Source organism: Podarcis raffonei, chromosome 5 (assembly GCF_027172205.1).
Source record: "Podarcis raffonei isolate rPodRaf1 chromosome 5, rPodRaf1.pri, whole genome shotgun sequence".
In the NCBI taxonomy this organism is placed as follows: Eukaryota; Metazoa; Chordata; class Lepidosauria; order Squamata; family Lacertidae; genus Podarcis; species Podarcis raffonei.
This window is the reverse complement of record NC_070606.1, coordinates 75,929,792-76,073,970: the sequence shown is the minus strand read 5'-3', so window position 1 is coordinate 76,073,970 and position 144,179 is coordinate 75,929,792. Positions and strand designations below refer to the sequence as shown.

Sequence of the window (144,179 nt, the reverse complement as noted above, 5' to 3'; positions counted from 1 at the left end):
AAATGATTAGTTGCATGCAAGAGGAACGAGTGCATCTGATTGCAGAAGAGACCCACGCTTCTCCATCTCTCAGAAAAATAGACTGAAACCCATGTAAATGAGGCATGCAGTTTATAATGAATCAGCCTGAACATCATGATCTATCTGTTCATGAGCATTTCATTAACTTTATGTACTATACAATAGAGAATTGTACCATGTCTACAATTAAGCGTGATTTTTCAGATTTTTGGGGGGAAATACAGCAAAAACAAAAAACACCAATGTTGCCCTAGATGCTAAATAAATAAATAATAAATAAATAAATTGACAAAAGCCAGTCACCTAGTTCCTTGCAAAGGTTTACAAATTAATAGGACTCTTGATAAATTAATTTATTTTGATTAGATTCTGCCGTATATAAAACATACCAAAATGTTTTTTAAAATATCATTTGTTTCACTGAAGCACCAAACACACACACACGTCTCCGTAGCACAGATAGAACAGGGACTTTTATTTAAAGCTCCATAAATAATGAACAAATCTAGAGGAAAATGTAGATTTATTTATTTTTTAAACAAGAAAGAACACTCAATGTACTGACACCCAGCAACTTAAATGAGAGTGGATAGGACTTGAAACAATACTTGACCCTGTAGATGCTGCTACTACGACAGTAAAGGTTGAATGAGTGAGAGCAGCCCACAGAAGGCTCAGAATAATTCTAGGGTTAAGGCTTTGTTCTGCTTTGTGCTCAGTGCTTATTAACAAAGAAGTGGATGGAAATTGAAGAGATAAAGAGTATATATTGTGAGGCACCATGAGGCATTATATAGGAGATGTCATTTCTGAAGCTATAATCACTATTTGTTTGCCTACCCTGTGGTTCATTTTGTATACCCCTATGTATTAAGGAAGCAAAAGGAGACATTCTGACACATGCACTGGCGTACGAAGTTATATTTGTAGAAGAGTCTTAATTGAGAGAAGGGGGAAAATATATGTGAATTGGGGAGAAGAATTTATTTTAAAGTCAAACTACAAACAGGTGGTCTGTATACTCAAACAAGGTTGTTGTTTGAATTTTAAAAGGTCTGATGAATTAATTGCTCAGGGTGGCCCATTATTGTATTGATCATTGATTCAAAAATAAGGTTTTCCATTGGAATAGCTCTTTGTGAAAGCGTGTTCAGCAAATACGCTGTTTTAGACAGCTTTTGATCTGCACATAACCTCATTCCAGAACCATCTGTGAACAGAGCCTGGGGTGCGGGTGGGGGGAGAGAAAGAATATGACTGAAAGTGAGGATCATTTCCTTTACTGAAATGTGAATGGTACAGCCCTTTTAGATCTGGAAATGCCATGTGCATACCAGAGATTTCATACCTCTGAGAAATAACTGTATCAGGAGGATGGGCTGTAAGGAAGAATATGTGTGCATCATGTTCAGTGGGAATATGGCTATCCCAGCCCCCTCAGGAGTAGTCAAAAACATAATATTCCAGTTCAAGTTACTTTTGAAGTCAGTGGAGTTCCCAAAGCACTTCGGATGCGACTTGACAGTGACTGGGAATTGCATTCTATGTAATTTTTTCTGCATGTATCTAAAGGGTGTTGCTAGCTTGAGATACTACTTAAAGACCAACGAATAATGCTGCTAGATCAGACATCATCATCCTTATCAACAACATCATCATATATTGCTTATTCCTCCCCCCCCCCATCTGAATGGGTTGACCCAGATGCTCTGGGCGTAATAAAAACACAGAAAAACATCAGACATTAAAAACTTCCCAATACAGGGCTGCCTTCAATCAAGTTCACCATTCAGTTATCATAGTGTCCAGCCAGATGCAGCTGGAAGCCACAAGCAGAACATAAGAACAAGAACCTTTGCCCTCTCAAGATACCCAACAACTGGTATTCCGAGGCATACTGCCTCTGAGCGCCAGTGTGGTGTAGCGGTTAAGAGTGGTAGACTCGTAATCTGGGGAACTGGGCTCGCGTCTCCGCTCCTCCACATGCAGCTTCTGGATGACCTTGGGCTAGTCACACTTCTCTGGAGTCTCTCAGCCCCACTCACCTCACAGAGTGTTTGTTGTGGGGGAGGAAGGGAAAGGAGAGTGTTAGCCGCTTTGAGACTTCTTCGGGTAGTGATAAAGCGGGATATCAAATCCAAACTCTTCTTCTTCTTCTGATATCAAAGGAACAATATAACCATTGTGACTAGTAGCCAGATTTCCTTATTGTCTTATCCCCCTGTAAAGCCATCTAGTGTTCATGGTTTATACCTGATGTACCTTCAGCAGCTGCTTGAAACTTGGTTTCCTCTGCAATGGATCCATGTCTATAGAATTCCCTCTCTTAAGGACCCTGGCAAGTGCCTGCCCACCCTTCCCTAGGGATGGCAGGTTAAACAGTGCAATCCTACACATGTCTTCTCAAAAGTAAATTGCATTGAGTTCAGAGGGACTATAGGAGGGTCTAAGGCATTTTGTCTTCTCTAGTCATGGCCAAGGACAATGAGCACCATTAAAGTTGGAAGGCAATGCACAAATACGGTAGGCTTTGTTGTGGGGAGAAATATATGCAACTCCATAGGGGAGGAGTGGAATAAATGTGTTTTCAGTAGAACGCATGTGTTCATAAGTGTGCACACAAATACACACAGTGCTCAGGAAAGTTAAAATGTGATTGCAAATGCACCTTTTCCATCAACTGATTTAGAAAACAGAAAGTGCATTTAAAATTGCATTTATTTCTTTCACACATGCACACCAGCAGCAGGAAAGAGGCTCAAAAGTGTTTTAAGTGGCACGAGTGAAATCTGTCTAAAACAGGAGCATCTACAATAGTACTTTCTTAAAATGTCTGCCATTATATGGGATGCCAGGAGACCACCCCCTGCTGCTCCCTATACAAATGAATGGGAAACCCAAAGATAAATTACCACCCACAGCGCATGATAGCGGACATTGTAAGCAGCTGTCAGGGCAACTCTATAATTATGCATGTATTCTTCCAATATTATACAATTAGATGGCCCCATCTCTCTTTCTTCCAGTTGATAATGTTTTCGTAGGTGTCAAGAGCACTGAACTATCTACTTGTGCACTCACTTATGGATTAGTGGAATACACCCAGTGTCTTGCTGGATCCCACCACTGCTGACAAAAAGGCTATTTGATGAGGGGAGGGGAGGGTGTTCACTCTCCCTTTACCAATGTCAAACAACAATTTAGAGAATGGCATTCCCTTACTAATTCATCTCTTTGAACATGTTTTGTGTTCATTCTAGGGTGCAAATAATAGAGTCCAACAAAGACAGCCCCTTACTTTTTGTCCCCTCCCCACAAGCTGCTTGTTTATAATATAATATAATATAATATAATATAATATAATAATAATAATATAATATAATATAATATAATATAATATAATATAATATAATATAATATAATATAATATAATATCATGTTTTGCATTGAAAGCTAGGCAACAAACTGACTGTTCCATGGTTAGTCTTTGAGTCTGGTATAGTCAAGATTCGAGAAATGGAATTATCATAAACTGCATTTTAGACAGCCAAATTTCAACGTTATCACAGAGGGGGCAGGCACAAGTATGAATAACCACAGAAGAATAGCAGTGAACTATCATCTTGTGCTGGCATTTTCTTGCCAAAATGAGTCATGCAAACTCAGCCAAGCTCTGTTGGTGGGACTAAATAGGCTCAAAAGATATATAAGGCTCCTGAGCAGTAGAAAGGTAGCTCCTTGATGAATGTGAATTGAAGCTAACATGTTCGTACAGAGATCATCTGGGAGAAGACCAAGAGCTTGTCCATACCAAAGATTACTGCTGATTTAAAATAGCATGGGGTGTAGATTCAAGATGATCTATGAGCAGATACGTTCTTTAGCACTAATCTGAAGGAGGAAATTTCTTTACAATTCAAGCACACAGAGAAAAATAGCAACTTGTGCATGCTCAAAGGGGATTAATAAAATGGAAGTCTGGTATTGGGCAGAAACATTAAAAAAGATGTGTGTGAGCAGGTAAGCAAAAACCTACATGCACTCCCATTTTGTGCTGCAACAGAAGGAGTGGAATTAACTAATGAGAAGGTGTGGCCAAACACGCAAAGGGCAGACAGACAAGGAAACATTCATAGAGATGGGCAACAGTGGATTGGGTCACATTCAGATGTGCACGTATGGGAACTACTGTGGCCAAATATGAACCACAAAACTGGATTCTCAGAGAGCATACAGAAAGGATGAGCTCTATGGACCAGAAAATCAAATCTAAATATAATCAATGGTGCTTTTTGTGAGCATGCTCTGAACGTTTTCCTTGGCCATGTTGGACTTTGGAAGCCTTGAAAATAAGATTCAGTCACTACAATGGGTGTGTGAGAGAGAAATGGATTATTAAAAAACCCCACAATGGCCTCTTAATGCCCCATATGGTTTAAGATGGCATATATACAATTAGATCTGGCAACCACAGTATACTTTTTATATGTGTTGTGCTTTGACTCTTTTAAGTCAATCAAATTTATATGTTCTGCAAATCTATATGTCCTAGCATCCTGTCTACCTTAGCATTGTTAAATGCTCCATTGTTCCAGTTGATCTCTGACGATATGATTTCTGGGCTTTAACCAAAGGATTAGCATAGTCTACTCAACATGGTTATGTCAAAAAATGCAGGCCCTTACAGGTCCTTCCACCCTGTTAATTCTCCTAAAACACAGCAGACATGATATCTTAAAGGAACCACTTGGTGGCATCATTTTGCTTAGGGAATGGAAACACAGCTGTATTTGACTGTAGAAATTCTAAAATTTCAAGACAAAAGATAAGCTTAGACATATTTGTATCTCAGGGCATTCCAGAACAGGATACTATTTTGTGCCTTACTCACGTTTAGGTTTCCACTCTTCCCCTCGTTTTTCTCCCATGTGCTCTGCCAATAAACATTCTTGCCTTTCTTTAAAACTAATATATATATATATTGCAATATTTTGTATTCCTATATTGTCTGAGAAAGCAGGGCAGCGGGTTGACTGGACATAAAAGTGGGCAGGGCTTCTGTACCTTTAAAAAGTCAATAGACAAGGGAAGGATGAGATGGGGGCCACACAGTTGCACTGGTTGGACCTCTGCCGCCAACCTGGTACTCCAGCCAATACTCCCTGCTCCACTCCAAAACCATCCAGGTAAGATGCCAAGAGGGCAGCCCTGCTCTGTCACATGCAACACTACAGTGCAGCCTAGAGCATTAAAACTGAGAATTCTGATGCAGCACTTTTAAGTACTGCACCAATAGGATGTCTCTGTTTTCATCGGAGAAATGTTGGAGGGTATGCGAATGCAAAGTGTTATAGCTTGGGACCAGTTCACTGAAGGTATTGCCTTACGTTACATGGGTGCATCCGATGGTTTCAGACTGTGGAACTGGCACATTTACAATGTTCGTTCTGCACTTGCAAGTAATCGATCCTTGCGTGTGGCAGCACCTGCTGTCTGAGATGCCCTGCCCATTCATATTAGACAGGTGCCAGCAATTCATTGTTTTTGGTAACTATGAAAAACTTATTTGTGTAGAAAAGGCCTTCCCAGACATATAATTTATTAATCTAGCTATTACTGTATTTTTTCGTGTATACGACGATACTTTTTGCTAACAAAAATAGGCAAAAATTGGCATTCACAGATAGTGAATGCAGAGGAGGGACATGTGATTAATGGCAGCAGCAAGCAGGAGATTGGCAGCCGGTGCTTGGTGGCTGCGGCAAGGCCTGCTGGCGATTGGCTGTGGCAGTTCGGAAGGCAATTGGCGGCTATGGCGAGGTGGGCAGGCAATTGGCGGCTGCAGCAAGTGGGCGGGTGGGCTGTTGGTGGAGGCGAGTGGGCAGACAATTGGCTATGGCAAGCAATCAGCAGTGGTGGGCAGGTGGGTGAGCGATTGGCAGAAGTGACCTCCCCCACCCCCAAAAAAAGCTAAACAACTTAATTTCTTAATTTGGCGTTAAAAAAATTAGGGGTTGTCTTATACATGGAGGCATCTTATACACGGAAAAATATGGTATGTTTGTTTTAAAATGGCTGTTTTTATCTGCATCTTGATCAATTTTATTTGTCAACTTGTTTTCACAGGTTAGCTATAAATATTATGTATTGTCGATATTTTTTCAGTTAGAAATATTACATATTGTTGATGCAAATTGCCTACAGGTTTTTAAGCACTATTTAAATTTTGTTAAATAAAAGTAAATAAATATTACTGCAGTGTTTTGCAAGCCCTCAGCTTAATTAACAGTTTCTTGCCTCAAGGAGATGCTCTCTGCCAACAATGCCTTTCCCATCCATGTCAGTGCAATGAGAAGCTTAAAAGGAAGATGATGTGCAGAATCAGGGTTTTTTTCCCCATCTGGAACTCACAGAAACTCAGTTCCAGCATCTCTCAGGCGGGTGCCATTGCCATTCTAAGAGAACGAGGGCAGTGTTCATAGTGAGTTCCAGTCCCTCTTTTTCTAGAAAACAGCACTGTGCAGAATTATTCTCTTCCTCTCACAAAATATCACAATATTTTAAGTGGTTGCTGCAGTGATTGTAAACTGCCTTTATACCTTGTTTGATATCAGTGACGTATAAGATTGGGGGAGAAATGTGAAGCCAGATTTATCAAATTTGCACTTTCCAGAACAATATGCCAAAACACAACCATCCTTCAAAATAACACAACAATGCATACTGTTGGGGGAAATTACATGCAAAAATGTGTACATTAGTCAACAGTGCATATAGAAATGTGTTAATTTGGAGAATTCTTTTCTTAAAAATAAAGAAATAATTACTGCAAAATATGGAGAACTGAATTTAAGAATGGAAAAATGAGAAACTGAGGGAACCAAAACTAGCTGACATGTAAGTGTATGAACTAAATTAAATCAAATAAGAAGAGTTTGGATTTGATATCCCGCTTTATCACTACCCGAAGGAGTCTCAAAGCGGCTAACATTCTCCTTTCCCTTCCTCCCCCACAACAAACACTCTGTGAGGTGAGTGGGGCTGAGAGACTTCAAAGAAGTGCGACTAGCCCAAGGTCACCCAGCAGCTGCATGTGGAGGAGCGGAGACTTGAACCTGGTTCACCAGATTACGAGTCTACCGCTCTTAACCACTACACCACACTGGCTCTCAAATAAGTCATCACATCCTTGTATATAGGTGCAGGAGCCTCAAAATACAAACACAAAACTGTGCTGCCTTTCATTCTCCTTTTACATCAATGGAGGGAGCAATACCATCCTATTGGTCTGCCATAGACCCCCTCAGAGTGCCTACGGAGCTCCAGATCTGAGGAGGAGGAAAATGTCATATTAATATATTTGCATACCACCTAGGATTTCAAAGTTGCAAAAAAGCAGTTTCCATAGCTATAATGCCAGAGATCTGAGATGAGTTGCGTGGTCAATGGGAGCCCTGAAGCTTATTTACTTTTCCATAATCTAGGAAGCTTCTTCAAAATCAGGCCATTAGCTTTCTGAGGGTATTGCACAGCAGAACTAATAATGTAAAAAAAAAAGTTCATGTAGTTAAACATGCTATTGATATTTTTGTTTCCCAGGAGGCCTCCTTGTCTAGTAGCCATAATCACCTTCATTGTAAAACTGTATGGATTCGGCATTTCACTTAGAAGGAAATAAAATGGCACATAAATACCAAGGATGTTTCCCTAATGCTTTTGTAAATGCCTAGATTTAATAACCATTTACCAAATGCTAGAGCCTATACAATCTATTGTTCTTTGGAATATATATTTATGTCTGAATTATCCAAGTAAATCCAAACGTTATGACTGCTTTTGAATTGGATTGACGGGTGGTAGAATTTGGGCCATTCTTTGGTAAAAATGGGAGCTGCTCTGTTTTCTGACCATCACCTCTAAAAGTTAGCAGTCCTCTGCCAACTGCTTTGGATACAAAATGAGCTCATTGAGAAGCAAGAAAGAGATTTCTGCATATCCAAGGGAACCCTAAGGTATGCAGAGGTGTATTTCTTTCTTTTAATAATAATAATAATAAGCACACATGGAATTCTTTTTTCTTTTTTTCCTTTTTTCTTTTTGGAGTTTTATTTATTTATTAACGTTCTTATGTTACATCGGTAAATATTATCATATTACATCACAAGGCTTATAATAATATAATTTTCAGCATGTATACAAAGTTTATATACCTAAAGAAAAGGACAAAAACTATTCCAAAATCATATTGTACCAACACTTTGGACTTCCTGCCTATCACATTGTATATTCCTTTTTTACAAATGAATGTACTCTTATTATTGTATATTTCTTTACATTTTATCTAATACATTCCTATATCTTATTTCTCAACTCAGTCTCTCTCCAACGTCACACGAGCACACATGGAATTCAATTTTTCACAAAAAGGAAGGTGTTAGAGAGGACTTTGACGGCTGCACTCAACCACCTGATCTTTTTTGCATTGCTTAAGATACTATTAAAGATGTCATCAATTTCACACCATGTTTTCCCTGCGGGGGTGTGTGTGTGTGTGTCCTGAGGATGAGGCAGAAAGGAAACTGATCATGACTGGCTATTAAGGGAGGATGCAGTGAGAAGGACACCTGTGTGATTGGAATCTGGCTGCCAGTGAGTGAGATTCTCCCACTCTCCCCCCTGGCTTGGAAGCCAGTGGAGAAATCTCACTCACTGGACACTCCCAGGCAACTTGTTTATTGAGCATGCATCAGTGGAGGCTGGTTCATACAACCTTTGTCGTCCTCAGCCAGCCCCCGTCTGCCTGCCTTCTTAAAAAGGTAAAGGTAAAGGACCCCTGGCAGTTAAGTCCAGTCGCAGAAGACTCTGGGATTGTGGCACTCATCTTGCTTTACAGGCTGACGGAGCTGGGGTTAGTCCACAGACAGTTTTTCCAGGTCATGTGGCCAGCATGACTAAGCCGCTTCTTGCGCAGTGGAACACTGAAACCAGAGCAGCGCACGGAAAAACCGTTTACTTTCCCGCCGGAGCGGTATCTATTTATCTACTTGCACTTTTGGCGTGCTTTCAAACTGCTAGGTTGGCAGGAGCTGGGACCGAGCAATGAAAGCTCACCCCGTTCCATTGTGGGGAATCGAACTGCCGACCTTCTGATCAGCAAGCCCAAGAGGCTCAGTGGTTTAGACCACAGCACCACCCGCATCCCTTACTTACAAGCAAGTCCAGGAGGTGGCCCTGGCTGTGAGTCTCTGTGTTGCAACTTGTAGAATTCAGAAGGGAGGAGGAAGATGGGGACAAAACAAGAATTTGTTGGCTTTGCCTGTCATTGGCTCTGGCGCCACCTACTGCTGCTCTGCCTGCCTTCCAATAGGCACAAGCCATCGCTGATGTTCATCCTGAACTCTGGAAATGGCATCAACTATTTAATGAACAATAATATTTGTTTGCGGGGACGTTAGTGCTACTCCATGCTTTCCAGTGCATGTCCCCATCACTTTCCTTATTGCAAATAGCCCGATCTTTGGGGAGAACTGAGTTTGTTGCACAGGAGATCCAAATCAACAACAGTTGAATTACCCACATTTGCAGGTATGTGATTGAATCCCACCCAAAATAGCAAAAGTCTAGAAGCACCCACTGGCAGCACTCCTTTCCCATATTATTTGTGAATGGATTTATTCTGGAAGCAAGGAGCATGGAAATGAACCCTAAATTTGTAATATATGTCCATTTGCATTTCTTAGTACAGAAAGTATTGATCTGATGTGTAGAGATATTTCCTATTCTAATTAATTCAATAGGGTTCTGGAAGCTTCTCTGTGTGAAAGAAACAAGCAAAAGGTTCGTGATATTTGGGTTATTCCTTCAGAGAAGTTGAGTACAGCTGGCTTAAGCTTCTCTTTCTGTCAAGGTCATGCTGACTATAAAAGTAAGGCCAGAAGGAGCCTGGGTTTCACTTTATCTTTCTATTTCTTTTCATTCTGGTGTGGTGTTCTGTACATAATGTGCTTAGTGTTAAGGTTTAGAATTATTATAAGTTATTGTAAGTTTAAGTTAAGTCTGCTGCAACTGGATTACTTATGGACAGTGCCAATCCTGAATGTACAGTGGCTAAGTACTTAATTCGTTCCGGAGGTCCGTTCTTAACCTGAAACTGTTCTTAACCTAAAGCACCACTTTAGCTAATGGGGCCTCCCACTGCGAGGCCGGAGCATGATTTCTGTTCTCATCCTGAAGCAAAGTTCTTAACCCAGAGTACTATTTCTGGGTTAGTGGAGTCTGTAACCTGAAGCGTATGTAACCCAAGGTACCACTGTATTAGATTTGTGACCATTATGCTCATTTGCCTTCAGCAGCAGTAAAGCTATGCTGGATGAAATACAATTGCCTCTGGGAATCCTGCAACATGTTTCAGTTTTTATTCTGCTAACTATACATTGGAATCTGCTCTGGATCAATACTGAGTAGAATTCTACGACAATATATTCCATTATAGTTCCAGAAAAGGCTTTTACACCAGCTGAGTTATTATGTTAACAGTTAGGGGGAAAGTCATGGCAATGGAATAAACTGCCATGCGAATGCAGCCTTGTGTTGCTAGTGTGACATGGCAGCATGTGAAGGTTTTCTCTCTCGATGATGAATATAAAATTTGATCACGATTAAATGTGGAGGATGGAAACGGGGCACAGAGGCCGGGTGAGGCCAGCCTTGGATGGTGCTTTTGGCTCACTTATAATTGATGGCATTGTTAGCAGATGGGCAGTGTAGAATTCCACTGAGTGCTGCTGTGAGAAATACAACACGCCAGATGAAGGCGAGGGAGAAAGTATTCTGCAGGTGCCGTGGTGCACAAAGGCAATTCTTTTCCTCAGGGTTTGCTTTCCAGCCTCGGCAACTTAATACACAGCACAGGTGCTGCAGCTACATATACCAGCACAGCAGGTATATAGGAACATAGGAAGCTGCCTTAAACTGAGTCAGGCCTTGGTCTGTCCAGCTCAGTAGTTCTATGAGGTTTCAGGCAGGACTCCCAGCTCAGCCCTCACTGGAGATGACAGGGCTTGCAGCTGGATTGAGGGACTAGATTGGGTTTTCTAAACTCTGGCTCTCCGGATTGACTCCAGCTCACATCATCTCTGATCATTGGTCATGGTTTCGGAGGTAGATGGGAGTTGGAATCTAACAACATTGCAGGGTCACAGATTAGCCGCTCCTGGAATAGATACAGGTTTTGACCTATCTAGACTTCTCTTAATGAGAGCTTCTCCTAAACCAGTGGTTCTCAGCCTTGGGTCCCCAGATGTTTTTGGCCTACAACTCCCATGATCCCTAGCTCACAGGACCAGTGGTCAGGGATGATGGGAGTTGTAGGCCCAAAACATTTGGGGACCCAAGGTTGAGAAAGGCTGCCCTAAACAGAGTTCTGCTTTCATGAGAGAATGGCATGAGAGAGAGTAGAGGTGCCTGCAGGGAGAAAGAATAATCAGCAATAAATTGCCTTTCCCACTTCCGCTGGAAGGATCCTCTTCTGTACCTCAGTCCATGCATGGAAGAACCCTTGTTTGCAGATGCCGAGTTAGGATCCAAGCTTTACAAATCAGGTTGATGGCAGAAGAACTTAGGAGAACGACATTTCCCATAGTCTCCTGCACTTCATTACTCTCTGAGGAAGTCAGACAGGGCAATAGAGACTGGAGTGGAGGGATCTTCCAAGCTTCTTTCTTCCGGTGGGTAGCAGGAACAGTTCTCGTGGGTGGGAGGGGGGAAAGATGCCAAAGGCAAGACGCATGGTCTAAAATGAGAAGCATGTCACATTCCAGAGACAGCAAGCAGAGGTTTGAAGAACCAGAGGCAGATCACACTATCAGCGGCTGGATCTAGACACATCAAAGAAGTGATTCAATTAAACACGTTGTAAACTTCATACAGGGAAGCTACAATTCCCAGCATGTTTCACAAACTACAGTTCCCAGGATCCTTTGGGGGAAGCCATGTGTTTTAAATTACATACCCATGTTAGAGCATCAGACTAACAGCATAGTTGTCAATGTTTTCCTTTTTTTAAGGGAAATTTCCTTATGCCAAATAGGATTCCTTGCAAGAAAAGGGAAAAGTTGAAAGCTATGACTAACAGGCAATTTGGGGGGGGGGGGACAAGTACAGCTACTTGCATCAGTGGATCAATGACATGGAAGAAAGAAGATGGTGGAAATGAATAGCCAACTAACACTACAATTTAAAATGGGGTGAAGAAGCTTTGACCCTCCAGATGTCACTGAACTACAACTCCCATCAGCCTCAGCAAATGTGATTATGGGTGCTGATTTTAAACAATATCTGGAGGGTTAAAGCTTTCCCACATCTATTTAAATACATCCCCCCAAATGGGATTCCCTTTCAACCCGTACCTAACACACAGACACAGACTCAAATTCAGAGAATTATTCAGAACAGTCTTCAGCACCACACTAATTTAAATGCCCCCTCCCAGAGATGCAACTTTTTCCCCATTTGGCAACTTAACCAATTTTTCTCTTTCCAGTGGAGATTTCTTTCTGTGGAGATTATGCTCTTGGCCTGCCTATCAATGGCACTTGGATGAATTTTGTGCTGAAAACATCTCCGGCCTTCGGCAGCCCCATTGACGGCCCACCAAACTGGGGAGGTGTTTTTGTTGCACTCTGCGGAGACTTTGTTGGTAAAGCCTGATAAATAATCAGGGGCAGAATCATAGGAGAAGCTGCTGTGTTTCAGCTTGGATGTTTGAAAATTACCGATCGCATTTGAAAATATCGCTGAGTACAGCAAGTATTCCCTGTGGGTTACACATGGGGAAAAGAAAAACTGGATGCATTCAAAGATAAATTAAGGAGATAGGCTTGCCTCTTGTGCATTGCACAGTATTTAATGGGCAAGCCTGCTCTGTGCATTTTTTTAAAAAAAAAATGTTCTGGGATTTGTCCGGTAATTTATCAATTGCTTACTGACCACTGAATTTACCAGGTATCATCAGACGTAGAGAACATGCTGTGCAGGGAATGCAACTGCTTCATCCAAACCTGCTATTCATTCTAATGGAATGTTAATGGGAAACAGCCACTTGAGTTGATCAGTGCAAAAGGTTTTTTTAACAACCTTCTTTTTGGTTATCTATGTTAATAGCAAGGAAAACAATATGAAGAATGAACTGATTTGATGTCTAGCAGAAATAACGACTTCTGGGGGGGACAGAATAATGTCTGCATCCATGAGCAAGATATTCAAAAGGAATTAAGTACACACAAAAAACTTACATGAATTTTAAAAAAGATTACTCGGCAGCTATACTGAATAGTGTCTCTAAACATTGCTATTAAATGTAGAAAATAAATTGGATTGAGACCCTTACTTCCTTTTATTATTATTTTTTTAGGAGATGAAATGCTTTATTACAATTAAACTCATCTGAAACTTATTATTCTTTCAGTATGCTAATTAATAGAGTAAAAGCATGGATTTCTTAATTAAAATACGATACCTCAGGGAAACTGAAATTAATTTTGATGTCCTAATAGAGCTACCATTATGTGATTAAATCTTCCCCAATACTTTATGTTTGTGGGTTGTTGTTTCTTTCTTTTTCTTTCTTTTTAAAAGAGAGAGTAAATGTTTTTATTTAGTTTGCATATGTAATAGATTTGTGGAATGACACCACTGCAATCTGTGCAAATGTGATGAGTCAGGAGAATTGCAAGAAAGGAAATCTGGATAATTCAGGGACCATAATCCACTCTTGCCAGATTCTTGTCCCGTTGTTGCTTCATCTCCATGCTCCATATAGTGCCAATGTTTTAAGGAGCTTTCCCACTCAAGGATACTGGTTGGATAGATATAATCAATGCTATTTTTCTAGAAAAAGGGGTGCCAGAACTCACCATGAATGGCTCACTTGTTCTCTAAGAATGGCAATGGTGCCCACCTGAGAGGAGCTGGAAATGAAGAAGAAGAAGAGTTTGGATTTGATATCCTGCTTTATCGCTACCCTAAGGAGTCTCAAAGTGGCTAACATTCTCCTTTCCCTTCCTCCCCCACAACAAACACTCTGTGAGGTGAGTGGGGCTGAGAGACTTCAGAAAAGCGTGACTGGCCCAAGGTCACCCAGCAGCTGCATGTGGAGGAACGGAGACGCGAACCCGGTTCCCCAGATTACGAATCTACCGCTCTTAACCACTACACCATGAGTTACGGAGAGTTCCATCTTAAAAAAACAACACCCTGGGTATAACAGTTCTGACAGGTCTTGAGGTGGAAACAGCTCATGGAAAGCTGTCAGGCTCTTTGCCCACCATTTGCCAGACTGTTTCCCCACTAGCCCAGTAAACTCTACTTTGACTAGCAGCAGCTCTCCAGAATCTGTCAGGTGGTGCCACAATATTAAAAACTGCTTAAAAACCACAAAAAAGCAAGGTGGTTCCTAATAACGTACACTCCAGGTATTCACAGCAAAGAGGTGCATCTTCAGCGTTCACCAGAAGCTGTGGAGAGGGATTTCCACAGTGTAGGGGCTGCCACAGAGAATGCCCTCTCCTGGGCCACCAACCCCAAGGCTTTGAGGGCGGAGGAACTATCAAGGGGAGGCCTCTCTGCCCATCTGAGCACCCAAGAGGGTCTGCAGAAAAGGAAACAGTATTTCAGATATTTAGGGCCTGGATTGTTTAAGGCTCTCATGTGAGCGCCTTGAATTGGGCCTGGAAATGAACTGGCAACCAGTGCAGTTTTTTTTTAAAAAAAATAAAATAGTGGTTATATGAGAATATGAGGACTAGTCGCCGGAAACCACAAGAGGAGAGAGTGCAGTTGTGCTTAGGTCTTGCCTGTGGGCTTCCCAAAGTGTAATGGCTTGGCTCTCCCACAGAAGCGAGACACCGGCAGTAATTATCTCAGGTTTATTGCTCAAACACATAAATTACTCCGGAGCTCCTTCACTCCATGTCTGACTCCAAGTTAGCAGTTGCCGAGTCTAAACTCCACCCCTTCCTCTTCTTTCAGCAGAGGAAAAAACCCTTTCGCTTCTGCTCTTTTCCCCTCCTCTCACTGACCTTTTCGCGCCTTCGAGTTTTTGGGCTGGCTCTTCCCGGCCTCTCCCCTTCTATCTCTGAGCTATCTTCTGCTTGCTCTCTGAATTTTTCTGAAGCTATGCCACTCGGCTTTACCTCCTCCCTCTCACATTCCAGTTCACATTCCAGTGTCCTTATCTCCCTTGGCTTGCTTAGATTCCCAGCCTCTGTCAGCTCCGGAACGAAGCTGACACAAAGGTATTTGGGTGGCCAGTGTGAGTAAAGGATGCTGGACTAGATGGACCCTGGTTCTGACCCAACAGGTTTTTCTTATGTTCTTATGATAACTAGGTTTCTTAGGCTCCTGGAATGTCCTCATCCACCAAGGCTGGTCATGGGCTCCCCCTAGACAGCACAGAAAGCAAGTGGGTGTCCTCTTCCAACTAAAACTTGCTTGAGGCAATAAGGCCTTCCTGAGATCTAGCAGGCACCTGCATCCTTTGGTTCTGGCTGCCATCTTGCTCCTTAATTCTGCTTCCTGGTTTGTCATCTGGTCCTGACTCTTGCTCATCATCCCTGACTTGTGGCTTACTTCCTCCTCCTAGTTTCTCCTCAGTTGGCAACTTAGTGGATTCTGAATATAAAGGAGAAGTTGCTACAACACAACAGAGGGCTTTCTTGTGGTCAGTGCTAATCTGCTGTGCTGGTAGAATAGTGCTGGTATTTAACTGGATGAAGGGGGAAAGTGAGGAGATTTCACCCCTCCCATTCCAAGAATCTGCTGATGTTCTCTGCTGATTTTCCAGAGAGGAGGGGGCGGTTTCTGCTCTCTACTTATTCCGCTCCAGCCTCACATCAAAGAGAGAGACAGAGACTAAGTGTTAGAGAGAGACTATGTGTGATCTCTGTAGATAAGGTTGCTGCTAAGAGCAGCTGCAGACACTCAGTGCAGTTCAGCATTTTCGTTTAGACCTCATTTAGCTCTGTATATAGTTTGTATTATAGTTGTAGATAGAATAAAGAAGATATTCTACAGAGCTGCTCTCCGAGTCGTTTATGCTCTGCTATACTCTGCTGTGCGATGACTGTCTTCTTGTGGAAGTGAATCCGGTGCTCACAACTCTAAGCTGTGAGTCCACAGCACTTTGACCTGTTCCTGTGCAGAAGGTGGTCTCTGGAAGTGCTACCCAGCTCGCCTAGCCCAGTCGGGGCTGAAGTGGATGAGTCCAGTTGGTGGCACTGGCTCAGGGGTGATGCTGACAGAAAGGCCCTTTTCACTTCTGCAAGAATTGGACGCAAGGTGGGCACCTGGTTTGGCAGGGACCCCATCAGAGTGCCCCCCTTCTTCCCCCTACCTTGCTATCCTCAGGCATGCACAGCAGCAGCAAAAAAGACTCGTCTAGACAACCAGTGCTACCCGTGTCACCCACCATTTTAATACTCCCACAATGCCTATGGAGTCGCTCCGGAGTGACACTAGTTTAGGGCCGCAAAGGAAAGTAAAAGAGTGTGTATCAACCACACGACCACATGGAGGAAAAGTCTATCAATGGTTACTAGCCACGATGACTATGTCCTTCCTTCAGCATCAGAGGTGGCATCCCTCTGAATACAAGTTGCTGAGAATAACAAGTGAGGAGATTGTTGTTGCACTCAGATCCTGTTTGCAGGCATCCCATAGGCATCTGGTTTGCCACTGTAAGAACAGGATTCTGGAGAAAATGGGTCTTTGGCCTTCTTATGTTCACAGCTGCCCAGTCTCCAGGGAAAGTATTGCTGACAAGCTCAGGTGACCTAGGTTTGTGACCTCACTCAGGGCTTGAGTCATTGACCATTCCATTCCTGATCATTCCAACCCCTGGCGCCAGGTCTGATTTGCTGGGTATTCTGTGTGGAATAAAAGTAAATGGACAATTGATAAATTGCCCTGGAAACTCTAGAAGCTCTGACAAAGCCATTTTCAGTTTGCAACCCTCCCAGGCCATTACAGAAGATGGAAAACAAAGCTTGCAAAAAGTTTCCCTTATCTAAAACTCATTACTATAGGATATAGGATTTAAACATTTGCTCTTGCTCTCTCTTTTTCCTGCCTTGCCATTTGAAATCTATGGTTAAATTATCGTCATGACCTAGTTCTTCATTTCAGTTAATTGCTAACATAAATAGTGAATTAGCTACTGAGAAAATTTGCAATAAACTGTTAATTGTTATTTTAAAGATTTTCTGCTCTATGTTTTGCAAAAACTCCTGATTTCAGTGCTGAAGAAGAGCAAGGCAGACTTTTTCTCCCCGTGATGAACTACCCAGGACTTGCTGCACAAGCAGTGTGTGTGACTTGTGTAGTTGAAATGCAGCTGAAGGAGAGTCAGCATAGCGGTGCCGCATCTTTAGCTATTACTGGGCTAACTGCAGTATCTCTGCAAACAGGCTCACATCAGTGGAGTTACTGTGTGGGTACCAGCTGTAGCAAGACACATCAGACAAACCAAAATTCAAGGTGAGTCACAAAAGCAAATGTCACGTTTTTGGTACATTGATGTTTTTGACAGAAAGATGAGGATTAGATGCAGAGGGAGGGGAGGTTGTTTAAGATCTCTAGGAATAAAAGAAAGAAGCTTCCAGCTTGCATGTTGATTCTTAGGTTCAGTTCGTACTCTGCATTTTCAGCAGCAGAGAAGCCTTTAAAATGAGATGACTATAATGTGGCATACGGGTAGGTGATGCCTCTTGAGCTGATCTTAGATCTTTATTTGCTTGACTCAAATATTAGTGGATGCATTCCTTCTTCCCCGTGTCCTGGAAAGCCAAAGAGTTGTGTTTCCAGATAGTGGTTGGTCTCACTGATGTTCACGTCTGCATGCCCAAAACATTCATGATCAGGCCTTGGGAAGCAGGGTAAGTAGGGTGTTGGTTGCTAGGCCTGCAGATCGATATGAATGGAAGCTGGGGATTGGAGCATTTCTTGCTGATATGACTTAGGAATTGATGGCACTCTAAAGCAGAGTTGTTAGGGGGAAGGAAGAACTGGGGAGGTCCTCTCCCAAGCATAAGACTATCCATTTTCTAAACAGATACTCCTCTCAGTTTTCAGTTTTTCCTTTGGCATTGGCAAGGCAAATTGTGAACTGACAGCAAAGCTTTGTTAACTGCTCTGAACAAACCCCAGTTTGCCAAATTTGGACATGACAGCAAACTATGGGTGGAATGAAATGTCAGACTAATACAGTTGTCCCACCAATACAAGTGTTTCTGCTTGCCAGATGGAACAACCTCCCTTCTCCTCCCTATGCATGCCATTCTGGAGTTCTCCCAGCCCTCCAGAGCAGAACTGTGGAGATGCAGGGGGCACATGAGGAGACAAAGCACCACAGCACTAGCAAGAATCCTTGCACTAACCCCAAGTGTTAGCTGAATCTGGCCCTATGATTCTTACAAAACAGAAATGGTGAGCTAAAAAAAAACTTCCATTAGGAGGATGGGTGGTGTGGCTTCCCCAAAATGGCCTCATGGGCCAAATTGGGAGGCCTAGCAGGCCAAGTTTAGCCTGTGGGCCAGAGGTTCCCCCATCCATGGTCCAGGCCAACAGCATTTCCTCTTGCCAACATTCATGCCTGTGGCAGAGAGGTTCATCCAGAAGCCCTGCATCCCAGGCACCAAGGAGCAAACTCCTCCCATCAGTTCACTAAGATCTGAGGCATTGTTCCCATCTGTGAAGTTTGTGTCATTTTTGACCTGCCCTCTCTCTAGAGGTAGCTGTTGCCCTTGAAAGCTGCATCATTATTGTCATCACACAGAGCTTCTTGGATTGTTTTTGCCCTAGGTATTTCCCCCAGCATATCATCTTCATGATTTACAAAATAACTAAGTGCACGGTTCTGTTATATTCCACAGATTTCAGAGGGACACTGTTATTTGAATGGTCCAGACCATTTAAATTAATCAAATAACAAAATAACTGATCCGTCTGTAATCAGTTTCATGAACAATGGCAAGTCATTGGCCACTAGTTCTAGCTTATGATAATATTTGGCATGACTATAAAAGTAAATTCTGGGGAAACTGACATTATTGTCAATAAAAATAATTATCTTCCACAAAAGAAAATTCAAGTAGGTTTTGAGGGGGGCTTTTTAAATAGAAGAAATATTGTAATTTTATACCAAGTCATATTTTCTTGCAGAATATTATGATTTAAAGTATTTTCCCCTGTTTATTATTGTTAATAATTATCAAAGGATATAATAATAATAATAATAATAATAATAATAATAATAATAATAATCCAACACACACACACCAGCAATGTTTGGCTTGTCATTCATCAAAATCAATGCAATTAACAAAGTGTATAGAAATTAGTTATATTATTTTGTGTGTGCAAGTACAAATTGACCAAGCTGCCCTTACTGTAAGAACAGAATTTGCTTTAGCAGATAAACATCCTGTGCACATTGTTCCAGTATGGAGGACTATGTGCTATGTATTAATCTCATGCTGTTTCTACTGTTTATAAGGAGCATGGGGGAAAACCAGCAGGAGATAAAAAGAGATGTGGCATTCTTTGATGACCATGAGAAAGACCTGAGGAAAAGGAAAAGGTTCTTACACAGGGCAGCCAAGGATTTCCAGTCTGGTCAATCCAAAGGCCTATCTGATTCACCAAAGTCCTATTTAGCCAAATATTTTGTCTCCAATGCTACCAACCCTGATTGCTCTGGAAAGTCCACAAGCAAGGCATGATGGCAATAGCCTTTTCTTGTTCCAAACATGTCTTTCTTTGAACACAGCCATTCCATTTAACTACCATGCCAGATAGCCCTTGTCTGCTCTGTCCTCTGTGATGCTGGCTACTTTTGTGTTTAGAAAGGATATTAATCTCATAGCCATAATAACCTTTCTCCCCAAGTGAATTCCATAAATGAATTGTGTATCCTGTGCAGAACTATGTGGGAACATACCCAGAAAACTGCCTTGTAGCTAGTCAGATAATTTGTGGACCCAGGCCTTGTCTAACTGACAGCAGCTCTCTGGGACTTCAGTCAGAGATCTTTCCCATCACCTGCTACCTGAATCACAGAATCATAGAAGTGTAGAGTTGGAAGGGACAACAAGGATCATCTAGTCCAACCTCCTGCAATGCAGGAATCTTTTGCCCAATGTGGGTCTTAAACCCACAAAGCTGAACCTACAATCTCTGGCTCTACCTGAAGATGCCAGGGGTTAAATATGGGACCTTCTGCATGCTCGCCAACTGAGCAATGGTCACTTCATTCATTCATTCATTTTATTTGTACAGTGGTACCTCGGGTTAAGAACTTAATTCATTCTGGAGGTCTGTTCTTAACCTGAAACTGTTCTTAACCTGAAGCACCACTTTAGCTAATGGGGCCTCCTGCTGCTGCCGCGCTGCCGGCGCACGATTTCTGTTCTCATCCTGAAGCAAAGTTCTTAACCTGAGGTAATATTTCTGGGTTAGTGCAGTCCGTAACCTGAAGCGTATGTAACCTGAGGTACCACTGTATGTCACTTTCCCACCAAAAAGAAGAAAAAGAAACATTTGCAAAGTCGGCTTATAACAAGGAAACACAGATGCATTTCAAACAAACATTATACAATTTCATAATAACAGCAATACCAAAATATAATAGCATAAAGCTCACATTTCAATACTGTAAGTATAACATGCACCATCCAATGACAAAAATTACAAGGGAGCGTCACAGTTTCACCTTAATCCTAGAAACACCCCTCCAACAATGTTGCTCACAGTCTCTCGCCCTCAGTAGCTTCTTATAAGGCTTCCAAGGACAAAGAGTGGTGTAATGGTTATATGGGGTTGCTCGTGCATAAGTTGCCGCCACTCCTGGCTAGGTAGCCTGGTTAAACCTTTCCTGGCTGGACAGCCCTTCACTTCGTGGCTGTTCAGTCGCTAGCAGAATCCGTCAGTGGGCGTTTCTTGAACTTCTTCCAGCAAAGAAGTTCTTTGACGCCAAGTCTACGCCTACTTTCCCTGCGCGGAAGTCTTCCGCGCAGGGTGGGTGTGGGTAGCGGAGGACCTGTGCTCTCCCCGCTGGTCTCCAGCGAAGAGTCCTGGAGCCCTCTCTCCGATTCCCCCCTCCGCCCCCCTTTATCCCTGGTGTTACGCTGATTTCCTTCCCCAGCTGATGAGTCCCCTCTCTCCCTGCTTGGCCCTTCTCCGGCATCGCTTGGGAGACCTGCCTCCACTTCTGGCTCTGATGTCAGTTCCCTGACAGGTGGGGTAGCTAAAACATCCTTCCCATGATGTTGCAGCTACATGCAAAGCAAATGTTCTTACCATTGTACTTCCTGTGTTCTTGCTCACATGAAAAACAGCATGCTTTATCATTAACAGAGTCCCATTATGGGACCTGGAATCCTTTCCTATTAATACAACCATGAGCACAAAGGTAGAACCTAGTGATCAGTCACAGATGCATAGAAATCTGCCACTTGGATATTGCTTGGCTTCCACATCCTCTGCTGCTTTTTCAGGATCAAGCCTAAAGATAAAGGGATCCCTAACCGTTAGGTCCAGTCGCGGACAACTCTGGGGTTGCGGCGCTCATCTTGCTTTATTGGCCGAGGGAGCCGGCGTACAGCTTCTGGGTCATGTGGCCAGCATGACTAAACTGCTTCTGGTGAACCAGAATAGTGCATGGAAACGCCGCTTACCTTCCCGCTGGAGCGGTGCCTATTTATCTACTTGCACTTTGACATTCTTTCAAACTGCTAGGTTGGCAGGAGCAGGAACCTAGCAACGGGAGCTCACCCTGTCACAGGGATTTGAACTGCCGACCTTCTGATCGGCAAGCTCTAGGCTTGGTGGTTTAACCCACAACGCCACCCCTGTCCCTTTTAGGATCAATCCTAGTATTTTCTTAAGGAAGAAAATAAGCACATTTTGTAGGAAAGAAAGAGCATCCGGTGCTTCAAATTTTGCTTACTAAAATAATGCAAAAATATGCAAAAGCTAAATTCTTATTACTCATTTCCATGCTGGCTTTCATTTTTACATTATTATTTTTTGCTGGAAAAAAAGAAACCAAGTTTCCAAACAATCAAATGAACATTAGCCACGAATGATAACAAATCATATTGACACTTCAAGAGCAAATCACTCCATTAGTAAAACATGTTTGAACTGCAAATTTTGTAGATATAAGTATTCTGTGTCAGTGCTGAATGGTTTGATAGCTGAAAGGCCTTAGCAACAAAGCTTACCAAACTTACTGATGTTCCTTGAATTATAATAATGAAACTAAGGTCGGATTTTGAACTGGGTGTTTTTGTTAAGCCTATACAAGTTCATATACAACTTCTTGTTTGATGAAGCCACTTTATCAAAGTCACCGTGAGTGTATTCCATGGATGGCATTGCCTTGTGCAGGAAGTGAAGTTCTGGGGCATTTTCCTCATTTGAGAATTTTCTTCATAAAGAACTTCCATTTTAAAAAAATAACTCTTGCTTTATACAACTTCCTTAACTCAGCTGCATAACTACAATGACACTATCTGAGATATGCTGATATCCTTCCTAATCTGCAGTATACATTCTAGCTCTCTTACTCCAATAAATCATAGAATTGTAGAGTTGAAAGGGACCCCAAGGGTAATCTAGTCCAGCCCCTTGCAATGTAGGAATCACAACTAAATAATCACTAACAGATGGCCATCTGATAAAAGCCTCAAATGAAAGAGAGTTCACCACTTACCAAGGGAGTCTGCTCCATGGTTGAACAGCTCTGTCTCAGCCAATGGTCAAGGGTGATGGAGGTTGCAATCCAACAGCATCTGAAAGGCTGTTTCTAGCTAATCTTCTGTTACTAAGACTTCAATTAAATGATATTGAAACATCTTGGAATGGCTTGACGTGGGTTAGCAACAGAGTCGTCGAATCCCCACAATGGGGTGAGTTCCAGTTGCTCTGCCCCAGCTCCTGCCAACCTAGCAGTTCAAAAGCACAGCAGCAGAAGTAGATAAATAGGTACTGCTGTGGTGGGAAGGTAAACAGCGTTTCCATGGGCTCTGGTTTCTGTCACGGTGTTCCGTAGTGCCAGAAGCAGTTTAATTATGCTGGCCACGTGATCCAGAAAGCTGTGTGTGGACAAACGCTGGCTCCCTTGGCCTGAAAGTGAGATGAGCACTGCAACCCCATAGTTGCCTTTGACAGGTCTTAACCATCCAGGGGACCTTTACCTCCCCGCCTCTGCCCATACCACCCCACCAGCTGCTACTGTCTGGAGGGCAGCTGCAGGTTGGTCTACACATCATTTTTATCACATGGAGGCCATTCAGAAATGCTGAATATTTTGGGAAGCTTCTGTTTGCTGTGCAAACCTCTAAAGATATCGTAACCATATTTTGCACAGTACCGCCTGAGATCAAGGAGCAAGTTTTAATCTATCTTGGGACACAACTAGGTGCCATTTTGAATCACGATGGTAACATGAACATTTCAAAACTGCACTGATTTTATTTGTTTGTTTCTTAGAATGGTGAATAATAATAAAAAAAGGAATGTGCCACCCTGTTATCCTAAGCTAGCGGGCATCTTGTGCCAATGAGTTCAGTAGGTTAAATAAATTACGCACTGGACTGGGAAAAAGATGAATTCCATACTATTTTATGAATAAACAGGAAGAGGGGAGAGCAATATGTGCTTGCCATATCATCTGCAATGGGACTTCAGTTTAGATATAATGACCTTGGGAGGGAGCTAAAGGTACAAAGAGATATGAGGATAGATAACTATGAATGATAATTACTGTGGCTTTCAGTCTGCCAGGTATTACATGACAGCCTTTTCCTGCGTTGCCCTTTTTGTGGTCACTTAACAGTTGTGAATCATGCCTGTGTGATTCACACACAGATACGATACAATCTCCATGGCAACTTGGTCACTTGAGTTAGAAATACAAGCTGGCACAACTCAAGGTTACTCTCTCCCAATGCTTTTAGAGCTACCATTAGCTTTTTGATTTGGTCTCTATTGTGAAGCCAGATCTCCATACTTAAATGCCATTTCCATAGCAGTTTCTTGAATTCCAGTGTGCAGGGCATTTTACCTTGGAAAACAATTTCATTCCGTAAAGGATGACAGGAGGATGAAACCTCCCATCTTGCACATATGTGCCACATGCTTCTGTACTATTGAAAACATTGTGTTTAGCTTTGGGTAGACATCAAGTCACCAACCATGCTTCTTTTGCTGATGCTCCTTCTGGAGCTAGACTACTGAGAGCTAAAAACAAACAACACACGGAATCAAAAGGTTGGTTTGAATTCCAGGCAAATAAAAGCACAGAATCGGCCAATTTAATTTCTTTATGTGCTCTGTTTATTTTTCTTGCTCCTGTGTGTGTGTGTTTGTGTGTGTGTATCTTGATTGCAAGCATCGTCTCCCCCTGTTGTCCATACCCATAAAATGCAGTGATCAGAAATACGAGAAAGGCAATGTGTTTCTTTGCCGTTCTTTTGTAACCTGACATGAAGTAGACAGACACCTTCTGAAGTTTGTGCATGCTGTGCTTTCCCCCCTCCCTTGCTGCAACAAGAAAAGCCTTTTCTTTTAACCTGGCTTCCTTTGAAGAAGTGAATCAGGCAGCTTCATGGCCTCTCAAGGTAAGTGATTATATATAACCCATAAAGGGATGTTTACTAAAAAGGGGGGGGATAAAAAAGAAACCCCCCCTAATGGTATATAGCAATCAGCCATCTGATTAAATGGGAAAGTGACAACTCCAAGGAGTGGTAATTTCTGCTCTGACTATGCTGCAACTGAGGCGGAATAAAATCGAATGTCAGCTATAATATATAAACTTCAGCTTGCATTTCTTCACAGATGTGCGATGTTAGTTGTATCCTTACACCGGCACCTGTCTGCTTTTGCATACATGCTATTTATTAAACAATAGGAAACATAGAAAGGTCATGCTTCCATTCAAAGTTTCACATCCTTCAAGCACACTTCACCAGAGAATTATTGCGTCAGCAAGTACTGATCATTTGGAACATGGTTGACAAAATCCCCACTAACAAGCGTCTGAAGGACAATTGAGTGCAATCAGACTGAAGGGGCTAGTTCGTGCCATGTCTTCCCTTTAGTTTGAGACAGCTAACTCCTCATTAAAGGTGAAAATTGCCAGCAACTGGAAATCCTTTCAAACTGTTTCCCTTTAAAAAGAATAAAAATGAAATGTTATACTTAAAAATGAAGTCAAATTCTTCTCTCACATCTACCAGCCCGTCTCTTCAAATAGCACAGGTGTTAAAAAATTTGGCAAGAGGGTTCTCTGGAAGTACTAACAAGATCACATGCCAAAAATTATACATGAAATGCTATTTTAATATGGATAGTTTTAATTTCTGGGTAATTTTTATGGCACTTCTTGCCATATGCAATTAAGTAGGTTGTAATCTTGGGGTGTGTGAATGTAGGTACTTTCTGGTGCAGTAGAAAAAGTCAGTTGTCCCATCTGTAAAATGGGAGGGGGGAATGCATTGTTATTGTGAAGACAACAGGAAAACACTGTGCAAAATGTAATGTTCTGTTTAAATGCTAAGGAGTAGAATGGTGTTTAATGGAGTTAGCAAAATCATTTGGAGCAAAGTATCCCAAAAGAAAAGGAACATAAAGCATAAATCTACATCTAATCAGCAGCCAGTGGTTTAAAATATTGCAATTTATATGCTTTATCTACAGCATAGATAAGTGTGTGGAAAACTACTGGAATAGGGATCCCTTCATGTACCACCTTTGCAGATGCACAAAATAATGTATACCACTCCTCAAATTGCCTTAGATTTCCATGAATATTTAGTGCACCTGCTGCTTGATTTTCTCTAGCTTAAGTCTGAGTGACAGGGCAGACTTCACTTTCCCCCACCAGCCCCTTCTTTAAAAATGACACCTGTACTTGGCCAATAAAACTTCACGGCATTTCAGGAAACACAAGTTTGGCCAACGACAGGATTCTGTGAGGTAAAATGATGCAGGAGAGCATATGAAATATTTATGCCCCGGTTATGCATTTTTCAAAAGCCAGATAGAAATTCAAAGGGATTCCTCCTTCTTCCTGGGGTCTTGAGCTTTTGAAGGAAAGCTGTGGCTGCAATGATAAATTAAGATCAAAATACAATTACACGATGAAACAGGCATGCTCACAATGGAAAATAACGCAAAGGGGCCTTTTCTAAACCCACAACAGCCGAAAACTGTAACTTGGTGGTTTATGTCCAAATTGTAAAAGACACATCATTGTCACACAAGGTTTCTTCAGATGGGCTACCTTCCGTCTATAAAAAGCGAGCTGAGCATGATCAGAGAAGGCAGAGATGAAGCTTCCTCTGACATGAAAGGAGATAGAAGAGAGTTGGTCAAGCCGTGAAAATAGAATGAAGCAGGACTGGCAAAGATAAAGATCCTTTACAGGGTATGCAGGTTGTATTCAGCACCATCTGCACTATACAATTAAAACAGTATCATACCACTTTGATGACTCCCACCAAAGAATTCTGGGAACTGTAGCACTTTTCCCAGAGTTGTTAAAGGTAAAGGTACCCCTGCCCGTATGGGCCAGTCGTGTCCGACTCTGAGGTTGCGTGCTCATCTCGCTCTAGAGGCCGTGAGCCGGCGCCGTCCGAAGACACTTCCGGGTCACGTGGCCAGCGTGACGAAGCTGCAGCCGGCGAGCCAGCACCAGCGCAGCACACGGAAATGCCGTTTACCTTCCCGCTATAAAGCGGTCCCTATTTATCTACTTGCACTTAAGAGTGCTTTTGAACTGCTAGGTGGGCAGGAGCTGGGACCGAACAACGGGAGCTCACCCCGCCGCGGGGATTCGAACCGCCGACCATACGATCGGCAAGTCCTAGGCACTGAGGTTTTACCCACAGCGCCACCCGTGTCCCTCCAGGGTTGTTAGGAAACCCCTATTTCCCTCCACGAGCTACAATCCTCATAGTGGTTTAACAGTAAACGCCAAACCCACCCAGTGTCCCTATTTTCCATGGGCAATCCCAGACTCAGAGAAGCTGTCCTGGTTTTTGATTTGACCCTTGAATGTCCTGCTTTTCCTCAGGACATCCCTATTTTCATGGGAGAAATGTTAGAAGGTATGGAGTTATCCAACCCTCGAGCCAAAGGCAGTGGCGTAGCTAGCTGCTTGGGTGTCCAGGGCAGCACATGTGCCCTGAAGCCGGGGGCGGAACAAGCCGCCCATGGGGGCAGGGCAAGCCAAGGCAGGGCATGCTGCATGGAGCCTCTACACAGCCTCCCCCTCAGCTGTAGGGCAGCTAAGGAGGTGGCAGATGCAAGTCCCCCGCTGCTTGAAAAAGCAGTGCAGAACTTGCAGGCGGTCCGCCCGCCGCCTCCCCCTCGGGAGAGACGTGTGGCTCAGGCACGCTGCAAGCCCCGCGGTGTGGCACCCAGTGCCCCCCGCCTCACCTAGCTACACCTCTGGATTAGGCAGATTCATGGAGGAGAGGGCTGTCGAAGGCTACTAGCCTTAAAGGCTGTGCTCTGCCTGAAAAGTTGGAGGCAGCAATGCTCCTGGTTTCTGGAAATCACTCAAGAGGAGAGTGCTTCCACAGTGGCATAGGAAAGGGAGTGTGGTGGGGGCAGGAGTTATTTTTTCAAAAACACATATTTTTGGCATTTTGTCACCCCCCTCAGTGATTACACCTGGGTCAGCCTGCACTCACCGCACCCCCCCTTCCCACGCCACTGGTTGAAGGCAGCCCTGTATAGGGAATTTTAAAAACGTTTAATGCTTTGTTATGTTTTTTATATATGTTGGAAGCTGCCCAGAGTGGGTGGGGAAACCCAGTCAGATGGGTGGAGTATAAATATGATGATGATGATGATGATGATGATGATGATGATGATGATGGAATAGGACATCCCTATTTTCATTGGAGAAATGTTGGATGGTATGCAATGCCTTTTCCCAGGGAACAATGGGATTCCCAGGATTCTTTGCCTGCCTTTGACTAGTAGGGCAGAAGGCAGAGAGGCCAAAAGCAGATGGAGCAAGAGCCAATGACAAGGCAGAGTCAAATAATTTTTGGTTTTGTCCCCATCCTCTTGCTTGCTAAGTTCAACGAGGGCAACAGTGAGACTAAGGAGAAGGAAGTTGGCTGCTGGTAGTACTGTACATCCTGGAGTGGATGTAAGTAAGAAGGCAGGCAGTTGGGGGTTGGCTGAGGTTTGCAGAGCTCTGCCCCTTTCGCCCTAATGGACCAGTCTGCATGACTGACCATGCTCCCTGCTTCAGACTTTTCAGCAACAAAGCTACAATGTGGCGTGAGGTGAACTGAACAGAAGGGCATTGGAGATGTCACAGAGGGTGTGTGACCAGTGGATGTGAGTCTCCCATGATGGAGGTGGAATGCCTCAATCAGGCTGTTGTTATTGACCAAACTAGGATCGATTTTCATTAAAAACTTTTATAATGTTTTCATGCAGCTATTTCAGGCCAAATTCAGAAACCAATGCAAGATCCTCTTCCCGGTTCTCCAGAGCCTCCAGCTCAAACAAAGACTTCAGAAACTACCGTTGTCTGGAAACAAGCCCAGCCTCCTGCCGGTTTGCCTCCTGGTCTGGAATACCTCAGCCAGGTCCTGTTCCACTTCCAACTACTGTAACTGTAAAATTATATATTAGATGTGTTTGAAGGGCCCCCTTTTAGATTTACTTCCACCTTTCCAAAATGATCTGTTGTGCCTTTATCTTTTTGTGCTTCCGTAAAATGCAGCAACAGATTATAATAATTTTCACTTTGGGATTCCCTGAGATGATCTGTCTTCCCTTGAATTTACTCCACATCTCACTCCAGATCTGCTCAAAACATTTTTTTCTCTCCTCAGAAGCATAGCAATTCCAGATGGTGCATTTCCCCCCCTTTGGGGTAGTTATGAATTACCTTTGCAAGTGCCTCAGGGATGCCACACATCAACACAGCATGAACACTGTGTTGGCCGGTGTTGCTTCCTCCACTGGGGATGGAGTGGTGTTTTTGCTATTGGACAATTCCATCCTCTGCTTGACCTTTCCTCTACAGTAGGTAACTAAACACTCGCTCTCATTTCTTGGTATGATGAAGTGTCGTAGGTAGGTTGCGCAGATGCATGCAAAATTTTTGTTTTATTTCTTTTCTGAAATACGACTTTTTCTAGAATTGCCAAACCAGGGACAGAGGAACTGTGGCTCTCCAGATTCCCATCTGCTGAAGCCAGCATAGCCAATGGTCAGGTATGATGGGAAATAAGAACTGATGGGAAATGTCCATCAATGTCTGGAGGGGCACAGATTCCCTATCCCTCTCCCTGCCTCACAAACACCCCAAGACCTGAATTGCTCTTGAAACTTCTGCAATCCACCTGCAGACTTTTGAGGTATAGATTGTGCCCTGCTTTTTCTCTCTTCCCAATTTTGCTGAACAGCTAGTCTGATGAAGAACTCTGAATAAATTGAAAGCTCTTGGTTGATCTAATAAAGATATTACTATCCTGTAGATTTTGGGTTTCGCCCCTTCCCTAATGAACCAAGACTACTACCTCCATTTGTGTCTTTTTGCTTGATGTTTTGAGTTGAGCAAACGTTTAGGGAACCATCTTTCTTAGGTATTTTGCTGTTGTCTAGCTAGTCTTGCAAAGGACCCACTTATTCCATCTGATATTCTGCTGCAGGCTCAGATTTGTAGAATGAAAGAAGTCAGCTTTGAGGTTTTCTGAAAAGCAAAACTTTTGATTTCTAGCTGGACCCTAACTCTGGTGAAATCAAATCTAAATTACGGAGCCTTAGAACTCCTGTCACACCATCACTGTACTTAGATCTGAGGCTTCTTGCCTGGAAATATCATATGTGATCAAACACTTCCAAATACTCCATGAAAATTGTTAATAGAAAGCCTGTCCGACAACAAGGGCAAGAGCTGCTTCAGAGAGCAAATTTTTAGAATTGCAATTGGAGGTTGCCCCAATTTTTCTCCTGCCTTTTCTGTATCATGAAACAGGGGGTGAACCTAGAGACAACAAAAGGCACAAACTTGCATCTTGTCAAAAGTGCTTGTGCCAAGGGCATTACTGGAAAAGGAATTGCTATTCTTTGTAACCATGTGTTTGATTCTGATGTGGTTCTGATGTGGACATACAGTGGTACCTCGGGTTAAGAACTTAATTCGTTCCAGAGGTCCGTTCTCCCGCTGCTGCCGCATGATTTCTGTTCTCACCCTGAAGCAAAGTGCTTAACCCAAGGTACTATTTCTGGGTTAGCAGAGTCTGTAACCTGAAGCGACTGTAACCCGAAGCATATGTAACCCGAGGTACCACTGTACATCAAATTCCTTACTTTTGTGGTGTTGTTTTTTCAATGCTCATATGTCCCATATGTGGTTAGAATGGGATAGAATTGAGTTCCCTGCTTCTCAGACTGCACTGAGGAATAACTTCAGGTCTTAAGGCAGGAGTAGGGAACATGCTTCAGCCTGAAGACCACATTCCCTTCTGGGCAACATTACTGGAGTCAAGTGCCAATGGTGGGCGGGGTGAGAGGCAAAAGTATATTTTAATTAGACAAGGAATGTAAATTTTCAAAGCACTTTTTAAAGGAACAGCTTGCTGGATCATCCCAGTGGCTCATCTAATCCAACACCCTACTCTCGCAATGACCAGCCAGATTCCTGTGGAAAGCCCGCAAGCAGGACAAAAGCATACGTTTTAACTTTTTCCAATGTGAAACCAGGACTTGCGTCTTCTGGGATGTGTTCCGGGGCGAGTCATGTAGACATGCGCCTCGCTCCTGCCCCGAAAAACTGCTTTTGGGGGACAAGAACTTGGACAGCACCCACAAACGCCCATTTGTGTTTTGGGCACCGCACAAGATCGTGGTTCCAACAAAGCACTTTTAAAAGAGTGAGAGTGTCGCGCAAGAGAGCATGAGATCGTGGCACCCAAGACAGCCGCTGTTATGTACTGAAGTTCTCACCCTGGGCCAGCAGGGGGATACTGTAGATAGTTATGCAAATAAGGGATTGAAAGAGACGTTCAGTGATTGGATAGTTTTAGAAAATTGTTACAGTTACGTTGTACTGGAGCTCTATATAAGCATAGAATCATAGAATCATAGAGTTGGAAGAGACCACAAGGGCCATCGAGTCCAACCCCCTGTCAAGCAGGAAACACCATCAGAGCACTCCTGACATATGGTTGTCAAGCCTCTGCTTAAAGACCTCCAAAGAAGGAGACTCCACCACACTCCTTGGCAGCAAATTCCACTGTCAAACAGCTCTTACTGTCAGGAAGTTCTTCCTAATGTTTCGGTGGAATCTTCTTTCTTGTAGTTTGGATCCATTGCTCCGTGTCAGCTTCTCTGGAGCAGCAGAAAACATGTCCTCTATGTGACATCCTTTTATATATTTGAACATGGCTATCATATCACCCCTTAACCTCCTTTTCTCCAGGCTAAACATGCCCAGCTCCCTTAGCCGTTCCTCATAAGGCATCGTTTCCAGGCCTTTGACCATTTTGGTTGCCCTCCTCTGGACACGTTCCAGTTTGTCAGTGTCCTTCTTGAACTGTGGTGCCCAGAACTGGACACAGTACTCCAGGTGAGGTCTGACCAGAGCAGAATACAGTGGCACTATTACTTCTCTTGATGCCTTGATTCCCTTAAGCAGGCTGACCAAACCCTTCAGTTCAGTTCTGTCCTGGCCTGTGAATAAACAAGAGCTGTTTGAAGAATCGCTGTGTCGTCTGATATGTTCACCCACAACTTAACAGCTGCTAAGATCCTGGGATGTCTCATTTTTTCCTAGGGGACTTGGAAAATATGCATAAGTGGAAGAGCACTCTGCCCACCTGCTATTTCCAGAAGGTGGCATCCAGGGGTAAACTGCCTCTGGCAGAGGAGGCAGAACATAGGCATCATGGACAATAGCCTTGTCCTTCCTGAATTTGTATAATCCTTTTAAAAAAGCCATTCAAGATGGTGTCCATCACTGCCACTTTTGGGGAGCAAATTCCACAGCACATGAAGAAGTGTTTTGTTTTATCTGTCTGGAATCTTCCAACATTCAGCTTCATGGGATCCCCACAAGTTGTAGTGTTATGAGGGAAGGAGAAAAGCTCTACCCACTCTCTCCATGAGAGGCATAGGATGCCCTGCTTCCATGTGAACATGCCTGGACTTTAGGATTGGCCTCAGGGGTGCTGCTCCAGGTCAGTTCGCTCCAGTTGCAGCCTCTTTGTGCTCCATAGCTGTGGTGCATTCTCCATGCCGTGTATAATTTTATAAACTTCTATCATGTCCCCTCTTACTCTCCTTTCATCTAAACTAAGAATATCCCAATTGACTATCCTTAACTGGTAGGCGAGTTATTCCATTTCCTTGATCATTTTGGTATTTATTTATTTATTTTGTATATTTTATATTTATTTATTATTTTATATTTATTATTTTATATTTATTATTTATTTTGTATATTTATTTTGTATATTTTGTATATTTTATATTTATTTTGGTATTTATTTTTTTAAAAAAACTTTTATACAGTAGGCCAGTTTACACACACACACACACGCACGCACACACACACCTCTATTCTCCACCCCTGCTTGAGCAAACTGTAATACTACCCTACAAGCACTTTCAGCCCAAATTTAAAAGCAGAAACCCAACATGAGGGAGATTGAGTCAAGCAACACTGCTGCCATATGTAGATTTTATTATGGTTTTACACTGCTGATGTATGTACTGGTTATACTCATTTGCTTTTGTTGTGACTGTTTTAAGTTTTGCTTGTCTTTGAATTTTGTTGGGGTTTTTTAAATTAAATACATAAAGGTATTAACAGCCCAGAGGACATACTGTAGTTTAATTGGGTGCTGTATAAATGCCAGATACAAATAAATACTATACTGTACTGCATCTAGTATTTTATGCAGCGCACTATTATTTATTAGTGTTTGATGCTGTTGAGTATGAAAATCTCCAGATTTTCAATGTTCCACAATTCTCACGTTTTCTTATTTATTTTCATTTCTGAACAGTTGGACCAGATCATTATTCACCAGCAAGTGGAGCTTCTCCAAGGTACTGCACATTCCAGCTCAGCCATTGTTAGACATGCCAGATCCATTTACTTCTAACCCATATCACTTTTGCTTATGTTGACCCATCCACCTGGTCCCTCATTTTTGCACCAAGATGCAATGTCTATTTCTACCTCTATAAAAACCGCATGTAACAATATTTTTGAAGACATTCTCTCTCAAAACAACACACCTTATAAAACGTATTTTCTGTTGCTGTTGTTTTAAAAAAATAAAAATAAAAATCTAATCCGGAAGGAATTAGCCTTGGATCAAATTCAGATGTAACTCTGCTGAATCAAAACGGTCATCAAAAATATCTCTTTTTTAGGCTAAATGCATTTCTACCTGTTTGGCTTTATTTAGTTATACTTGGGACAGAGACCTGCAGCAAGTATGAGATTAAAAACCACCTGGGACAAAGAGTTTACTTTGCAGTGGAAGAAAATGGTTGCTTTGATCGTAACTTCTGCTCGCCGCTGAGGTCTTTTACCATAAGGATTACAGACAACACAGGTCAAGAGGTGATCACAGTGAACAGACCTTTAAGGTGTAATAGCTGTTGCTTTCCATGTTACCTGCAAAAGGTTAGTTAATCCTAGTAGCAACCCCTTTTATCAGTTTGCACGTTTCCTTTACATCTGTATGCGCATTCTGATGGCGACGGTTTAGAACTGCACCTGAGTGTGCATTCATCTGAAAGACAGAATGTGCTTCAGAATAAGCACCCCATTTATTCCCTTTGTATTGCATTTGCCCTTCTTTAAAGGAGTCCTGCAGAAGGGGGATCGTGCATAGGGAATGGGTGCATGAGATTGTGCTTTTACTGAGTGTGCTTTTTTCTTCCTCCATGGTCTTTCAGACTGAGAAGGGGCAGCCTCACTTGCAGTTTCCCGGTTCCTTTGGTGTTGGTGACAGGATTCATGTTCAAACTAGGCATAGCTTCAATTGCATAGCTAGGAAGCACACCAATATTTATTCCTTCCTTTAATTATGGGCATGGGGAGGGGTGATTTGCATTGGGACCAGAGCAGGGGGCTGGAAGAACTAACTCAGGGGTAGCCATCCCTGGGATAGCTAGATATTGCAGGACTAAGCTCCCACAATCCCTGAGTATTGGCCATGCTGGCAGAGGTTTATGGGAGTTGTAGTCCAACAACATCTATAGGGCACCATATTGGTTGCCCCTGCGCTAACCCATCAGTTGTTATTTTCTTAAAACCTTCAGCAATTATCTTCAAAAGCCACTGGTTAGATTAACTTTTTTATTTTCACTGTCCAATAGTTAGAAGTTCAGTCTCCTCCTGGGACTACAGTTGGCTACGTGGTGCAGAAATGGGACCCCCTCCTGCCCAAGTTCACTATCAGGAATGAAAGCAATGAAGATGTGTTGAAGATAATTGGCCCTTGTGCAACATGCGGTTGTTTTGGAGATGTTGACTTTGAGGTACTTTTGATAACATTGTGATTTTTGTGTGTTTTCAGTTTGCAAAGTACGGGGAGAGGTGGAATGAATTAAAATGACAGCTCTCACTAAACCAATTTATTCATCTTGTGTGCTGCATTTTCAGAGGGAGGGGGAAATTCCACGTCAAAATAATGTAATTTATTTATTTAATGGCTTTCTAGTCCACCTTTTAGGACTATAAAAGCAGTTCACAAAAGTCAGTAAGACTTCAGTCCTGTGCCCGGGAGGAAGCCCCACTGAACTCTGAACGTGCTGTAAGACCCATATTTCAAAAAAGCATTAAAAATAAGACCAATAAATTAAGAACTAAAGCAGCAGCAATTAAAATTATGAAAGCTATCAATCAAGTGCCAAGCAGAACAAAAACACGTTTAAAATCTGCTATAAAGCTATCTATGAGGTTTGCCTTTTTTAATGTTCACATTTTCAAAATATTTAAACTAAGCTGACTGCAGTTTGCAGCCTCTGAATGTCACTTAAATTATTGGCTTGTGCTTCACTCCCTTATATGCCTTGTTTTCTACTGCTTCCATAAGCAGCTCTTGCAGGAGGGGATGTATGGGGGGCGGGTAGTGGTGACAACTGCATAAGGGTTCCATGGTATTCACACCACAAATGCATTACATGATCAGTGCCATCAGCTCTGTCAATAAAAAAGAATTTTGTGCATTGATTTGAAGAAAGCAGATAGAAGGAAGTTTTTCTTCCTCTCTCTCTCACTAGAACTAGAATCAATGCATTTATTGTATTAAATGGCTTTGTCAGTTTCAGCCCAGATTAAAATGTGGTTTGTATTACTTGATAAGGTTTCATTGGAGATAAAATACCTATATTGAATTTAAGCCAGCTGGCGATTATACACTAGACATTTAACTGAACTCTCCTTTTCTGATGTTCAGTTATACGCAGCTTCTCATTTCTGAAATTCATTTGCTCTCTTAAATAGCTCCAATGTCATAGTTAACCACCACTTAATCCCACTCACCCACACTTCCAAATATTTGAGGAATGTTCTCCATGCATTCCTTTCAGTTCTCATGTGTTCTTTTCCTTTCCTACAGGTAAAATCTCTAAACGGAATGTCAACTATTGGCAAGATTTCCAAGTATTGGTCTGGATTTGTCAATAACATCTTTACCAATACAGCCAACTTTGGTATTCAGGTTCCTGTAGACCTTGATGTAAAAATCAAGGCTGTAATGATTGGTGCTTGTTTCCTCCTAGTAAGTATACCACAAGTCCTCTCTTTCCTCAGTCCAATCCTTGTTTCCTTAAATGCCTACATTTTAGAAGCAGTCCTGTGAGACTGGGCTGAACGGATACTTGAATCTGGGTTTCCTGCACCTAAACCCAACACACTATGCACCATGCCACATTTGTTTATGATTCATCATATTCTCTACCCACACAGGCAATTCTGTGTATGGCACACAACTGCATTTTAATCCTATAGCCCACCGCTCCTCCCAAAGGAGCCCAGAGCAGCAAAATGCAACACATTTATTTAGATACTAAACGCATTAAAAAATCTAAAACCAGTCAAATATCATTTCAAGGTTGCTGGGAACAGTATCTGTTAGATATCAAAGTCTGGTTGAACAGGAATGCTCTTAAATCCCCCCTGATGCTAGTAATGGAGACAGAAACACCTCACCAAGGAGGGCATTTCATAAATGGGGAGCCAACACCAAAAAGGCCTTGTCATGAGTCAATGCTCTCTGGGTAGTTCCCACAAGTGGCACCACCACACACCCGGAGCCTATTGAAAGCCTAAGGCGACACTCACCTGCTCTTAGTATGTCGTATAATTTGCCAAGAATTTTCATTATCTTAAATTCAGACCTTACCTCATTCTGGATAGTGTTGGGTAGTCTAAAGAATTGTATGAGGCAGAAGCAGCTTGCTAAGTTAGGCAGAGCATCATTTGCCCTGCACCAGCGCGGGTGGCGCTGTGGGTTAAACCACAGAGCCTAGGGCTTGCCGATCAGAAGATTGGCGGTTCGAATCCCCATGACGGGGTGAGCTCCCGTTGCTCGGTCCTTGCTCTTGCCAACCTAACAGTTCAAAAGCATGTCAAAGTGCAAGTAGATAAATAGGTACCGCTCCAGTGGGAAGGTAAACGGCATTTCTGTGCGCTGCTCACCAGAAGTGGCTTAGTCATGCTGGCCACATGACCCGGAAGCTGTACGCAGGCTCCCTCGGCCAGTAAAGCGAGATAAGCACCGCAACCCCAGAGTCGGCCACGACTGGACCTAACGGTCAGGGGTCCCTTTACCTTTAACCTCCCCATTGCCTTTGCTCTTCCTTCTGATAAGCAACCACAGCCCAGCTGCTTAGAAGCTAGCATAGTGGCTCCAGCCCATATATTAGGCCACTTCTGATGAGAACTTGCAGTCCATTGGAGATAGTTCTCACAAGCATGTTGTACAGGTTTGCCCTAAATGTGAACCCTTCATACATGAACTCACAAGTGCCCAATCAGTGCTTGAGCTGGCAGTGGGACCATGCTAGTTAGCCATGCCTCCATGTTCCACACCATGCTGCCCTGACTTCCATTTCCATGTATTGACACAGACATCTGCAAAGGGGAGTCTTCCTGTTTGTACAGGAAGGCTTCCCCTTTGTGGACATCCTGTGCTCCAATTTGGGAGGAAGGGTATAAACACATCCAATGATAAGCAAAAGCACCAGCAATATAAACCACGCATTAATCTCAAAACCAGCATAAAATGGATGTTGGATTCAACATAGGGATCAACAGATAGTTGCATCAGTGTGAAAATTCCCCCTTGCACAACAGAAACAATCTCCCCCTCTTCTCCCTCTGCACAGCCCTTAATTCTGTTTTGGGGTAATTCCCCCAACCCTCTAGAACAGATTTGGGGGAATGTGTGTGGGGAGGAGAGGGAAAATTCAACTGAAATGTAGTTGAGGTTCACCCAATTTATTTATTTGACAAAATTTATAGACTGCTTAATAAATAAATCTCTAAGCAAGTTACATAAGATGTAGATATAGGCCAGCTAACTACCCTCAGGTATACTCCATGAAACATTAAAAGCTTTAGATGAAAGACATGTTTTTAAAACGTTGCTTTAAAAAAAGGTAAAGGACCCCTGGACTTAACCGTCCAGGCAAAGGCAACTATGGGGTTGTGGTGCTCATCTCGCTTCTGGCTGAGGGAGCTGGCATTTCACCACAGACGGCTTTCTGGGTCATGTTGCTAGCATGACTAAATCGCTTCTGGTGCAAAACAACACCGCGACGGAAGCCAGAGTGCACGGAAATGCCATTTACCTTCCTGCCACAGCGGTACCTATTTATCTACTTGCACTGGCGTGCTTTTGAACTGCTAGGTTGGCAGGAACTGGGACAGAGCAACGAGAGCTCACCCAGTCACGGGGATTCAAACTGCCAACCTTCTGATCGGCAAGCACAAGAGGCTGAGTGGTTTGTCCAATTGCTTTCACTGACCACTCCTGAAACAAGCCCCCCTGAACTAGATCTTAAGGTACAGGGAGAACCATATGAGTGCAGATGGTACCAAGCCATTCAGTGCTTTAAAGGTAAAAGCTAACTAGCAGGTTATAAAAATTGTAAAGGTGCCTAATGATTCAGTTGTTAGCCTAACCCTTTAGTCCGACAAGGCAAGAAATAAAATTATCTCCATACTTTAAAGCCGTCTGATTTCTTCTGATGCAAAACTGCCTTTCCTCAGAAGAACTGCTTTAAAAAGGCTTTAATGAAACCCTACAAGTCAGCCTTTTGATATTAATTGTTGCCTTTTTGTATCTTCCTCATCATTCACAGTTTATTTATTTGTAGGACTTAATGTTCTTTGAGAACTCCTTGGATGGATTGTAACAAGGAAGATGATAGGAACAATAAAATATGCAAACTACAGTTCAGTAAGTAAGAACGAAACATAAATTGGTCGCCTTTGCTTTGAAGACTTATACATAAGACACTTTCTAATTCTTTTTCATTTTCTTCCAGCAGTCCCTTGAGCTCTGGATATTACTTTTGAACTGTACAATCCTATGTTTTGTTTGGGGGGATTTTTTGTAAGAAGAAAAAAAGCAGAGGAGGCAATGACCAATGTTTATTAAACTATAAGTTACGTAAATAATTATTTTCTCATTTTTATTGTGTAGATGATTGCTAAATATACTGTTTACAGAGAGAGAAAGAGGGCGCGCACACTCAACATTGCTTTGGAGTATTGCAGTTCTCTTTGGACTCGTTTGATGTCTTTGCGTCAGAAAGCATGAAAGATTAGAACTAAGACTTGCAGTGCCACTGATGAAAAGTCTTTACTTACAGAGCCCTTTGAAGTTTGGGAAACGCTGGCCCCAGCTATTAGCTGAAAAGGAAAAAGCAAAAGAACAAGGTTTATTATTATATCCCAAGAAGCTTTCAGATTTAGAGTTCAATTAACAGTAACTAACAGAGACATCATCCACTGGGAAAGCTAAAGAGAGATGTCTGAAGGGACGCTTGTGGGTGATGGTGTTAATTGTTCAGATTTAAGAGGTACTTAAACAACATAGTTAAAATTTATGGGCTCACTGATGGCAATTGTCTGTTTCCTGCAACAGGTGATGTATCAGAACATACCAAGCCAAATCCTTTGAAATGCATACGGCCGTGATTGATTTTAAAGCTGGGAGTCTGAAATAAGCTTCCACTTGCATTCATGGGCTACCTGCACGTGATATTTATGGCTGGATTAGGCCCTCTGAAGTTAGGGGGGCAGCTCTTCCCTCATTATGAAAGAGGTTAGCTATGGTTAATGGCTAGCTGGGCTTCACCTTACAGATTTTCTTCCAGTGACTATGGCAAAGGCATTAAAGTTTTGCTAAAGGAGAATAAGGAGATTGCAGAAAAGCTGAGTAATAATAATATAACAATAACAATCAGTGCTTTTTTTCTTTTTAAAAAATGTTTAGGGGTATTCTCATTAAACTGTCTCTTCCATCTGAGACTCAGGAAACACCGTCAGAAGAAATGAGGCCAAAATTGGGGGTAGCAACAGAACTGACGAGTCACTGTGCTAGAGAAGAATTTTTAATTTTTTTAGTTTCTTCTCTCATTAGATTCACAAAATGTTTAGGGGTGTGTGAACCCCTGTATCCCCCCCCTAAAAAAGCACTGATAATAATAATAATAATTTATTATTTATACCTCGCCCATCTGGCTGGGTAAATTCCTTCCATTGTGGAAGATGCAGGCTAGATCCCTGGGCCTGAAGCCCCTCAGAAAGAGAGTTGGAAGAACAGAGATATATAGTGATAACAAGTGACCAAATTCTGAACCGTATTATGTAGACACTGAACTGGTGTCAATAGACAGTGATGGTGGGAGAGGGATTTTGCCCTCACATCCTTCTTGTACGCTTCCCGTAGGCATTTATTACCTTTCTGAAAATACAAGCAGAGTTTAAAACGGAAACAAAAAATGCCTGGGTAAGAGCGGAAAAAATGCCTGTCTCCAGGAAGATTGAACTGCAGGTGATCTGAGGGGAGGTCTTCTATATATGAGGCTCGAGTATTTAAAAACAAACAACCCCTCTCCCTTGTGATTGAATTAGGCATGGGCAAATTGGTCAATTATGGTTTCTCTCAGTCTCTCATTTTTCCAATCTTGTTCAGTTCTCCACATTTCTGCATCAGTTTGATTTTTCTTTTAAAAAAAAGTGCTCCTGAAAATCATTTCAGTGAAAATTTCTCCTCATATGACATACATCCACAGATACATATATATTGGCAGGGAACTTCCCTAATACACACATTTTTGCACAGCACTAATGTAATGTATTTTGTATGGTATTTTCAATGGGATATGCATTTTTATGTATACTTTTGTATATATATGCAATTTTGGACACATTACTTGACTGGAGAACTACATTACAAAATTCACATCTGTACAAATTTCAAAGGCTGAATTTCACTTTCCATTTTGTTTCAGAAAGGTGAACTACACCAAATTTTTCCCCCAGCCCTATACTAAATAGCACACTGCTGATAAAGATTCTTCCCAGATAAAGGCTTCAGAAGATTTTAAATATGTATAAAAATATTGGACATGGTTTGCATGCAAATTAATTCTTGTCCCATCACCTCAAAAACTAAAATGCAGCTAGAAACAGTATGACTGACATTTACAACAAAATTCAGGAAAAAAGCCTTAAAATAGTCAAGGCATTTATTTATTTAATAATGACTTCTGAAAACATGACAGAGAATTTTCCTTGCAAAGAAACACACAGAAACAACCCAAAGGTTCAAAGCTATAACCATGTGTTTATCTAACAGTGTGGTGTGCATTTCTGAGCATGACCACCAGGCGGCAGCTTACCTTCATGACTGCAATATTGTCTATGTCTGTACACTTGGATCTCTGCTAGCAGCGTTAAGAAACAGCAGCAAAAACCCAGTGTCAACCTAAATTTGGCCCTAAATTCATACAAAGCTGGCAGGAAAATGTGAAATTGTTTTGTTGCTGCTTTATACTGAAAATTTGGCACAGGTTTTGGAGTGTCTGAAAAGCTCTTCCTGGTTCATCAGTTACCATCGTGTATATCTGACCTTTGCGCAATTCCACTGTTTGCTGAAGAAAAGGAGATCCAGCCAACAGTTAGCCAAGTGACCTTAGCCTTTTCCTAAGGCAGTGCTTAGGCACAGAACATTTGCTATGATAGCTGATAAAAGTCCTTCTCCAGAGCCAACTAGTTGCATGTACTTCTGCAACACAGCAACAGTCACAAAGAAGAGGAGAGCAGGACAGAAAGGTAGAGAAAGGGAAGGAGAACCAATAAATGAACAAATAGAGCTGTGATAGCTTATGACTGCTATAGATCAGGGATGGGGGAAGCTGTGGCCCCCTAGATGTTGCTGGACTGCAATTCCCATCAGCCTCAGACAACATGGCCAAGGGTCAGGGTGAGAGGAGCCAGAGTCCAGCCCCTTTTTCAGGGCTTATGCCAATTTAAGGTGCAGAATGAGGCAGGTATGCCAGGCTGAACCAGGAACCTCCCAGCTCAACCACTAAGTGCACTGTGTGTGGTGTGGTATCTACTGTAGCTGGCTGCTTCTTCTCTGAAGATGGCTAAACAATTCATTTTTTTTCATCCCTCCATGGACACATGGACCGGGTAACTGGAGGCCCTGCGGTTTCTATAGTTATCCTTGCAGTACAGGAACGCGGGTGGCGCTGTGGGTTAAACCACAGAGCCTAGGACTTGCCAATCAGAAGGTCGGCGGTTCAAATCCCTGCGACGGGGTGAGCTCCCGTTGCTTGGTCCCAGCTCCTGCCAACCTAGCAGTTCGAAAGCACCTCAAAGTGCAGGTAGGTAAATAGGTACCACTCCAGCGGGAAGGTAAACGGCGTTTCCATGCGCTGCTCTGGTTTGCCAGAAGCGGCTTAGTCATGCTGGCCACATGACCCGGAAGCTGTACGCTGGCTCCCTCGGCCAATAAAGCGAGATGAGTGCCGCAACCCCAGAGTTGTCCGCGACTGGACCTAATGGTCAGGGGTCCCTTTTTACCTTACAGAAAAAGGTGTTTGAGCTGACCAGCCGGGGCTGGTTGGCAAAGGGAAATGTCCAGTTGACCTGCTCCCTGAGCATTCATCCTAAATTATTTTCAGGGAGATTAGATGGTTTGGGCTGTTTCATGCACATCCACTTTGATTTGTTTGGAGGGGAGTTAGATGATGTTGTATCAAAGCAAGTGTCACCCCCACAATTTCCAGTCATTCCCCCCCCCCCCAATTACTTCCATTACCATGCAAAGCTCAGTCTTTTGGAAGGAAGTGGGTTTGCTGCACAAGGCCTCCCAATTCACTATAAATGTGGGACCTGAATTTGCTGGTATCTGACTGAATCCCACTCGAAAATGGCAAACAGTCTGGAACTGCCCAAGGCTGTGCTACAAAACATAGCTAGGCTGCAATCCTAGGCATTCACTTACCTGGGAATATGCATCATTTAACTCACTGGGTTATTTACCAACTGAGTAGACGTGTGTAGGACTGCACTGTAAGTGGCCTTGAATGCAAGCTTTGAAGTGCCAAAGGAATGTAAAACATGAGAAATAGCTTAAAGGCACCACGAGGTGGCAGTGTGAGAGTATTAAACAGGAATACTTCCACACATTTCCAAGAAACTGTGGATACCAGATCCACCCAGCAGTTGAAAACAGGATGTAAGATTTACATAATTTGTTGTGTATATTATTGAAGTTTGAATAGGCTGTGGAAAAGACACAGTGTTTTAGCTCATTCTCCTGCTTCACACCGAGCTTAAAATATAATGTTAAATTTAAGGAAACAACCCCCCTCAACTTTCCTACCTTTGCCTTCTATTCAAAAGGACTTTCACTGTTCTACTTTTGAGTCTCCTTATATTATATTATATTGGCTTGCGTTGTTTGTGTATTTTCACTTAGATAAATGATCTAAGCAATGCTGCTTGCTTTGCTTACAAGGAATTCTGGGGACTTCATTTGCTGGGCCATGGGTAGGCAAACTAAGGCCTGGGGGCTGGATCCGGCCCAATCTCCTTCTAAATCTGGCCCGTGGACTGTCTGGGAATCAGCATGTTTTTACATGAGCAGAATGTGTGCTTTTATTTAAAATGCATCTCTGGGTTATTTGTGGGGCATAGGAATTCATTCATTTCCCCAAAAAAATATAGTCCAGCCCCCCCCCCCCGCAAGGTCTGAGGGACATTGGACCAGCCCACGGCTGAAAAAATTTGCTGACCCTACTGCAAACAATTCTTTCTGCATATTTGTTTACTGAGGATGCGTCTCATGAAGCCAATTCCCATTATTGTAGTGTCCTCTAGGATTGCCAGATTAAAACTTGGAAAGGAGACTTATTATATACCCAGTAGTGGGTGGTATTATTTAAAGGAGGGAGCCCAACATAGATTTTATTGGACACCACTTCCTCTCACCCCAGGCAATGGTCATGGATGACAGGAGTTGTAACCCAGCAACGTATGGGGGACCACAGGTTCCTCTTCCATGCTCTAAGGAAAAGTGGTTTGTAGAGCAAACATGACTAATCATCCCATGACTAATCATGGGAACAAAGTCCCATGACGGGGAGGGGGGGCGGCAGAGAAAAGAAGGGGAAAACCCCCATCACCAGGCTTAAAAGCCAGTAAATGGAAGAACCTCTCTCCACTGGGAATGGCAGGGGCATGGCTCCAAAAATTTCCACCAGAGAAGCAGTTGAAATGCTATATGAGTACATTTTGCAAGTTTTGCTTGCTTCCAACTGTAGCCACTCTCCTCCTTCCTATGTGTGCACTTTCCCCTCATTCCTTTCTTCATCTCATCCCTTTCTATTTCTCCTTTTCATTCTCCGTCTCTCTCCCTCCCTCCTTCTCATTCCTCATACTCTCCCTGGAGTGAACCACCCAGTCTGGGTTGTGTTGGAGTCTTTCCTTGGAAGTGGGGCTCCTCTGCTGCTCAAATCCCACCCCCAAAAAGGTGTTTGGGGCAGTCATGGAGCATTTTGCAAAAGACTCTAGAGAAGACATAACTTTTGCCTTCTGTTTCATTGCTCTTTGTCAGAAGTGGCACGGGGGGGGGGAGTGGGCAAAGTTTAGTCTAGAGCAGGCATAGGCAAATTCCGACCCTACAGATGTTTCAGACTACAATTCCCATCAACCCAGTGGTCGGGGATGATGGGAACTGTAGTCCCAAACATCTGGAGGGCCGGAGTTTGCCTGTGCCTGGTCTAGAGGGCACTCTGTTTTTCTGTAATGGTTGTTTTTATTTTAATACTGATACTGATAATAATTGATGGTAGATCCTTTTGGAATCTGGTGGTAATTTTCTTGGAACTTCCACTAGTTGTCGTGTACATGCTGTTTTTCTAACCTGATTTGCAGCATAAAGAACAGAAATAGGGCAGGTGGGGAAATTTATAGTCTGTGTACCTTTGCTGGCTTTGGATCCTAGCATTTTAATAGATGAGTCTCTGGCAAAGCCAAGTTGACTATCTCTTCCCAGTCAGGCTTCCATGCATGGTGGTGTGCTCCTGTCTCACCCTTAATCTGCCCAGCAGGGCATAAACTTCCCAGGCTAAAAAAAGGTGTGGGGTAAACAATTGAACGGCAGGAAGATGTACAACCTCTGCACAGGCAAATCCAGATGGATGTTCTTGGTTGTATCACATCCCCACAAACAGATCAGAATGAAGGCTCACTAAAGAATGGGAACCATACAGCTTTCACATAAGCTGTGGGCAAGCAAATCTGGATAAATGCCCAAATAAACATGTTGAATGGCTGTTACGGCTTGGTCTCTCCCGCAAACATGAGATGGCTCTGGCTGTTAATTATTTCAGATTTATTGCTAAAACAACAAACCAAGACGGACCTTCTTGACTCATCGTCTCTGCCACTTTTGAAATCCTACGAGATTTGGCAGAGTGTATTTCCTGCATTCCAACATCTTGCCCACTATAGTAGTTCTCAACATCTGTCTGTCCCCTTCGTTGGAGCTCAGATTACAGCTGCTCTCCCCCTCCTCTCTGTTTTCTGCTGTTAACTGTTCTCTCCCTGTGCCTGCTTCTTCTCCTCCCATCAGCATTTCAGCTTCACTGACAATGGCATAGGAGATAGAATAGACCCTTGTAGGACCCAACAACTTAAAAGCCACAGGGCCCAGCAACAATCTACTACTTTCTGATGACAACCCTCCCATTAGGAGTGGAACCACTGTATAACATGCCTCCAGCTCCCATCCCTCTTGAGTTATTTCAGACATGATCAAGGGGGTCAAAAGCTTCTGAGAGACTGAGGATAATCTACTGGGTCACACATCCTGTCTCTCTCCCAACAACCAGGGCTGTATATGATTCTCCCCCCACCTCTTTATTTTTTCCTGTACGTCCTGTTCTCTCTTTATAATTTAGAATTCAATAAAAACTATCTGGGCGAGAACCCCTCAAATGTCTGATTTTTGCAGGGGAAGTAGGTTTCTTGCACAAGAGCAGCAAGTCAACTTTAATTGTGCAGCCTGAATTTGCTGGTAAATAATTATTCATTAAAGGTATCCCACCCCAAACAGCGTTGGTCTGGAAGTGATGGCTGTCAGAGACCCAGCCATCTTTTGATTTCATTTTCTGAGTTTTGGATTTGATATCCCGCTTTATCACTACCCGAAGGAGTCTCAAAGCGGCTAAGAATCTCCTTTCCCTTCCTCCCCCACAACAAACACTCTGTGAGGTGAGTGGGGCTGAGAGACTTCAAAGAAGTGTGACTAGCCCAAGGTCACTCAGCAGCTGCATGTGGAGGAGCGGGGAATCGAACCCAGTTCACCAGATTATGAGTCCACTGCTCTTAACCACTACACCACACTGGCTCTCCTGGCAGGTCTTCTGTGATATTTCCCTCTGGGTTGCTGCACAAGTAATGGCCACTGTCCTTGGTCCCCATGTGACGGACAGTTTCCCTCCCACGCATGGTTAAGAACTTTGAGGAAGAAAAGAATTTCATCAGTTTGGGCCTTCAAGAACTTGACTTCCCCTTGTGACTAAATGTTCTTTTATCAGTACACACCTACATGGAAGAGATTGTAAAGTTGTATCATGGGCTGTACTGGCTCAGACCAAAGGTCCATCTCAGGCCTGGTGCCAGCATGCAGTATACTAGGACAACAGCTGATCTGAGTGCCACTGCCATAGGGCCCAACACCATCACTGTCCCTGCAGCTGGCCACCTCTGGAAGCTAGGACATGAAGTTAAAAGAACAGCGATGCTGACTAAACACCAGGAAGAACTTTCTGACAGTAAGAGCTGTTCAACAGCGGAACAGACTCCCATGAGACTCCCCTCCCTTTGAGGTTTTTAAGAAGAGGTTGGATGGCCATCTGTCATGTATGATCTAACTGAGATCCCTGCCTGGCAGGGGCTTGGACTAGATCCCCCTGGGTCGCTTCCAACTTTACAGTTCTATGATTCTATGAAACATGAGTTGTGGTAGAAGAATAAATAATGCTCATCATGACTCAGAGTTGCATGAAGGTCACGTTACTCTTAATAGGTTGATAGCCACTATAAAAGCTCAACGTGATGCTGCTGACATCATATTTCCCTCTCAGTTCTTTGCGTGCTTTTGTTGCACCTTGTAAGATAAGGGAGCTGTATGTTCCAGGGACAGCTGCGGGTGTGGTTCCATGCTGGAGCCCTTGAGCACAGCTGATAAGCTGCTTTTCTGCAGCTAGGTTGAAATGGAAGAGGCCCATGCTGTCCACTCCAGATAGGGTGCATGGATATCTTCACCCGATGTGCATTACCTGCTTGGTTTCCGCAAGCCTGCAACTCCCCAAACTCCTATTCATGAAGCTGTTGTCTGCACATTCACTATCTGCACATGTGCAATTGCTTTCTTAAATGTACACACCTCAGCTTAACTGCAAAGTGAATGTGGCTTACAATTTCAAATCAGATAGAAGCTGATTTGAGGGAACATGCATCAAACAGCGGTATTTCTCAAGAACCTACAGGATCCATATGGATTGTGACTAACATCATGTGTACACAGCTGCAAACATGAGCAGTGGGAGCACACTAGAGCCACAGTAAATGGCAATGTGTACGCAACCACAGACCCCCAGAGAGCTGAAGGCCCTTTGAAAGAAGCGTTGTTGCTTGCGGGTTGCATGTTCACCTCTCTTTGGCCTCTTGTAATAGGGACGCGGGTGGCGCTGTGGTCTAAACCACTGAGCCTAGGGCTTGCCAATCAGAAGGTCAGCGGTTCGAATCCCCACAATGGGGTGAGCTCCTGTTGCTCGGTCCCAGCTCCTGCCAACCTAGCAGTTCGAAAGCACATCAAAGTGCAAGTAGATAAATAGGTACCACTCCTGCGGGAAGGTAAACGGCGTTTCCGTGCACTACTCTGGTTTCACCAGAAGCGGCTTAGTCATGCTGGTCACATGACCTGGAAAAACTGTCTGAGGACAAACGTTGGCTCCCTCAGCCAGTAAAGTGAGATGAGCACCGCAACCCCAGAGTCAGGGGGTCCTTCACCTTTAATATGGTCTTATAGTCTCATTTCTATTGCTTACAAAGCTTGAGAAACTTGCTTGGATGGGGCAATGGTGGGAGCTGAACAAATCAGGTTCTGTTTACACTGACTGCAGAAAGGAAGTGAGACCTATGAAAGCAAGGTCAGCGGCAGTAATGCTTCTGAACAGCCATGTCTGGAAACCACAGGAGGGGTAAGTGCCTTTGTGCTTGAGTTTCCCAAAGGCATCAGGTTGGCCTCTGTGAGAACAGGATACTGGAGGAGATGATCAGGGATGGTGGTGGGAGTTGGACTAATAAGGTGCTGTGTACACTGCATTGCAGAAGGAAAGTGAAACAGACTGAACACAATCCTTCTATAACAAGGCAGGTATAAATCTATAGCTTAGCCCTAAGTGTTGTTACTTCAATACATGTCTCACCAAATTGAAGAGCACATTTCCTGGTAAGAATGCAAACATGGCATTGCCTCACAATGTCAAGGACACAGCTTTATCACTGCTGTCACATAATTTGTTGCTTCATTCTGGAGAGGCAAGCAGATTATAAAAGTGCATGCAAGAGGAAACTGTGACAAAAATGGAAAATACCAAAGCATATGAGTTCAGCATATGTTCAACATTTGGGTTTACTCTGTATCTTCCCCTCACTAAAGGCCCAGTTTTGTTTCTGCGGTCTACTGTGCTTGTACTTAGAATGATCCTTTTCAGTTTGGAATTTACCTTCTGTGAGGCAATGGAATGTTGTCATTTTGGCTGGTCGAAAAGAAGAACCAATGTGAAATCAGAACAAAACCACATAGAGGGCTTAGAAAGGGAACACTGTGTACTATTCACAGGAATGATGCAGGAAGAGAAAGAGTGAAAACCAAGGTTGAAAGGGTTGGGTCTAAAGCAGCTGCCTTCCCCAACCTGGTGCCCTCCATATTTGGCTAACATGGCCAAATATATATTTCTCATCCATGAATTTTCCTAAAATCCATTGTTAAGCCATCAGTACTTCTTGGGATAATGAATTCTACAGATGGGGGGGAGTGGCTTTAGAGGAGACAAGTCTGCTGGAAAACAGCAGCACAATGATTTAAATTTCATTTCATGAAGCACTTCAGTTCTGTCTAGGCATCTGAAACCATGGAGACTCACGAACTTCTCCCTTTGGCTTCTTCCAGTCTAGTTCATCATGACCCACTTCTGTGGCAAGACACTCTCTAGCTTCCTGCAATGTGTTCTCCTCCCTATCTTTTTAATAAAGTTGCTATGTGTTCTTTTTCTTTCAAGAGTCTACCTGCCTTTAGTAGTGATTAATATATCAGGCTCCAGTACTCCAAAGTACTGGAGCTGATGCTCCAGTACTTTGGCCACCTCATGAGAAGAGAAGACTCCCTGGAAAAGACCCTGATGTTGGGAAAGATAGAGGGCACAAGGAGAAGGAGACGACAGAGGACAAGATGGTTGGATAGTGTTCGGGATGCTACCAGCATGAGTTTGAGGAAACTGCAGGAGGCAGTGGAGGACAGAAGTGCCTGGCGTGCTCTGGTCCATGGGGTCACGAAGAGTCGGATGCGACTAAACGACTAAACAACAACAATATATCAGGTGGTGTTTTCTCCTACCCAAAGCCTGCATGAAAAACACCTATATGCATAATAGCTACACTGATTCAATGTCAGCCTTTCTTTTTTTTAAAAAAAGACACAGAATACCTAGAGTGACTTTGGTAAGTTTTCAATTGCTCAATTTTAGCAATATCCTGTTTTTTATGAGGTTCTTGACTTCCAGTCACAATGATGCAAGTTAAGTTTCTTCTTTTATCTTCCTCCTTCTACAGGTGTGGGTATTTAACTAAGCACAAATGGGCACACTGCCATTACATCCTGTGAGTCAGCTTTATGGCATAACTAAGCATTTGTCCTCAGAAGTAAGCCCCACAGCATTCAATGGGACTTACCCTCTAGTTGTGATTAGGGATGCAGATTTAATGGACTAACTTGGATTTAAGAATGAATTCTTTACTAGATCTGGAGCTAAGGTGGCTGGGTGAAAGAGAGGACAGGTCCTGAGGACAGTGGTTGTGTAGTAGAAGTGGGAACTGTAGCAGGTTTCGTTCACATGAAATGAACTGTTAACCAGTGCAGATCTCTTTGAACTTGTGAGACAATATCAAAGTGGCATAGACTTATCAAAACTCTGGCCGCTGCTGTATCCTGTGTCTTATTTGAATGAGAATGTCCCTCTTTAGATGCTGCTGGATAGACAAGCTGCTAGAAATTGCAGGGAGGGAGAATCCTGTTGCACTAAGGTCTTTGCAGGATTCCCATGGGCACCTGGTTGTCCCTTGTGAGAACAGGATGGACTGATCCGGCAGGGCTATGCTTATGGTCTTATGATGTTAATGTGCGTTACTTCACTTACTTCAAACTGTGGTAAGCCAAACTTGCTGCATTTTCAGGCCCTCTTACACATTCTGCTGAGTGGGGCTCTGGATCTCTGCCCTAAAATTCTGCCCTATTTCTGTATGGGGGGTGGTGTCTTCAGCGATCACTCGTAGCTGAGTAAGATTGCCTTCCATAAACACGGTTTTAACAGTCAGTCTGTAAGTGACTGTTGAGGCCAATTCCACACATCCTTCCCCAGTGAGGACATTGGTTTCCAGGTGGGAGTTGATCACAATGTGGATTTGCCAAGCGTGCCTTCCTCTTAGCATGTTTCTCCCTTGCGTCCTGAGTTCGAGTGTCTTCAAAGCCCATGACACCTTTGGTAAAGGCTGTTCTCCAACTGGAGTGCTCGCAGGCCAGTGTTTCCCAGTTGTCAGTGTATATACTACATTTTTTAAGATTTGCCTTGAGACAGTCTTTAAACCTCTTTTGTTGACCACCAGCATTACGCTTTCCATTTCTAAGTTCGGAATAGAGTAGTTGCTTTGGAAGACGATCATCGGGCATCCACACAACATGACCAGTCCAACGAAGTTGATGTTAAAGAATCATTGCTTCAATACTGGTGATCTTTGCTTCTTCCAGTACACTGATATTAGTTCGCCTGTGTTCCCAAGTGATGTGTAAAATTTTTCGGAGACACCATTGAGAGAATCTTTCGAGAAGTTGGAGATGGCTATTATAAGTGGTCCATGTTTCACAAGCATATAGTAAGGTTGGCAGTACAATAGCTTTCTAAACAAGCATTTTGGTTTCCCTGCAAATGTCCCGGTCCTCAAACACTCTGTACTTCAATCAGGAGAAAGTCGCACTCACAGAGCTCAGGCGGTGCTGGATTTTGGCATCAATGTTGGCCCTTGTGGAAAGTTAACTGCCTAGGTAGGAGAAGTGATCAACATTTTCCAACGTTACACCACTGAGTACACCATTACCTTGTGTAGCAGTTACCACCCTGACCTGAGTATCTAATGCAAAACCCCAATCTAACCACTCTTTAAGGGAGAATACAACCTAGTCCAGAGCAGGGTGTTGTTTACTGTCACTGTTCTATTGAAACAGCTTTCAATAGCATTCTTGTTTGAATGTTAGTTTTTTCACCTTTACCCAGCCTGTTACAGCTTCCTGGCACCTGTTCAGCACTTCCACTGCCACACCTGGTTTAAACATCAAGGTGAAACAGAGCTGAGTGTCAGCAGGTGCAATGCAAACAGGTGAAAACTTGATAAAAAGAAAGGGGGAGGATTCACTTTCTGAGAATATTGTTGTTGTGGTCCTTTGTTACAGGGACACTGATGCGAACAGAAGTTGGCAATAGCCTTGTGTTTTTCAGCCCAAGAATTTGATCCAGCAACCAATATGAAAAAAAACGGGGAAGGCGAGAGAGGGAAATGGCAACTGAAAGCAGAAATACAGACAGGTGGAACGTGCAGCAAAATGTTACCATGTGAAGTCCAGGAATTCAGCCACATTGTTTCATTCTCTCTTCCCCAATTTGCAATTTTCTATGTCCAATCCCACATCCCCATCCAGCAGATATTATTCTTGCACCAAAGAGCGCACACAGTCTTTATTAGGCTATTTTGGGGGGTACTTGTGGACTTTTAATGGTGGACTTCCTTCCCTCCCCCAAGCCCTGTTGATACCTCCCTCTTGTCTATGAGTGGCTCTAGTGACAACAACCAGTCGGAAGAACTGAGATAGCCATTTGAATATGAAAGTACTATTTGTTCAGGAGTCCAGTGCTCCATTCCATTCACCATCTCCACCAACCACATGCAGCACACAACAGTATTCTGTCCTCATTCACCTATTTTTGTCTTGTTTTGATCTTACTTTTGAGTTTTGGGGAATGGAAAGGGGGATAAACTTGGGCTCAGCCACAGCTACATTAAATGCATCAATTTCTCCAGTGATGTATATGGGCAGCTGTCTCTTCCATCTCTGAGTATACTGAAATATACATAATCTGTAGCTCTTCAGACATGGATACAAGTACAAGCTATCTCTACACAACTACAGGTGTTGGTGCAAAAGAATGTGGCACATGTTCATCTGTACAACTATTGTGCACAGATGCACACTTCTTGAACTTTACGTGTGAATAACTGTATGAATATACAGGTATATGGATGCACAGACTGTTAAATGCTATGTGTGAACACTCGTGTTGTGAAACCAGGAAGTGACCTATGGAGGCAATGAGATGCCTATTTCCCCACCTTTATAAGCATTTAGCTGTTCTTCTGCTACAACAAATATGTTCAATTCCTCTTTCCTACTGAGCTGTCAATATACTTTCTCCTCTCCAGTACTCTTCAGGCATTCAGTATTTGTGTGAACATAGCATGGGTGTGTGAGGGGTGAGCCAGCTGTGCCCGTCATCTCTATCCTGTCCACCATCCAAATTCCTGGGGCACTTCCTGTACTTATGGGACCTCTTAGCATTTATTTTTCCCCTTCAGATTTTGTGTACCTGAGTCAGCTGATCTCCCTCTCTCATGTATAGGTGATGTGGTTTTCACTACGTAAAGATGGTAAAGGTAAAGGACCCCTGACCGTTAAGTCCAGTCGCGAACGACTCTGGGGTTGCGGCGCTCATCTCGCTTTACTGGCTGAGGGAGCTGACGTTTGACCGCAGACAGTTTTTCTGGGTCATATGGCCAGCATGACTAAGCTGCTTCTGACGAAACCAGAGCAGCACATAGAAATGTCATTTACCTTCCTGCTGGAGCGGTACCTATTTATCTGCTTGCACTAGTGTGCTTTCGAACTGCTAGCTTGGCAGGAGCTGGGACCGAACAACGGGAGCTCAACCTGTCATGGGGATTCGAACTGCCGACCTTCCGATCAGTGGTTTAGACCACAACGCCACTCGTGTCCCTTATGTAAACATGGACATAGCCTCAAATCTGTACTGGCATGTAGATCTCTATTGCAGATCACTCTCTTTTGTTGTTTTTAATGCTCCTCTTCCTGTGCTTTTAAACAGCAAATCACAATACTTTCTTTGTAGAAAATGATGCTTCCTATTTCCATGCATGCAAAGCCTTTCCTACTGTTTTGGTTTATTTGTTTTGCATAGCAAATTGTTAAAGCCAGAGGGGGAGGAGGGCAGGCTGGTTTCGTTGCATTTCTGGTCAGTTGACAACATCAGTGTGCAGTGCCTGCAAGGTGAAAACATTTTACTTCAAGGTTAATCATATCAGCCAAATTTTCCAGACATTAGTTACTAGAAACAACCTGGATAGCCTCTGACCTTTTTACATACTCTCACTGAGGAATTCAAATGATGTACACATCTTCCCTGAGCAGATAGCAGAACAAAGACAAAATCTCATTCCAATATTCCCCTCCATGAAGAGCAAATGTGTAGAGACAGAAACAGGGCTGCCCTGCCCCTGATGTTCCTGTGCCCCACTGATGCAACTCTAAAATCCAAAAGTCTGAAAACAGGCATCTGCATTCATGTATCCATTCACTGAATGCCTTGCTGAATGAAGGTTCAAAAGACTGCACATCTGTGCCTTTTCATTTTCATTCCATTCCATTCATCATCCTTCTTACTGCTAAGCTTGGCAGTATCATTAAGGCCCTTCTTTACATGGTGTTCAGTGTTTTGTTGTGTTCTGGAACAGTGAATGAGGTGTGTATTCTGCCTCTTGAGAGCAGCTGAGCCTTGAGATAGGATGACCGTATGTCCTATTTTACAGCGGAGAGTCCTCTGTTGAAGGACTGCCTTGGTCCCAGTCCACATTAAGGATGAAAAACTCTCAGAAGGGAATTTGGGGGGCCTGAAGATGCCCATCAGCAGTTTGCATTGGGGCAGCAAACTGAGGGCAGCATTCAACTAAAGTTACGCTAGTGCAACGCTTTAGCTGCACAATGTCATTTTCCTGTTGTCTCCTCTCCCCACCTGTCCCTGAAACCTGTTCCGTCTGTTCCCCCAACCCTCCAGAACAGATTGGGGAGAGGAGAAGGTGGGAAAGTCAAACTGCACAACGTAAATCTGCTGAGCTAGCACAACTCCTGTAGTTGAATATTGCTCTGAGCAGCCCCACAAGGTCACTTGGTTATGGTCCTTCCTTGCTGTGGGAAGAAAAAGAGAGGGAATGAGAGGGGAGAGAGGGGGTTACTGCAGTGCTTGCTGATATGAAATACTGACACCTCTTCTTTTGCCACCCATGGCAGCCACTTTGTGCTGACACCCATGCCATTTTTGTCAATATATGATTGCTGGCAACACTATCTGTCCAATATACAGTACATTATCACCTTGCCAACAAAGGTCCATATAGTTAAAGCTATGGGTTTTCCCAGTAGTGATGTATGGAAGTGAGAGCTGGACCATAAAGAAGGCTGATCGCCGAAGAATTGATGCTTTTGAATTATGGTGCTGGAGGAGATTCTTGAGAATCCCATGGATTGCAAGAAGATCAAACCTATCCATTCTGAAGGAAATCAGCCCTGAGAGCTCACTGGAAGGACAGATCCTGAAGCTGAGACTCCAGTACATTGGCCACCTCATGAGAAGAGAAGACACCCTGGAAAAGACCCTGATGTTAGGAAAGATGGAGGGCACAAGGAGAAGGGGATGACAGAGGATGAGATGGTTGGACAGTGTTCTTGAAGCCACCAGCATGAGTTTGACCAAACTGCGGGAGGCAGTGGAAGACAGGAATGCCTGGCGTGCTCTGGTCCATGCGGTCACAAAGAGTTGGACACGACTAAACAACAACAACAACAGATATACATATAAAGTAGCACATGTAATTTTTATGCAAAAATTTGCCCTATTTTTTGTGATGTATTTCTTCTCTTTGTCCAGGCATAGCCAAACTCGGCCCTCCAGATGTTTTGGGACTACAACTCCCATCATACCTAGCTAACAGGACCAGTGATCAGGGATGATGGGAACTGTAGTCTCAAAACATCTGGAGGGCCGAGTTTGCCTATGCCTGTCTTTGTCAGTACATAACTGGACACCTTGTCTTTAGATTCCCCACCTTCCTTTCTTCCCATAAATGAGAAGAAACCCTGCAGCAAGTCTGTGTGAAGAGCCCTTCCAGGAATCTGTAACTAATTATTTAATAAATGTATCCTATGACCCACACCAGTATGGGCATGAATGAATATTTAGGTTTCAACAGATTACACAGGTATAAGGAAATAAGCTGTATACTGATGGAACTTAACAGTTAGAGCTGGAGGCAACCAGCCACATATTGAGAACTCTGGATAAAAATTGAGCCCACAATAGTACAGACTTTTTACGTCATTTCTGTATCTTGGCTGACCACTTAGATTGCTACATTCTTTCCCAATCTTCCTTTTCAGATTATTGCTTGTACTGGATGCATAACACAAAAATGGCAGGGGGGGGAAAGAGAGAAACAGAGTTAAACATGAGAAAAATGATTTAACAAAATAACAAAACGAAGTGTTCTTCCAAGAAGTATATTTAATCCTACATTGTCTACATATATGAAACACATTACAAAGAATTTGGGGGTGCCACTAAAAATGGCAACCTCAGGTTAACTTCCCTGAGCTGTACAGAAACTCACTGATTACAGTCCTTGGGATACCCTACTTTGGGAACAAATGAGGAAGAGAACCATGTGTACCTTGTTGATCTCCTTGGAGGAAAAAGTGGGATGTAACTGTGACGAATAAAGCAAACAAACAACCCCTATTGTAGGCTTGTTTTTACCCTGCCAGATGCTGGTAGCCCCACACATACTGTAAGTTACCCAAGTGTAAATTATGCTGGCAGCTTCCTACAGAAAATGAACATTTTGTTCATATGCGAATAAAAAGGAACACATTGGCCAAAGTAATAAAAGCTGGCAGTAAGGTACACAATACTCAATATAATAGATGCATTATACAAATACTGTGGTTATGTCATCATCATATACACAGTACACCCTGCTTAAGCACTCAATATCTGAACTGCACTTATTTTGGCAATTGGCACACCCAATTACAAAGCTATTACTACATCATACAAACAATATCAGGAAAGTATACATTTTTGAAAACAGTTTATTGTAATGGATGATCCAACCCTGTTTAAATTAACATCTGTACTGAGTATATAGGGATACGGGTGGCGCTGTGGGTTAAACCATAGAGTCTAGGGCTTGCTGATCAGAAGGTCGGCGGTTTGAATCCCCGCAGCAGGATGAACACCCGTTGCTCTGTCCCAGCTCCTGCCAGCCTAGCAGTTCAAAAGCACATCAAAAGTGCAAGTAGATATATAGGTACCACTCTGGTGGGAAGGTAAACGGCGTTTCTGTGTGCTGCTCTGGTTCGCCAGAAGCGGCTTAGTCATGCTGGCCACATGACCAGGAAGCTGTACGCCGGCTCCTTCGGCCAATAAAGCGAGATGAGTGCCGCAACCCCAGAGTCGTCTGTGACAGGACCTAATAGTCAGGGGTCCCTTTACCTTTACTGAGTATATATTAAGGTTGGATGCCACAGTATTTGTTTGTTGACGTCTGTGTTTCATTATGTCTTCGTATTGGTGTTGTAACTGTTCAAGTATTATTCTGGAAATGATTTTACAGAAGCTTTTCTGTTGAAAAATAATTTATTTTAGAATAGGAACAACAGCCATCTCTCTAGCCAATTGTTTTGTTTTTGCTTTTTCTCTCCCTATGGTCCTCTCTTGTTCTGTTCACTTCACTTTTCACTTACATACTGCTGCTCTTCATCTGAAGATCACATAAAAATACCCCACCCCTCAAAAAGGTAGGAGCAAACTACGTATACAAATCATTCTTTATTTACAAACCTAGCGTCTGGGAGAAATCTCCATTCCGAAGGCGCGTATTTGGTATGGAAAATAAAAGGCAAGCCCCCAGACCTCATGGCACGTGGCTCCCTCTCCATAGCCATTGCAAGGTACAACCTAGTTTTCAGTTCCTTTAAATCTGAACCCCGCTTAGCCCCCGGAGGCGGGCGGGCAAGTGAAGGTGTTCTGAGCAGAGGCGCTCCCAGGTACAATTTCCCCCACTTGTGGGCGTCGGCCGGGGTTGCGGTTCCACTTCCTCCTCGCCTTTGCTCTCGCCGCTGCTGACGTCGCCGCTCCCGGCCGACCCCCGCCCCTTCCCGGAGCCCCGCTCTCGCTTTTATCCCCACCCCCAGGTCCGCCCTGCCAGTCCAGAGCGGCTGGGAGACGATTTGTTAGGCAACAGCGGGAGGCGATCAGCTGCGAAGGGACGCGTCCGGCACGCGAGGCTGCTAATCCAGGTACGTCAGGCGCTTCCTGCGTTAGAGACGCGGGGCTGAATAAAGACAGGAGCGCGGGGGAGGCAGAGAGAATTACGGCCGCTTAAGAAAAGACGCGACGCCTACCCATCCTCGGGTGCTGTTCACTCGTGGGCGGGCAGCCCCACAGGTGTGCGGCTGCGGCTAAACCCGGGGAATTGTTCTAGGGGAAAACTGCGGGGAGACGAGAGCTGCGTAGCTCCCACTGTGGTTTCGCTTTCGTTTCCGACGGGCTTGCTCTCCGTGTTCTTGGCGGAGGTCGTTTTGGAGCTCTGGCCTTAATGGTCCTCTTTCTGCCGTCCTTCTTTCTTCCTGCTTCAAATGGGCCTCTCGTTCGACAGGGATATGTATTTCTTCCCTTCCCTCGGTAAAGATGTTTGTTCCTGTGCGGCTAGGTAGTGCTGTTTTTGACCGTGCGCGGCGCGTTCTGCCCTGATAGCACCGCTATGAGGATCTTAATTTCAGGGTCGAGGGTTCGAGCCTCATATTGGACAAGGGGTTGGACTAGATGACTCCCATTGGGAGTGACCTTCCAACAATACAATGCTATGATTCTAGGTAACACTCCCCCTCCTGCTGCCATCTTTCATTTTGGCAGCCTTTGCAAGTCTCCACCTGTGACCTGTGTCCGTCTGAACTGCAGCTGTATTGATGTATTCCTTTGCCTTTCTTCCAAAGATCTCATGGCCCTGCTAATGGTTCAAAATGTAAATGGTTCGCCCTCCATTTTATCATCACAACAACCAGTGCTATTTTTCTAGAAAAAGAGGTCTCAGTGCTCATTATGAACACCTCCTTCGCTCTCTTAAAATGGCAATGGCGCCCACCTGAGAGGTGCTGAAACTGAGTTCTGGCTAAAAGAAAGAAAGAAAACAACCTTGCAAGGTAGGTTAGGCTGAGAAGCAGTGATTGGCCCAAGGTAACCCAGGGAGCTTCGTGGCTGTGTGGATTTGAAGCCAAGTCTGAAGTCTAACCACCACCTTTGTGTTATCCCCTCACCACTGGTCATGCTGGTTGGGGCTAATGGGAGTTGCAGTCCATCAACAGCTGGAGTGCTACAGGTTCCTCATCCCTGCTCTACACCTTCAAATGCATTGAAACCGCTTTCAGAACTTCTGTTGAAATTGCCAAGATCAGGGAGGGGGTGGGCAGTGAGTACGATCCTGCTCTGCCCTTGACCTGTTCACCCCAATGGTGGGTGGTGGTGACACATGTGGTGCACACCAATCCCACCCCTAACCTGCATGGGGGCTTTTTGGAGAAGCTTTGACACCTGTATGCAGATAGGAACAAATATCTTTCAGACATTGCGCTGAACATGAAGAAGTCGGGGTGGAAAATCTTGACAAGTCACAAGAGGTTGTGAGATGCCTTCCAAATTGGACAGTATTTATAATTTTTCCATACCACTTCATCATTGCACATTCTCTGCTTATTAGCCCTGTCTTGTGCAGTAGGGTTCTCCTATCCTTTGAGTGGTTCACGAGGCCACAGGGAAGTTGGGAAAGTAGGAAACTTGTCTGCTATGGACTTGCAAAGTTAACTAACCTTAGGATCTAAGTCACCTACTTGCTGATTTCTGCCCAGACACTGAGGTCCAGCACCGAGGGCCTTCTGGTGGTTCCCTCACTGCGAGAAGCTAAGCTACAGGGAACCAGGCAGAGGGCCTTCTCGGTAGTGGCGCCCGCCCTGTGGTACACCTGCCCAGCAAATGTCAAAGAGATAAACAACTACCTGACATTTAGAAGACCTCTGAAGGCAGCCCTGTTCAGGGAAGTTTTTAATGTGTGACATTTTAATGTATTTTTAATCTTTGTTGGAAGCCTCCAAGAGTGGCTGGGGAAACCCAGCCAGATGGGCGGGGTACAAATAATAAATTACTATTACTATTACCACAGTTGTAGGGTTTTTCTAGTTGGTGAATATTGCAGATTTTGTAGTTGCAACAGCCCTACAGCAAAATCAGCATCATGATAGCTTGTGTTCATAGAATTAGGCTGATGTGGTCAGCCTTGTTGCTGTGCTTGAAATCTCCCTCCCTCCCTACATGCAGTCTAGATGTGAGTTGCCTTAGTAGCACTGACGTAATTGATGCCAGGAATTGATGCCAGCAAAGCGTGGGGAAGGCTGAAGAGTTCAAAAAAGAACTGGAAAAAATACTCCCTTTCACCTTTTGACCTATATCTTGCATCAGTGTTCCTTGGTTCATTGTACAATGTAGGAAATGCTTTCTGTCATTTAAGTAAAAGGAAGGAAAACTAGCAGAAAGTATTTCCTACATTGTACAAAGAAAAAGGTGACGCAATTTCTAATCTTCGTGTAATCTAGATCATGTTAGTGTGAAACACACTTTTGCTCTGCTTTGGTTTTCTAGAGCAAAACAGAACAAATTAGGCAGATCCCGCCGCCCCCCCTTCACTGATATATAATCTTAGATTGCATGATCAATAATTGCCCAGTGTTTTGCAGCCTGGAGAAAAGTTGGAAGTCAGTTTTAGGCACCCATATGCAAGTGGGAACTTCTTTTTTCAAGAAAGCTCAAAACAAAGTCTGTACTCCAAACCCCCTTTGGTGCCTCTGCCCAGCCCTGCCAGGAAAAAAACAAACTCTTTTGGATATCAGATTGCAAAGTCCCATTAACTTCAGTGGCACTTACTCAGTAAGCGCAGGCTCAGGATAGCAGACTTACTTGTGTGTTTTCCAACGTTTTAAAAGATCATTATAATAAACTTACTTGGGATTGTGCTAAAAATCAGAGCGCACAAGGCAGCCAACATTTTTTTTAAAAAAATGAGTTCATCATAGTAACAAAGAAATGAAGAATATGGTAACAAACAAGAACTGATCGAGTCCTGGGTTTACAAGTCGATTCAGTACTAATTAATATTGCATCATTTAGATCTCCCGATGGACATTGGGTAACTGCAATCCTGCCAGCTGCTTCCCACAGTGTCTGGGCAGGACCCAAGTAAATGCAAGCACATTTCAAGCCCATGGGAAACCAGTAGGAATGCCAAGCACATTCTTAACCCTTTCCCACTGGAATCCATGGAGCTTATTTTTTTTAAGGTGGATCCCGTTAGGATTTGTTTTGGCACTTTGTTGAACGAGGAAGCTGTTGCGGTTTTGGGGGGGGGGTCTACAAATTTGTGGCTTTTTCTTTTCAGCCTGTTTCTGTGAGTAGGTGACACCTCGTTGCGGAATACTTTGCTGAAACTATTTAGTCCTCAGCATTCTCAAATACCTCCTCCCCTGGCCAGGCTCTCTGCCTTGGGGACCACACATTGTCTTGGGTGCTGCTAGCACCTTCCATCAGTGACCATCAACACAGCCCTGCAGCAGCATCAGGTTGAGTGATGGGATGGAGCACTGGTGCTTGGATGTGCATCTTCCAGCCACAGCATACAAGCATGCCTGTCTGCCGTTCTGGCTATGGGGGAGGAAAAGCTGGCAGGTGTGTTGGGCAGTGGAAGCTGGTCCATTAGGGCAAATGGGGGCACTGCCCCACCCACCTCAGTCTGCCTTCAAGCAAGCCTTCACCTGCCTACCATCTTACTTGCAACCAGTAAGGTTTGCCTGTCACTGACCCTGCCTCCATCGATTGCTTGTCTCCTTGCCTTCTGCCCTACAGTCCTAATGGTACCAGCCACCATTTTTGTGTTGTGTGGGCTTTTTCTGGGAGGGGGTGCAGTTTATCCCTGTATTGCAAAGGCTCTCTAGGTACCTTGGTCATACACCTGCCAAACGACATCTATCCTTCCTCCCAGTTCAGCAGCATGTATCTCCATTTGCAACAGAAGATTTAAACATTGTATAAAGTAAATTCAGTTTGTAATTATTGTCTGAATCAACTGTACTTGAATATACTAAACACGATAATTTCATGGCAGACCATTTGGTGAAACTACATGTTCAGTAAGGAGTATGAAGACTGCAATTCTACTTCTTTCAGAATTGCTCCTGAACATAATCTCATACATAAAAAGCAAAGGTAGTCATGTTTGTCCATAAGAAAACACTTCAAAGTTGGTCCAAACATTTATTAAAAGGTTAGGGAACCCCTGACCATTAGGTCCAGTCGTGGCCGACTCTGGGGTTGCGGCACTCATCTCGCTTTATTGGCTGAGGGAGCTGGCGTACAGCTTCCGGGTCATGTGCCCAGCATGACTGAGCCACTTCTGGTGAGCCAGAGCAGCGCATGGAAACGCCGTTTACCTTCCCGCTGGAGCAGTACTTTTTATCTACTTGCACTTTGACATGCTTTCGAACTGCTAGGTTGGCATGAGCAGGGACCGAGCAACGGGAGCTCACCCCGTCGCGGGGATTCGAACCGCGACCTTCCGATCGGCAAGTCCGAGGCTCTGTGGTTTAACCCACAGCACCACCTGCGTCCCTAAACATTTATTAGGCCAATCAAAATGTAACAAAATTTGTGTTCTCCAGAACTATTTCGTGACATTAAAGGTATGACCCAATTGTGGATTTGGGAGTTCCAGGCAGGCTTTAAAACAGGAAATTTCTTTGTGGGCTAAGAGGAAAACCTTCCATACCATGAAATTCACTTGAAAGTCGGTTTTCATGAAACCACAGTAGATCTTGATGGAAAGTTTGCCAATATAGAACTTGGCCTTGAACAAACACAAAAGCAGGAAGATTGATGGTAATCTCTGGACTACAAAAGGGCCTCCCAAAGTAAATAAAAGTTTCTGTGTGCTCGTGGGCAGCTGTTGCACTGCAGCTTTTGATTAAGAGAAAAATGACCTGGTAGATTTGTGTTTGGTTGTAAACTTATATCACCCGATACAATGAGTAAAACCCATTGAACAAGATGGGACTCGCTTCTGTGTAGGCATGCATTGGGTTGCATGGTAAAAGAATCAGTGCAAATATTCAATAGAACTAATATTGTGTATCACTTCCTGGGGTCCAAGTTCGCTCTGTTTCTCTCCTCCAAAGGGAGGAGCATTTTTGTTGTCAATGATTTTCATCTTTCCACTTTGACATCTGAATCTGCTCTTTCTTGTACAGAAGTATTTAGTTTTCATTTGAATTAATGCATTTGCACCTTCAACATTTTTTATGCCATGTACTGGAAAGACCTGGGGGAGTTGGAATATTGAAGCTGGTGGGGTCCAGAATGATGAAGTGGCTGAGCTTATTTTAAAGTGCCTGTGCTTTAAAATAAAGAAAATATAAAGATTCCTGTGGTGATTTCTTGGAGGGTTAAAGTGGATTTGTGTTTTTTTTAAAAAGGTTGAAGTCAAATAGTGGACAGCATATGAAGTTCTAGGGCTGATCAACATATTTAAGTTTAATAAGCTACTGAGGTCCCTACATCTGTAGGTCTTTAAATACCTCAAATATCAAATGCAAAATATATAACTTATCACTAAAATCAGCTTCCTTAATGGAGACTGGAAAAAGCTAACATGATACAGTTTTTTTAAAGGGGCTTGTACAATATTAGAACCCAGATAGCCCAGTATCTGTTCTGGATAGATTGGTGTAAAGCATTGTTAAAGACTTACTAAGAACAAGGAAGTATCCATGTGGTTTCTGCAATGGGAAGTCCTTCCTTGCCAACCTTTTGGAGGTACTAAGAGTGTAATCAATCCTATTCATGTGCTTGGTTTCTTTCTTTCTTTATTTATTTTTAATCAGTTTGTATGCAGCCCTTCATCTAAAAATCACAGGGCAGTTCACAACATAAAAACACAAAATGAAAACACAAAATACATAAAAAGCAAAAGCAAAACAACTCAATAAATCTCATCCAACAGAAACATTTAAAGGGCCATAGAATCAGCCAAACACCTGGTTGAAGAGAAACATTTTCGCCTGGCACCTATATATATGTGTGTGTGTAATGATGGCACCGGGCGAGCCTATTTGGGGAGAGTACTCCTCAAACCGAAAGCCTCCACAGAAAAGGTCTGTTTTTGTGTTGACACCCCCTAAATCTCTTGTGGGGTAGGTACCTGAAGAAGGGCCTCAGATTATGATTTCAGGGTCTGGGTCGGTTCCTATGAGGAGAGGAGTGGTATTGCGGTCCAAAGGCTTAGTAAATATTTGATTGGATCCCAACTTGCCCTTCCATTTGCAGAAGAACTCCTGCCATTCAAAAAAAGGACTGGAATATCTTCCCTGTTCTCTGGTAGCAGTTCCCAATGAGTAGAGCTCTACCCACAGAAACTTTGGATCCAACCCATTATTTAACTGTTTCCAGAAAGGTTTTTGACAGGAGCCCCTTCATATGTTCAAAGAACGTGTAGAGGAAGAAGTACCACTTTTCTTTCCTCCTCCAGTTCTGGGGAGGGGGGGCAATCCCTGGTGCCTCCATCCTCCCCACCTCCAAGACAAAAGTCCTCAGGGGAAGCCTATGTTTGCTAGGTTGCGAGTAGCCAGAAAAGAGACCATGTTAAATAGCTGAATGGACATGTCGACTTGATGTGTGGTAATGATGTAAAAGGCAGATTTCATGCTAGGAATTGTTAGGAAAGAACCATTTCGTTTTCAAAAAGTGTAATGCTTTTTGAATGTAATAAATATGGTATTGCCTTCATATAAATCTATGGCACAGCTACATTTTGAACATGATAGGCAGTCTTGTCTTCGCTGCTCAAAAAGCATCTTGTAATGCAGAAAGGAGCAACCAGATTGCCCTCAGGCCCTGCATTTGAGCTTCCTCAGACATCTTATGGGCCACTGTGAGAACAGGATACTGGACTAGATAGGTCACTGGTCTGATCTAGGAGGTCTATTCTGATATTCTTAATCGGTGAGGTCAGACCATCTTCCTACCAGGACTGGTGAAATCATTTTGAGCCTTTTAGTTCAGGCAAAAAACGAAGTGGTTACTGTGACTGTTCTTACAGGTGGACACATTGGGGCAAACTCAGTACATTTATAATAATATATTTGCTAAGGAGCCAGGCTCCAATCATGAATGGGGTGGAGCTGGGATTTATAACTTTGGTAATGCCAAAGTGAATAATACAAAATTAGGAGGGAGGGAGGAGGATATGGCAATGTTGCTTTTTATTTGAAAACAACAACCATCCTATTTTGTTTTTTTCAGAAACGAGTATACAAAGATCCATGGAACCCCAGGGTGAGTAATATCTTTTTCTGCTTTAATTGTGCGAATGTTCATTTTTGACACAGACCATTTATAAAGCGTTGTTTGCCTATTTGCCTACTGTGTGCCTGTTTTGGCTGCTCTTGTTGGACACCAGAGGTGGTAAAATAGGGTACCTGCAGAAACAGGAATCTTGTGGCTGGTATGTTCTTGTGAGGTAGAAGAAGAACTAGACTTCACTTTCATCTCCGCGAGCCCTCAACATTTGCTGCAAAGGGTTGCAGATTGTGGGTGTGTCCTGGTGGCTGTAGGAAGCAGAAAACGAAGTCCACTCAAACATTGTATGCTCAACTCTTCAAACATGGGTTAACTATTCCATTGGGAGTTTAAATAATTTGGAATGAACATTACCAAGGTTTTCATCAAATGTTCTAGAAAAATGCCGCAAAAATCAATTGAATATTCATTTATTTTCTTTTTGCTTTATTGTTCAAATATTTGCTTTATTCAGATATTGTTGTTTTGCTTTAGTCTTTTTCCTAAACTGGGTTGCCTTCCCCAAATCATGTACAAAGTGAATCTTGCAACATAAAATATACGTGGAAAGTGGGGAACGAGAGTAGCAGCCCATTAAACAAACATTCAGGATAGCCCTATAGACCCACAAAAGAAAATGTAAATTCCAAATACATTTTAGGATTGTGTTGAAATTATGTTAGTTCTTGTTGAACAATAAGGTGTATGCAGGATTCGAAGCTTTTAAAGATATTTCCTGCCAGAGTTCCATGGCTGTAGAAACTGAAAAACAGGCAGAAATTCAGACGGTGGACTGTTCCCCTCACTGTATCGCTGTGGTGGTAGAAGTTTTGCCTATTTAGTTTTCTTCTCAATACATTTCAGCTGTTGAAGGGTGTGGAACCTGTGACTCTCCAGCTGCTTTTGGACTCTGGAGGCCAATGCTCAGGGATTATGGGAGTTACAGGTTCCCCGCCCCTGTGTCAAAAGCACATAACCTCTGGCAGGAGAAAAAAACACCATCCCTAGTAAGTGAAAATAGCACTTCAAAGGGTGTTACTTTTGGAAATTACACAGTTTATATGATTCAGACCTAGGAAGCTGCCTTATACCAATTTAGACCATTGGTCTACCTAAAGCATTGACTGCTGACAGATCTCCCTGATTTCAGACAGGGGCCTTCCCCAGCCCAATCTGTTTGCACATATTTTATACAAGTAGCTATTCTGGTCGCATTCTGCAAGTGCTATACTTTTCAAGAGATAAATCTCAGAATAGGGAATCTGGTAAACTCTCCACTTGAGAATTCTTATCAAGAGAGTAAGGTTGTATTCATTGGGTTTATGGAAATGTTGGTGTAGGAATATTGCCACTTACCTGGCGGGTACATTGGCTTGATGCATTGATGCCGTTTTTACCACGGCACGTTTGTAGCAACATTTACCACGTTTGTAGCAACATCAGGAGGGTGGCTGAGCCCCGATACGTTGGCTGCTATTGCAATCCATGTACCACCCTTTTGTAAAATGATCTGGTGGTTGCCCATTTTGTTTTGTCTTTTAAATAGAAATTTACCTAAATAGAATAAATAGAATTTACCTAAAAGTAAAGCTGAATTAGTGGGACGTGGGTGGCGCTGTGGGTTAAACCACAGAGCCTAGGACTTGCCGATCAGAAGGTCGGCGGTTCGAATCCCCGTGACGGGGTGAGCTCCTGTTACTCGGTCCCTGCTCCTGCCAACCTAGCAGTTCGAAAGCATGTCAAAGTGCAAGTAGATAAATAGGTACCGCTCCGGCGAGAAGGTAGACGGCGTTTTCATGTGCTGCTCTGGTTCGCCAGAAGCGGCTTAGTGATGCTGGCTACATGACCCGGAAGCTGTATGCCGGCTCCCTTGGCCAGTGAAGCGAGATGAGTGCCGCAACCCCAGAGTCGGTCACGACTGGACCTAATGGTCAGGGGTCCCTTTACCTTTACCTAAAGCTGAATTAAGGGACAAATCCCATACACTAGAAACTGGCATAGAGCAAGCCTGGCATAAATTAAGCTGGCATAAAGTTCACCAGATCCAAACTTCATTCAGGAGCAGGGCAACTGCTGGTTGAGTTGGTCTAAGCCTGGCAAGGGGGAAACAAGCCTTTGAAAAAGCTTTTGCCAGGTTTCCAGGTCATGTGGTCAAGCTGAATGGACTTGGGATCTGGCCTAAATCTCTCCCCCACCCCTGCTCTGGTCTTGCTCTCCACCACACTCCCAGAACACCCTTTTTTCAGGGCTTACATGGGTTTAAGATCCAGGATGGGGGAGATACATTGGCATATCTGGCTGAACTGCAGATAAAGCAGTTAAGCCATCTTGGCCTGACGGTGCCAGGAACCTCCCATCTCAGCCAGAGTTCCTCTGAATCCTAACCCCACTAAATCCTGGACGATCTTGCAGACAGGATTAATCCCTAAATAAGGAGTGAAACTCAAGCAGTATAATGCCATGTTTTGCCTTTATGTTTTCTGCTCTCTGCATAAATGTAAATGATATGTATATTTGCGAGTGTTCCAGAAGTGAGGCTTTGAAATGTCTTTCCATTCTTCCAACAGATAAATCTGCACCTGTCCCACCAGCTCCTGGGTACCCTGGTTCTGCTCCTGGGTACCCTGGAGCACAGCCACCTTATGGATACCCTCAGTACCCCCCTGGGCCTGGTCAGTATGCCCCAGGGCCTGGCCAATATCCCCCTGGTTTTCCAGGTAAGCAGTTATTATGCACGTAAACTTGTATTTTACATTGTTGTGACACTTCCCAACATCACTTGCACTGATGTATGTAAATTCTATACATTAAAAAAGCATCTATATATTTATTCTAATGAATAAATTTCTATACCACCCTTCATATGAGGACCACAGGGCAGTTCACAATCAAAAGTACGTGACATAACAGGCAAAACAATGTTGTTGTTGTTTAGTCGTTTAGTCGTGTCCGACTCTTCGTGACCCCATGGACCAGAGCACGCCAGGCACTTCTGTCTTCCACTGCCTCCCGCAGTTTGGTCAGACTCATGTTTGTAGCTTCAAAGACACTATCCAACCATCTCGTCCTCTGTCGTCCCCTTCTCCTTGTGCCCTCCATCTTTCCCAACATCAGGGTCTTTTCCAGGGAGTCTTCTCTTCTCATGAGGTGGCCAAAGTATTGGAGCCTCAGCTTCACGATCTGTCCTTCCAGTGAGCACTCAGGGCTGATTTCCTTAAGAATGGATAGGTTTGATCTTCTTGCAGTCCATGGGACTCTCAAGAGTCTCCTCCAGCACCATAATTCAAAAGCATCAATTCTTCGACGATCAGCCTTCTTGATGGTCCAGCTCTCACTTCCATACATCACTACTGGGAAAACCATAGCTTTTACTATACGGGCCTTTGTTGGCAAGGTGATGTCTCTACTTTTTAAGATGCTGTCTAGGTTGATCATTGCTTTCCTCCCAAGAAGCAGGCGTCTCTTAATTTCGTGGCTGATACCCTCCAGTTTAAAAGGCCATAGATTTGTTTAATAAGCCAAAGGCCTGGGAGAAGAGGGATGTTTTTGCTGTGCTCCTAAAGATATATCACAAAGGTGCGAGGCAAGCCTCCCAGGCAAGCACTCCACAAATGGAAAGACACCACACAAAAGGCCTGTTCTTGTGTTACTACCCTCCAGACCTCTCGTGGATGGGGGCACCTCAGATGTTGATCATAGGGTCCAGGTCAGGACGCAAGGGAGAAATGTTCTAAGAGGAAGGCACGCTTGGCAAATCCACACCGTGATCAACTCCCGCCCAGAAACCAATGTCCCCACTGTGGAAGGACGTGTGGATCCAGAATTGGCCTCCACAGTCACTTACGGACTCATTGTTAAAACCGTGTTTATGGAAGACAATCTTACTCGGCTACGAGTGATCGCCAAAGAAGAAGAAGATATGGGAAGAGGCGATCTTTGAAATATTGCAGTCCTGAGCTGGCTTTATAGGTCAAACCTAGCACCTTGAATTGGTCCCAGAAACTGTTTGGCAGTCAGGCCAGGGTTAGTGTTATGCGCTCAAACCGTCTTGCCCCAGAGAGCAATTGGCTATTGAATGCTGCACCAGCTGAAGTTTCTGAACCATCTTCAGAGGCAGCCCCTTGTATAATGTATTGCAGAAATCGAACCTAGAGGTGACCACAATATAGACAGCAGGTTTAGGCTATCCCTGTCCAGATAAGGGGCAAAGCTGATGGGAAGCACTCTGCAACATCAAGGTCATCTGAGTGTCAGGCGACAGCAATGGACCCAGAAGTACCTGCAAGCTATGGACCTGCTCTTTCAGAGGGAGTATAACCCTATCAAGAGCAGGCCACCTTCCATCCATTGATTAAGGGAACCACCCACGTAACAGTGCCTCATGAGCCTCGCCAATCGGAAGGTTGGCGGTTCAAATCCCCATGATGGGGTGAGCTCCCGTTGCTCTGTCCCAGCTCCTGCCAACCTAGCAGTTCAAAAGCACATCAAAGTGCAAGTAGATAAATAGTACCACTGTGTCGGGAAGGTAAACGGTGTTTCCATGCATTCTGGCTTCCGTCCCATTGTCCCGTTGCTCCAGAAGCAGTTTAGTCATGCTAGCCTGATGTGGAAAGCTGTCTGTGAACAAACGCTGGATCTCTCGGCCTGACAGCGAGATGAGCGCCACAACCCCATAGTCGCCTTTGACTGGACTTAACCACCCAGGGGTCCTTTACCTTTTTACCTTTACCTCTTGGCAAGTCATTACTGAGGCAGAACAACGATCCAGCACATCCACTGCCTCATCTGCAGATGTAACGGAGAAGCAAAGCTTGACCATAGAAATGTAGACCATTTGAGGAAAGGTCCATATTCTGTTCAGCTTCATGTTTTGGTCTCAGTTCAGGATTCCTGTTCTGGGTCTCCATACAGTGTTACTACTTATGCATAAAATGAAACAGAAAGCATTTCTCCACCAGCAGAAAATATATCCTGCCCAAAGTCCTGTATTTGTAAGAAGCCTCCCCTCAGAAGCAAAATGTTCCTGTATTGAAATGAATCTAAATTATGCGCTCATTACGCTTTTGAATGGAAACTGATGAGGGGTATGTTGGTTTATGTTTGCCATGCATACAAAGCAACAGCAGGTGCTTTTTTAAAAAAAGGAAAGAGATTGTTCATCTATTTTCCCAGTCTGCATGTGCCCTGCAAATGCTCTGTGCAGGCTCTAGTAGTAGATCATTAGCTTCCTTGTGTTCAAGCTAATCCCTAAATCTGTGGACACACTTGATAACTATTCCCATTGAATTTACCTCTCTGGGGTAACCGCAAGACATTTTGGTGGTTGAAGCTGAAAATACAAATTGCACTTATTAATATAGGACACCATCTGTATGGTTGTGTAGTTCTTTAACATTAGTCTCATCAAAGCAAGTGGGGTGGGCTGTTGCTGATTGTTCTAGATGTTCTGTATTGTCAGAAAAGAGAATTTTCTTTTTAATTTTGAAATTATGGTTGAATTAAAGGACATCTCTTTCAGTGCTGTAGCCTGTGTCCATTTCTTGCTTATGCAAATGAATGGTAGAACCTCATGGCTTCTCAGATATTCTGCCAATACTTTACAGAGGGAGTGGAAAATCAGAAGCATATAAGAAAATCAGTTCTTGGGCATATAGAGTTGTAATGTTATCACCTGAAGTCTTTCAGTCTGTCCATACACCATGGCTGGCTATTTTTTAATTTATCTTCAGACTAATTATTTCTTCTTCTTCTTCTTCTTCTTCTTCTTCTTCTTCTTCTTCTTCTTCTTCTTCTTCTTCTTCTTCTTCTTCTTCTTCCCCTCAACTACATGGACTTTATGTTTGCTAACCTAATTTAATAAATCTAAAGCTGCTTTAATCCATTCAATGCTGTCTGAACATATTTCTTATTTGTTTGTTTGTGTGATTTGATTTACATACTACCCTCCATCAGAATATTTCAGGTGGGTTCACATGGCTAAGTTGCAAAGTTCAGGCCCTGTGCAGCAGTGCTATTTAAGTAAGAACAGCAATAATAGCAGTGGGAGATGTACTCTTTTGCCTCTAACATAGCTCTTCCGAATCCCATTAATTCCGCTGGCACAGTGCGTAATGCAAGATGACGTTAATGTGAATGATGGTCCCTTCTGATGCAGGCCTTTAAATTAAAACAATGAAAGGGATGTGTTTATCCCTTGGAACATGCGTGCATCCAGCTTACGCACCCGTTAGATCATTTGAACTTGAGAAGCCATGCTGGGAAGGCAGGACACAATTGCTTCCCTGATTGCAGTTGCAGAAAGGTCACCTTTTGCAAACCGAAGGATGATGCTGGTGGGGTGTGGTGTGTTGGGCGTGGGATGGGGCGAAGACTGCTGATCAGGCAGGGATGTAAGGGCCATAGTTCAGCCATCAATTGCATGTTTTGCTTGCACAAAGTCCATAGTCGAGGCACTTTTTGCTTTTAGATTGATTTTCATTTTAAACTTTAAGAAAGGTTTTGTGCCAGGGTGGATTTGATTTAAATCAAATCAATTTAAATCTCTAGTTAGTAAGACTTGACATATATATATATATATATATATATATATATATATATATATATATTTACAGAAAGACCCATTCTTGCTGGTATAATCTTAATATTTACAACCAGATGAAGGTTTCATTTTTGGAATAATAAATTTTCAAAGCAGTTTTTACAGTTATATCAAAAATTACTTATTTGGTTATACTATTAGAAATACACAGACAGATAATTATTAAATTATTGTGAGGTTTAATAAGTTTATATTTGGGCAACTTTTCTGCTGTACTTTATCGGAAGGAGAAAAACAATCATTTCCTTAATAACAATGTAAACAATTTACTTAACTGAAGCAATAACATTATAGCATATCTATCCATGTTTGTTAACTGATGTGGTTAAATCTTTAAAAAACAACAACAGACTGAGTTTTAGCACACATGAAAAACTTAAAACAAATCCTTATTTCCTGATGAATAGCCTTTGGACTGTAATGTAACCTAAATAGAAAACTATCTTTAGAAAGATTTTTCCTCCAAAAGGATGTGTGTGTGTGTTTTTTTTTTTAAAAAAAAAATGCAATTTAAATCAAAACAATCTGATTTAAATTAAAAAAAATCTAATTTAAATAAAAGAAATCCGATTTTTAAAAAAATCATTTATTTTTATCCACCCTGTTTTGCACTTTTATTTTATGGGGCTTATCTTTTAAATGTTGTAAACCATGTTGATGTAATAGTGGTACATTAATATTGTAATAATAAATATTCCTTGGTGTTTCCCATCCACACTAGTAGGGATGTATGGGATGTATTTGCAGCCTGTGTTGCTGTCCCCTCCCTTCTATTAACACCTTCCTGCCCAGCATATGTTCCTGAAACCTGAGATCCATTTGGGGCATGCAAGAAGGCATCTGTTTACCCTCCCTCCCTCCCTCCCTCCCTCTGTGTGTGTATGAAATACAAGTTTCTTTTTATAGACCAGATTTGCAGAAAAGTGCAGGGCTTGGTTGTTTCTTAAAAAGCTGTATCACTCCAAGCCCAGCAAGGATTTGGAGCATGGGCAGGCAAACTAAGGCCTGGGGGCCAGATCCGGCCCATTCGCCTTCTCAATCCGGCCCGTGGACAGTCTGGGAATCAGCGTGTTTTTACATGAGTAGAATGTGTCCTTTTATTTAAAATGCATCTCTGTGTTATTTGTGGGGCATAGGAATTCGTTCTCCCCCCCCAAAAAAAAAAAATAGTCTCCACAAGGTCTGAGGGACAGTGGACCGGCCCCCTGCTGAAAAAGTTTGCTGACCCCTGATTTGGAGTAACTTTCATGAAAGGCTGCTGCTTCCTTTCCTCTCTTTTGTTTTCTGTCCCACCTCCAGTACCAGCAAGGGCCAATTGTATTTAAATTTTTAAATAATAAAGCACAGCTGGCTTGTGTGAATGCGGTTCTGCACAAAAGAGCTGTTGTAAAAATATAAGATACCACAAATGTGCCTTCAACAACAAATGGCAGGACCAGAGCATTGCAGGACTACCTGCTCCCAGACTGCTTCTGAGTCTTGCTTCTGAGTAGACACCTACTCACAGAACTGTGAGAGTCCAGTATGCCCCAACATGTGGCTCTTGCCAGGGAAAAAAAAATGCATTGCATTGCCAGTGGTGCAATCACATGCACATGTTTTCTAATTTCTGTGTAGTGCTGCAGAGGGAGAGTATTTTCTTGTTTGTTATATTCACACCCTACGTTTTCATTGAAAAAATGCCATAGTTGAAATTAAATGTAAATTATGTAAATTATTGCACCAAATCTGTTAGTGTAGGGGTTTGTTTTTTTAAAAAGTTTTTTATAATACAAAAGGTAAAATTTGTCGTTTTGCATTCCCCTTCCAAGGTGCTCCTGGACAGCCACCCTATGGATTCCAGCCTGTTCAGCAAGCTTATGGAGTTCCCCCAGTTGCAGGCCAGCCCAATGGACCTCCTGGTGCTATGTGGATGCCAGCACCACCTTCAATTCCCAATTGCCCTCCTGGATTGGAATATTTAAGCCAGGTACTTCTCTTTATGTTCAGCTTCTTCAGGAAAGCATACGATGCTTCAGGGACGCTACACGGTTTTTTCTCCCCCATAGATCCAATCGCATATAGGGAGATGCGAAAGCATTCGGGATCCATTTAATAACCATTGAAATTGCTCCTAAATGTGGAAATATATATTCGAAGCAGTACAAAGGGGTATTTTTTTTCTAACTGGTGCTAGTGGTATTTGCCACTGCCGTCACCCGTCACCCGAATCAGCAGTTTGCAAAAATGAAACTTGAGACTCAAAAGGCACACGTACTTCACATGTGTGCAGCTACGTGTACATCTCTCCCCCTCACATACACACATTTCTCTCACACAGACCACACACACATGCAAAACTCCCCACACTCTCGCTCGCACAGGTACCCCGTTCTTCTCTTCCCAGGTGTATCTCTCCCTCTGTCCCTCCCTCCTTGCCCATATGCATTTTTCTCCATTGCACACGCATGGAGCGTGCTTGAGCAACTCCCACAGATTCAGAAAAAGCCCCTTGGAAAAGCTGAAGGAAGCCCTTTCCAAACAAACAACAACAAAACCCCACAAAAACCAGTTGTTCAGAAATTAAGTCCCCCAAAATACAAGGGGAGACTTTTCATCATATGGAGGGTTACCTGACCACATGAAGGGGCTTATGAATTCCATTTGCTGATTTGTGAAATTTCTTAGCAACATTATATTTGCTCTATAACTATAAGCAACTATAGTTACTTTCCAGATCTAAATTTTGACACATTTACCAGGAGGAAGCAAATTATATTGATTGGTTTTTGCTTTTCTTCATTAAAGAGGCTTCTAAATTTATGTGTTTCAAAATGCAAGGAATATCTAAAAGATCAGTCCCTCGGGTTTTGTGAGTAATGTAAACAGGTTACAAGATAATTACTTGTGTAATTTTATTATTATTTGCCAGTTTTAACATGTTGGGTTTTTTTAATCCCTGTCATAGATTGATCAGATATTAATTCATCAGCAGATTGAGCTCCTGGAAGGTACGTATCTTATGCTACTTAATATTGTTCGTGCATTGAAAGATATTTCAGATAATTATGCCTCAACTGAAGTTGATGTTCAGTGTGTTTACTACAGGGTGAGGATTGGATGGTTGGACTTTATTTTACGGTGTTGCTGGAGAAACACCTGTTTTTAAAAATATGTGACTTATGAAATTCAATTTGTAATTAACCAAACATACATGTATATAAAAGAGAATGCAATTTATAGCCAATTAGGAGTCATAGAATTGTAGAGTTAAAAGGGATCCCAAGGGTCATCTAATCTAATGCAGGAATCACAGCTAAAGAATCCCTGATTGCTTTGGTGGTTATATGTATCAAGGTATAGTTCTGACAGGGAACAGTTTACTGCAGGGTTGGCTAACCTGTGCCCTTCCTGCAAGATATTGTTGGATTCCAATTCCCACCAAACCCAGCATGACCAGTAATAATAATAATTTATTTATACCCCGCCCATCTGGCTCAGTTTCCCCAGCCACTCTGGGTGGCTTCCAACCGAATATTAAAAACAATACAGTGTCAGGCATCAAAAACTTCCCTTAACAGGACTGCCTTCAGTTGTGATTTAAAAGTAAAATAGTTGTTTATTGCCTTGACATCTGCCAGGAGGGCGTTCCACAGGGCAGGCACCACTACCAAGAAGGCCCTCTGCCTGGTTCCCTGTAACCTCACTTCTCACAGCGAGGGAACCACCAGAAGGCCCTCAGTGCTGGACCTCAGTGTCCGGGGTGGATGATAGGGGTGGAGACGCTCCTCCAGGTATACAGGGCCGAGACAGTTTAGGGCTTTAAAGGCACTTTGAATTGTGCTCAGAAACGTCAGTAATTTATGGGACTTGCAGTCCAGCAACATCTGCAGAGCCCTAAGTTCCCCATCCCTGGCTTATGCTACACAGAAATAGCCAACAGTGTGGTTTTTGAGGGGTGGGGGTGGGAATAACTATTGCTTTCATGTCAGTCCCTTTCTGTTAAAGACTTAAGTCGACACCAATACACGTTTCACACTTGATTTGTTCAAATGGACAAAAAATTCATTGTTTTAAGATCTCCTCAGGCATTACAAGAATGAGGAAGTTACCACATAGGAGATTGAGCAGTGGGGAGTGCCCAGGAAACCTCTGTGGCTCTGGGTGGCATCCTGCTGCACTTAGAGAAGCTGTTTACACAGGCTTGGCTGACCATACTGTTCAGCCAGGGCCAGTGGGTGCACCTCTGCTCCCTCTTCCCAGTACCCCATTCACTGAATCTGAATTAGTCTTGTAAACTGAGTTTTTGTGTCTTCAGGGGTGGGAAAATCACAGGACCTTCTTGAGGGCCAAAGTGGTGACATGCAGCTGTCATCACACAGGACTGCTTTGCATCCAGTAGAACTGGTATCTTTGTAATCCTGGTAGACCTTGCCTAATGTTGTGACATTATGAAGTTCTTCAGGTTTTTCCTGCCCCACAACATGGGGCTGGAATTGGGAAGGGGGCCGTAGCTCAGCGGGGAATGCATTCGGATCAAAAGAACTGGACTTCTCTTCCTTCTCTTTCAGTACTCACTGGCTTTGAAACAGCCAACAAATATGAAATAAAAAATGCAATGGGGCAAAGGGTGTACTTTGCAGCCGAGGAAAATGACTGCTGTACACTGAACTGCTGTGGACCATCCCGGCCATTTACAATGAAAATCCTTGACAATGTGGGTCAGGAAGTCATCGAGCTCAGGCGACCTCTCAGGTGCTCCAGTTGTTGCTGTCCTTGCTGTTTGCAAGAGGTAAATGGCTTGTTGCTCCTTGAGTCCTTTGGCTTGTCTCATTTTAAAACCACCAAGATGTGGATATTTATTTGGGGTGCTTTCTCATTTCTCTGACCGTGTGAGATGCCCCTCCTTAAATTCTTACACTGGCTTCCTGTCCAGCTCTAGTTTCCTCAGGTGAGAAGAAGATCCCTGCTGGTTCAGGCCAGTAGCCCATCCTGCTCTCACAGTGGCCAGCCAGGTGACCATGGAAAGCCCCAAATCCAAGACCTGAGTGCAACATTTGAAATCCCCAGCAACTGGAATTCAGAGGCAAAGGGCGTCTGACAGCCACTGCCACTAGTAGCCGCTGATAGCCTTTCTCATCCATGAATTTGTCCAATCTTCTTTTAATGTCTTCAAAGTTGGTAGTTAGTGATGCACTGTGAGAAGGAAGTGCTTTCTTAAGTTCTCACACTTATTATTAGTTGCATTTGTTAGTTGCTTTGTACAAAAAAACAACGTGTGGAAGTAACTCAACAAATATAAAATGAACAGATGAAATAACTTAAAACCCAGAAAATTTAAAAAGTCATGTACCTTTGAGGCTAACTTAACCACTAAAAACTTGGGTTAATAAAAAATGTCTTTGCCTGGCACCAGGAAACTATGGAGCCAGACATACTGTCCTGGGGAAAGAATTCCACATATGGCAGGGTTTGGGGGTGGGAGGGAGGAGACACTACTGAAAAAGGCCATGCTCCTATAGTCACCCTTGGATGACACAGAGAGAAGGGCCTCTAATGAAGGCTGCAGGGTTTGGGGTGGTTTTTATGGGGAGAGGGGTTCCTTGAGGTACTGGGGTTCCTGAGCAACATAAGCCTTTGTACGTTAAAACCGGCTCTTTGAACGGAGCCCAGACATTAATTGGTAGCCAGTGCAGTTGTTTTGCTTTAACATGTCTTTTTCATAGATTTTGCGACTTGGCTTAAAAAAACTGAAGCACCTCCTTCTGACTCAGCTCTGTTTGTCCCTTGTTTTTTTTAGCTGGAAGTTCATGCCCCACCAGGCACACCGGTTGGTTATATTAAACAGCTCTGGGATCCCTGTCTACCTAAATTTGCTATCCAGAATGAAGCCCAAGAAGAAATACTGAGAGTCGTCGGGCCCTGCATAGTATGCAGCTGCTGTGAAGATATTAACTTTGAGGCAAGTTAACAATAGGACCGTGTCCTGTGAAATTTTATCACGTTGGCCAGGGGCCTGCATCATGGCACAAGCCATCGTGTCTACTTGTTGTTTAGCATTGGGAGAAATCTAGTAATCTGTAATCTGGTGTTGCCAGTTCATGGAGAAGCAAGTTAACCTGTAGTGTTAACTTGTTTTCTGTATTTTTTACCCTGAGACTGTAGAGAAGTGGGGTCTGGCCTCCACCATTGGCCGGGAGACCAAAAAAACAAAAACACTGGGAGGCTGCACACTCTGTCTCCCTTCAACAAGTTATATAAAATGTTGACATTAGCCTCGTGCCTTTTAAATACTTTGCAAATGTGAAGATTTAAAATGTCTTAAATTTCCAATTATAATGATCTCTTTTTTAAAAACAACAACTAGGTCAAGTCAAAAGATGAGAAAAACAACGTTGGAAGAATTTCCAAGCAGTGGACCGGCTTTGTGAGGGAGGCCTTTACAGATGCAGACAACTTTGGAATCCAGTTCCCACAAGACCTCGATGTTAAAATGAAAGCCGTCATGATTGGGGCTTGCTTCCTCATAGTGAGTCTGATAGTCTCAAATGTTGTGCCATTGGGAATTTTGGAGTCTAATGTAATGAACTTTATATACATATGTATGCTCCTTACATACAGCGTATGTATGCTCCTTACATACATACATACAGCGGGTGGCACTGTGGGTTAAACCACAGTGCCTAGGACTTGCTGATCGAAAGGTCGGCGGTTCGAATCCCCGCGCAACGGGGTGAGCTCCCGTCGTTCGGTCCCAGCTCCTGCCTACCTAGCAGTTCGAAAGCACCCCAAAGTGCAAGTAGATAAATAGGGACCGCTCTCTAGCGGGAAGGTAAACGGCGTTTCCGTGTGCTGCGCTGGTGCTGGCTCGCCAGCTGCGGCTTAGTCACGCTGGCCACGTGACCCGGAAGCTGTCTTTGGACAATCGCCAGCTCCCGGCCTCTTGAGCGAGATGAGCACGCAACCCCAGAGTCGGTCACGACTGGACCTGTTGGTCAGGGGTAGCTTTACCTTTACCTTTTTATGCTCCTTACAGGGCACTTTGAGTCCTGTAGGACTTTCTGGTTCCTTTTGGCTGATAAGGACAGTCATGTAAACTTCCCAAGTGCCTTATGTTAATTAAAGAGCTGCAGAGATTTGCTGGCACTTCTTGGAATGATAATTGGCAATTTTAGCTTTGGCGCAAGTCATTGCTTTCATTGCTGCAGCACTGAGTGGCATGCATCCAGGAGGTAGATGGAGGAAGGAAAGCCATGCTGAATCAAATTAAATATTTAAGGTGATGGAATCTACCAGATTGTTCAATTTACTTAGGTCCCTTCCAGGTTGTTGTGTTTTTCAGGTGGGATTCAGTCACATACTGGCAGATTTGGGTTGTGCAATTAAAGTGGATTTGGAGTTATTACACAACAAACCTGCTCCCCCCCGCCCCCCCCATTTTTTTTTTGTCTCCCTGTGAACAAATCAGGATGAATGCCAAACAGACAGGTTGTCTGGAAGCAACTTAAATTTCAGCTTAATGACACAGTGCCAGTTTTTACAAACATGGAAGCAGGAACATGATGAACATAAAAGAGCCCAACTGGATCAGACCAAAGGTCTAACTTGTCCAGATTTATGTTCTCACCTATGTGAAGCCCATAAGCAGCACAGGAGTGCAATAGCATTGTCTCTCACTTATATTCCCCAGTGGCTAGTATTTGGGATCTCTTTGATCTTGGAGCTAATAAAGGTCTATCTTGATTAGTAACCATTCCTTCTAATGACTTTCCTCATTAAAATGGCATTGGTTTTCAAAAACTTCTGTAAAATGGAATAAGTAGAAAAGTGTCTGAATATAGGTTTGCAGTTGCCTAACTTCTGTCTGTTTTGTTTGGTCTCTGTCCCCTCCCCCCTCTCCTTTGCAGGATTTCATGTTTTTCGAACACTCTGGACAAAATCGGCAGCAGCGAGCTGGGGTCTGGTAGCAGAGCAGATTTCTGGATTATAAATACTTCTGACAAAACCCTCATGTCACTTCTAGTCTTGCCTCGCTATCATTGTCAAGCCTGCTTTGAAAGATTCCCCCACCACACACACACACATAAAAACTACTTATTTTTGTATTGTGATTGCAGCTTTCACACCTATGTTGGAATAGTCCCATTTATTAGAGGCTGCTCAATTCTTGAAATATATACTGATTTTATTTTTTTAGGTTTTGATATATAAAAAATGTATACTTTTGGTGCGAGATCCTTCCTTGTGTATGTGCCAGTTCTCAGAGAGTAAACTGCATTTTGTGTGAGGAAAGGGGCAGTATCTGTAACTTGTGGCTATTACTGTAAATTGTGGCTATAACTTGTGTGTATCTGAAGAAGTGTGCATGCACACGAAAGCTCATACCAAGAACTAACTTAGTTGGTCTTTAAGGTGCTACTGGAAGGGAAAAAATTTTTTTGTTTTGACTATGGCAGACCAACACGGCTACCTATCTGTAATTGTGGCTATTAATTAAGGCAGGGATTCGTATCTGTTCTTTGTATGTAGGGCTAATATACTGCTAAACCTTTGTTTTGTTTTGAGCCAAGAATACTGGACTGCAACTCCCATCATCCCTGACCATTGGTCATGCTGACTGGTGCTGTTGGGAGTTGTGAATCCACAACATCTGGAGGGTTTCCATCCCCTCCCTAGTAACTAAGGAGCTGATGCCATACCTCCCAAGTGCCTGGGGTTTCCCCTGCTGTTGTTCGGTGTTCCCAGTGCAAATGCAAAAATTTTATGTATTGCTTCTACAATCTCCAGTCCAACGTTGGGACTCATGAACCTGTATCTGGAAATTTAGATGCAGCACCCGCGAACCAGTGCCTGGAACTTAAACGCATGCCTTGCTTCCACAACTTGTATATTTGCTGTAGGAAACACCAGAGCATTCACTCAGCAATCATAACATATAGTGCTGCTAACATGTGTTGCTGAGGGAAATGGGGACGTGAAGAAAAGATGCATTTACCAATCAGAGGGTGCTATTTAACCAAGTCACACTTGGAACAGACCCAGCAAAATCATTGACCTTACGTTATGACTGTTGTTGAATATCAATCAGAATGCGTGTAAGAAACTCTATTAAGTGGTCCAATGTTTTAGGGGTAGCAAATAGCTCCTTCCAAAAACTAAAACTTTTGATATGTTATGGTGCCTATATAGCCAAAGAGGGGCTACGAAAGGAGAAGAGAGGGAGATATTAAAGGTTTGCAGATATAGAAAAAATCATGAGGGGGGGGAAATACCCTAAGAGAACAACCCCCCCCCAATTTGATTTCTTTTTTAAAAAAGCACTATGCTCCTTAGTCAGAAAATGCCAAGGGCCTGTATTGGGGTAGGGAGGGGAGTGAAAGAATTATCCTGACAGAAGGCAAAGCTATATGGCTGGAGCACTCAATACTGCAACAATTGGTTGCAGATTGTACCTCACACAGAAGTAGATGATGCTGTTGTATTTTTGCCTGAATTTCGAAAAGAAAAGGGAGAAAAAATGTGTATGCCTTTATATGTATGTGTGAAAAATTAAATTATAAAGACACATAAAAAGGAATCTGGCTCTTTGTACTTCTTTTTTAAGTAAGCACTGTACACATCAAGCATTTCGGCAGGTCTTTTCTAGGCTTGAGCAGATGGACCAGAACTTTACTGCTGATCACTTTGGGCAGCTTTACACATTAAGTGCAGACCTTTAAGGAAGCACCAATTGGCATCATCAAACCAACATTCCATCAAGTCTGGTACCCTGTTTCTGAGGAGTCGTGTCCTGTTTGTGGGCTTCCCATAGACATTTGGCTGGCCACTGCGAGAACAAGATGCTGGACTAGATGAGCCTTTGGCCGGATGCAGCAGGTCTTTCTTAAATTCTCAGGGGTTAACCATTGAGATCCTTCCAAGAAACCACCGAAAAAAATGTGCAAGAACTTCCCATAACTGTCATGGTCTGTGGTTGAAGTGTAAGCAAATAGTTGGGTGTGTGTGCAGAAGGGATTAATTTCTGCAGATGCTCAGACAAGCGCCTCTTGGCCATCAGCCCTGACAACATCGACGTGCCCTTGAGCAAGCAAGAGAGGTCGCTTCCCTCATCACTGAGCAACTGCCCACAGCCCACCCTGGGAAGAAGGGGCCTTAAAGCGGGCCCCAAATCCCCGGTGTCCTAATTTTAGACGCCTGACGACCGCTTTGAAAGACGCGTCTGGAAATGGATTAAACTGGAGAAGAGGCAAGGGGAGAAATCGAGCCAGCAGAGGGCGCAGGGGCGGCCCTTCCTTGCTTCCTCCGTGCTGCCCCGGGCTTGGCTGTGTTTTATCTCTGGCTGTTGTTTTCCATCCGGCTATTGTCCTTCTGGCTGTCGTCCTTCACGATCCGCTCCTTTCCTCCCCTTCCCATGCCGTGCAGAGCAAGGGCGGCTCTCTACACAACTTCCCCCGATTGTCTTTCCAGCCTGCCAAACTCCAGCGGATTCCGCCCCCGAGAAGGGGAAACACAGAGAAGCGGGCAAGACGGTGAGAAGGGGCTCTTCGTGTCTTTTAACTCGCTGGCGGGCATCTTTTCTGGCTGCCAGCTGCAAGTTCGCTCCTCCCAGAAAGTTGGGGAGGAGACGCTGGGTGCAAAGCAGAAACCTCGGATCGGCCCCCTTCCCACCCGCTTGCATGACTGGCAAGCAAAACGAGGAGAGCCGACTGACGAAGTTCTCCCGTTTCCTTGCATGGTGGGGTGCTGTTTTATATATAGAGAGAGAGATCTATCTATCAGATAGATAGATAGATAGACAGATGAAAGAAAGAAAGAAAGAAAGAAAGAAAGAAAGAAAGAAAGAAAGAAAGAAAGAAAGAAAAGAAAATTTTCATTTTTAAACTTTGTCGCATTCATATCGAATCATATCCTCACGTAATACTACTAGTACTACTACTAATAATAATAATTTTTATTTATACCCCACCCTCCCCAGCCAAGACTGGGCTCAGGGCAGCTAACACCAGGTAAAAACAATTGATTAAAATACAACTTAAAAACAAGATTAAGTAAAACATTAAAATGCAGCCTCATTTCAGTAGAAGCTCAAATCAAAAACTTTTTGGGGATGAAAACATCAAATCTTCACCAAGGCCAACTATCCAAACTGGTCCTACATGGGCCAGAAAAAAGCCAGGGAGGTCCCCAACTTTGCTCCTACCAAGCATCGACTCCCCGCCCTCCCTGGCTTTCTTAAGTAATCACAACCATCTTAGCATTTCTATATCACCCTGTTTACCGTCTTTCTATATTTTGTAAAATTTACTTTAGTATTTGTAAACCAGTTTCCAAAATGAACATTGCAAAATATTTAAGTCAAACCTACAAACATTTTCAAATGTTTACAATGTTCTTTCATGTATTGTATAAATTTACTCCAGTCCTTCTCAAAACAGTTATTCACACTGGTTTCTGATTCTGCCTGTCAGCTTTGCCAGTTCTGCATATTCAATCATTTGTCTGCCATTCTTCCAAAGTTGGAAGTTTCTGCTGCTTCCATTTCTGGGCTAAAAGTGTCCTTGCAGCTGTAGTGGCATACATAAATATGTTTATATTTGCCTTTGGAATTTCCTCTCCTATAATACCCAATAAGAAAGCCTCCGGTTTTTTAAATAAATGTATTTTTGAAAATCCTTTTCAATTCATTGTATATCATATCCCAGTAGGCTTTGTTTTTACATTTCCAACATGCCTTATCTTGAGTTCTATACATTTTAGCAAGTTTAGTCGGCATCAAATACCATATATACATCATCTTCATTAAATTTTCCTTAAGTGCCATATATGCAGTAAATTTAATTATTTTTGTCCATAATCTTTCCACATATCAGATTCAATAGTATGACCAAGATCTTGAGCCCATTTAATCATATCCGACTTAACTTCTTCATCCTTTGTATGCCTTTCTAATAATAACTTATACACTTTTGACAAAACTTTACTGGATGCTATCGAGATGTTTGCTGTAAAGCACGGCTCTCCCATCTCTAGGACGGGGTGGAAACGGCAGCTCAGAAGGACCACCATAGTTCTGGTTTCTTTCATAGTACAGGTAAAGGGACCCCTGACCATTAGGTCCAGTCATGGCCAACTCTGGGGTTGCAGCACTCATCTCACATTATTGGCCAAGGGAGCTGGCATACAGCTTCCGGGTCATGTAGCCAGCATCACTAAGCCGCTTCTGGTGAACCAGAGCAGCACATGGAAACGCCGTCTACCTTCTCACTGGAGCGGTACCTATTTATGTACTTGCACTTTGACATGCTTTCGAACTGCTAGGTTGGCAGGAGCAGGGACTGAGCAACAGGAGCTCACCCCATCGCAGGGATTCAAACCGCCGACCTTCTGATTGGCAAGTCCTAGGCTCTGTGGTTTAAACCACAGCGCCACCCACGTCCCGGTTTCTTTCATAGGCAGATTCACCTCAGGAAGCTTGTGGAAGGAAACTTCTCCTTTCCTCCTGCTGCCCTTCCTGGTTTTCATATTTAGTTTCACATGCTTTTTGGAAGGTCTTCCCCGCCCCCTTCTGATTACGCTTTGAGGCACGTTGATATAAAGCATGACAAATAAATAGATATTAATAGTAATAAAATAACAATGACCCCCCCGCCCTGGTGTCCTATCCCAGTTGCTTAGGAGGGCCCTCAACCCACCCCAGAGACTTCTGGGAGGCCCGAGAGAGGCACTTTGGGGAGCTGAGGGGAAGCTTCCCCTCCATGAACTTCCTTGAGGTGAGTTATATCAGGATCCAAGCCAGTTGCTTTTCTTCGAGAGAGAGATACTGTATAGCAGGGACGTCCAACAGGCAGATCATGATCTACTGGTAGATTGTGGGGGGTATGTGGTAGATCATGGTAGATCGTGGAACACCACCCCCCCACCCCAAAATTTTGGAAAAAAAGAAAAGAAAAGCTCAACAACTTTGGCTTCCTTAAAAAAAAAACTTTGGTAGATCACTGCCAGTTATTTTATAGTGGGAGTAGATCTCAGTCTCTTGAAAGTTGGACATGCCTGCTGTATAGCAAAACAGAACAAGGCAGCCTGCTTTGTTTCCTCCGAGGGCATTGGCTTTGAACAGAAAAGCGAAGAAAGAAAGGATTAAACACACACAAATCCCTGAAATCTATGGCAGCTGTTGAGTCACAATGAAGCCTTTCCATGGGATGTGTGCAGACTGGTCCTTCTTTCAGAGGAAGGGTAGGTAGAATGGAAATTATATGTGTATGTGTGTGGAGAGAGTGAGAGAGAGTGCTGGAAGCAGCTCAGATGGACGGGGTGTAAGTAATAAAAATATTAAAATTATATTTTTTAATGTTAACTCAGCTGTAGGGCTCATTTGGGTGGCTCAAACTGTGTGTGTGTGTGTGTGTGTGTGTGTGTGTGTGTGTGTGTAAGATCCAACTTCTCTATATGCTGCTGGACTACAATTCCTAGGATTTTTCCTGGTACAAAATGGAAAAATGTATAGCTGGTTGTAGAGAAATACAGGAACAATATAGTACAGTTGTACCTTGGTTCACGAACAGAATGTGTTCCGGAAACAACTCCCAGAACTGTTCAAAAACCAAGGTGCGGCTTCTGATTGGCTGCAGGAGCTTCCTGCAGCCAATCAGAAGCTGTGTAATCCTCGCCAGATGTTTGGCTTCCGAAAATCGTTCGGAAACTGGAACGCTCACTTCCAGTTTTCGATTGTTTGGGAGCCAAAACATTCGGCAACTAAGCCGTTCGTCAACCAAGGTATGACTGTACTTAATATTGTTTTCTCAGAGGGCTGATAGCATTGTTGCAGGTAGGGGACCATTTTGGAATGGGAACATTTCTCTCCATGAGAGTTGGGATTGAACTGAACACAAAAGCTGCCTTGGTCCTTCCAGCTCAATAAGATCTGCATCGGGGATCCACATCCACCAAATGTTTCTGCACTACAAGACCCATCGTCCCTGCCCATTGGTCACGCTGGCTGGGGCTGACCAGAGCTGGAAGCAACAACACATGGAGAACCACAGGTTTTTGTTACGAAAAAGGAGCAATGCAGAAGCAAGCACCAGGTGGCTGGAATGGTAAACAGGATGTAGGATGTTATTGGATTGTACCGTGGGAACCAGGAACAGTTTGTAAAGTGCTCTGAGAGCCGGATGTTACCTCAGAGCAGCACATGACCCTGTACTGGAAGTACATGGGTGGAGTTTATTTCTCTCTCTGCAGCAGGGAAGCAGAGTGTGCAGACATGTTTTCTCTGTACTGGTGAACGACAGGAATAAAGACATGTAAATATATTTCTGTCTGTCTCTTTCCCCCTCCCTGGGGGAGGAGTGGTGTGTTCTCCTTCACGTTGAGGAGAATCGCCGATTGGAGACCTCCTTTTATCTTGCCGGGAGTCGCAGACGGGAGGTCATAAGGATTCAAGCCGGGCACCTGGAGGGTGGCCAAATTCCTCTGGACTAAAAGCTAAGCTGGAGGCTCTGACTTTTGGCTTGAATTCCGACAACTGGTAGCAGAACGATGGTTATCTGATCTATGAGAATCTGCATGAGAGGTGAGAGGTCGATGAATCGTTGCCATCCTCTGCACCTAAGGAGATAAAGAAATGCGTCTGCCTGCAGCCAGAGGCTAAACAGAACAGACAGCTGGACACCGAGAGGAGTGTGTTTCAAGGCAACGGAGCCCCAGAAAAAGATGAAGGCCCTGCTGCAGAATCAGAGGGTCTTTGACGTGATTGAGAACCCCATCCCAGCAGCACCAACCCGAGGTTGGGAGTCACAGAATCTGAAAGCCAGGACGGCTATAATTCTGTGTGTGTCAGATGACCAATTGGTGCATATTCAGGGTTTGGAATATGCACGGGAAATTTGGGAGATGCTACGAAGAACACATCAGAGGGATGCTGGTTCTTCAGCGTTGCTGTATTTTGAGAAGCTGACCAATCTGAGGCTTGCGCCTGATGGAGATGTTCAAGCGCACCTGACGGAGATGAAATATCTGCGCCAGCAGATGGTGGAACGCAATTTCCGTCTGCAGGAGGAAGTGTTTTGCTTCATGATGATCAACAGCTTAAATCGGACTTACAAAACGGTTGCCAGTCAGCTTGGTTCCCTCCCGGCACAAGATTTGACCGCAGAGAGGGTGTGTGCCGTAGTTCTGAGTGAACAGGACAGACTTGCTGCACTGGAAGTAAAGGACAGGGGGAGGGAGGAACGGAGTTCTAATTCCCCCGCAGATGAAGCTACTGGAGAAAAAGCTCTAGCTTTGAACGCTGTCCGATGTTACAATTGCGGACAGGCTGGGCATCTTCAGCGGAACTGCAAGAAGCCACGTCAGCCTAAAGGAGCGAAGGGCCGCTCAGCAAAGCCTGAGGCGTCAGGCAAAGGTCACACCAAGACTTCGGTGAAACCTGGAAAAGCTTTGATGGCGAAAGGAACCACGCCAGACGTTGGGAACTCGTTTGTTATTGACACGGGCGCGACAGTTCATATGTCTCCACACAAAGAACTCTTTTCATCATTTAAGAAGCAAAGCTTCGCTGTGAAACAGGCCAACGGTCAGGAGCTGGAAGCGGCCGGCGTGGGGACTGTCTATCTTAAGAGTCTGGACTTGACAATAAACAATGTTTACTTGGTTCCTGAATTGAAGTTCAATCTGCTGAGTGTTTCGCAGATTGCAAAGAAAGGACTGAAACTGTCCTACGATGCTGAGAGCTGCAAGATCTACAAAGATGGAGAGTTATTTCTTTCAGCCAGGGAGAAGGATGGACTTTATTTGTTGACTTTTGACCAAAGTGATTACATGGAATGTAATTCATCTGTGTCTAACCTAGTTTCTCTTGCAGGTGTGAGCAAGAAGGTGGCGGGAGTCAACAGAGCATTTCAGCGGGTGTATGCTGATGTGATTGGTCCTCTAGAACCATCTAGAGGCAATGCAAGATATTATCTTGTGTGTGTGGATCATTTCTCTAACTATGTCTGGGTTTATGTGTTGAGAAAGCCACAGGAAGCCTTGGAGAGGTTTCAGGAGTTTTGTGACAAAGTTAAGAGTATGCATGATGCTAACATTGATTGTCTATTCACAGATGAGAAGCAGATTTTTCTTTTACAGGATTTCCAAAGGTTCCTGCAGAAGAAGGGAATAAGACACAAGGTTTCTGTTTCAGCGGAAGCGTGGAACAGGGGTGTCTGTGTACGGGTGAACAGAGAATTGCAAAAGGGGATGGAAGCACAATTGCTAAGTTCACATCTGCCACATGAGTTCTGGGCCGAGTCTCTAATGTCGTACTGTTATACGAAAGTGAGAAAGGTTTCAGAAGAGTTGGGAAGTTCTCCTTTTGAGAAACTGTTCCACAGAAAACCTTCTGTTGCCCATTTCAAGGTTTTTGGGTCTCATGTGAGAACAGAAGCTCCAGGTGGAGTAATGAATGCCAGAGGCATTTTTGTGGGGTATGAAAAGGGTCTCTACAGAGTAATTTTGTCTGAATCTGGTCAGGTGATTCTCACAAAATTTCTAGAGAGTGCTCCTGAACAGGAGAGAGTGACAGTACACACATTTCCCACTGATGACGATTCAGATGATGATGATTTCACTGATTTCAGCTGTACAGAAAGTGATGACACAGATAGCTCAGAGAGCTCAGTTGTCACAGTCATTGAGAGGAAATCTCACACAATAGATAGGCCTTCACAACTGAAGGATGAACCACTGTTTACCATTGGAACTAGTTCTCCAAAGAGTCCTGAGACTGGACCAGTGAGCAGAGAGGATCAGCACCTCATACGTAGGTCTGAGAGAGTAACAAAGGGTCAACCACCCAAGAGGTACTCAAAAGAGTTTGCTAACTTAGCTGTTGCATGTGTTGCTGTTGTAAACAACCAAGGACAGGTTGGAGCTGTGTCTAAGTCAGAGACAAAGACACAACAGAGAGTTGCTAGCCAAGGTAATGCAGATGCACTCATTCCTTGGAAACCAGACAACCAGAGAGGTACACTGGGGAAACCAGTGGCGGGGAGTTCCAAGGGTGGAACTGAAACAACAGGGGAGTGTTATGTGTATAACAACTGTTTGTTTTCTTCTCTGGATCATGCTTTGCTTGCTGCAACACGCATTGATTCTTTTGGGGGAGGATGTTACGAAAAAGGAGCAATGCAGAAGCAAGCACCAGGTGGCTGGAATGGTAAACAGGATGTAGGATGTTATTGGATTGTACCGTGGGAACCAGGAACAGTTTGTAAAGTGCTCTGAGAGCCGGATGTTACCTCAGAGCAGCACATGACCCTGTACTGGAAGTACATGGGTGGAGTTTATTTCTCTCTCTGCAGCAGGGAAGCAGAGTGTGCAGACATGTTTTCTCTGTACTGGTGAACGACAGGAATAAAGACATGTAAATATATTTCTGTCTGTCTCTTTCCCCCTCCCTGGGGGAGGAGTGGTGTGTTCTCCTTCACGTTGAGGAGAATCGCCGATTGGAGACCTCCTTTTATCTTGCCGGGAGTCGCAGACGGGAGGTCATAAGGATTCAAGCAGGGCACCTGGAGGGTGGCCAAATTCCTCTGGACTAAAACTTCTCTATATGCTGCTGGACTACAATTCCTAGGATTTTTCCTGGTACAACTTCTCTATATCCAACTTCTCTATATGCTGCTGGACTACAATTCCTAGGATTTTTCCTGGTACAAAATGGAAAAATGTATAGCTGGTTGTAGAGAAATACAGGAACAATATAGTACAGTTGTACCTTGGTTCACGAACAGAATGTGTTCCGGAAACAACTCCCAGAACTGTTCAAAAACCAAGGTGCGGCTTCTGATTGGCTGCAGGAGCTTCCTGCAGCCAATCAGAAGCTGTGTAATCCTCGCCAGATGTTTGGCTTCCGAAAATCGTTCGGAAACTGGAACGCTCACTTCCGGTTTTCGATTGTTTGGGAGCCAAAACATTCGGCAACTAAGCCGTTCGTCAACCAAGGTATGACTGTACTTAATATTGTTTTCTCAGAGGGCTGATAGCATTGTTGCAGGTAGGGGACCATTTTGGAATGGGAACATTTCTCTCCATGAGAGTTGGGATTGAACTGAACACAAAAGCTGCCTTGGTCCTTCCAGCTCAATAAGATCTGCATCGGGGATCCACATCCACCAAATGTTTCTGCACTACAAGACCCATCGTCCCTGCCCATTGGTCACGCTGGCTGGGGCTGACCAGAGCTGGAAGCAACAACACATGGAGAACCACAGGTTTTCCCAGCTTTACTCAGGCCTTTGTCACCAGATACCCCCCCCCAGACCTACCCTATTCCTGTGGCTTTAACAATATTGAGTTTTTAATTGCTGTAACCCACTCTGGGACACTAAGGTGACAGGTGAGTATGTAAAGAATTGAATTGATGATGATAAATCCTTGGTATCGGGTTGCAGACTTTTTGATGAGGACTGGGTCCCTTATGTTTTTCCCGTGGCTCTGGATGAGGACTTCAGTACTGATGTCTCAGAGTAGACCTATTAGCTAGCAAAGATATTTAAACCATTGGTCAATGAAACCTCTTAATATGGGATGTGTTACAAGAGCGGTACTCTTGTAATCTGGGGAACCGGGTTCGGGTCTCCGCTCCTCGGCTCCTCCACATGCAGCTGCTGGGTGACCTTGGGCCAGTCACACTTCTCTGAAGTCTCTCAGTCCCACTCACCTCACAGAGTGTTTGTTGTGGGGGAGGAAGGGAAAGGAGAATGTTAGCCGCTTTGAGACTCCTGAAGGGGAGTGAAAGGCGGGATATCAAATCCAAACTCCTCCCCTTCTTCTTCTTCTTCTTCTTCTTCTTCTTCTTCTTCTTCTTAACATGGAGCAAGGTGGTACAAGTATTGCTGCCTTTATATTAAACAGTGTATTTTAGACAGAACAGTTTTCCATGCACTAATAAGAACTGCTGCACTGTCTGAATCTTACAAATGCATGGGTGCATTAGTGCTGTTTAGTGGGTTCACTTTTGGCACCCTTGAGCAGCTGCCATGGTAGGTAATGACTCACCTGATCCATCCTTTAGAAAAGCTTCCAGCCAAGGCACTACAAGCACCACCTGGAAGCTGGGTTTACCTGCCAATTAAGTTCCCCACCATGTCATATAGGAGACACTATTCCCTTTACAGAGCTACAATTCCTATAGTGATATAATAGTTTCCTGCTTGGCAGGGGATTGGACTCGATGGCCCTTGTGGTCTCTTCCAACTCTATGATTCTATAATGATCACTCCCTCTCTTTGGGAACCGTAGCTCTGTGCGGGGAATGGGGATTTCCCAACAACTCCCAGCACTCTAGAAACAAAACAAAAAAACTACAGTTCCCAGGATTCTGAATGAAAAGCCATGACAGTTAGAAGTGGTACTATACTGCTTTAAACGTATAGCGCAGATGGAACCATAGTCCTGGTTTCCTTCCAGATTTTCTGCCTAGCCACATAGAATGCAAGATAATTTGTCAGAAAAGCAAGGGTTGGTGAGAATCCCAAAGTAAGAAGAAAATGGACACTTGAGGCATGAATGTAATCCATTCGTTTCTCCAAGAAGATCATTTGCACTCACTTGCAGGTATGGAAATGGACTGCATGGAGCTACTGAGAGTAGTTTCATATGAAAGCAATTTGACTTGATTTTTGCTATTCTGTCTAAAATCCTTTTTCACTGAGAATATGACTTCATGCAGCAGCAGTGGCTGGCTTAGTATTGTAATGGATTTGTGGGTGCCCAGGTTTCAGGGTTCCCTGCCTCCTCTTCGATTCCTAGGTGTCGAGGTTCAAGCGGTGTTTAGACGACTAAGGTGAGCTTACTGACATTAAAATTAGCAGTGTAAAAATGCAATCTATGCTGGTTTATTATTATTATTCCTGTTCAGGAAATTGGCTGATAAAGGTGCCATTGATTAAGAAACAAAGAGAGCAGTAGAGTACCAGGCCATTAAGAGCAATTGGCATTGCCCCGCTCTGAGCAATGGACAGAGACAGAATAATTGGGAAGGGGAGGTTGCCAGGGTTACAGCATGCATGCATGATGATAATAAAATAATAATAAATAATAAATAACAATAATAGTTTGCCCCAGTCACTACAGGAAAAAGTGTCCTTTTGCAGGAGGTCCTCTGCTTATTTATTGAAGAACCAGCTAACACCTTTGTTTTCAGGATGTTTGCCCTTAAAGGCCTCTGCATAAACTATACACAGGTAAATGGGAAATGGTTCCATTTAGCAAACATTTGTTCATGGAGGTAACCTTTCTTCCATTTACTAAACAAACAGAACTTTGTCTCTTCAAAAAGGAAATGTACTCTGTATTTTCCTATACTGAGTGAAACACCATAATTTTACTCCAAATAATGAACCTAATAACCACATTCCTCTGGAAACACGTATTTTGGAAACAGAACCATTTCTGTTGGGTATCATGCAGTTCAGAGACAGGGCCGCTTTGAATGCAGGACATTTTGATAAGAGAAATCAGCGTGAATGCTCAAAATGCAAATCTATTTAATGGCAACCTATATAATTGCAAAAAGAAGTCATACGGAATCCATTGTATTTTGATACAAGTTTTCTGCAAATCCAGGGAAGGAGGAGTGAGGGAAGATCTACACCAGGAGCAGGGGAGGGCAGAAAGGTCAACATTGGGATCTGTTGCCCCATTGGATTCTGCCACTTGAGGTGGTGGTCTCACTTTGCCTCATGTGTGGGCCGACCCTGTCTCTGAACATGCTTAGTTTCTCATTAATATGTGTCTCAGTGGGTCATTTCATGATTCGATGAGGTTCCTTTTGAAAACAAATATTTGCTGACTACATTCTTTTTATAAAAACACTGTTCCAAGGTAACACACTGGTTTTTGCCAGTGATTCCAGAGTACCTCAATGCTCTTTCTTTGGCTATTATTGCCATTGTAAAATAGGAGGGCACTAAACTTTACCCTTTTCAAGAAAGAAGGAAGCAACCAACATGCAGTGGGCTCAGCTAGCCTGAAGGACCAAGCCCAAGATGGGAGAACTGGGTTTCTCTGAAATGTGGATGGCAACCTGATGTAGATGGGAAATCTGGGCTTTGGTGCTTGGATATGCATCTGAGCACATCCAATATGAAATTAATCACAAATGTTCAACCATGCAAACAAACTTGTTTGTTGTAGAAATATCTATTCCACCCTTCAAGCAAGCTCACACCCTCAGGAACAAAAGAATGTATAAATACAGCTGAAATGTAAAAACAACATACAGTCAAACCTCGGTTCCCAAACACTTCTGTTTTGGAACGTTTTGGCTCCCGAACATCGAAAACCCGGAAGTAAATGCTCCGGTTTTCAATCATTTTTCAGAAACTGAATGTCTGACATGGCTTCCACCTGAGTGCAGGAAGCTCCTGCAACCAATCGGAAACTGCGCCTCGGTTGTCAAACATTTTGGAAGCCAACATTTTGGGTTTCCAGAACGGATTACGTTCGACAGCCAAGGTTTGACTGTACTAAAATCTGCAAAATTCTAAAAGAGTAGCATAAAACAATGAGCAGAGATTAGAAGATTGAACCAAGTGATTTAAGATCCTGGTAAGACAGAAGTGTTAGAATAGGTGCCAGTTGAGCGTTATTGGGGAAAATATTCCTTGTAAGAACATAAAAAGAGCCCATCTTGCCTAGCATCCTTCTCACTGTGGCCAACCAGATGCCTGTGTGAAACCCACAAGCAGGATTTGACCACAATAGCATTCTCCCCTTCCTGTGGTTTCCAGGACATTCAGAAGCATTACTGCTTGTAGCTGTGAAGGAAGAGCATCACCATCTTAACTAGTTGCCCTCAATAGCCGTTTCCTCCATGAATTTGCCTAATATTCTTTTAAAGCCATCCTGGTTGGTAGCCATCACTGCCTCCTCGGGGAGCAAGTTCCTTGAATGAAGAAGTTTTCTTTCTTTTTCTTTAATCTGTCTTGAATCTCCCAACATTCAGCTTCATTGGATGTAGTGCTATGAGAGAGAAAGAAAACCTTTTTCTCTACCCACTTTCTCCATGCTATGCATAGTTTTTTTAAAACCTCTATTAAGTTGCCGCTTACTTGCCTTTTCTCTAAACTAAATATTCTTAAACACTGCAACCTTTCTTCATAGGGGAGTTGTTCCACCCCCTTGATATCTGGTAGCTTGTCTGCTGGGCCTCCAATGGCAGGACACCTGGACAAGGAAGAGCCTCTGTTGAAATCTTGACATGTGGACCAGTACATTTAATTGAGCCCAGAAACCGACCAGGATCCCATGCAATTGACAAAACACTGGTGCAATGTGATCAGTTGGTATTCTAGCAGCTGTATTCTTAGTTTATGAACCATCTTCAGAAGAAGTCCAACATATAACATAGCTAATAAGGACAACTCAGGCTACATCTCTGTCCAAGCAGGGTCACAGCTACCACACTAACGTAAACTGGTAGGAAACAAAGATGGATTAAGGAGCACCCTGAGGGGGTATGTCTGTTCCATCAAGGGGACTGCAACCCAGTCCAATACAGAGTAAACACCACTAATCCAGACAGATGAGCCACCCACCAACATTTCTGTCTTTTTCTGGATGTAGCTTCAGTTGATGGGCCCTCATCCAGTTCGGTAATTGCCATCAATTAATTGAGCTTTAATTGAGATTTAAGTACATACACTCTCATTGTGGTTTGGTAGTGGTAGAACAGGCGTAGGCAAACTTGGCCCTCCAGATGTTTTGAGACTACAATTCCCATCATCCCTGACCACTGGTCCTGTTAGCTAGGGATGATGGGAGTTGTAGTCCCAAAACATCTGGAGGGCTGAGTTTGCCTATGCCTGTGGTAGAAGGTAGCATGGCTGTATTTAGATGCATCATAGCAAGCAAGCAAATTAGCTGCCTAATAACTCTTATGTCCTGGAGCTGTAAGTAGCTCTTTCCTAGAAGGAAATATGTAGTGTCTAGAGTTTGTGGGTCACTGTGCTTTGACCTCAGTTGCTAGCTGTATACTCAAGTTTGCCTAAAGGAGTTCTGGTCTACCTTGCAGTAGCTATTTCTAAACTGCCCTTATTCTGCTCTCTGTTGCTTCTTGCTTCCTTCCATAAAGCAGATTATTGAAATTCTTTATTTCTTTAACCATCTTTTCATCTGTTGCTAAATGGAACGATAAACCTTTTATTAGAGGCTTTTTAGATTGGCTTATTATTTCTCTTATGGAGCTTTTGAAAATCTGTGCACCACCTATTATTTAGGATATTGTGAAATTGAACCAATTTGCTTTCTTCCTAGCAAGCTGCAAGTATTTATCTGTTCTGTACCGATTTCATGTCATGTAAAATCACCATCTTCTTGATAAACTAGGCTGTCTATCCATGATCCTGGGCAGCTCACTCTAAACAAAACCTGTAACAGTATTACAATTAAAATGGTAAACAATGAATCAATCAATCAAACAAACAAACAAACAAACATATTTGATACAAATTCTTAAAGCTATAATTTTAAAAATGCTGCCTCTTAAAATTCCATGATAAAGGAATTTATCTACATCAAAAATTTCTTACTGCTTTGAGTGTTTCGAAATCAAAGTGGTAGTTTGTTTGTAAACATATGAAGACAAACTTAATTTAACTGTAATACAAAAAAGTTAGCAATTAATTTCAGAATTCAGATGTAAAAATTCTGAGTACTGGATAACAATAAAGTTTTAATCCTAGTAAAATAATCTGTAAGTTTTGCTGTTATGTTTGCAGCTAAATGTGGAAATCCATGTGGAAATTCTTCAATCACTGTCACTGACAGTACCAGGCATTAATTTGTACATGCCTCTCATGGGAACTTGGGAAAAGGATATGGGTAATACAACAGTATCATATCTAAAAATCTCTCCATCCTTCCGGCGAACCAGTCTGTGCCTGTACCATATCCTTCAGTGTATCATGGGCCAGGGTATCCAGTTTGTAAGATTTATTAATGTCTGTAAGTTCTTTACCTGCCCCAAACATACCTCCTTCCTTGGAGGTTTTTAAGCAGAGGTTTGATGACTGTCATGGGTGCTTCAACTGAGATTCCTGCATTGCAGGGGGCTGAAGTAGATGACCCCTGGGGTTCCTTCCAATTCTACAATTCTGTGGTTCTATTAAAACTGAGGGTATTTGGGTAATGTAGCCTATGGTTACGTTGAGATGGCTATAGCTGGGAACCTATACTCTCCATACAGCATGCCAAAAACACTGTAGCCTTAGGCAGTGCTTTTTTCTGGGGGGATGCATACCCCTAAACATTTTGTGAATCTAAGTTTGGCTTCATTGAGGGGCAGTATTTCAATATGAGTAGGAAAATGAGAGTACCCCTAAGCATTTTTTTAGGAAAAAAGCACTGGCCTTAGGAGAGGAAAGAACTGCACTCTTTGAGTGAATGATGCTCTTTATAAAAGTACAGTGGTACCTCGGGTTACAGACGCTTCAGGTTACAGATGCTTCAGGTTACAGACTCTGCTAACCCATAAATACTACCTCGGGTTAAGAACTTTGTTTCAGAATGAGAACAGAAATTGGGCAGCGTCGGCGTGGCAGCAGCAAGAGGCCCCATTAGCAAAAGTGGTACCTCAAGTTAAGAACAGTTTCAGGTTAAGAACAGACCTCCAGAACGAATTAAGTTCTTAACCCAAGGTACCACTGTACATAAAAGGAAAAGGGTGGTAGTTGTGCATGGGAACAGCTGCTTTCCCGTCAATCTTTATTGCTGTTGTAGGCTTCAGCAGGGAGCATCTAGGCCTCTTAGAAAGATAGCAGAGAGAACAGGAAAACATTTGAGAATGATGGACAGCGGTCACAGCTGCAACAGATAATAGAATCATAGACGTGTAGAGTTGGAAGTGACCCAGAGGGTCAACTAGTCCACCTCTTTCAATGCTGGGGCTCTTTTGCCCACTGTGGAACTTGAACCCATAGCTATGAGATTAAGAGACTCCTCCTCTACTGACTGCGCAGTCGCAGATGCCATATTGTAAAGACTCCTGTGAGTGGCAGAACAAGCAGTTCAGGAGAAAAATAAAATAAAGAGCAAGCAAGTAGGCTAGTGATCACTTTGGACATTATCACACACTGTTTATACCAATATGTTGCAACATTAAGAAGAGTTTTTCAGGACCAGGCCATCTAATCCAACATCCAGTCCCCCCCCCCTTTTTTAATTGACTTAAGAAAATTATACAGACAGCAAAACGAAGAAACCTAAATTAACATTGCCTTCTACCAAAAAGAAATAATAATAACTATTACAATAATGAAAATACTAAAAATACATTTACTTCCCCTTTTGAATTTCTATTCTGGTTACAATATATTACTATTCTAAAAGAATCTATTACATCCTTTGCTGTCCCATATATTATTTTATTTCCCAAATTCAACCTAGCCCTCCCCTCCTCCCCACTGCTTCCCTTCACCTGTGTGAAATCTTCCCATCATCATATTTTTTCTAGTTGTTTTAATAAAATAGAATAACATGGAAACTGTTAAATTATAATTACTTCTTTTGTCCTGCTTCTTTAGGCAAGCCTAAGGACATGAACCCAATATGCCTCTTCCGCTTGGCTTTCTAGCAAATAATATTCATGCGCCGCTAGAGCTGGAGGTTCTGTCTAGCTGCCAGGATTTCAAACTCCGCATTCCAGCACCAGAATACACCGCGAAACCCAGTAAACTCAAGCGCCAAAATGTACTGTAGGTGACAACTGTTGACGCCCGCACAAAAAGTAGCAGTAGTACTGAATTTCAAAGTTCTGCATTCTGGGTTGTAGAAAAAGGTATTTGCTTCGCTTATTAGTATAAACACATTCGCTGTTCTGGAAGAAGCACACCCGTTTTCCTCTGCCGCTTGGCAGCGTGGCTCTCTTCGCTTAGGAGCAAAGTTTGCAGGCGTACAGCTGCGAAACACTCTCTTCCGATGCCAAGGATCAGCCCTTGAACATGGTGAGGAGTAATAAAAATGGGCAGACTCCTGTGCACGCGCAGAGTTCCTTTCCCCCGACAGCCAGCTTTTGGACGTCCTGGCAACGCTTATTTCCTGATCCTCTAATATGGAGACGGACTGGACAGCTCCTACAACTGCATGTAAATGCGCTTTGTCGGGGGAGCGTTATCAAGAGGGCAGCCTCGGCCAGCGAGCGTCAGCCTTGGCTTCCGCTGGCTGCGTCCAGCTCCGCCTTCCGTTCACTCTTTGTTTTGACTCTCACTCTCCCCTCCCTCTGCCGGCTCCATTTTCTCTCCTTCCCAGCCCCTCCTTCGTCCCCCTGTGCTGCATTGCAAGGGCGGGTCTCGTCTGTGGCTTTTCTGAGCCTGCGGCGCGTGGAGAAGCAACGAATAGAGACCCACCGGCAAGGTATTGGCTTTCACCTCGGGGTAGAAAGCAAATATGGGCACCGGAGGACAGAGCGAGTGAAGACTGTTGCAAAGCAACCCCTAAGGGGGTGTTTACTTCGAATTAGTAGCTGCCTAGTGAGTTTGTTTCGAGTTTGCAACCTTCCAGACTAGGCGCGTTAAAAAGAGGTCTCCGCCCGGGGCCCCGGTTAGGCGGCGCGGGGAGCGGGGCATCAACCTGTCTTTCCTTCGACGCCCCGTTAAGTAAGTTACAGGTAGGTAGCCGTGTTGGTCTGCCGTGGTCAAAACAAAATAAAAAAATTCCTTCCGTTAGCATCTTAGAGACCAACTAAGTTTGCTATTGATATGAGCTTTCGTGTGCATCTGAAGAAGTGTGCATGCACACGAAAGCTCATACCAATAACAAACTTAGTTGGTCTCTAAGTTGGTGCTACTGAAAGGAATTTTTTTATTTTGCCGTTAAGTAAGGGCAGGCTGAGGGGAATTAAACAGGAACCGCGAAATCAGGTTTCCATAGATGGCATTGCCCAACACCATCGGTGAAACTTCCCCTTTAGTACAGTGGTACCCTGCGTTAAGAACTTAATTCATTCTGGAGGTCCGTTCTTAACCTGAAACTGTTCTTAACCTGAGGTACCATTTTAGCTAACGGGGCCTCCCGCTGCCGCCGTGCGATTTCTGTTCTCATCAGTGGCGTAGCGTGGGGGGTGCAGGGGGGGCCGGCCGCACCGGGCGCAACATCTGGGGTTAGGGCAAATCCACGGGTTAGGGGGCGCAAATCCACGGGTTAGGGGGCGCAAATTACTTGCCTTGCCCCGGGTGCTGACAACCCACGCTACGCCACTGGTTCTCATCTTGAAGCAAAGTTCTTCACCCGAGGTACTGTTTCTGGGTTAGTGGAGTCTGTAGCCTGAAGCGTCTGTAACCCGAAGCATCTGTAACCCGAGGTACCACTGTATTGTATATCCATGCCAAGAAAAGCGAAACTGTTGAATTTTAGATGTTGATTCCTGCATTGCAGGGGGTTGGACTAGATGACCCGCTGGGTCCCAACTCCACGATTCTGTGCTTATCCAGCCTTCCTAGATATCAATCTTGGCTGTCTACAACAAGATGCCAAGTGGCGAATTCTGAATTATAACGCTGTGGTGGTGGTAGTGATGTTTTTGTTTTTTTTTAAATCATACACATTTAATTAGAATGTTAAACCTTTACTAACTAATGTGAATTGGTGGATTACATAATCACAAACCACAGTCATTTAACCCTTGACCCTCCTGATGTTGTTGGACTACAACTCCCATCAGCCTCACCTGCTTGGCTAATCATGATAGGAGTTGGATGTCAACAACCCCTTTCAGAGTCAAAGTTTCCAGACCCTGGAGTCCAGTTCCTGTTTTTCCATGGCATGCTGACAAGAGCAGCTCCTAAGTGGGAATCCAAGAATGCATCCAGATAATTGTTATTTCTGAATGGGATTCGATCCAGTTAGGGATTCCATTTGGGAGGGGCTGTTGCTCAGTTGCAGAACATCTGCACTGCATGCAGAAGGTCTCAGGTTCAATCTCCAGCATATCGAGGTATGGCTGGGAGAGAACCCTGCCTGAAACCTTGGAGAGCCATCAGCAGTCAGTGTAGACTAAGGTAAAGGTAAAGGGACCCCTGACCATTAGGTCCAGTCGTGACCGACTCTGGGGTTGCAGTGCTCATCTCGCTTCATTGGCCGAGGGAGCCGGCGTACAGCTTCCGGGTCATGTGGCCAGCATGACTAAGTCGCTTCTGGCGAACCAGAGCAGTGCATGAAACGCCGTTTACCTTCCCGCCGGAGCAGTGCCTATTTATCTACTTGCACTTTGACATGCTTTCAAACTGCTAGGTTGGCAGGAGCAGGGACTGAGCAATGGGAGCTCACCCCGTCGCGGGGATTTGAACTGCCAACCTTCTGATCGGCAAGTCCTAGGCTCTGTGGTTTAACCCACAGTGCCACTAGTGGTGGTCAGACTCGGCCCTCCAGCTGTGTTGGGACTACAACTCCCATCACCCCTAGCTAACAGGACCAGTGGTCAGGGATGATGGGAAATGTAGTCCCAAAACAGCTGGAGGACCGACTTTGGCCACCACTGGTGTAGATAGTACTGTGCTATATAGACTGACTCATTTCAAAGCAGCTTCTATGTTCTTGTAGCCATGCTAGCAAATTAAGCTATGCAACCATTGCTGATTTGGAGCTCTTTTGTAAAAAAGCACAAACTCTCTTAAAAGAATGTTTCATTTTGTTTGTGGTAAGTGATGGGGAAGCACTCTGAAAGTGGTGGGGTAACATTTGCTCAATCAAACGTCATCTCCCATCCCATCCCCCCCATATTAAAATACAGTATAATTAACTGGTGTCTCTATGAAAACAAGTCAGGAAGAAAGCTCCATGAACAAGTTGCCTGGAAGCAATGCATCAACCTGGGGGAAGGCAGAGATTTCCTGAAACTATACCTATTGAAATTATACCCTGAAACTATACCCCTTTGATTCTCCCTGTGCTGCGATCAGATAAAGGCACTGGAAGTTGTAAGGAGGAGAGGCTGTTTAACGTTTTCATTCCCAGCTCTTTGCTCCAAAAGCCCCAGCTATTGCTTTTCTCCCAGGCAGTGTACGCATGGCAATTTGAAGTGGATTTGATACATCCCATGTCTACATGGGGTTTTGGCGTGTGTGCCAGCAATGTGACATTGTCCTCATCCAAATGTCAGCCTGCACTTTCCCCCACATTGAATCAAGATTTGCCCAATGCATGGTTAATGCATTAAGGGAGGAAAAAATGTATGTTACCCAGCTGTGGACATACTGGAGCGCATTGTGTGCCACTACCCCAACCCCCCTGTGTGGGCGATGACATTTCTCAGGGTGCCATCTGTTACCACACCCTCTGCTCTGCTTCCATTGGTGAGGTGCTCCTTAGTGGACTGCTGGTGGGTCTAGGTGCAGCACACACACATGGTTTTGTTTTGTTTTGTATGCAGTTTTGTGGAAGTTGGTATATTGGAAAACTTGTATATCAACCTTTTTTAAAAAAACTTGCAAAAAATCAAATGTTCCCAGCCATTTTGTAATCATTTTTTAAGGCATGTGTGCCCATGCTCAGAATGAAACAAGCGGGGTGGATGGGACAGGAGGAAATATATACTGCCTGAAAAGCACTGCTGACTGGGGGTGAATGGCAGGTGGTCTATATTGCCCAACCTTGTAAGATTCCATCTTACAAAGTTGCAAAACCAGGTTGCCCGGTGTACTTCTGCACCACACCCATGCCATAGACTTTACCATCCTTGGCTGTGTGGGATTTCCAGCTGCGTCTTGTTTAAGCAGCATTTTTTTGTTGTTGTTTTTTTCTGGCTGCAAATTGTCCAAGCTGGGTGGGATTTTTTTTGCCCACTCCATACTGTATTCAGGGGATGTTGTGATTTAGGGGTGGAAATCACAGGTTGATTTGGTTGCATGCTTTATTTGGGTCACATTATCGGCGGGAAGGTGTGGGAAAGGTTATGGTTAGATAAGGGAACAGACAGTGTTAGAAACTCAAATATTTAAGCTAGGCATCAAATGGCTCCATAAACCAAGGTTGCAGGTTGAACAGTGGGAACACCCTTAGGCTCCTTTGAAGGTGACAGGTGTTTCTGGAGGCCAGCCAGTATAGGTTGTGGGGCCCTTAGCTTGGATCTGGAACATTCTTGAGCCTCACCTGCACACCTGCCTGGAATTGTGGGGCCCTGGGAGGGTGTGGGGCCCAAGGCCTCCCTACTTACTATAAGGCCTAGGCTTTGTCATGCCACTTGAAATGGGGAAGGTTGAGCTTGCTCAAAGTTTTGGTTAATCATAAAATGTGGCCCTATTTCAACCCATCACTTGTGCCTCACCTCTTTATTTCTGCGTCTGGTCACAATAGCAGATAAATATGGTTGGAAAACAAGGTGTGTAGATATTTGCATGCCCATTGCTCACAGCCAGGCATAGGCAAACCCAGCCCTCCAGATGTTTGAGGACTACAAATCCCATCATCCCTGACCACTGGTCCTGTTAGCTAGGGATGATGGGAGTTGTAGTCCCAAAATATCTGGAGGGCCGAGTTTGCCTATGCCTGGCTCACACAGAAATATTGGATCTCAATGACTTGTTTGTGAGAGAATGCTCCTGCCTGGAGGCACCCTCAGTGCCAGGTGAATTCCAAAATCATGGCACCACCACTGAAGAGGGCCTCACTTCAGTCCTCACCCACGTAACTTTTGAAGGCAAAGGGATGTGAAGAAGGTAGCTCCATAACTGCACAGGCCCGTGTGGAAAATGGTGGCCCTTACGTTAATCTGGCTCATTGTTCTGCCAGCAAACCGCATCTTATTAAACAGAAGCTGCAGTGTCTATTGATGAGGAGAACATTTGCCCAGAGACTAGGTCCCAATCTGTAATTATAATTGTCACCACCCTGTCCAGGTCAAGAACAGCGGTGATGGCATTGTTAGGTAGCTCTGCCCCACCACACATGCCACTGCTGATATAGGACAAATGCTATCAGTTGAGTGATGGGATTCACCCGATGAACCCCATCAGAGGAAGACCTTCATAAGGGCTTCCACTTGTGCCATGCAGCTTCTCCCATCTCCTTCCCCCATGCACCTCCCCCCAAATTGGCTCAGGGGAACCCACAGAATAGCACCCAGGGAGAGGGGAAGGAGGTCATTCCACCTGGCAAGCTGATGGAACATTTGCTAATAACATGCCATAGAATTCCAACCATGGGAATCTACCCTCAATATACCCTGCCAACCCACCCATCTTTCCACACCACCAATTCTAGCAAATGATCCTTCAACACAAACAAGTAAGGAAATTCATGTCTCAAGGATCGTTTTTTTCTCATTTTAACTCTTTTACCCCCTGAGGAATTGAATTGTGTTTCCATTGGCTGTTGGACTGAATAACTCATTTCAGACTATACAGAGTGGTGATAAGTGAACTAGTTTATTATCAGAACCCTACATGCTACACTAGCTGGGTTCTGTAGCACAAGTTTCCTGCAGGATTTCCCTAGGGCAGGCATAGGGAACTTGTAGTTCCAAACCCCATCCGCTGCAGCCAAGATTGTCAGTAGACAATTAGAGTTGGAGTCCAACAATATCCAGAGGCCACAGATTCTTCATTCCTGCTCCAGACATCTTGAGTATGTGTTAGAATAACCCTTCCGAGTGGCCTATTGCATAAAAGAACTTTAACATTGCAAACAGTGGTTGCACAGAAGAAATTTCTGTTGTGCTGTAGGATTTCCAAAACATTTTCTAACTCCCCCTCATTTTGAGAAATACTGTGTGTGCATTGGTAAGATTAGAAAGCCCCTGATGTATTGTGACTTCAACTGAGAGATTATATTCATGCTCTTGAAGGAATTGCATAGTTGATAACATTGCAGAGGGGGATGGGGAATGGCAGTGCAAATACAACTGAACAAACCTTGGAACAGGTGGGGGGGGGGGTTTCTGTGGAAATCTATGATTTGGAACCAAGAAACCTGGAACCAAAATGGAATTCTGTCTGCAGTTTTGTACAGTGCAGTCCAGTACATATATATTCAGAGAAGCAAGTTCAATGGGACTTACCTCATAGTGAGTGTGTTTAGGACTGTAGCATCCATAGCTGTATATTTCATGTCTCCACAAGAGTGCCTTGAAAACAAACGTGGACTATGTTATCTTTTCATAACAGCTGGTCAGATGTAACATTTGTTTCTGTCAATCACCCCAAAGAGCAAACTGAAGTGGGGAGAAATGATCATACTGTAAAATAAATATATTATTTTTTTCAGACAGGATTGTATGCAAAATCATGGAAATGCCATGTGAGTAAAACAACAAAAAGCAGTTTGTGTGTGTGACTTATTTGCTTTTGAGCTTGGAATATGCACATTCCTTGGTTTTGCTTGCATGAATGCCTCTCTGCTTCTGCTTCTGCTCTTATTTCCAGTCTGATGTAGGAAGGTGCTCAAGTTTCCAATTTAAGAGCCAGACTTAAAATAATGCTACAGAAGCAGGAATCTCTTCTGTTAGGTAGAGTTGGGAGAGAAATTTGATTCAGGTTACATTTGAAGGCAAAGTTACATAATTCTCACTTCCTGAAATAACATACAAAACCAAAATACAGCAGACGTTTGAAATTCACACTTATCTGAATTTTGCAATGCAATTCTCCAGCCGAGTAATGTGTAAAATATGTATATTAACTAGAGTAAAGTGTGGGTTTAAATATGTATATTTAAGGGCAAAAACCACACAAAAATGCATTATATTAGGAAAATAGGAGGCTACAGCTGATTGAAAATGCTGCAGATAGGCTGTTGGTGGGACAGTCTATGTATTGGCAGCATATAAATCTGGTGCTGAAAAGTCTGCACTGACTGATGAACCTGGTGGTGGTAATAATAATAATAATAATAATATTTAATAATCCGCCCATCTGCCTGCGTTTCCCCAGCCACTGGGCGGCTTCCAACAAAAGATTAAAAATACATTAAAACATCAGTCATTAAAAACTTCCCTGCCTTCGGATGTCTTCTAAAAGTCAGATAGTTGTTTATTTCTTTGACATCTGATGGGAGGGTGTTCCACAGGGTGGGCGCCACTACCAATAAGGCCCTCGGCCTGGTTCCCTGTAACTTCACTTCTCACAGTGGGGGAACTGCCAGAAGGCTCTCAGAACTGGCCCTCAGTGTCCAGGCTGAACAATGGGTGTGGAGATGTTCTTTTCGGTATACTGGGCCAAGCCTGTTTAGGGCTTTAAAGGTCAGCACCAACACTTTGAATTGTGCTCAGAAACGTACTGGAAGCCAGTGTAGATCTTTATTTGTGGTCTTGGTGGCTGCTCCCATTCACCAGTCTAGCTGCCGCATTCTGGATTAGTTGTAGTTTCTGGGTCACCTTCAAAGGTAGCCCCACATAGAGGGCATTGCAGTAGTCCAAGCGGGAGATAACTAGAGCATGCACCACTCTGGCAAGACAGTCTGTGGGCAGGTAGGGTCTCAGTCTTTGTACCAGATGGAGCTGATAAACAGCTGCCCTGGACACAGAATTGACCTCCGCCTCCATGGACAGCTGTGAGTCCAGAATGACTCCCAGGCTGCGCACCTGGTCCTTCAGAGGCACAGTTACCCCATTCAGGATCAGGGAGTCCTCCACACCTGCCTGCCTCCTGTCCCCCAAGAACAGTACTTCTGTCTTGTCAGGATTCAACCTCAATCCGTTAGCTGCCATCCATCCTCTAACTGCCTCCAGGCACCCAATGGCATTGAGGTCAAAGGAAATGAAACTCAGAAGTTGCAGATTGACAACTTTTGGTGTTTTGCATCCCTCTTGACCTCACAGCCTACTTTTTCTCTCTCTACAACCAGCTGACTTCCAAATTAAAATGGCAATGTGTTTATTAATATTTTAAAGAAATAATTTTATAAAATGTTTATAAACATTTATAAATGTTTTTAGAAATGGTAAACCTAACACATTTTTATATAAATATTGCAACAAACTAGCATTTCTGAAAAGGCTAAAATAGGCGTGTAAGGATCCTCAGCGATTGGCAATTGAATTTTGATCCATAATCTTTTGTCCTCACCTCTCTCATGTATTTATTTATTTTATTTTTATTTATGAAATTTGTATTCCTCCACAGATCTCAGGGCACTTCACATAAAAAAAAGACACAATACAAAACACAAAATGCATAATTAAAACAAAAACAAACCAATAACCCACCCCCCAAAAGCATTAACAGGCTTCAAGATGTTTCACATGCACAGTGTGTAGGTATGGATAATGGAGATGCAGGGAACAAGTGTAACGCATCATACACCTGACTGTCTTTCTCTTCTTCCAGCAAAGGAATCTGAGCCTACCCCACCACCTCCACAATATCCAGGCCCAGGATATCCACCTGGCCAAGCCCAATATGGATATCCTCCAAATGCACCTGGACCTGCAGTCCCAGGTAAGCAGTTGGGTCTATGCAGGATTTCTTAGTTTGCTTACAAAATGATGTTTAGATAGGTGAAATATTCAGAATGTAGCTGTATGACTGTTCATTTAAATCTTCATTTATTACATTTATATCCTGTCTTTCCTCCAAGATGCACCTCCTGTCCATATTCCCGCCCCCCCCCCCCCCAAATAAAACCAACAAGTTAGGCTAAGCTTACTGGCTTCCTGGGGATTTAAAAGTCTGTTTGCTATACTTAGTCACGACGCAGTTGCTGTTATCTGTTCAGAATTTTGTAGTACGATGTTAAGGCACACAGCATAAAACTTGAGTTGTTGCATCACCATATCGCACAGTAAGCCAAAAACCATGGTTTACTGTGTGAGAGTGAAATCACACCCACTGTGGATGATGGAAATGTCACCGCTGGGAGAAACAGACCATGAACCTTGGTTTAGTGCCGTGTCCAAGGCGGGGATTGTGGTTTGTTTTCCAACTAACAAAGCACAACTCATAGCCAAAGTTTGTTCTTGACTTGCACATGATAGCTTGCTTCCTCCCAACGTGAGCAGGAAGAAGTGGGCGGCAAAGAAACAGGTGAGATTTTGCTTGAAGTTAAATTATGTTTTGAACTGGAATTCAGGTGAATTGAAACTGGAGAGCGCATTGTCCCCATATCCCTTACAGGCCTCCAACACATCTATCAACAATGAGGTGGTGGAAATCGTTTGTATAAAGTAGTGTACAGTGTTTTGATTTTTCATTTTACACCCCTGTGTGTATGGTGAATACTCTGTGCGCCCTCTAGTGGATTTTTCAGCCATTGATGACAAGTTTGTGAAACCTTGCATTTGTGAAAAACTTGCATTTGAAATGCATTTTCTTTCCTGTAACACAGCCGACTTAAAAAAGAAAAAGAAAAAAGAAAGTCTTGCAATCTTGACTGAGATTATTGCAGAATTTAATTGGAACATGATGAAGAATTAACACTGAATTTATTTTCAGTAGTTATAAATCACATTTGTGAAATTATCCAAAATGATTTGCCACAGTGGAAGGAATCCATGATCAAATATAATACAGCAAGGCTGTAGTTCGGAGGTATAGAGTGTATGGAAACTGAAAGTGACCCTTCCACCTTATTGAATGCCCTTATGGGCTCTTCCTGATGGGTGAAAGTGAAGGTTTGTTGTTGAAACATACAGTACAACCACGAACCCTTCTGAAGCTGCTCAGTTTGCTTTCAGTTGTTTCTGATTTGCAGTGCAACCCTAGCCATGTCGACTTGGAACCAAGTCCTATTGAATTCAGTGGATCTTCCTCCCAGGTAAATGGGAGTTAGGATTGCAGCTTTAGGGTCTTCAAGAATTCTAGAGGTTAAAATAATGTTTTAATTAGGTTTTGATCTTTCAAAACACTCCTGGATAACTTTCTTCAAATTTCCTAGGTCTGCCAGCAACTTATAGTGCTGTCCCGGTTCAGTATCAGCCTAATGCGCCTGTGATTTGGATGCCGCCACCTCCTGCAATTCCAAAATGCCCTCCAGGATTGGAATATTTAAGCCAGGTATCTCCCTCCATTTATCCCTATGTCTCATCATTTACCAAGCACAGCAGTCTCCACAAATATGGTCACCACAGTTGCCACGGTGAACCCTGCCTTGATCCTGGCAATCATAATTGGGAAGCCATGCACAAGAACCAGCTGTGGTTTTTCCTTCTTTTCTTTTCTTTTCTTTTCTTTTCTTTTAACCACCCAAACTTTCAAAATCACATTCTCTTGATTTGAGTAGATGGATAGTTGCCTACCATCTCCCTACCCCACTCCCCGCAGACACCCACCATGGCAATAAAAATAAAATAAATGATAAAAAGAATAATTAGCTGTTTTCTGCCCTTTCATACCATTCAAAAGGAGCTGCATTGCTTTGCCTTCCTCATTGAGGAGGAGCTGGCTAATGCAGAAGTTTGGCTTCACCCCTGGAGGCACACTCCATTGTCTCTCGAGACAGATGAATATCAACAGTGGATATAAGCACCTCTAAGCAAACGTGCAGAAAACGAAAATGGCGGCAGTGTAAATGACCATAAATATTACTAAAAATGTACAACGTTACATTAAAATAATTGCACCTATATAATCGTTTTGTAATGCATTTCTGTTTTAACATGTATGCTCTTGTCTTTTGCCTTTTATCTTTGCAACAGCTTGATCACCTATCAATTCAACAGCAGATTGAGCTCATGGAAAGTATGATCTTGCTATCTTACTTAAACTCTAATTGAGCATTGAGAGTGACTTTCAAATTGATGGCTGTGCTTTTTTAAAATCCAGAATGTTCTCATGGGTGGCAGATTAATATATATCTATTACTAAAGCTATGCATTAGCCACCTTTCCCTATACTAGAGGTGGTGTGTGATAAACAACAACTCAGAATAAAACAAATTGGAAAAAACAGCAAAAATGGGGTGGGGTGAAACAGCACGCTTGTAAAAGCAAATTAGCCAGCTGACCCAAAGATCAATAATAATAATAAATAGTAGTAGTAAAAAAAAATGTGTTGTGCAAAAATGACTAAGAATCTAAGTGAGAGCATTCTTTTCCTTTTCTTCCCTTATTTGTACAAACTGATTTTCACATCCTGAAACATGACTGCATGTAATGTTAATGACATGATGAGCAATCACAGTGTACCTTAAAAAATATTAAGGACCAGGTTGTTACCTAGACATGAGTGGAGTGGGGGCATCATCCTTTCTCTAGGCCCATTTCATTTGAAATCATGCCCCACCCTGCAGCAGCTAACATTAGGGGGGAAAGTTCTCACTGACACCAAGAGGAACTTTCTTCCAGTGCTAATTACTGTCCATGAAGGTGGTAGATTTGGTGGAAACAGCAGCTGGAGAAGCAGGTTTAAACATCTCCGCCTGCTGAAATCTTTAACCATCCCCTCTGAACCTAGTATATTAACATTTACAAATAGATGTTGCTAATCATGTCCTTAACGTCACCGGTAGTGAGGCCCGGCAGCCTCACTGTGCTGCTTGCTCAACTGGTTCAGCGTTTGGACAGAGAATAAGGCAGCGTAACGCCTACATGTTGTCTTATTTTACTAGACAGGCAAGAAGCTGAATATTCTTCTAAGGCGTGGGTAGGCAAACTAAGGCCCGGGGGCCAGATCCGGCCCAATCACCTTCTAAATCTGGCCCACGGATGGTCCGGGAATCAGCATGTTTTTACATGAGTAGAATGTGTCCTTTTATTTAAAATGCGTCTCTGAGTTATTTGTTGGGCATAGGAACTCGTTCATTTTCCCCCAAAAAATATGTGTATAGTCCGCCCCCCCCCCCAGGGTCTGAGGGACAGTGGACTGGCCCCCTGCTGAAAAAGTTTGCTGACCCCTGTTCTAAGGCTTTAGTACTGTAGATCTGAGGCTAAAGTTGATAGCTCCAAGTTTTGTTCATAATGTTCGTTACAAGCATTTGGATCAACTACGTAAGCACTCAAACTGATCTTGCTTCCTTTTCAGTGATAAGTGGCCTTGAAACTTGCAACAGATATGAAGTCAAAAACTCTGTGGGGCAGATGGTGTATTTTGCAGCTGAGGAAAATGACGACTACACCCTGAATTGTTATGGGGCAATACGCCCCTTCACCATTAAGTTCTATGACAGTGCAAGCCAGCCAATCATGCAACTGACAAGAGATTTCCAGTGTTCCATTTGCTGCTGCCCTTGTATTTGCTGCTTGCAAGAGGTAAACTTGCACCTTTCCTAGGAGATATCTTCTGATTTTCTTCCTCAAATTAGTCTTTCCAACTTTCAAGATGATACTCTTTAGGGATAAAGGTAAAGGGACCCCTGACCATTAGGTTCAGTCGTGACCGACTCTGGGGTTGCGGCGCTCATCTCACTTTATTGGCCGAGGGAGCTGGTGTACAGCTTCTGGGTCATGTGGCCAGCATGACTAAGCCGCTTCTGGCGAACCAGAGCAGCGCACGGAAACTCCGTTTACCTTCCCGCCAGAGCGGTACCTATTTATCTACTTGCACTTTGACGTGCTTTTGAACTGCTAGGTTGGCAGGAGCAGGGACCGAGCAATGGGAGCTTACCCTGTCACGGGGATTCGAACTGCTGACCTTCTGATCAGCAAGTCCTAGGCTTTGTGGTTTAACCCACAGCGCCACCCGCGTCTTTAGGGATACCTACTTATTAATTCTCAAGATTTCTTTGTGGCTCTTTTCAGGTAGCTCCCATCATTTCAGTTCCTATTTTTAATTGCAGAGATTCAATTCATTAGAATTATGAAACTTTCCATTATAGTAGGGACAGGGACCTTTCTTTTTCTGAAGCCACAGTGACAATTTTAAGTGAATCTCTCTCTACTATTAGCAAGTGTGTGTGTGTGTTTATTTTAGACCTCTTCAGTCTTAGGTCTCTGCAAATACCCATTTATGCCAGCATGTACCTTCACATCTCTTTCCTCAAGAAAATACATACCATGTATGTGAGGACACACTATACCTTTGGTTAACCTATTTCCCCCATGTATTTTCATCCTGGGCATACTCCAGCTTGTATTATAAACCTGGAAATTCTTATTTGTGTATTTCTGCACTAGACAAAAGTGCAAGGTCCTGTTCTTACTTTGCTGTTTTTCCTTTGAAGCTTGAAGTTCAGGCCCCACTAGGCACAGTCATTGGTTATGTTAAACAGAAGTGGCATCCCTTTCTCCCGAAATTTGTTCTCCAAAACGAGGCCAGAGAAAGCGTACTTAAAATGACTGGGCCATGTGTGCCATGCCGCTGTTGGCAGGATATTCATTTCGAGGTAAGTCAATCCTTAAAAAGCTAAATTCCTAGGTTCCCCTGCCAGATCATTGTTATTGAGGTATATTGTATCAGAACACTAATTGCATTCATTATTGGGGCATTGAATTTACTCATAGGAGCAGGTGTTAGCGTCTCAGGGCTAGGGGCGTTGGATAATTCTGTCCAAAGCGTTTTATTCAAGGTCAGGAATGGAAATCATAAAAGCAAATATGATGGGCATTTGCTGTCTGCAAACGTTGTGCACACAGCAGATATTTCCTATTTGTTTTTGCTATTTCCCTTCCATTGAAATGCATTGAAATGCTGATCACATAATTAATTAATTATGTTAATTTTGCTCACCGTGGGATAGCAAGACAAACTGTGTAGGTTTTAGTGGAAGCCAAACTGTATTGGAATGGGGAAAACGCTGATAGTGACATACACAGTACGGTGCAGAATTGGCTCCTTCCTTGCATCCCCATACTCTGCTTTGTTCCAGTCTGGCAAGTGTGTTGTGTTGGGGGGACCTTGCATCAGGTCCTGCACCAGGCCTGGGTTGTGGCAGAGCTGTGGATGGAAGGAACATGTGATTTTGGGGGCAATCATAAAGCAAGAACAATAAATGCTATAGCCACTTAGAAGCATCAGACTGCTGAACCCCTGCAAGCACAACATAAGGTTGAGCAAAAACCTGTACACAGGAACATAGGAAGCTGTCTTATATTGAGTGGGAACATGGGTCCATTTAGCTTAAGTAATGTCTGGACTGACTCTCCAGGGTTTCAGGCAGACTCTTCCAGCAGCAGCAACAGCAACAATTTTTTTGTACCCTGCCCATCTGACTGGGTTGCCCCAGCCACACTGGGTGGCTTCCAACAGAATATAAAAATACAATGAAACACCAGATATTACAAGCTTTCTGAGTGCCACTACCAAGAAGGTCCTCTGCCTGGTTCCCTGTAGCTTCAGTTCTCGCAATAAGGGAACCGCCAAAAGGCTCTCGGAGCTGGATCTCTGTCCTGGCTGAATGATGGGAGTAGAGATGCTCCTTCAGGTATACAAGGCCAAGTACATTAGGGCTTTAAATCTCAGCACCAACACTTTGAATAGTGCTCAGAAACATACTGGGAACCAGTGAAGATCCTTTAGGACCGGTGTTAAATGGTCCCGGCAACTGCTCCCAGTCACCAGTCTAGCTGCCGCATTCTGGATTAGTTGTAGTTTCTGAGTCCCCTTCAAAGGTAGCCCCATGTAGAGTGCATTGCAGTAGTCCAAAAAAAGAGTTAACCAGAGTATGTACCACCTCAGTGAGACAGTGCTCAGGCAGGCAGGGTCTCAGCTTACGTGCCAGTGAAGCTGGTAGACAGACGGCTTGGACACAGAATTGACGTGTGATCCCAAGGCTGCACACCTGGTTCTTTAGTGGGACAGTTACCCCATTCAGGACCAGGGAGTCTCCACACCTGCTCACCCCCTGTCACCCAGAAACAATACTTCTGCTTTGTTGAGATTCAGCCTCAATCCGCTGACCTACCTGGAAATGCTGGGGAGTGAATCTGCAAAGCAAGAGCTCTTCCACTAAGCTACAGGCTTACGCCTGTGATATGCTGGCAGAGAAACTGAAAGGGGACAGATGGGGGTGGGATTAATCCTAAGAATGGGAAGCTAATGTGAAGTATGCCAACTTAAATTAAGCCAGCGTAAGGTACACCGGTTCCAAACTCCATTTGGGAGCAGGGTTACTGCTGGCTAAACCAACCTAATCGTGGCAGAGGGAAAACAATCCTTTAACAAAGGTTTGGAGTTATACCATTTTTTGCTGGCTTAACTTATGCCGAATTTACCAGGTCATGTGACTTGAGCTGAATAGGCTTAGGATCCAGCCCGAGGTTCCCCCCGCCCCGGTCTCACCCCTGGAATTCCCTGCTTTCAAGGCTTATGCCACCTTTAGATCTGCCATGCTCAGCTCAAGCTGGCTAGGGGTGTTCCAGCTGAGGGAGTTTCACCAGTGTAGATCAGCTTGAACCAGGAACCTCATGGCTCAGGCAGAGATCCGCTGGACCCTTTTAAATGACTATAGCATTTATTGTTATTAAGATGTGTAATTTTTAATTGATGTTGAAGTTGATGTATATTTATTGATAGGTTATGTCTGATGATGAACTCTCTATACTTAGGGCCATTTCATAATTTTAATCATTAGTACTGTGCCTTATTTTTGTGCTTTATGTTATACTGTGTGCTTACCCATATTTCTCGCTCTATAAGACCACAAGACGCACCTAGTTTTTGGAGGATGAAAACAAGAAAAAAAATATTCTGAATCTCAGAAGCCAGAACAGCAAGAGGGATCTCTGCGCAGTGAAAGCAGCAATCCCCTCTTGCTGTTCTGGCTTCTGGGATAGTTGCGCAGCCTGCATTCGCTCCATAAGATGCACACACATTTCCCCTTACTTTTTAGGAGGGGAAAAGTGAGTCTTATAGAGCAAAAAATACGGTATTTTATTGAATGCACTGTATAAATGTAGTTAAATGAAAACAAAAAACACCTTGCAAATAAAATATTTTTTTCTGTTCATATTAAAAACCAGGTGAAGACACTGGATGGGAACTCTACAGTCGGGACAATCAATAGGAAGTGGACAGGCATGGCAAGAGAGGCTGCCACAGATGCAAGCAACTTTGATGTCCAGTTCCCCATGGACCTTGATATCAAAATGAAAGCAATCACCATGGGGGCCTGCATGCTCCTGGTAAGCCTTATACTGTACCTCAGACTCTACAGTATGATATTAAGGTCCACTGCACTGGAGCAGTGGTTCAAGGGAACTGGCATAAGGACCTTTATTTTAATGTTACACCGCTCTTCCTCACAATTGGATGCCCAGGGCCCATGTGCAACAGAATTAAACTGTCATCATAAAGGAAATAGTTTACTAAATTCCTGATACCAAACAAGAATCCAATTTGTTTGGTGTTAGGAGTATAGTAAAGTATTTCCTTTACACTGATGGTTTAATTCATTTAAAATGAAGAAGCTACCATCTAAGACTGCAGCCCCACTCAACCTTATAAGCAAACTTATAATGGAGAAGAGGGCTATTGATGGTTATTAGCCATGGTGGCTATTCTGCCGTTGGAGGCAGCAATGATTCTGAATACCAGTTGCTGAAAACCATGGGAGGGAAGAGTGCTTTTGTGCTTGAATCTTGATCGTGGGTTTCTCACAGGCATCTGGCTGGCCGCTGTGAGAACAGGATGCTGGACTAGATGGGTCATTGGCCTGATCCAGCAGTCTCTTCTTACAAACAGTACTGTACTTCACAGCAGAGAAGATAAGGAGATAATATTGGATGGATGGAGAATGCAGCATAAGTGGGCAAAGTAGACAGTGTGCTGAAGAAGAAGTATGTGCTGGTCCCGTGGGCTAACCGTGAGGCGAGATCTGAGTCCAGTCCGAGGTCGAGGTTGCAGTATGGAAGCAGTCCATCAAAGCTGAAGCTGGGTCCAAGGCAGGGAGTCGGGTGAGGTCAGGAGATTCAGCAGGACAGGGTTCAGGCAGGAACTGGCTACCAACAATGTTGCTCCCGCAACTTGGGACTGGGGCTGGCTGGCTTTTATCTGCCCCGAGGCATAGGGCGGCCCCAGTCCACAGGTGACTCGCCTCTCCTGGCCTGGAGGCGAGCACTCCTCCTGCGGGAACTTAGTTCCCTCCGCCTCTCTGCCCTGAGCCTGCAGCTCAGGAGAGGCTGGAGGGTTACCAGACCCAGAGACTACCTCTGACGGGGCTGAGAGTGGAGCACCTGCAGGCAATGTGTCCTCCATCACCTCAGGGGCCAGAGCAGACTCAGCTGGTGGCTGCACCTGAGGATCCAGCACAGGTGAGGACCCTTCAGGCTCAGGCCCCAGCCCCGGCTCAGCTGGTTCTGGAGGCGGGGTCTCCTGTGCAGGCTGGGATCCCTCAGGTTCAGCCTCCGGGTCCAAATCCCAGGCCATCACAAAGTAGTTGAGAAAATGGATAATATAGACATTCCATTTCCGCTTGGATGTTGCTGAGACAGTGGGCCTATACATCTACAACCTCTTCATTTTCATCAGATGATTTCAACAATATCAAGTTTTTCATTCTTCTTACCTTTGAGGCCAGGCCATATTTTCTTTAGCCAGCAACAATTCTTCAAGTGTACAGTGATACCTCGGGTTACAGATGCTTCAGGTTACACACGCTTCAGGTTACAGACTCCACTAACCCAGAAATAGTACCTTGGGTTAAGAACTTTGTTTCAGGATGAGAACAGAAATTGCGTGGCGGCAGCAATGGGAGGCCCCATTAGCTAAAGTGGCACCTCAGGTTAAGAACAGTTTCAGGTTAAGAACCAACCTCCAGAACGAAGTAAGTTCTTAGCCCGAGGTACCACTGTATACTAAAAAATGAAATCTTAAGGAGAAAGTGACAAGGGCATTTATGAAGGGCAGGCAGGCAGACTATTATTGCAAAGTTTCGTGATTCTCAAGGGTAGAGAATCACCCACCATTATTTCTCCCAGCTACAGTGGTTTCAACTCCTGAAATTTCTGTCCAGAACATTTTCTTCTCCAACAATACAAATGGCAGAAAGGATTCTTTCAGTCATCAAAATTCAGTTGCTTTGGATGATTTGCTCTGACAAGTAAAAGAAAGCTTCTTTGCTCTAGAATTCTTTGCAATCCATACTTATTCATAAATGCGTTTCTTGGATCTCCATACCTGCCAATTCCTTGGCTATTATACCAAGGGCATGAACTAAATGGTAATCTATTTCTGACAGAAGACAGAGAGGCTGGTACTAATAGGATAATGATGTGAGGAAGAAGGTGGCTTCTTGCAAGCAAGCTTCATGTGGAAGGAATTGCAGCTCAGTCGTAGCAGCAAAATTCATTGCTTATTCTGAGGTAGCTTAAGCTGTACACGAGGTCACATTGCCAGCTGCTATTACTGGAAGATAACTGGTCAAAACATGCATTGAATCCAGAGCTGTAGATATATGTGGAAAGAAAGCAGAGTAGCATTACTATGATTGTTTTATTTATTTGTTCCTTAATACAGTTCCAGGCAATGCTAAAATATAGAGTTAAAAACATACCAATTACCAAGACACTTCACAAAGCAGCAACAGCAACTTTGAAAACTCCAGCTGTATATTTTAGTTTAGTTTTTTACTTACTCCTAAAGAATTTATAAACTGCTTCTTATTATAAAAACCTCTATGGGTTATGCTAACCCATCAGAATTCAACAAATGCCTAAGGTAAGTAGTAACCTGGCGTTGAAAATATGTTGAGGCCACTCTCGCTGTGCAGAGCCTTCCATAGCTGGAAAAGAGGCCTTGGGGGGATGAATGTAGGGTCCAGGTAGCTTCGTGCTGGGAGAGATGCTGTTTTCATGTATTTGGGCCTCAAGCCATATAGGGCTTTCTAGGTCAATACTTTGAACTGGGCTCAGCCACTGCAGCTGTGGCAGAACCATAGTTATGTTGCTAGATTACTGTATTCTTTTTGCGTGATTAATGGATTTTATAACTGTGTTGAGAGCTTAAGAGCAGCCCACCCATCAGGTCCCATGCTGTCCCGACTGAGCTACTCCTGACTTAGCAGTGAAGAAGCATCCACACCCGAAGTACGAACTTCCAAGCATGGAAACATTTCCTCAACCCTCAAACAATAAATTGCTTACAGCCTCATGGAGTTGCATTCAAGATACGAAGGAACCAGACCTAGGGACATGTGCTGTTGTAAAATATAAAATAAATTATGGATTTGATTCCAGAGTTCATGTAATTGATAGTTCTTTTTTCTACTACTTAGGATTTCATGTTTTTCGAACGTACGGGAAAAAGAAACCGTGATGACTGATACATCATCGTGCTGGGGTGCACCATGGGATACATCGACGTTAGTTCAGGCCAATTTTGCAATGAGTGTGAATATCCAAAATTGTGTTCTCCCATAACTTTACTAAAACAAGTTACAAATCCAACTTGTAAAAGGGATTTTAGTTTTTAAATTTGTTTTCCCTTTAAAGTAGTAGTAGTAATAATATTTTAAAAAATTATTTATACCCCGCCCATCTGGCGGGGTTTCCCCAGCCACTCTGGTCAGCTCCCAACAGAATATTAAAAACATGATAAATCATCAAACATTAAAAACTTCCCTAAACAGGGCTGCCTTCAGATGTCTTCTAAAACTCAGATAGTTGCATATTTCCTTGACATCTGATGGGAGGGTGTTCTACAGGATGGGTGCCACTACCCAGAAGGCCCTCTGCCTGGTTCCGTGGCAACCTCATTTCTCGCAGTGAGGGAACCGCCAGAAGGCCCTTGGAGCTGAATGATGGGGGTGGAGATTTTATGACTGTGTTGAGAGCGTAAGAACAGCCTACTAATGACCCATCAAGTCCACAGTCCTGTTCTCACACTGGCCAACCCAGATGCCTGTGGGAAACCAGCAAGCAGGATTCAAGCCCTCTGCCACCCTGTGGTTTCCAGTAGCCATCGCAGCCGCATGATGTCACTCTGAGGCATTATTTCTGATGAGTACTGAACGGTCACTACTGTAACTGGAGTGCCAGAAAAGATGGGCAGTCATGCCTAGTGATGTGTGTTAACAAAATAATCCAGAATTTTAAAAAGAAAAGGACCCAATGCAAATTTGCACAGGATTATGTGCATTGTACAATTTTCAGTTTGCATTTGAATTTATTTATTTTTTGATGCTCGGCCTAGTATCATAGAATCATAGAACTGCAGAGTTGGAAGGGACCAAGAGGATTATCTAACATGCTGCAAAGCAGAGTCTTTTGCCCAAAGTGGTGCTTGAACCCACAATCTTGAGATGAAGAGTCTGATGCTGTACTCACTGACTTACCCCTGACTTAGCATTTTTGATATAAAAGGAACAGTGAAGAAGCATCCACCCCCAAAGTATGAACTTCCAAGCATGGAAACATTTCTTCAACCCTCAAATGATAAATTGCTTACGGCCTCATGGAGTTGCATTCAAGATACAAAGGAACCAGACCTAGGGACATGTGCTGCTACTGGATGCAAGTCCTTGAATTTAAAGCAAAATGAAAACAAGCTGGACATTTTGTTGCCTGTGCCCAAGTCTTGCACACACCTTCCACCACAGTGGGTTCAGTGAGCCATACTTTAGTGCAGAGATGGAAAAGGTGTGACTTTCCAGATGTTGTTGAACTAGAACGCCCACCATCCTCAAGCATGAGATCTGGCTGGGGGTCCTGGGAGTTGTAGCTCAGCACATCTAGAGGCTTACATGTTCCTTATTCTTGCTTGACATGTTTTCTCCAGTAGTTCTATTTAAATAATTTTGGGATAGTTGTTGTAAAATATAAAGTAAATTATGGATTTGAGTCCAGAGTTCATATAATTGATAGTTCTTTTTTCTACTACTTAGGATTTCATGTTTTTCGAACGTGCGGGAAACAGAAACCGTCAACGTCGTTCTGGGGTGCATCATGGAACACACCATGGTGCTGGGGTGCATCATGGGATACATCATCATGCAGGAATGCATCATGGGATGCATCATCATGGCGGGATGCGTCATGGGCTACATCATCGTTAGTTCAGGCCAATTTTGCAATGTGAAAATGGAAATTTGAGTGTGAATATCCAAAATTGTATTCTCCCATAAGTGTTTACTAAAACAAGTTACCAATCCAACTTGTAAAAGGGCTTCTACTTTTTATTTTTGTTTTGCATTTAAAATAGTAGTAGTAATAATACTTTTAAAAATCATTTATACCCTGCCAATCTGACTGGGTTGCCATAGTAGCTTATTTAGGTAATTTGCAACTACTGCTGTAATCTTCATACCCTATAAACTATAATACTCCTTCTAGGTAACTCAAAATATTGCCAAAAAAATTTGCACTGCTTTAAAATACTATTTTGATTCAGCTAATAAATCACTGTATAAATATAAGTATTAATTATAAATAATAGTTAAAGTACTGCACATCCTTTCCAGATCACCAACAGGCTTAGCAGCAAAGTGGCAGAAATCCAACCCTTTATTCACTGCTGCAGTCGAAAAGCCTAGGAAGTGACCAAATTACTGCTCTCCAAGTGCCTTTTAAGGATTGTATTCTATATGATGGTCCTAATGTCTGCCTTTTTTATATTTTATACTGCAAGTGTAACAAAAAGAAAGATGTTTGCTATGATTTTGTACTGCATTATTTCATGCTGTATTGTTGTGCTGTATTGTTTTGTTCAGTTGTGTATTTTTGGGAAGCCACATTGAGCATGTCAATGGTAACACAGCTACCTAACCTACCAAATAACTAAATAACATAATTGACAATGAAGCTGAGTAGTGCTATGACTGTACACTCAGTGTAGGACTGTGTGTGTAAAACTGGCTTAAAACACAACCAGCTTGTTCTTTTTCTCAATATGGATTAAACTGGCTCGAGGGGAAATGAATCAAGACACAGTATTTCCTAAGAAATGACAGGGCAAATACAGGATACATATGGATTGTATACACTACCAAAACACAGTGTGGGACTGTTTGAGAGTCCCCTTGAAACAGCTCTTCGGAATTATCTTTTTATGTTGGCTGTTTGAAAATTGTAATTTTTTAAATCTGAAAAACTAAATAAATTTTTGTTTTAAAAAAGAAACAGCTCCATGGTGCTCTTTGTCAAGGCTGCCTGCCTTTCTGCCTTCCCACCTCACACACCCCTCCCTGACAGCTCTGGATCACTCCAGGCAGCCCAACCAGGGGTGACCAGGGGCGGTTGTGACCCCACCCGGTAGAAGCTTGAATCTGCTTCAGTTTGTGATTCAGGCTTTGGCCAAATCTTGGGCATGGCCCTTCTAGTTTCCTGTTAAATTTGGTCCAATCATTTCAGTTTTGAAAGGTTTAGTGGCCCATCATCTTGATTCAGAATCGTGTCTGATGGTATCCAAAACCATCACCTCAGGGATCATCCTGCCAAATTGAGTGACCATAATATTGAAAGTTGTCCAATTCAGGGCAGTGACAGTTCACCAACTTGATTTGAAATGGCATTTGATGATTTCCAAACAGAGAGAAAAAGCCGCTTCTCTTGAGCAGTCATACCAACCATGGTGATGGTATCTATAGAAGTGTCCTAACTGGTGCAGTTTGGAATGTTTTGGTCCACTGTCTTGATTCAAAATGATGTCCAATGGTATCCAAACCAGCTCCTCCATCTCAGGAACTGTCATGCCAAGTTTTGTGCCAATAGGCATTCAAATGCATAGAAAACAGATGGACAAACGCCACTTTCCAACATATATAGCAGAAAATTATGAAGAAAGCATACCTCATGAGTAACTTTGTGTTTCCCTTATTTTGAAGGACATATTGTTTCTTTTTTGTGGAGGTGGGGAGGACTTAAGCACACTGAGGTTTAAAACAATGTCGGAAACACAGGAGATCTTTCTCTTATCTGCCAGGCAACAACAACACAGCTCAGTCTATTTCCCTGTTCATAAATCCAGGCTTTTGAAAATATTACAAGATTTTCAGCTCAGAATGTGTTATTTAATTCCTTCTGATTTAGATAAAACTATTACATAAAACATTCATAGTACGAGATTCCCAGATGGTTCGTTCTCTCTCTCTCTCTCTCTCTCTCTCTCTCTCTCTCTCTGTCTCTCTCTCTCTCTCTCAGTCAGCTGTGCCATTGCTATAAATTCTTGCTGCATATAGGCCAACATTATATACTTATTTAAACCTTAATATCTCTCTAAAGTACCTGAAAATAAACTTGACTGATTCCTGAAGTGTTTGCCAAAACCAAACAACCTAATACAACTACTGTAAATAAAGGTCCATTTGTTCAGACAGCTTAGAATGGGCTGACAGTAGCTGCTGTTTGTGAATTTGTAAATCATCTCCAATATGACAGAAGATAGTTTTAAACCCAATTAAAACATCCATACAGGTAGGATGTACACCAGACCTGCCTGCCTTGTGACCTATTAAAATATCATAGTCCTTCGATCATACATTGTGGCCTTAGTTACAGGTACCATAAAAGGTTTATGGTCTAAGAGGCAAATGCTTTGTATGTTTCAAGCAAACCTATTATTATTATTATTATTATTATTATTATTATTATTATTATTATTATTTTCATTCAATGTGCAGAGAAACTATCCATAGTATGCCTTTGCAGTGAGCCTTGCTCCTCGGCTAAACACAGTCTATGCCCATCTGTTAGATCAGGCATAGGCAAACTCGGCCCTCCAGATGTTTTGAGACTACACTTCCCATCATCCCTGACCACTGGTCCTGTTAGCTAGGGATGATGGGAGTTGAAGTCCCAAAACATCTGGAGGGCCGAGTTTGCCTATGCCTGTGGTAGAAGGTAGCATGGCTGTATTTAGATGCATCATAGCAAGCAAGCAAATTAGCTGCCTAATAACTCTTATGTCCTGGAGCTGTAAGTAGCTCTTTCCAAATTAAATATACAGTACTGGTAAGGAAGCATAATGAAGTGACAACAACAACACCCCCCCAAAAAAACCTTCAATACTATTGTAGAAAACTTAATTCAGACATGGATTCAAATATACTTAAAACTCAAATACTGTACTGCTTTACTATTCACAAAAGTGAACAACAGAGGGCAGTAACACCATAGTTTATTTCCATATGCATATACCTTTCCAGCTTCTTTGAACCACTGGCCTGTCCTTCCCCTCTCCTCACTGAGAGACTTACAGCATCTGTGCTCTTTAACAAACAGGCTGTATTTCTCAAATGGCATGATATGAAGAAGTGTTCTTCCCACTGGAGCAACAAAGTTAACATCTCTAGGTGCTGGAGCTCTTCAGAAACATTTAGAAACCTGTGCCCCAAACACTCGACTAAACAAATAAAATAGAATTCCACTTCCGTAGAGGAATTTTACAAATCAGATTGGCATAGTGGCAACAGTATCCTCTGTTTACCTTTAAGGTACATAAGAAAGCAGTGTGATAAAAAAAAATTCTTTAACAAATAGCAAACACTATGACAAAATCAATGACAAACCTAGACAGCATCTTAAAAAGCAGAGACATCACCTTGCCAACAAAGGTCCGTATAGTTAAAGCTATGGTTTTCCCAGTTGTGATGTATGGAAGTGAGAGCTGGACCATAAAGAAGGCTGATCGCCGAAGAATTGATGCTTTTGAATTATGGTGCTGGAGGAGACTCTTGAGAGTCCTATGGACTGCACGAAGATCAAACCGATCCATTCTGAAGGAAATCAGCCCTGAGTGCTCACTGGAAGGACAGATCCTGAAGCTGAGGCTCCAATACTTTGGCCACCTCATGAGAAGAGAAGACTCCCTGGAAAAGACCCTGATGTTGGGAAAGATGGAGGGCACAAGGAGAAGGGGACGACAGAGGACGAGATGGTTGGACAGTGTTCTCGAAGCTACCAGCATGAGTTTCACTAAACTGCGGGAGGCAGTGGAAGACAGGAAGGCCTGGCATGCTCTGGTCCATGGGGTCATGAAGAGTCGGACACGACTAAACAACTAAACAACAACAACGACAAAATAATTGCCAGCTTGCATCACAGCCACTGCGTATCACAATGATGTGATAAAGCCGAAGCTTAGGAAACAGTGTTGTTTACCAGTCAAAAGAGAAAAAATAAAAGGATTTACTGAAAGGATTTCAACACTTTTTTTACATAATGCTCACAGCAGCTTACAGAAATAGGCAGAACTTGAAAAAACCACAAACCCTTAGGCCAGGTTGTGGGTGAGGTTTCTATTAACCAGGGCCATCTCTCCACTCAACAACCCTGGCTGAGCTAAACTGCTGCTGGTTGCCACCAAAAGACTTATTCCAGCATCACTTGAATGGTGCTGACCAGAGCCAGATCTACACATTGTGCCATAGGGGGCAAACGCCTGCACTGCTGCTCCCCCATTTGTTTGTTTGTTTCTCTGTGTGTATTTCTATGCCTGGCAGAATCCCCAAAGATTTGCCTTAGAGGCTTCAGGCACCAGGCCTGTTGGCAAACCAACTCGCATTATAAAGATGTCTGCAAATGTGATGTGAAGGCTGGCAGCATTAAACCCACCATGTGGGGATCCCTATCAGCCCAAATGGGGCTTTCCAAAGGTGGGCAGTGCTGAGGCAGCCTGGGGGCCACTGAAACCTGAGCCCGCCCCACAGTCATGGTCAGCCAGTGTTGTGTCTAATCTTATATTTTTATTAACAAGTGTGAAGAGTGCTCTTGAATTTCACATAGGTTTCTTGCTGGCTACAGTGAGAACTAGACGAGATGGGTCATAGGTCTGATCCAGCAGGATACTTCACATGTTCTTATTTTTTGCTAAACCTCCAAAACATGAATAAAGGGGGGGGGGGAGAGAACAGCATCAAAGTCTCAGAAGGAGGAATATAGCCCACAAGTCATGGGGGAAGAGAATCCTTCCATTTCCAGCTCAGTTTTCCTAAAAATTCTCATCTATTTACTCTATTAATTTTAGTCTCAGCTGCTTTAATCGATTGACATATTCACTTTCTTCATATTTGCTATTTTAAGGATTAATTGATGTAGTTTGTGGTTCTCAGAGTGAGTTTTCCCTCCTTGTGGTGCTTGGTAATGTGCGGTCCAAAACCTCATTTTGAAATAAATAAATAAACCAACCAAACACAGAACTTGCTGGCTATAGGGTCACGTGTGGTCTAAATTTTCATAAGAGGGTATTAGGGCAGGGGAGAATGTTCACTGTTATTTCAGAAGCTGTCAGAGCTCTGTTAAGCTTTTGTGTGTTTTAGGTATATGGTTGTTGAAGCTGCAACCCTATATTCAGCTAATCTAAATCCCATTGGAGTAGGTCTCCGCAAATGACAAGGACCCATCAAACTGATGCCCACAATCCATGTTTCATGGTCCACAAGGTACTTGATCCTTGGTGGCTGTTGTTTCTTTAAAAACAACAACAAGAAGAAAACACAGGAGGAATTCAATTTCTAATGGGCTCCCATACAAAAATAGCTAGTAGGCTTTATGGGGTGGGGGTAAGTTGGGTGTCATTATTATTATTATTATTATTATTATTATTATTATTATTAATACCCAACCCATCTGGCTGGGTTTCCCTAGCCACTGGGCAGCTTCCAACAAAACATTAAAAATACATTAAAACACCAGTTATTAAAATCTTCCCTGAACAGGGCTGCCTTCAGATGTCTTCTAAACGTCAGATAGTTGTTTATTTCTTTGACATCTGAAGGGAGGGCATTCCACAGGGTGGATTCCACTACTGAGAAGGCCCTCTGCCTAGTTCCCTGTTGCTTCACTTCTCGCAGTGAGGGATCCACCAGAAGGCCCTTGTAGCTGGACTTCAGTGGGGCTGAACTATGGGGGTGGAGACGCTCCTTCAGGTATACTTGGCCGAGGCCGTTTAGGGCTTTAAAGGTCAGCACCAACACTTTGAATTGTGCTCAGAAATGTACTGGGAGCCAATGTAGGTCTTTTTAATCTGTCTTGTGTTGGAGACTGTACTAACTCCTGATTAGTCGTGTGGGTGGTTGTCTTCTCAGTGGTGATTCCTACCCAATGGAATTCTCTTTCAAAAGTTCTGTCTGTTCCAGTTTTAAAGAAGGTTTTAACTTATCTGTTTTACTTGTCCTTTAATCAGAATGTTTATTGTAAAGACTGCTGCTGCACATTTTTTAAAATGGTATTTAAAAATAGATTATGCTCAGCCTTGTTAAATCTTATTGATTGTTTCATATTTAAGTTACTGTTCTGCATTGTGGTTTCATACATGTCATACACCACTGTGATATCTTTTGGATGAAGGGCTTTAAAATATTTTAAACAAATAAACAAAATGAGATTGGATCAGCTTCATCCTGCAACCTTCCTCCCACCATGCCCAAAATGATATGCCAACCAAAACAAAGTCATCCTTAAAAATAAAAATGAAGATCACACTTCTCTGAATTTTGCAATACAGTTCTTCAGCCAAGGAATGTCTACAAAAATACATATACTGTAGCAAAGTGTATATAAGAATGCATATACTAGTGAAAATAAGATACACAAATGCATTATATTGGAGAAATTTGCTTTGCAAAAATGTATATGTTAGGCAAAAAAATATACAAAAATGAACTTATTAGGAGAAATCTGCAGTAAACTACCGATGAGATTTTATGAGGCCTTAAAAAAAAAAAAGCAAGGTGATGTGGAAATGTGGAGAGAACTGAATTTAAGACTGGAAAAATCAGAAACTGAGAGAAACTGAAATTGACAGATTTGCCCATTTCTAGTCAACAGCACCTTGAATTGGGCTCAGTAGCTGACTGGCAGTCAGTGCAGGTCTCTGAGGGCTTGTGCTATAGGGTTCCTCAGCATCAGATTCAACAGATTCAATGCATCCAGAATGATAGTTATGGGCCAACTTGGAAATGGAAAGAAAGAATACGTGAATACTCTGTGCAATTCAAAACTCTGCATCAGATGTGTTAAACTAAATCAGGATGAGCTAAACTGAATCAGTTGAAATCAATCTGTTTTCTCACGTAAGGAAAAGCAAACATTGGAATATGCATTTCTTCACGTTTTATCAAATCTCCAAAATAAGACTGTTCCATCATTTTTCTCCATGTGCAACGTTTCTCTATATACCATACTGTTTGAACACAGTGGAGCTTTGGCAAGGAGAGTAAGGGGAGATTGAAATTCAGAGCCTTCAAAGCTCAGGCTACCAAAATCTACCTAAGTTTGCAGTATGCACTGGATACCACATTTCTCGAGGGCCTCAATAAATACGTTTCCAAGCCTAAAGCATACAAAATGCATGGCTTCATGAAACTGTTACACTAGGGCAACAACTTCAAGCCCTGCGTTAATATTATGCCTAGTCTACCTGTTGCCAACTTGGAAAAATAAATACAAGCTGAACGCAGACAAGAGCTCAGTGTGCCTCGTGTTTGCCTTTTCCACTGAACAAACTGTAGGGAGACAAGGACAGCAGTGAGCAAATGTTCAAAAAACACGCAAAACAAAACACAAAACTCTAAAACAAACAAACCAGTAGTACACTGGAGGACTCCAACTGGAATAAACACATGTTCACCTTAAGATTCCTAAGTCAGAGTTCTATTAAGTTTAATGGGACTTACTCCAGGAATAGGATTGCAGCTTTAAAGATGTAAACCAGGGATGGAGAATCTGTGCTTCTACTGATGTTGTTGGACTCCAACTCCCATCAACCTTTTCCAGCATGGCCAGTGGTCAGGGATGATGGGAGTGTATATAAGGGCCACAGTCTGGCCACCCCTGATTTAAAGAGAGCCAGAAAATTACTGAGGAATCTGAAGCTTAACCCCTGAAATCTAAATGTTAGAGAAATTCAGGGAACTCAGATAATGTGAACATAGAAACTGTACACTGAAAGCGCCTAAAAAAATACAGGCACTTCTATTTGAAAGGTGGAACAGAGAACAACATACCTGTATCTTACGAGACCTGTGATCTCTGCTTTTTAACAAAATCAGGCCACAGACCTATCAAGTCCAGCATTCTGTTCTTCTAGAGGCCAATCAGATGCCAATGGGTAGCCCCAAAGCAGGACCCGAGTGCAATTTCAGTGAATTATTTGAGCCATTTTCAATATATTACTCTTCACCTTAATTCCATCTCAGAACTTGGAGAGTATGAAAATCCGAACCCTCATTAAACCCAACAAGAAGTCTATCAGGGCTTCCCACCTCACTTAGCAAGTAATGCAGTTGTCAGCCTAACCTTTTCCCCTTTAGTCCATTGTCATCCTTAAATAGTATGATCAGGTGAAATAGGGAAAGAAAATAACAACAACACAATAGCTTGGTTCCCCCCCCCCACACCAATGCTGAACTACAGTTTAGTGCTCTGTGCCCAATCTGCAATGAACCTTAAGTGCAGGCTTGCAGGCTTTTCCCTCCCCTCCTGTCTTCCCATAACTACAGAGGAAGGCTTCACTGGAGGTCAGTTTTACCTTCAAAGAATGTCAGCTTGTGAGGTATGAACCAGGAATCTTGGCTTACAACTAACTTTGCTTCGCCAAACAAGCCAGCTTGCATTAACCTATTGCTGGGAGTCAGTTTGTTTTGAAACCTACCAACCCGTGTTATGCTAGAGAGCACCAAGTGCTTCTCATCATTGAGAATGGAAGGGGGGAGAGAAACAGAAGGCTATTCGTACAATATCTACCATTGTATGGATGCATTTTGTACTTCAGACAATCAAAATATTGGCCTTTTGTGTTGTGCCCCTCAGGTGCCCCTCTTCCCAGGGAGCCTCAGTTGTTCCCTTCTCTTTTAAGCTTCAGGTGAGCTGCTAAGATCTTTTTATTTCACCAAGTTTTTCAATGGAGTTGATATTTCTATCCTGCACTGTTATACCTTCCTCTTGATTTCCATGTATAAAATGTTTGAAACACTTACAAAACCTTGACCTATTTTTACTGTTGCTTGGGGTGTTTCATTGTGCTTTGTGATGACGCAGGTGCTGGTTGTAAGATTGTTCAAGTTTATTTGATAAAGAAAAATATAAAGACCAAGAAAAGTGAGGTTTAAATATGTAAACAAACAAATTTATGACAGTGGAGACAGGCAAAAAGACAAGACAAACTGAATGACAAATAATTTATCTGTCCACTTACCCACCCACCCCCAAAAGCAAAGCCCCACACCTTTTGGGCTGCAATACCATGCACACTTACCTGAAAGTAAGACTCATTGAATTCCATGGAATGCACTTCTGAGCAGACAGCTCAGTTGGTTAGAGCTTGGTGCTGATAACACCCAGGTCACATGTTCAATCCCCCTAAGGGACAGCTGCATATTCCTGCATTGCAGGGAGTTGAACTAAATAGTCCTTAGGGTCCCTTCCAACTCTGATCTATGATTCTATGATATAGAAGATAACACTGCTGTCCGGAGAAGATTTCTGATGAACAGTAGAATCCTGTACATTCCTACTCAGAAATAAATGTCAATAAATTCATCGAGATTTCTTACCAGGTAAATGGATTACAGCCTTAACCATCTGAAAGCATAGCTAGCTGCCGTACAAGTAACTGAACAGATGAATTTTGTTCCTGTGTGATTTGTCCCCAAATTCAGGTAGCAATTCTATGCACACTTACTTAGGAGTAGGTCCCACTGAACAGATGTGTAAACAGAATCAGGATTTAACTGCAAATGAATCACTTCTGTTTTTCTGGATCTCTTCGGGAAAGGGCGGGGGAGTAACTGGTTCCAAGATCCCCTGATCCCTTGGTCACACAGTTGCAGGAGCTTTAAATTCAGCAGTACATTTATTCAGTAGTGTGAAGGAGACTAACTTAATACAGATGTCTCAGTGGGCATAAGTGATAGGTTAGAAAGAAAGAAAGAAAAAGATTGAACCCAACCTGAGGCCTCTGGAAGTCTGACTGGAAATCACAGGCCTGCAGACCAGCAGGTTTCCCTCATGAAAGTATGAAGTAAGCTCAAGCTGAGTCAACTCCAAATACACAACCCAAACTGGCTGAAGGGAAAGCAGCCAGCATGGAAAATATGTGTGGATGGTGTACGTGCAAGAGGTCAACTGCTCAACATTTCTCTCAGGAAGACTGCATTCAGCTCTCAAGACAAACATCCTGATTGGAGTTTTGCAGCACAATTTTCAGCACTGCCTGATTAAGAAATAACCATCTTTAACTCCATGCTGCATAAAAAATATGCTTCCTTGTGTAAGCAATAATGATTAATTTATGTCTGTTAAGGTTCACCTCAGCTTCCAATGATGGGATATTTTTCCCACCTCCAGATGCATTCCAGATGGCCAGATGTTCTATCTAGGGACCTGTGTGGTTTGCAGATTTATTCAATTCTCCTGAGAGACCCTCTTTCTAGGCATCTTCTCCTACACCACACACAAGAAAAGCAGTAGGTCTCTCGAACTGTTCTGGCACTAGAGAAACAAAACCATGGACTGGGCAAGACCATTTCATTATCTTACAAAGCAGTGCCTACTGAAATCCAGAAAGGAAAGATGTTGATTATCATCATATTTGTGAGTTGCTTTAAAAAAAAAAGTCTCAGAGTGACTTGATTTGATAAAATGCAACAGATAAAAATAATTAAAATAAAACAGCGAAGACAATTGATAATAAAATGCTCATCCAGTCCTACCTACTCCACAGTAAACAGAAATGTCTTCACCAGGCACCCAAAAAAGGCTTATGGCTTATGCACTGAAACATTTGTGACACCACCAGCAGCTGTCATTGCACTGTGGGTGGGGTTGCATGGCTGACCTGGAGAGGGGCAAGGCAGCAGGGAGCTTGATGTGGTGAGGGCACAGCAAGAGCATCAGTTTGGCTCTGCTGCTGTGACTACAGTGGTACCTCAGGTTAAGAACTTAATTCATTCCGGAGGTCCGTTCTTAACTTGAAACTGTTCTTAACCTGAGGTACCACTTTAGGTAATGGGGCCTCCCGCTGCCGCCATGCAAAGTTCTTAACCCGAGGTACTATTTCGGAGTTAGCGGAGTCTGTAACCTGAAGTGTATGTAACCTGAAGCATCTGTAACCCAAGGTACCACTGTATACTGTTTTCCTGCCACCTTGCCCTTCTCTCTCTCTCTCTCTCTCTCTCTCTCTCTCTCTCTCTCACCAGGAACAATGCCTGGAATCAGGAAAACAGGTCCACACTGCAGCCCGACCCATGCCCCCTACCACTAATGCACATTGTAAACTCTTTTCAGAAGATAATGAAGCTGGAACATGTGCAAAGGTGGGTGATGCCCTCATGGTAAAGGATCTGGAAACAAAGCCTTATGAGGAATGGTTGAGGGAGTTAGGCATGTTTCGCTTGGAGAGGAGAAGACTGAGAGGTGATATGATAGCCATCTTCAAATATCTCACGGAAGATGGAGCAAGCTTGTTTCTTCCAGCTCTGGAGAGTAGGACCCAAACCAACGGATTCAAATTACAAGAAAGGAGATTCTGACTAAACATTGGAAACATAGAATTGTAGAGTTGGAAGTGACCATGAGGGTCATCTAATCCAACCCCCTGGGATGCAGGAATCTTTTGCCCAGTGTGGGGCTCAAGCCCCTGATCCTGAGATTAAGAGTCTCATGCTCTACCGACTGAGCTATCCCAGAGTGAGCTATCCCATTAGGAAGAACTTTCTGATGGTAAGAGCTGGTCCACAGTGGAATGAACTACCTTTGAAAGTGGTGGACTGTCCTTCATTGGCAGTTATTAAACAGAGATTGGACGGCCATCTGTCAGGCGTTCTTTAGCTGTGATTCCTGCATTGCAAGAGGCTGGACAAAATGAATTCTATGATTCTATGTTGATTGAAATATGTAGGCAGTCCCATATCAGATCTGGTGAGATTTTCTATAAGGTTTTTAGGGAGAAGAGGCTAAACTCTATAATGATGTATTTCAAACAAAGGATTAGCAAGGGGTGAGGGAAGTATGCTGCCTTTTCTCAGCCTCAGCATTGTGTTACACTGGCTCCAGAATAGAGTGAAAGAAAGTATATTCCCATCAGATTCCTGAAACCATTTTTATGCTGTTATCAAATTTCCGCTGACACTACCCTTAGCTGCTTGAGAAAACACATGCCATTAATCTAGCATTCCTTAAGCACCAATTATACCTGAGAGTCTATGAATTAAGTGGAGATAACAAATAGCCAGAGCAGCATTTAAGCTGTTTGGGTTTAACATTGTTGTTAATCAGGCTAAAAGTGGGCTGGACAAGCTATGTGCTTTCAAAATGCATCTTCAGAAATTAAACAGCAAGGAAAATCTCACACCAGCTTCAATTTACAGCTACTTATGACTGGTCTGTTGTAAATGGGCAAGTATAATGGATTGTAGCCAGAGCCTCCTGTTACGTAAGATCCTGAACACATACTTCAATATCTGTAGAAAAACAAGCAAGTGGCACCTTAAGGTTTTAGTTTTTTAAAATTAATGTGATATAAGCTTTCATGGGATCCATTTCATTGGATGCAATCCTAAATTGGCATGTATAGATAAGGCTAGAGGGAAATAAAATGCAGACAGTTCAGACAATTATATTAAAGCTTAAGTGTGTGTAACTTTATTACAGTGACCATTCACACTGCAGTGACCATAACACAAACATCCTGGAACTGGTAAGCTAATTCACACCTGTAGAGGGATAAAAGTCCATTATCTTGATTCTGGCCACAGATGATAGAATCAAACTTAGTAGTTTCACACTGGTGTCTCTTTTCAAAGTTCCTTTGTTCAAGAATGGCCACTTAAGGCTGGGATTCATTTCCTCCGGTTTCTGCATACTGAGCTTTTTGATGTCAGATCTGTTCCCATTTATTCTTTTGTGTTGGGATTGGCTTGATTGTCCTATGTAGAATGTTGAAGGGTATTGTTGGCATAAGGAGTCGGTGCTAGCAGTCATCAGCAAAAGGTTTTGAATACCATACACAAAGTTTTTTTTAAAAAAATAAAAATAAATAAATCCTGTAATAGCATTTCTAGCCATCAATTAAGAGGTAATGGTTGACTGAAGTTTAAGATTAAAGGAATGTAACAAGAAGAAATCTATTTTTAGATGGCAAGCTCATAATTACGGCAGCAGTTATAATCAGACTTAAAATGAGCAGACTAGCACTTCATTGCTCAGGAGGCTGTAATCTCAGATACTTAAGACAAGTTTATTAGAGGTTGCACATTTGTGTAGTCACACAGTTTGCTAAATCATGGTGTGCCTCCTATTTCTTTTGTTCTTTCTGATATGCCTTTGACTTTTGAGTCTGAACACAAAAAACAGAAATCTCTTTAGCACTAGACACATTAATAATGTGTTTCCAAGGCATGTTGAGGAGAAGGTTAAAAGCGCCATAATGAAATATTTTTGAATAATATTTGAAGGGGGTTTTTTCCATGAGACCAGGAGAAACAGAGAATGTTCTGAACTTTCCATTATTTCAGTCTGTTCACTTTTATTTGCCCGATTCTGAATGAGAGAGTTGTTGTTATAATTGATGCAATCCACATCCTTCTCAAACCCATGGCCAAATTCCAGCTTGATGTTTCTACTGACCAATGTCAACCTTTGCATGTGCGAAATCCATTTCTAGTTCTAAAATTGGCAAATCTTATTTTCAGCTGCCCTGCTGAGGAAGTGTTTTAATAACTCAGATATCAGGCATGGCATGTTAACTGAAAGCAATAGCCAAATACATATCCTGTAATAAATGCCTCTTGGGTCATATTAAAACGAAAAGAAAAGAAAAGAATAAAGAGTCAAACTAGGTTACTGAAATAACTACATTTACACCCAGTCTTGACAAAATTCCACACTTTCAGTACAGCCAACTAATGATATCATGGGTTCATTGTACTAACTTTTCAAACATTAATAGAAAGGTGTGGGGGGGTAACTTTTCACTGAGTGGGGGGAACAGAAAATGTGGGCTGAATTGCAGGAGAAAAAGAATGAGCTGCGTCATTCCATAAAAGCCATTAAAGATCAGACTAGTGGAGATGAATGAAGAATGATTCACCGCCCAGACAACACGAGGCCTGTTGACTTCTACCAGACATGTCAGATTCCCCATCTGTTCAAAGAATCTTCATAGCACAGAGGTGATGTAGTTTGCCATCATGAGAGATGTTTTCCTATGGTGCTGACCTCCACCCCACTTCATGTTCCTGCTAAGGAAGCATTTGTACCTTTTCAGATCTTTATACAAATGCTGTTTGATTGCCTTCAGAGTTTCATGTGACTTGGAGTCCCTTTCTATGTCCCCATAGTGGTGTGGGCTTACTCTCTGGTCAATAGGGTAGAGTGGCTAGAGTCTCAGACTAGGACTGGGGAAATCCAAGTTCAATTCTCCACTCAGCCATGAAGCTTACTGGGTGATCTTGGGCCATTCTCAAACCAGATCAACCTACCTCTCAGGGTTGTTGTGATGATAAAATGTGAGGGAGAACCATGCTTGCCGTCCCTTGGAGGAAAGATGGGGTTACTGTGGTAATGCTTCAAGTCACAGCACTACACAGACAGGGCCAATTGTATGACTCCTCTCTAGACATTTGTTGACTTCCCCCTCCTGGCTGTGGTCGAGTGGAAATTACCTGTGCTTTCCTGTCACTGTGGAGCTGGGCTTTCAAACATTATTACCACAGAGTGAGAAAAGTGATTCCTGTGCCACTATAGTAATACATGAAAAGGTCCCCCACTGACACCCAAAATGTAGGGCCAAAACGTTTCGTCAATTACTTAACACCTTTGCATTTATTAAAAAGATGTCCTTGATGAATCTGACAGTTGACTGAAAAGTGGTAGCATTATAGAATTGCTTCTAAAACCTGCAGGTTCCACATGTCATCTAAGAAGAAGTGCTGTCCCCTTTCTTACAGACAGGACAGGCATGCGTCTTCTTAGATGCTGCCTGCGATGACATGGATATTGATCCTTTAAAAGCAAAGAAAACAAAACTTTCACCCCAGAAGTATTGCTCTTAGTTACACATAGATGGGCAGGGAAATCCTATCCACACATAACTCTGGGCCAAGAGACATTGCCAACTCTACATGGGTTGAATCGCGGCCATATTCAATGGGAGGGTGGCAATGATGTCACATGACTTTTTGCTGACTGTACAGTACTTGAAAGCACACTTCTTTTGATTATAATCCTGCAGTACTAAATAGAGAATGCATGCTTTATATTGCTTACATTATCACACACCTCATCCCTGCTGCTCCGGCACTTCCTGGTTTCATTCTGGGCTGTGTGCCAGAGCTCCCAGCACTGACCTCAGTCATTGACTTCATCCATCTTCTGTTGACCCTTGTACATGCATTCCAAACTGGACCTCCCAACTTGACCAAGGGAAAAGAGTAGCATTGTTTGTGATGCTAGTTTAATTCAAATATGTGCAGTTATTGAGAGGCTAAGCTCAGATTAAGCCACCCTAGTCACTCCACTTTTGCTGATGTTTGGCTTTCAGATGTCTTGGTCCATGACATCAGTCAGTGGCAGAGCACATGCTGTTAGAATGGAAGATTCCAGTTCCATCTCCACCTCAAAGGAAAACAAACTGGGGGAGACTGGGAACCAAGCTAGGTGCTATGCTATGCTAATATAGGGCATGAGGGTATACAATCTATATATTTATAGCACTTAAAAAAATGTTTAGGGGTACTCTCATTTTGACTCAAGAAAATCACCATTTTATAGTTCAAATCGGGGGAAATAAATACAGTAAATGGACAAAAGTACAAAGAATATGCATTATCTCATGTTACACAGCTGACACCTCACAGTAATTTCCACACTGGCATGGGGTTGTGTCCACTAACATCATCATCATCATTGTCAGGGAACTGCCATCTGAAACTAAGGAGGTGAAAGGGCTCATGGAGGGTGAGAGAGACCATTCAGCGGAGGAGGGGACCAGCAGGGGGAGAAGTGGAGTTCCAAGGGAAAGTGAGTCGGAGGGAGGGCTCAGAGACACTTCAAACGGGAGCAGCGGGGAGATTTCAGGACCTCCTGTAGGGACACCCACTCCTCGGCGGAAACTGTCACGCCGAGAGTCCAGAAGACGCGTTTCCGTTAAGGAGCTTTTATGCTGGAAGAAGTTCCGTAAACGCCCACTGTCCGATTCAACGAGCGATTGATGGAGTCATGCTTAAGGAGCTCCATCACAGACAGAGGTTTGGGGACTTAGCCAAACTCTGAGGGATTAGGATTTTACGCACAAGCAGCTCATCATCCCATCACAGCAATCGGACAGTCCCTGAAAGCAGCTTGTGCAGAGAGGCATCATGAGTAACCCAGCCGGAACCGGAGGAGCAGCAGGAGCTGGAGAGGGTCCAAGCCTGGAAGAAAGGTACAGAGTGTTGGAACTCCAGCTAGCAATGCAAACGGCGAGGCTAGAAGAAAGGAGGGCGCAGGATGCAGAAAAGGCAAAAGGCGCTACACTAGCAAGAAAGATGCCAGGAATGGTGCAGAAGTTTGGGGGGGACCCCAGGAACTACCAAGCCTTTAGGACAGAGATGCAGTATGCTCTCGAACTGCAGTTTAACGACTTTCCCGACGAGGCATCGAGAGTGGCGTTTGTGATTGGCCATCTCGAAGGAGGGGCGAGAGATTGGGTCAGACTCCTGATGGCAGGGAATAGTGACATGCTGAAGGACGCGAGGAAGTTTTTTCGCGCCATGGATTTGATGTTTTCCAGCGAGATTGAACAGGGGCTGGTGCGCAGACAATTGATGGCGTGCAAACAGGGGAGCCGATCGGTTCGTGAGTACTGGACTGAGTTTACAATGTTGATACATAAATTGGGGTGGGACCTATCGGCGGAACCCATTCAAATGCTCTTTGAAGAGGGGCTTTCTTCGGCGGTGAAAGACGAACTTTCCCGGGCGCCCAGGGCGGAGTCTATGGACCAGCTGACCAAATCAGCGCTGACCATTGGAGCACGCCAGGAGGCAAGAGCCTTGGAGAAGCGGGAGGGGAAAGGAGAGCGTTGGAGGGATTTCCGCATTCCAGAGATTCCAGAACCAAGTTTCCCGCCAGGAGAGCCGATGGAAGTTGGAACAGCGCGCGCGCGCGCAGTTTCAAATCCCAGTGAAGGGAGGAAGAAGGAGGGAAAGAGCGCCAAGAAATGTTATCTCTGCCAGCAGCCAGGTCACTTTGCCAGAGTCTGCCCGCAAAGAAAGGAATGGCAAGGGATGGCGGGAGCTGTTGGGGGGAAGGAGGAGGAAGTCCAGGAGCCAGTAAAAGCCAACGCCTGTCTGCCTCTGTCAGGGCACTGCAGACAGGCCAAGGAGCAGTAAAAGTGCCCACTCCGGAACCTCCAAGACCAGCCCTAGTAATAGAGGTGTCGCTAGAGCTGGCAAACGGATACCCACTAAAGACAAAGGCGCTGTTGGACTCAGGCAGCTCCTGTAATTTTATGAGCAAGGAGTTTGCAGCTGAACACCAGATACAGACACTCCCTTTAAGCAACCCCCTGCAGGTCACCACGATCGATGGGAGGGAGCTGTTGGGAGGAGAAGTCAGCCTACAAACCGTCCCAATGGTTATGAGGGTGGCCAGGCACACTGAGAGGATAGCGTTCAATGTGGCCACCCTGGGAGGGGCTCCAGTCATTTTGGGAATGAGCTGGCTAGCGTTGCATGACCCGCTAGTGGGCTGGCATCAGAGAGTGGTCTCCTTTGGGTCAGCACATTGCCTGGAACACTGCAGAGAGGGAAAGGTGCCAGAAGGGGCAAAAGCCTCTCTAGCAGGGACGGAAGTGGCGGACAAAGGGAAGGTGCCCAAACAATACGCTGACCTGAGCAAGGTCTTCAGTGAAAGGGAAGCAGATAAATTACCACCGCACAGAGACTTTGACTGCCAAATTAACCTGGTCCCTGGGGCCCAGCTCCCAGTGGGCAAGCTGTACGCCATGTCAGACAGGGAAATGCAGGAGTTAAGGGAGTTTATTGATAAAAACCTGAAGAGGGGCTTCATCAGAGAGTCCAGAGCGGTGGGGGGGAGCCCAGTGTTTTTTGTGGACAAAAAAAACATGGATAAACCCAGGCTTGTAGTGGACTACCGGCGGCTGAATGCCGTGTCAGAACCAGTGACTTTCCCCATGCCCAGGATTGATGACATTTTGACCAGGGTGAGGAAGGGAAAGATATTCACGAAACTGGACCTGAGAGGAGCATACAACCTGATACGAATAAAGAAGGGGGATGAATGGAAAACCACCATGTTCACCCCTTTGGGGGCGTTTGAATATCTCGTTATGCCATTCGGATTACAATCAGGCTCCGCCTGTTTTCAATCGCTCATGAACCACGTACTGGGACCTTTGCTCTACAAGAATTGCGTGGCCTTCCTCGATGACGTGCTGATATATTCAGAGAATGAGGAGCAGCATGTAAAGGATGTCAGGGAAGTGCTGAGCCAGCTGCAAGCAAACCAGTTGTGGGTGAAATTGGAGAAGTGTCAGTTCCACACCAAGGAGGTGGAATTCCTGGGGTACCGCTTGTCAGACAAGGGATTAGCCATGGATCCAGGCAAGGTCCAGGCGGTGCTGGAATGGAAGACACCGAAAACGAAAAAAGATGTGCAAAGGTTCTTAGGGTTTGGGAACTTTTACCGTAAATTCATCAAGAACTTTGCCCACTTAACGGCTCCCATCACGGACTGTCTAAGCAGCAAGAAGAAATTCGTTTGGACGGCGGAGGCGGAGCACGCTTTTGAGGAATTGAAAAAGGCATTCGCTTCAGAAGAACAGCTCCTGCATGTGGATTTACAGAAACCCATGAGAGTGGAAACTGATGCCTCAGACCGGGCGGTGGGGGCGGTGCTGCTTCAGCCAGGGAGCAATAAGTCGGAATGGAGAACGTGTGCCTTCTTTTCGCGTAAGCTGAACAAATCCGAGAGGAACTACACGGTATATGACCGAGAACTACTCGCCATTCACGAAGCGTTCCGGAGATGGAGACACTTACTAATTGGCGCACAACATAAGGTGCAAGTGTGTACGGACCACAAGAATTTGGAGTATTGGAGAACGGCACGGGTGCTCAACCAACGACAAGTGAGATGGGCCCAGGAGTTCTCCAAATTCCATTTTGAAATTTGCTATGTGCCAGGTCCAGAAAACATCAGAGCGGACGCTCTCTCTCGCAAACCTGAATATTTGGAGGGGGAGGGAGCGCCGGAAGAGAGACATATTATCCCAGAGGACCACTGGGTGTGTGGTGCGGCCTGGGTGGGGCAAAGAGAACTGGTAGAGGGTACGGTAAATGATGAGTACGCCCAGGATAAGCTCAGAGGTCTAAGGAGAGAGGGAGAAGACCCCGGGGGTTTTGAAGAAAGAAACGGGGCATTGTATTACAGAGGGGCGCTATATATACCCGAAGGGGAATTGAGGGGAAGAGTACTCAAACAGCTGCACGACAATCCCACAGCGGGGCATTTTGGGCAACACAAGACCATGTGGTTGGTGACCAGGGAGTTTTGGTGGCCCAAGGTGAGGGAGGATGTACGGGAGTATGTGAGAAGGTGTGACCAATGCCAGAGAGCCAAAGGAGAAAGGCGGGCACCAGCGGGGTTATTAGAACCGTTACCCACACCAGAACGACCGTGGGAGGCGGTGTCGATAGATTTTATGACTGATCTGCCCAAATCCCAGGGGAAAACCGCCATACTAGTCGTAGTAGACCTGTTAACTAAGATGGGTCACTTTGTAGCTTGCTCACATGCAGTTACGGCGGAAGAAACAGCGAAATTGTTTGTAGAACATATTTTCAGGCTGCATGGCGCCCCCTTGAGGGTGGTTTCCGACAGAGGGAAACAGTTCACGTCCAGATTCTGGAGGAAACTTATGAGCTTGTTGCACGTAGAGGTCAACTTTTCGACTGCCAGGCACCCTGAGACCAATGGGCAGGCGGAGAGAGCAAACGGTATCCTCCAACAATACCTGAGGTGTTATGTCAATGACAGAGAGAACGATTGGGTCGAAAAGTTGGCACTAGCGGAATTTGCTTACAATAATGCAGAGAATGTGTCCACCGGGATGAGCCCCTTTTTGGCTAATTATGGGTGCCACCCCAGGGCGTTTCCAGGGGAAGGAGGGGAAAGATGGAGTGTTCCGGCCGCTGAACATTTTGTAGAAGAAATGGAAGCGATCCATCGTCAACTCCAACTCAACTTAGAAAGGGCCAAGGAAGAATATAAGAGGCAGGCAGACAAGAGCAGAAGGGAAGGTGAAACAATTAGGGTGGGGAGTCGGGTCTGGCTATCAACCCAAGGGTTGCCGTTCAAGGGGGGTTGCAAGAAATTGAGACCCAAAAGATTGGGACCATTTGAGGTCATCCAACAGGTCAACCCAGTGGCGTTCAGACTCCGGTTGCCGAACCACATGAAACTGCACCCAGTATTCCACAGGTCATTACTGTCACCATACAGGGGGGAAGGTGAAGGGTATCCACACGGGGGCCAGCCATAGAAGAAAGGGAAAGCCGCAATCATGTGGCGGAAATCATCGACTCCAGGTGGAAGGGTAATCAGGTGGAGTATTTGGTCGCGTGGGAAGGGGAACCGGAGTCGGAAAACACCTGGGTGAAGGCAGAGGAGGTCCGTGACGAGATCTTGATCGAAACGTTCCACCAAAGGTTCCCCAGGAAACCTCAGCCAGTAGCGAGGTTTCGGAGGGAGTACTTTGGCACCACCGACGATGAGGAGGAACTGGAGGGATTCAGGGAATCGGAGTTGGAAGGAGGAACAGACTCCGATGAGGATGAGTACTTGGAAACCGGAGACAGCAAAAGGTGGAGGGAAGTGTTTGAAACTTCGGAAGATGAGGGAGGTTCCTTCAGGGGTTTTGCTCCCTCGCCTCCCGCAGAGGAGGGGAGGGAAGGGGGTGAAGGGGGCCCTGGAGGGGAGGTGGATGTCAGGGAACTGCCATCTGAAACTAAGGAGGTGAAAGGGCTCATGGAGGGTGAGAGAGACCATTCAGCGGAGGAGGGGACCAGCAGGGGGAGAAGTGGAGTTCCAAGGGAAAGTGAGTCGGAGGGAGGGCTCAGAGACACTTCAAACGGGAGCAGCGGGGAGATTTCAGGACCTCCTGTAGGGACACCCACTCCTCGGCGGAAACTGTCACGCCGAGAGTCCAGAAGACGCGTTTCCGTTAAGGAGCTTTTATGCTGGAAGAAGTTCCGTAAACGCCCACTGTCCGATTCAACGAGCGATTGATGGAGTCATGCTTAAGGAGCTCCATCACAGACAGAGGTTTGGGGACTTAGCCAAACTCTGAGGGATTAGGATTTTACGCACAAGCAGCTCATCATCCCATCACAATCATCATCATCATCATCATCATAAAAACTTTATTTATATCCCGCCCTCCCCAGCCGAAGCCGGGCTCAGGGCAGCTAACAACACTAAAATAGTGCAACATTATAAAAACATTATAAAAATTAATTAAAATCAAAATTGATGGCAACCATAAACTAAAGTTTCGTAAAGATTGCCAAAGGAGGGAGTCAGGCTGTGCCCTGACCAAAGGCCTGGTGGAACAGCTCTGTCTTGCAGGCCCTGCAGAAAGATGTCAAATGCTGCAGGGCCCATCTTCCCGACTTTCATCAGTAAAACACCACACATCCACATTTCACACTGCTTCACACATTAAATGCTTGCTTCCGTCTGAGACTCAAGAAACACAGGGAAAGGAAATGAGGCCACCATTGGGGGTAGCAATGGAATTGACAATTCACCATGCTAGAGAGGTAACTAATTTTTTTCATTTCTTCTCCCATTAGATTCACAAAATGTTTAGAGGTATGGTACCCCTGCACCCCCCCAAAAAAGTACTGCATATTTATTTATATCCTACCTTTAAAAGATAAAACCCTCACAAGGTGGCTGGCAATAATTAGTAAATACAGTGATACCTCGGGTTACATACGCTTCAGGTTACAGACGCTTCAGGTTACAGGCTCCACTAACCCAGAAATAGTACCTCAGGTTAAGAACTTTGCTTCAGGATGAGAACAGAAATTGCGCAGCAGTGGTGCGGTGGCAGCAGCAGGCCCCATTAGCTAAAGTGGTGCTTCAAGTTAAGAACAGTTACAGGTTAAGAACAGACCTCCCGAATGAATTAAGTTCTTAACCCGAGGTACCACTGTACAGTATATAGAACTAGTGTGGTGTGGTAGTCAGAGTGTTGGACTGGGAACTGGGAGGCAGGTTCAAATCCCTACTTAGCTCTAAACCTCACTCGATGTCATGGATGGGTTGGATGCACAGGAATGGTGGGAGGAACCAGCTGAGGAACCCCCAAGGGAAGAAGGCCCAGAGACTGTGGAGTGGTGGTGGTATGATGATGAGTGGTCTGAGGGAGAAGAGAGAGAAGACTGGGAAGGGGAGGTACCGGAAGCTGAGGAAGTAACAGGGCTTAGTGAGCTGGGAGAGTCTGTGGCAGAGAGAAGTTCAGAATGAGATGCATGAAGCCAAAGCTGGCAAGTGAGAGGAGGGTGGCCAAGAGGCAGAGCTGGGTCAGGCTGGTGAAGAAGCACAGGGGGTCACCCTCTCCTGCTTTGACAAGCTTCCTCTGATCTTCCAGGGCCAGGAGATGCAGGAAGCAGGAGGACCAAAGGATGGCATGCTGGCACAGTCTCAGATTGCTTGGGGGAAACCCTGAAGAGGAGACGACTTAGATGGCTGTGGGGAGGGGGGACTTTCAGTCTCGGCAACTGATTCATGGGGTAATACCTACTGGGGATGAGCTGCTGTTCTCATTAGGCCTGACAAGCCTGTGAAGATATTTTTGCTAGTAAATCGTTAACTCCAACGTTGAACAGTATGATTTACTGCCAGCTCGCTCTGTGGCACTGGATGACCTCGAGCCACTCACTGTCCCTCTGCCTAACCTACTTCCCTGGGTTGATGAGAAGGATAAAATGTGGAGAACTATGGACACCACCTTGAGCACCTTGGATGCTGAAAGGTGGAGTTTAAATGAAATAAATCAATAGACAGACAGATAGAAGGCTTAAAAGCGAAAGAGGCAGTCCTATAGCAAGATATGCTAGGATGTAAAAGTTAAAGGGACCCCTGACCATTAGGTCCAGTCGTGGCCAACTCTGGGGTTGCAGCGCTCATCTCGCTTTATTGGCCGAGGGAGCCGGCGTACAGCTTCCGGGTCATGTGGCCAGCATGACTAAGCTGCTTCTGTCGAACCAGAGCAGCACACGGAAACACCATTTACCTTCCCGCTGGAGCGATACCTATTTATCTACTTGCACTTTGACGTGCTTTCGAACTGCTAGGTTGGCAGGAGCAGGGACCGAGCAACGGGAGCTCACCCCGTCACGGGGATTCGAACCGCTGACCTTCTGATCGGCAAGTCCTAGGCTCTGTGGTTTAACCCACAGCACCACCCACGTCCCGTGCTAGGATGAGTGGGGTTCAAATTAATCAAACATCTAGCTGAGCGTTTCCCAGTGTATCTTCCCCATCCCAGCTCAACTGGGCTGCTGCCAGCTAAGCCAGGTCTGGTGGAGCTCAAGCTGGGGGTGGGACCAGAGACAGAGAACTTAGGCTGGATCCTAAGTCCATTCAACTCAGTCACATGACCTGGCCACCTGGACTAAGTTAAGTCAGCAAAAACAGTGGTGCAGCTCAGACACTATTTTAAAGGCTTGTGTAGGCCGACGCAGCCGGTGGTAGCCCTGCTCCTGAATGGAGTTTGGATTTGGTGTACCAGCTTAATTTACATCAAACTTGCTTTACGCCAACCTCATGGGTATAGGATTGCTCCTAAACTAGGAAATTAAACAATTATAAGCAATTAAACATGAAGCGAAATAAAGCCAGCTGTAAAAAGCTGGACGAAATTCAAAGGTGATTTAAAATAAATAAATAAATAAATCCATCCATCCATTTAAAAACCATCAGTGAGGGTACCACGTCCACCTCCTGGGGGAAAGGATTGCAAAGATGTAGGTCTACCATTAAAGGCTTCTCCCTGCCCTCCATCAATCTCATGGTATTTAGCGGCAGGCCTGAGAGCAGTGCTTTTCTGTGGATTTAAATCTCTGCCAAATTAAGATTTTTGTATATTGAATATTTTATAAGGGCACTGCTGGGGAAAGGGAGTGAAATGATAAAAAAGCTCTTCACTGTCAGAAGTGTGCCAAAACAGAAACTCAATTTTTTTTTGCCTCAAAGGCAGGCCTGCTTTGCTCATAAAATATTTAGTCAGTTTTTTAAAAAAATGTAATGTGTTAATTTTAAAACATTTAAACAGATATTTAGCAGCTCTTTAAAAGTTCATCCAAAGAAGAGGGTAAGCAAAGGACAAAGTATATCAATCTGGGCTGGACACAGGAAGCTGGTTTTCAAAGATCCCAACAGATAAGGCCAAACCACAACTAGATTTATGTTCCCCCGGAGAAATCTGTGCTGAGAAATCTTCATCCCACTCCACTGACCATTTGTTGGTGTCAGAGTTCCAGCAGATATGTAGACAAAGAATTCCTCCTACAGTGAAGAGAATGGGAGAAACCACTTCATGTGACCTCGAGGTTGCATTTTCAAGCATCGGGTTGTGTATGGCGCTCTGGATTGTAAGGATGGAGACAAAATCAGATTCTGTTCACATTAACAAAACCTATGTTCAGTGGTGCCTCAGGTTACACATGCTACAGGTTACAGAGTCCACTAACCCAGAAATAGTACCTCGGGTTAAGAACTTTGCTTCAGGATGAGAACAGAAATCGCATGGTGGCGACGCGGCGGCAGCGGGAGGCCCCATTAGCTAAAGTGGTGCCTCAGGTTAAGAACAGTTTCAGGTTAAGAATGGACCTCCAGAACGAATTAAGTTCTTAACCCGAGGTACCACTGTAATTCACATTTTCCAAAACAATAAGAGAACTGAAACCCTTCAAAATGTACAATTCTCCAAATTAGTTCTCCAGCCACGTAACGTGTTTAAAAATGCATACGCTGGCGTAAAGTGTGCACAGAAATGCATATATTACTGAAAATGACACACACAATTGCAAACAGGAAGAGAGGTAGCTAGCTCAGCCCATGCACTAAGGCTATTGCACCATTTGTTTCGTTAGCAAGCAGGTGCCAGGCAGAGGGTGGCAGTGAGTGAGTTGTTGGAGGAAACAGCCATTTTGTGCCACGCAGCTCCCCCTGAACCTCTTCAGCTAGCATGATGCCCTCTGATGTAGCAGCGAGTGCTGCTGTTGCCAGTGCTGAAGTGAGAGTCACCTGCCGGTCCAGTTTATTTCTGTACATAGGAAACTGGAGAGGCAATGTGTCCTTTGGGGCAGAAAAGATGTTTGGGCCAGCCCTGAATGGGCAAAGGACACGACTCTTTCAAATACAGGTCAGCTGGCAACTCTAGCATGAAGGATTCACTTCCTACTGCTTACAATGTAAATAACAAAAACTGGAAAGGAAGGTCGGATATTATCTTGGCTATGACAGCCTGGTAAGAAACAAGTAGGGGTGATGTTCTTGCTATGTTAATGGGGGAAACATTAAACAGGGGTGGGGAGCCTCAGACCCAAATTTTGCCCTCCATTCCCCTCTACCCAGACCACCTGACTCAGACCACCTGGTTTGCATCCAGTATTTTTTTCTCAGGGGATCTGCACAGAGACTGCTCTTGGCATTGTCATGTCTGAGTTGCGCAGCACAGTAGTGTATTATATATACAACTCTTAATCTTCCAAGATTAATCTAAACTGCCAACTTCCTTTAGGCTTCTTTGGTGGCCTAAGCTTCAATTATGGAACCTCTCTACATTTCCCCAGAACCACAGGTTCAAATCTCAGTAGGGCTGACTCGGCCTTTGCTTCCACTAATATAATGCTGCAATTCTAGGCATACTGCCTGGGAAGGAAGTCCCATTTAATTCAGCGAGGCTTACTTTTGAGTAAACAGACTTAGGATCACCAGACTGTAAAGATGTCCATCTAGAACAAGCTTCCTTGAGGGCAGCACCAATTATTTGTGAAATTTAATTATTCTCCCCTTAGCTGTTTACACACACTGAATCTTCCCTCTACACAGCACATATCTCAGACTGTCTCCACTAGTCATATCAGATGAAATGAGAAGTGAGGGTGGTGAAGAAAGCTCTGGTGGTATGGTAAGAGCGGTAGGAGAGAAAAGGGAGGTCACTATTAGCAACACTGTTGACTCCCCCTGTCCCATCCACCAACTGTGGTAAAGCTTTATACAGTGGTACCTCTGGTTACGAACTTCATTCGTTCCCGAGGTCCGTTCTTAACCTGAAACTGTTCTTAACCTGAAGCACCACTT

The 144,179-nt window shown here is 43.7% G+C and overlaps 3 protein-coding genes across 10 annotated transcripts; all 3 read left to right on the top strand.

Moving 5' to 3' along the window:
- The first annotated feature begins 17,425 nt into the window (after window positions 1-17,425).
- On the top strand, window positions 17,426-38,764 carry LOC128414631 (phospholipid scramblase family member 5-like). 4 transcript variants are annotated; one of them, XM_053390205.1, is made up of 8 exons: window positions 17,426-17,553; window positions 28,543-28,694; window positions 33,126-33,168; window positions 33,534-33,754; window positions 34,453-34,614; window positions 35,697-35,858; window positions 38,461-38,543; window positions 38,632-38,764. In XM_053390205.1, exons 2-7 carry the CDS (start codon window positions 28,569-28,571, stop codon window positions 38,497-38,499), a joined length of 753 nt encoding a protein of 250 aa, XP_053246180.1. In that variant the 5' UTR covers window positions 17,426-17,553; window positions 28,543-28,568; the 3' UTR covers window positions 38,500-38,543; window positions 38,632-38,764. The 4 variants fall into 4 exon arrangements, with proteins under 4 accessions (XP_053246180.1, XP_053246181.1, XP_053246179.1 ...); XM_053390204.1 differs by lacking the exon at window positions 17,426-17,553 and adding an exon at window positions 24,583-24,698 and having other exon boundaries at window positions 38,635-38,764; XM_053390203.1 differs by lacking the exon at window positions 17,426-17,553 and adding an exon at window positions 24,583-24,698.
- An 18,419-nt stretch (window positions 38,765-57,183) lies between these two features.
- Window positions 57,184-79,395, top strand: LOC128414630 (phospholipid scramblase 2-like). Of its 2 annotated transcripts, none has more exons than XM_053390202.1 (9): window positions 57,184-57,371; window positions 64,468-64,500; window positions 67,071-67,220; window positions 72,913-73,070; window positions 74,049-74,091; window positions 75,652-75,872; window positions 76,881-77,042; window positions 77,448-77,609; window positions 78,988-79,395. In XM_053390202.1, exons 2-9 carry the CDS (start codon window positions 64,488-64,490, stop codon window positions 79,045-79,047), a joined length of 969 nt encoding a protein of 322 aa, XP_053246177.1. In that variant the 5' UTR covers window positions 57,184-57,371; window positions 64,468-64,487; the 3' UTR covers window positions 79,048-79,395. The 2 variants fall into 2 exon arrangements, with proteins under 2 accessions (XP_053246177.1, XP_053246176.1); XM_053390201.1 differs by lacking the exon at window positions 57,184-57,371 and adding an exon at window positions 58,014-58,274.
- Window positions 79,396-97,421: 18,026 nt separating this feature from the next.
- On the top strand, window positions 97,422-118,982 carry LOC128414628 (phospholipid scramblase 1-like). Of its 4 annotated transcripts, XM_053390199.1 has the most exons (10): window positions 97,512-97,733; window positions 103,325-103,357; window positions 105,385-105,495; window positions 106,931-107,049; window positions 107,691-107,733; window positions 109,015-109,241; window positions 110,153-110,314; window positions 112,890-113,051; window positions 116,141-116,227; window positions 117,749-117,859. In XM_053390199.1, exons 2-9 carry the CDS (start codon window positions 103,345-103,347, stop codon window positions 116,186-116,188), a joined length of 885 nt encoding a protein of 294 aa, XP_053246174.1. In that variant the 5' UTR covers window positions 97,512-97,733; window positions 103,325-103,344; the 3' UTR covers window positions 116,189-116,227; window positions 117,749-117,859. The 4 variants fall into 4 exon arrangements, with proteins under 4 accessions (XP_053246173.1, XP_053246175.1, XP_053246172.1 ...); XM_053390198.1 differs by lacking the exons at window positions 97,512-97,733; window positions 116,141-116,227 and adding an exon at window positions 97,422-97,480 and having other exon boundaries at window positions 117,749-118,982; XM_053390197.1 differs by lacking the exon at window positions 116,141-116,227 and having other exon boundaries at window positions 97,511-97,733; window positions 117,749-118,982.
- Window positions 118,983-144,179: the final 25,197 nt, after the last annotated feature.

Excerpts from the sequence above, each read along its gene's own strand:
- LOC128414631 (XM_053390204.1), top strand. Across the intron at positions 33,755-34,452 it reads TTCCATGTTACCTGCAAAAG|TTAGAAGTTCAGTCTCCTCC; the intron begins GTTAGTTAATCC and ends ACTGTCCAATAG. Across the intron at positions 34,615-35,696 it reads TTGGAGATGTTGACTTTGAG|GTAAAATCTCTAAACGGAAT; the intron begins GTACTTTTGATA and ends CCTTTCCTACAG.
- LOC128414630 (XM_053390202.1), top strand. Across the intron at positions 75,873-76,880 it reads GTCCTTGCTGTTTGCAAGAG|CTGGAAGTTCATGCCCCACC; the intron begins GTAAATGGCTTG and ends TGTTTTTTTTAG. Across the intron at positions 77,043-77,447 it reads GTGAAGATATTAACTTTGAG|GTCAAGTCAAAAGATGAGAA; the intron begins GCAAGTTAACAA and ends AACAACAACTAG.
- LOC128414628 (XM_053390198.1), top strand. Across the intron at positions 107,734-109,014 it reads GCAGATTGAGCTCATGGAAA|TGATAAGTGGCCTTGAAACT; the intron begins GTATGATCTTGC and ends CTTCCTTTTCAG. Across the intron at positions 113,052-117,748 it reads TGGGGGCCTGCATGCTCCTG|GATTTCATGTTTTTCGAACG; the intron begins GTAAGCCTTATA and ends TCTACTACTTAG.